Source organism: Mycena indigotica, assembly GCF_014461135.1.
Source record: "Mycena indigotica strain 171206Taipei chromosome Unknown Mind.scaff0002, whole genome shotgun sequence".
NCBI lineage: Eukaryota > Fungi > Basidiomycota > Agaricomycetes > Agaricales > Mycenaceae > Mycena > Mycena indigotica.
Window position 1 is genome coordinate 2,692,813 of NW_023503001.1, and position 127,852 is coordinate 2,820,664.

General features: G+C 51.3%; 28 protein-coding genes across 28 annotated transcripts; 14 read left to right on the top strand and 14 right to left on the bottom strand.

Annotated features, from left to right (window-relative positions):
• Nucleotides 1–24,049: 24,049 nt before the first annotated feature.
• On the bottom strand, nt 24,050–24,997 carry MIND_00204600 (uncharacterized protein; the record flags this gene model as incomplete). Its single annotated transcript, XM_037358945.1, has 1 exon — nt 24,050–24,997. Exon 1 carries the CDS (start codon nt 24,938–24,940, stop codon nt 24,050–24,052), a length of 891 nt encoding a protein of 296 aa, XP_037224040.1. The 5' UTR covers nt 24,941–24,997.
• Nucleotides 24,998–25,818: 821 nt separating this feature from the next.
• MIND_00204700 (uncharacterized protein) lies at nt 25,819–26,585 on the bottom strand (the record flags this gene model as incomplete). Its single annotated transcript, XM_037358946.1, has 2 exons — nt 25,819–26,261; nt 26,312–26,585. 2 exons carry the CDS (start codon nt 26,583–26,585, stop codon nt 25,819–25,821), a joined length of 717 nt encoding a protein of 238 aa, XP_037224041.1.
• A 1,053-nt stretch (nt 26,586–27,638) lies between these two features.
• MIND_00204800 (uncharacterized protein) lies at nt 27,639–28,699 on the top strand (the record flags this gene model as incomplete). Its single annotated transcript, XM_037358947.1, has 4 exons — nt 27,639–27,763; nt 27,821–27,923; nt 27,980–28,223; nt 28,272–28,699. 4 exons carry the CDS (start codon nt 27,639–27,641, stop codon nt 28,697–28,699), a joined length of 900 nt encoding a protein of 299 aa, XP_037224042.1.
• A 1,090-nt stretch (nt 28,700–29,789) lies between these two features.
• On the top strand, nt 29,790–31,479 carry MIND_00204900 (uncharacterized protein; the record flags this gene model as incomplete). Its single annotated transcript, XM_037358948.1, has 6 exons — nt 29,790–30,017; nt 30,061–30,314; nt 30,365–30,552; nt 30,606–30,698; nt 30,756–30,835; nt 30,889–31,479. The coding sequence occupies 6 exons, from the start codon at nt 29,790–29,792 to the stop codon at nt 31,477–31,479; spliced, it is 1,434 nt and encodes a 477-aa protein (XP_037224043.1).
• A 1,928-nt stretch (nt 31,480–33,407) lies between these two features.
• MIND_00205000 (Histidine tRNA guanylyltransferase) lies at nt 33,408–34,476 on the bottom strand (the record flags this gene model as incomplete). The annotated part of the gene is made up of 6 exons (XM_037358949.1): nt 34,352–34,476; nt 34,169–34,300; nt 33,902–34,116; nt 33,761–33,849; nt 33,590–33,706; nt 33,408–33,542 (listed from the first exon to the last, which is right to left on the bottom strand). Exons 1-6 carry the CDS (start codon nt 34,453–34,455, stop codon nt 33,408–33,410), a joined length of 792 nt encoding a protein of 263 aa, XP_037224044.1. The 5' UTR covers nt 34,456–34,476.
• Nucleotides 34,477–34,558: 82 nt separating this feature from the next.
• Nucleotides 34,559–35,299, top strand: MIND_00205100 (Oxalate decarboxylase; the record flags this gene model as incomplete). The annotated part of the gene is made up of 7 exons (XM_037358950.1): nt 34,559–34,618; nt 34,669–34,747; nt 34,799–34,837; nt 34,903–34,969; nt 35,024–35,152; nt 35,190–35,242; nt 35,292–35,299. 7 exons carry the CDS (start codon nt 34,559–34,561, stop codon nt 35,297–35,299), a joined length of 435 nt encoding a protein of 144 aa, XP_037224045.1.
• A 332-nt stretch (nt 35,300–35,631) lies between these two features.
• MIND_00205200 (Oxalate decarboxylase) lies at nt 35,632–37,957 on the top strand (the record flags this gene model as incomplete). The annotated part of the gene is made up of 17 exons (XM_037358951.1): nt 35,632–35,978; nt 36,027–36,100; nt 36,146–36,169; nt 36,220–36,262; nt 36,324–36,355; nt 36,407–36,531; nt 36,598–36,687; nt 36,739–36,780; nt 36,832–36,865; nt 36,923–37,000; nt 37,050–37,200; nt 37,237–37,351; nt 37,399–37,433; nt 37,490–37,553; nt 37,602–37,663; nt 37,716–37,776; nt 37,829–37,957. 17 exons carry the CDS (start codon nt 35,632–35,634, stop codon nt 37,955–37,957), a joined length of 1,506 nt encoding a protein of 501 aa, XP_037224046.1.
• A 101-nt stretch (nt 37,958–38,058) lies between these two features.
• MIND_00205300 (uncharacterized protein) lies at nt 38,059–41,124 on the bottom strand (the record flags this gene model as incomplete). Its single annotated transcript, XM_037358952.1, has 4 exons — nt 40,860–41,124; nt 40,754–40,806; nt 40,558–40,700; nt 38,059–40,504 (listed from the first exon to the last, which is right to left on the bottom strand). The coding sequence occupies exons 1-4, from the start codon at nt 40,951–40,953 to the stop codon at nt 38,059–38,061; spliced, it is 2,736 nt and encodes a 911-aa protein (XP_037224047.1). The 5' UTR covers nt 40,954–41,124.
• An 843-nt stretch (nt 41,125–41,967) lies between these two features.
• On the bottom strand, nt 41,968–43,880 carry MIND_00205400 (uncharacterized protein; the record flags this gene model as incomplete). Its single annotated transcript, XM_037358953.1, has 10 exons — nt 41,968–42,030; nt 42,087–42,266; nt 42,321–42,524; nt 42,574–43,047; nt 43,094–43,138; nt 43,193–43,258; nt 43,308–43,358; nt 43,411–43,629; nt 43,690–43,731; nt 43,785–43,880. 10 exons carry the CDS (start codon nt 43,878–43,880, stop codon nt 41,968–41,970), a joined length of 1,440 nt encoding a protein of 479 aa, XP_037224048.1.
• Nucleotides 43,881–44,256: 376 nt separating this feature from the next.
• MIND_00205500 (uncharacterized protein) lies at nt 44,257–45,215 on the bottom strand (the record flags this gene model as incomplete). The annotated part of the gene is made up of 3 exons (XM_037358954.1): nt 44,257–44,289; nt 44,335–44,788; nt 44,836–45,215. The coding sequence occupies 3 exons, from the start codon at nt 45,213–45,215 to the stop codon at nt 44,257–44,259; spliced, it is 867 nt and encodes a 288-aa protein (XP_037224049.1).
• Nucleotides 45,216–45,481: 266 nt separating this feature from the next.
• MIND_00205600 (Endosome protein) lies at nt 45,482–46,641 on the top strand (the record flags this gene model as incomplete). The annotated part of the gene is made up of 3 exons (XM_037358955.1): nt 45,482–45,583; nt 45,632–46,082; nt 46,133–46,641. The coding sequence occupies 3 exons, from the start codon at nt 45,482–45,484 to the stop codon at nt 46,639–46,641; spliced, it is 1,062 nt and encodes a 353-aa protein (XP_037224050.1).
• A 2,583-nt stretch (nt 46,642–49,224) lies between these two features.
• On the bottom strand, nt 49,225–50,763 carry MIND_00205800 (RBR-type E3 ubiquitin transferase; the record flags this gene model as incomplete). Its single annotated transcript, XM_037358956.1, has 4 exons — nt 49,225–49,281; nt 49,330–50,128; nt 50,179–50,358; nt 50,414–50,763. The coding sequence occupies 4 exons, from the start codon at nt 50,761–50,763 to the stop codon at nt 49,225–49,227; spliced, it is 1,386 nt and encodes a 461-aa protein (XP_037224051.1).
• Nucleotides 50,764–51,242: 479 nt separating this feature from the next.
• On the bottom strand, nt 51,243–54,564 carry MIND_00205900 (Zn(2)-C6 fungal-type domain-containing protein; the record flags this gene model as incomplete). The annotated part of the gene is made up of 18 exons (XM_037358957.1): nt 51,243–51,288; nt 51,344–51,449; nt 51,497–51,930; nt 51,982–52,121; nt 52,179–52,292; nt 52,341–52,396; nt 52,447–52,466; nt 52,526–52,551; nt 52,605–52,633; nt 52,690–52,730; nt 52,787–52,845; nt 52,896–53,052; nt 53,101–53,345; nt 53,394–53,756; nt 53,810–54,247; nt 54,301–54,377; nt 54,427–54,432; nt 54,486–54,564. 18 exons carry the CDS (start codon nt 54,562–54,564, stop codon nt 51,243–51,245), a joined length of 2,436 nt encoding a protein of 811 aa, XP_037224052.1.
• Nucleotides 54,565–54,954: 390 nt separating this feature from the next.
• On the top strand, nt 54,955–55,475 carry MIND_00206000 (uncharacterized protein; the record flags this gene model as incomplete). Its single annotated transcript, XM_037358958.1, has 4 exons — nt 54,955–55,016; nt 55,069–55,217; nt 55,267–55,358; nt 55,413–55,475. The coding sequence occupies 4 exons, from the start codon at nt 54,955–54,957 to the stop codon at nt 55,473–55,475; spliced, it is 366 nt and encodes a 121-aa protein (XP_037224053.1).
• Nucleotides 55,476–55,593: 118 nt separating this feature from the next.
• On the bottom strand, nt 55,594–56,424 carry MIND_00206100 (Glutathione S-transferase C-terminal-like protein; the record flags this gene model as incomplete). The annotated part of the gene is made up of 3 exons (XM_037358959.1): nt 55,594–55,887; nt 55,935–56,089; nt 56,142–56,424. 3 exons carry the CDS (start codon nt 56,422–56,424, stop codon nt 55,594–55,596), a joined length of 732 nt encoding a protein of 243 aa, XP_037224054.1.
• A 372-nt stretch (nt 56,425–56,796) lies between these two features.
• On the top strand, nt 56,797–59,365 carry MIND_00206200 (Carboxylic ester hydrolase; the record flags this gene model as incomplete). The annotated part of the gene is made up of 14 exons (XM_037358960.1): nt 56,797–56,870; nt 57,181–57,353; nt 57,400–57,562; nt 57,612–57,684; nt 57,731–57,836; nt 57,887–57,940; nt 57,997–58,034; nt 58,079–58,133; nt 58,180–58,307; nt 58,358–58,389; nt 58,443–58,626; nt 58,673–58,868; nt 58,914–59,274; nt 59,329–59,365. The coding sequence occupies 14 exons, from the start codon at nt 56,797–56,799 to the stop codon at nt 59,363–59,365; spliced, it is 1,674 nt and encodes a 557-aa protein (XP_037224055.1).
• A 482-nt stretch (nt 59,366–59,847) lies between these two features.
• Nucleotides 59,848–61,902, top strand: MIND_00206300 (uncharacterized protein; the record flags this gene model as incomplete). The annotated part of the gene is made up of 12 exons (XM_037358961.1): nt 59,848–59,864; nt 59,915–59,971; nt 60,024–60,173; nt 60,226–60,337; nt 60,392–60,541; nt 60,588–60,716; nt 60,766–60,903; nt 60,950–61,027; nt 61,078–61,431; nt 61,482–61,634; nt 61,690–61,791; nt 61,849–61,902. 12 exons carry the CDS (start codon nt 59,848–59,850, stop codon nt 61,900–61,902), a joined length of 1,494 nt encoding a protein of 497 aa, XP_037224056.1.
• A 2,642-nt stretch (nt 61,903–64,544) lies between these two features.
• On the bottom strand, nt 64,545–65,646 carry MIND_00206400 (uncharacterized protein; the record flags this gene model as incomplete). The annotated part of the gene is made up of 7 exons (XM_037358962.1): nt 64,545–64,729; nt 64,781–64,853; nt 64,898–65,062; nt 65,109–65,219; nt 65,274–65,288; nt 65,345–65,582; nt 65,630–65,646. 7 exons carry the CDS (start codon nt 65,644–65,646, stop codon nt 64,545–64,547), a joined length of 804 nt encoding a protein of 267 aa, XP_037224057.1.
• Nucleotides 65,647–68,597: 2,951 nt separating this feature from the next.
• On the top strand, nt 68,598–72,425 carry MIND_00206600 (uncharacterized protein; the record flags this gene model as incomplete). The annotated part of the gene is made up of 15 exons (XM_037358963.1): nt 68,598–68,979; nt 69,031–69,458; nt 69,506–69,977; nt 70,025–70,134; nt 70,187–70,365; nt 70,415–70,466; nt 70,513–70,699; nt 70,747–71,034; nt 71,087–71,228; nt 71,265–71,620; nt 71,670–71,892; nt 71,941–72,012; nt 72,060–72,112; nt 72,162–72,334; nt 72,387–72,425. The coding sequence occupies 15 exons, from the start codon at nt 68,598–68,600 to the stop codon at nt 72,423–72,425; spliced, it is 3,156 nt and encodes a 1,051-aa protein (XP_037224058.1).
• An 825-nt stretch (nt 72,426–73,250) lies between these two features.
• MIND_00206700 (PLC-like phosphodiesterase) lies at nt 73,251–76,330 on the top strand (the record flags this gene model as incomplete). Its single annotated transcript, XM_037358964.1, has 9 exons — nt 73,251–73,305; nt 73,362–73,384; nt 73,434–73,499; nt 73,550–73,639; nt 73,688–73,966; nt 74,021–74,109; nt 74,160–74,323; nt 74,371–74,430; nt 74,484–76,330. 9 exons carry the CDS (start codon nt 73,251–73,253, stop codon nt 76,328–76,330), a joined length of 2,673 nt encoding a protein of 890 aa, XP_037224059.1.
• A 1,452-nt stretch (nt 76,331–77,782) lies between these two features.
• On the bottom strand, nt 77,783–79,912 carry MIND_00206800 (uncharacterized protein; the record flags this gene model as incomplete). The annotated part of the gene is made up of 14 exons (XM_037358965.1): nt 77,783–77,836; nt 77,891–77,947; nt 78,009–78,065; nt 78,121–78,273; nt 78,324–78,551; nt 78,601–78,681; nt 78,733–78,810; nt 78,857–78,994; nt 79,044–79,172; nt 79,219–79,368; nt 79,423–79,534; nt 79,587–79,736; nt 79,789–79,845; nt 79,896–79,912. The coding sequence occupies 14 exons, from the start codon at nt 79,910–79,912 to the stop codon at nt 77,783–77,785; spliced, it is 1,461 nt and encodes a 486-aa protein (XP_037224060.1).
• Nucleotides 79,913–80,364: 452 nt separating this feature from the next.
• MIND_00206900 (uncharacterized protein) lies at nt 80,365–81,019 on the bottom strand (the record flags this gene model as incomplete). The annotated part of the gene is made up of 5 exons (XM_037358966.1): nt 80,365–80,380; nt 80,428–80,571; nt 80,616–80,769; nt 80,814–80,929; nt 80,979–81,019. 5 exons carry the CDS (start codon nt 81,017–81,019, stop codon nt 80,365–80,367), a joined length of 471 nt encoding a protein of 156 aa, XP_037224061.1.
• A 2,157-nt stretch (nt 81,020–83,176) lies between these two features.
• On the bottom strand, nt 83,177–85,565 carry MIND_00207000 (Carboxylic ester hydrolase; the record flags this gene model as incomplete). The annotated part of the gene is made up of 14 exons (XM_037358967.1): nt 83,177–83,213; nt 83,276–83,636; nt 83,688–83,883; nt 83,929–84,112; nt 84,159–84,190; nt 84,234–84,361; nt 84,409–84,463; nt 84,506–84,648; nt 84,696–84,801; nt 84,850–84,922; nt 84,976–85,177; nt 85,225–85,401; nt 85,466–85,478; nt 85,533–85,565. The coding sequence occupies 14 exons, from the start codon at nt 85,563–85,565 to the stop codon at nt 83,177–83,179; spliced, it is 1,740 nt and encodes a 579-aa protein (XP_037224062.1).
• A 2,060-nt stretch (nt 85,566–87,625) lies between these two features.
• Nucleotides 87,626–89,730, top strand: MIND_00207100 (COesterase domain-containing protein; the record flags this gene model as incomplete). Its single annotated transcript, XM_037358968.1, has 12 exons — nt 87,626–87,779; nt 87,829–88,000; nt 88,047–88,121; nt 88,170–88,327; nt 88,379–88,416; nt 88,462–88,516; nt 88,564–88,691; nt 88,740–88,771; nt 88,825–89,008; nt 89,060–89,249; nt 89,298–89,643; nt 89,694–89,730. 12 exons carry the CDS (start codon nt 87,626–87,628, stop codon nt 89,728–89,730), a joined length of 1,569 nt encoding a protein of 522 aa, XP_037224063.1.
• Nucleotides 89,731–90,111: 381 nt separating this feature from the next.
• MIND_00207200 (uncharacterized protein) lies at nt 90,112–91,851 on the top strand (the record flags this gene model as incomplete). Its single annotated transcript, XM_037358969.1, has 8 exons — nt 90,112–90,277; nt 90,415–90,520; nt 90,579–90,827; nt 90,877–90,965; nt 91,012–91,137; nt 91,190–91,304; nt 91,352–91,457; nt 91,507–91,851. 8 exons carry the CDS (start codon nt 90,112–90,114, stop codon nt 91,849–91,851), a joined length of 1,302 nt encoding a protein of 433 aa, XP_037224064.1.
• A 383-nt stretch (nt 91,852–92,234) lies between these two features.
• MIND_00207300 (MFS general substrate transporter) lies at nt 92,235–93,958 on the top strand (the record flags this gene model as incomplete). Its single annotated transcript, XM_037358970.1, has 10 exons — nt 92,235–92,253; nt 92,300–92,332; nt 92,394–92,467; nt 92,515–92,691; nt 92,742–92,907; nt 92,967–93,183; nt 93,235–93,446; nt 93,492–93,546; nt 93,601–93,649; nt 93,701–93,958. The coding sequence occupies 10 exons, from the start codon at nt 92,235–92,237 to the stop codon at nt 93,956–93,958; spliced, it is 1,260 nt and encodes a 419-aa protein (XP_037224065.1).
• A 262-nt stretch (nt 93,959–94,220) lies between these two features.
• MIND_00207400 (Autophagy-related protein) lies at nt 94,221–95,746 on the top strand (the record flags this gene model as incomplete). Its single annotated transcript, XM_037358971.1, has 2 exons — nt 94,221–94,512; nt 94,563–95,746. 2 exons carry the CDS (start codon nt 94,221–94,223, stop codon nt 95,744–95,746), a joined length of 1,476 nt encoding a protein of 491 aa, XP_037224066.1.
• A 100-nt stretch (nt 95,747–95,846) lies between these two features.
• On the bottom strand, nt 95,847–97,192 carry MIND_00207500 (Protein kinase domain-containing protein; the record flags this gene model as incomplete). The annotated part of the gene is made up of 2 exons (XM_037358972.1): nt 95,847–96,785; nt 96,833–97,192. 2 exons carry the CDS (start codon nt 97,190–97,192, stop codon nt 95,847–95,849), a joined length of 1,299 nt encoding a protein of 432 aa, XP_037224067.1.
• Nucleotides 97,193–127,852: the final 30,660 nt, after the last annotated feature.

Consider the following 127,852-nt stretch of genomic DNA (forward strand, 5'->3'; position numbering starts at 1 on the left):
ATCGACTACGCCAGGATCGACACTCGCGACGGGCGCCTGGCCGAGAGCATGTTGGAGCTGCAGCTGCTGCTGCGCAACGCGGATAACCTGTGCACGATGAAGCTCACGTTCAACAAGGACGACTGGACGGTCCTCGCGCCGGGGAACGCCGCCGGCCTGCGCGCGCTGTGCGGCGGCATCTCGGCGGCGGCGCGGCGCGTGCCCGGGCCGGCGGTGGTGCACTTCGCGGAGGCGTTCTTCACGTGCGTGTCCGGCGAGATCGCGAGCTGGGAGCTCGCCGCGGGCCGGTTCAACCCGCCGCCGCGCCCCGCCGAGACGCACTTGGCAACCGTCACGACATGCCACGACCGCAGCCGGCGCACGGTTGCGAAAGCTGCCTGTGCTCCACACGGTGGAGTTCAGCGTAGCGCCCGGGCGCTGGCCGTTCAGTCTGCTTGTCTTCAATCGGAGGGCGATACACACCTTCCGCCTGGAGGAAGATACCTCGGCGTCTGTACGTCGGTACCTCGCGGCCTTCCCTGCGCACTGTGCGCTGATAAGCCGCAGTCTGGGACAGACCAGGAAACGACTATTTTTGTCGATTTTGTTGCTCAGCGCACGTCTCAGAGTTGACATGAGTCCCGAATGGTCAACTAGGGAATTACCTGCACAAGAACCAGTCAAACTCCAGTCAAAATCTATCAAATCGCTCTCAGTGATTCCAAAATCTTGACTAGGAAAAGTTCGCAGAGCCCGTTCTACGCTAGAATCTATCCAATTCTACGCAAAATACCCAAAGGGAGTGTATTCTAAAAGGCATATTCGGTTTGGCGCTTGGTGGAGACTCGAGATCGACTTCTCCTAGATAAGGGACACCCCTATCTCTGTTGGTATCGACGACTGACATCATTGGAACGTGGTTTCGGATCATGCTGGAGGGTCGAGAGTGCCAAGGGACGGTTAAACGGCGAAAACCTACTCAATTGACTGGGGCCTGGACCTGTGATCAACGGCGACTCTAAAACACTGTCGAGGAACAGATCATCTGAACATTGGAAATGCGCCAGGAGAGTTGGGACAACCACCGCTGAGGCCATATGCACAAGATACGAGTTATGGGTGTCAATCGAAAGCTGGGAAGCAGAGCTATCCACTTATCCTACTCAAGATCGAGGGATTCTTCACAAGCAAAACTAGATGGTCGCGAACACGGAAGATTTACACAGGTCATTGACTCCAATACACGCGATACCAGTCATCTGGACCTGGATTTTCGACTCTGGGCCGTATGGCGAAACGATACCTATTGGAAACTGGGTGGTCAAGTCCCAGAAACACTGAGGAAACGAACCGGGACACAACAGAATCCGGCTATATTCGAGAAACGACGATGTGGTACAGAGGAGAGTGACTAAAAGGCTGTGACTATGTGATGGGATGATGTAAGTAAGACTCCCAGGCTTACACCCTCCCCCACTTAAAACAAGCCCATCCAGAAGAAAACGACAGCGAGGCGACAAAAAATGAGCGAAGAGCCAACAAGTTGCCAGACCGAGAAGAGCCCACCAAGCAGCCCACCAACCATACAACCGTCACAAGGGAAACCCCCTGCAAAGCCTGTATGCTAAGCAGCCTTAGCTCAATACGCTCCAATGGGAACAAGCGGATAGACCCGAAAGAAGAAGTCGATTAAAGAGACGATAGAGTACGGGGAAGGAAAATGGACATCAAAGGCCCGTATCCACAGGGCGCTTAGTCGTCATCGTTATCGTAGTCCGAATCCGAATCGAAAACCATGTCGCGGTACCGAACAGGCATGACGCCAGCCACACGAGGTGTGATCCCCACAGGGTCATCCTCACTATCCGACGAGTCATAGTCCGAGGAGCTGCACCAGCGGCGCGGGATGGCAGCAGCGACACGGCCCACAGCGCGCGCTGGAATACCAAGGGCAGGGTTACCCGGACAGTCACGTTTGTGATGCGGCACCCAGTCACTATCCGTCGGCGTTTTACGGCAGTGAAAACAACCACGTGCAGCGTATATCTGGTCGCGTTCGGCCTGCGTGAGAGGCGGCAGTGATGGAGCCGCTAGAGGGGCACGAGCAACCGGGGTCGGAGCAGCAGGAAAGGCGGAGGAAGCAGGGGCAGGGGCAACATTCGAAACAGCAGGTACTGGGCGGGGGGGCATTTCTAATCCACCCATTGGTGACAGCAACACCGTAGAGCCCGTTCATGAGGGCCACGAGAGCGGGGTAGCGGAGGTGGTGGACGTTGAAACCCGGAGACGAGACCGTGTTGGTGCGAAGGACTGGGTGGCAGTTCGCCAGAACGTAGAATTTGACCACCGTCTCGTTCAGCTTCCAATCACCGCCAGCCGCGTTAAGGACCCGATTAGCACGTTCAAAGCGCTCGATATACTCCGTGAACGTCTCGTTGTTGCCCTGCTTCACACCGAACACGTCCAACATCGCGTCCATACGCCATGTCGGCGGGACAAACTTGTCGCGCAAGGCCGCCGCAAACTCTTCCCACGAGCCCAGCCGCTGGAGCTCATCGCGGTTTGTGTCCCACCATTCCGCCACCGCAACCTGCTGGAGCTGTTTCCCGGCCAGAACAATCAAGACCGAGATGCCGAGCGTGTGATCCGGATTGAAAGCACGCCAGCTTTTGAGCTCGTCCTGGCATCTGCCGATCCAAGAGCGAATTGAAAGCGGCGTTGGCTCGTCGGTAAACAGCGGGAAGGTGAGTTTTGTCATACGCGGAACGCGGGTTTGGGGAGCGGGGGCAACAGGCAGCAAGGGGTTGACCAGATGCGGAGGGAGTTGCCGGCCTGAGGCGTCAGGGGCACGAGAGGGAGATGGCGAGCGAGAGGGGATACGCGAGTGGGGAGACAATGAGCGGGGCCGGCTAGGCGAGTGAGACGGCGACGGCGAGCGAGACAGAGCGAGCGATGGCGAACGACGGAAGAGGGGGTCGTCAGGCTGCAAGATGGCGTTGTCAGGGACTTCTGCCACGTCCTCCAGCGGCCCAGAGCGGTGTCGTTGACGCTGAGCGGCAGGTCGTGCAGACGCGGCGGAATTCGACCCAGCCGTCGACTTACGCGGGTTGGGAGCCAGCGGGGGCGAAAGAGAGGCGAGTTGGGCAAGAGGGAGGCACGAGGGAGGCGCGACGAGAGGCGCGACGGGTGCTACGTGGCGAGAGAAGGGTGGGAACAAGAGTGACAGATCGTGGGAATGCCCCGCGAACGTTCGCGCGCAATCTCCGCGACGACGTCGCTTAGCTCGCCAAGCCCGAAATCGGCCGAAGAAGCACGGCGAGGCCGTCGGGAGGCCGGGAAAGCCGCCGGGAGTGTCGGGGGAGCTCTGAGAAGGGCCAGCAAGCTCGGGGAATGGCTGGGAAGCGTGTAGAGCCGTAGATTTCGATGTCCAGCAGAGATAAACGGAATGAGGTTGTGAAAAAAGTGGAAACTGGGTGGTCAAGTCCCAGAAACACTGAGGAAACGAACCGGGACACAACAGAATCCGGCTATATTCGAGAAACGACGATGTGGTACAGAGGAGAGTGACTAAAAGGCTGTGACTATGTGATGGGATGATGTAAGTAAGACTCCCAGGCTTACACCTATACAATTATGCACATGGACTACTTTTCTTACTCGAGATTTTCCCTGATTCTATCAATTTCTGTTTAGTATTTATATCTCTGTTTTGTATTTGGCAGGTTCACGGATTGCCCCGCTCTACTAGGTGCATCTGGGGATCTAGCTCGTCAATCTATCTTGCTAGCTCTTTCGAAATAGTATCATCGCGTCGGAAGGATTATTGGTTGAGGGTTTCGGTTGCTGAATACAAGAGTTCCGGTTGCTGTTTATTGGGTTTGGGTTGCTGGTCGAGAGTTTAAGGCAGTTAGTTCCTGACTCGAGACAACTCAGAGGGTTTAAGGCAGTTAGTCCTGATCCAACGAGTATAAACTCTCCGGGCATCGTATTGGCGCTTCTCTATTGCTGAGTTTCGTCGATAGTACGCTTTGGGGCACGACAAATCAACGTTTTTCGCAAGAAACTCGTATCTACCCTACAACCTTACACATCTGTGCCAAGGCTCTGTTCACAGGGGCCTGTACTCGCACAAGGAGTTGACGATTTTTTGGGTTTTGTGACTTTTCCTACTCGACATTATACATCTTTCTCTCTACGACAAGTGGAGTTTTGGTTGTTTTTGTTGGTTTGGTTAGTTAGAGAGCTCATTTGCAGTCCCCACTCCGCACTCATCATCTGGAGCCCACCCGAGGGGTGATCGAGTATTGCTGAAACTTGGTTTCGTGCAATTTGTGACAAGCAAGAAGAAAAGCAAGCGCCCACACGCTTGGATCGAACGTCAAAATACCACCAAAAGGGAAACAGCGAGATCTAACTGATTCCCAACCGAACGATTTTCCGAATTTACTACGCGGAGTTGGAGAACTGAGACCGACACCGTTATTCGTACCAAAACTATCTGCGAACGCGAAACCGAGGACTACCCGTAACTTCGCAAGGCGATCGAAATCGGACAATCCCGACAAAATCGACAAAAACTCAAGCATCTTCGTCGAAAAGACCGACTCAAGCAGCAACACAAAAGCGCGTTCAATCGAAATCTACAACAAAGCGCAAAACCAACACAAATTCAGCGACTGTCGAAGAAGAACAACAATCTCCGACACCATCTTCGCCTCTAACCGACTTATCAGAGAGCGAAATCAACACGAATCGGCTTAACGAACCTCCGATTCAACAAAACAACAGAAAACATGGACGATGGAAATGGTGGAAATGGCGGGAACGGAGGCGGCGCGGGTGGCGCAGGTGGAAATGGAGGTGGTGGAGGAAGAAATGTTCAAGGAGGAGCAGCGGTGCGGTTCAAGGTGCCTGAAACATGGGATTCCGGTCGTCCTAGCTTCGATGGAAAGACTCCTGCCAAGTTGGAGAAGTTCCTAGAGGAGTGCGAGCGAATCATCGTGCAGGGAGGCATCGACAACGACGCGGAAAAGAAGGAGACGGTGCTGAGGTATCTCGATACTAAGCATGTGAAGGAAGCGTGGCGGAATCTGACAGCGTTTGCTGGAGGAGACTTCGATGGATGGAAGGCGGAGATACTGAAGATGTATCCGGAGTTGGAGGAGGTCAACGAAGGATCGAGGAGACGCTTGAAGGAAATTTGCGCCGAGGCACGGGGTGCTAGTCGTGAAGATCTGGGTCTAGTGATTCGATTTTGTGCATTCTTTTTGGCAGAATCCGAAAAACTGCTCAGACCACCATCGCAAATCACCAACAAAGAGTTGGTATCGTCGATTCTTGGTACGCTCAGCGATGATTTTGCTTCGGCAGTCGAAGTTGTGTTGAACCAACCGAATGTGGCAAATATCTTGGGTCCGAACGCGAATGCGGGAAACCAAAACATGGGAAATACTCGAAGAGGCGATAAGTGGAACTACAAGGACGTCTTGAAGGTGGTGGAATGGTTGGCGAACAATTGGTCTGGACGGGAGGCAGATGCGATGATGAGAAACGACTCGAAACCCTCGAATTTGCTCTCGAGCTCGAAAAGCGGAAACTCTACGAACGATATTAGAGTGAAAAACGAGTTTCGCGATCAAATGGAGAGTTTCGCCTTAGAGATAAACGCGTTAAAGGACGTTATGGCCGTTAGGGATAAGCAACTCATCGAGACGATGAAGCAGTTCCATCAGGCTACCGAAAGTAAGTCCAAGGAGCATGCGCACCCTCAATCGGGACCGCCACAACGCGAGTATCAACAAGGAGGAAGTCGTGGATATGGAGGACAACAGAGTGGAGGGGACCAGTGTCATTTCTGTGAAGAGACTGGACACATGGTGCGGGATTGCCCAAAGAAGAGGATGTTGTTGGACCAAGGGAAGATCGTTATGGAGAATGGAGGCTTGCGTCTACCAGGAGGTCAATATATTCCAAGTATCCTGAGAATGTCTCGAGATATCAACGAATTCTCGACTGGTATGGCAAAGGCGGAGGGAATATTGTGTCAGGAAATGCGCAGACGAACCTTCAGTCGTCGTTCTACAATGAATATACTCCCAGCGAGCAGTATAATTTGCTGTATGACACGAATGAGGATGAAATCCGTTCATTGAGGGCGCAAATGGCTGCTATGACTAGACAATATCAATCGAATAATGTCTCAGCTCATGAACCAGCAAGATTCTCGAACCAGCCGGGGCGATCCAATCGTTTCCACAAATCCTACAACGAGATTCAGCGTCGCAGCAAGGGATAGGAGGTAGACAACAGCAGAGAATGGGGAAACGGGGCAAAAGAGTGAAGCGTACCCTGCGTACCTTCAAGGGCCTGCTCAACCAGGCCTGCCCCCGGTCGATCCGAACTTTCAACAGTTCATGACGATGTACAATATGGTTCAGGCCATGCAGAACCAATCTGGATCCAGTTCGCAGTCCGCGAATCAATCGATGGAGTCCCAATTTGCGAATACGCGTTCGGGAAAAGACTCTAACGCTGGGGAGGGAAAAAATTTTTAGATAGTTCGAGGAAGGAGACAGGGAGCTGGAAAAGAAAGCTCCTGAGGCAACGAAATCTCCTGAGAACCGATCGAAAGTTGCGAATAAGGAAAAGGAATCGTCGAAGAAGAAGGAAGATCGAAGGAAAAAGGATGATCCTGTCGAGTCTTCGAGTGAGGAGGAAGAATCTGAGCCGGAGGTGCTGGAGAAAGAGGATGTGCCAAAGAAGAAACGCAAAGCTCGATTCAGAGGGGAAGATTCTGAGGACGAAAAGTTGGAATATGCTGCCAGGATGGTACCCCTAACTCGGAATCGCCCAAGCGCGAGATGAACAAGAAGCGAGATGTAGAAGAGAGGGCGTATAAGTTGGCGACGAAGTTCGACGACCCGCATATAATTAAGCGAATTGTGGAAAAAACAGAAAATACAGTCGTGCACGATGTTACTGTGGGCGATTTGATCTCTCTTTCTCCAGAATATGCGAAAGCGATGCGGAAATCGACGAATCGGACTTGGCAACCTATAGAGCCAGTCTTGTTACATGGGAAATTGGATGAAGGATCGGAATACCCGTTCATGGAAGATGAGAACGTTGAAGTTCGACTCCAAAATGACGCGGTAGACATCGACGAACTGCCAATGGTGGACTCGTTCTACATCTCTACTGAAGAGGATAAGCAATACGGAATACAGGAAGGCTCATACGTGAGTACCGACCCATATCTCCAGTATGTGGCATCCCTCCCACCGGGAGAACCGCCCAAGCAAGTCTTCTCAGGGAAAGATTCAGGCGTCGTTGAGGGTTGTGTGGCCGTTAGTCGCTGCACGAGAGCGTGTAGAGTGTGTTATTGACAGTGGATCGCAAATTGTGTCGATGGCATTGTCGGTAGCGGAAAGATTGGGGATTCCTTGGGATCCTGACTTGCAAATCTACATGCAAAGTGCGAATGGGCAACTGAAGAAGTCTGCTGGGTTAGCGAAACGTATGCTTCTTGTTTGGAGACATACCCGCCTATCTGCAAGTGCATATCATCGACCAAGTGGCTTATGAAGTTCTGCTCGGACGACCATTCGATCTCGTAACGGAATCCAAGTTAGAAAACTTGGAAATGGGAACCAAATGCTCACTATTCGCGATCCTAACCGAGAGCGAAGGTGTGTGATACCGACTCAGGCAAGGGGAACCTATTCTGTGGTGTCGAACTCGAAACGGGTCGAAGAACCTGGGAAGGATCCGCCTGCTCAGAAGGAAAACCGAGAGCATAGGGCCAAAGTCGAGGTGGAATCGGATTTTCAGAACTCGTCGAGGAACTAGTGGGAGACTGGGGAGGCGAAGAGCTGTGTGTGTGGATGGGAATTGATGAAAAGGGCGAGTTGCGAGTGGAGGGATACATCGAACCTGAGGATGGGTGTCGATTTGAGGATGAAGAACTGCAATTGGCGTACCTAACAGCCAGTAAAGAGTCGAAATCCATGTCCAAGGACCGAAAGGCAAGGGAGCTGCTCGAGGAGTTTGTCCAACAGCGAGTCGACAACTCTGCGCAGAGTAGAAAAAGTGGGCGAGTGGTAAAATTCGAGTCTGAATTGGGTGTCCGTCAAGGGCCGGATGAGGAAGTTAGAGCGGCTGTAGAAGCATCTTATCTGGGGAACGTACATCAGCATGAATCGTTGATTCCGTGTCTGAAATGCGCCGACCTTGGGTTCGATCAGAGAGAAATGGTTCGTCTGTGGAAGTTGGAGTTGAGATTATGGATACGTTCGCTGGAAAGAAGTATAAACCGGTTGCGTTGAAAACGAGGCCAGTTTATGGTGAGCTTCCAGAGAAATATCGCATAAAGAGGGAAATCATCGGGGATCCTTTGGCTGAAATGCCTAAGTTATCACCAAATCCGAGTGAATTCGTACCTACCGAGAGGTATACACAAGAGAGGATGGAAATTATCGATAAAGTTCACAACACTGGGTTCTTGAGGAGCGAGGAAATGAAGGTTATTCATAATTTCATGATGCTTCATTGGCCTGCGTTCGCTTGGAATGACGGGAGCGAGGAACTTTGCGACATGATTTCTTTCCACCTGTTGAAATACCGACAGTCGAGCACAAAGTATGGATAGAGAAGAGTATTCCGATCCCGAGAGGACAACTAGAGGAGTTTTGTAAAGTGATTAAGAAGAAAATCGACGGGGCATGTACGAACCGTCGAAGCTTCATATCGCTCAAAGTTCTTTGGCGTTCTCAAGAAGGATGGAAAGAGTATTCGACTTCGTTCATGCCTTGGAGCCGTTAAACGCGGTTACGATTGCGCATTCAGGAATTCCACCTGCGACGGAAGAGTTGGCAGACCACTTTTCGGGTCGAGCGTGTGGAGGAGTTTTGGATCTGTACTGGGATATGATCATAGAGACCTTGCGGAGACCTCGCGGGACTACACAACGTTTCAGTCGCCCTTCGGAGCGTTGAGATTAGTGAAACTTCCTCAAGGGTGGGACGAATTCCGTACCGATTTTCCATGACGATGTCAATTTCGTCTTGAGAGAAGAGGTTCCCCATGTCTCGATGCCATATATCGATGATGTACCTATTCGAGGACCAGCAACGGTCACGAGGATGAGAACGGAGAAGACGAAATGATACCTGAGAATAAGGGGATTCGTAGATTCTTCTGGGAGCATATGCAGAACGTGAATCGAGTAGTTCAGAGACTGAAATACTCAGGTTTGACGGTTTCTGGCATGAAGGCGGTGTTGTGTGCGGATGAATTTGTGGTCGTAGGCCATACGTGCTCATACTGAAGGAAGAAGGCTGTCGACGGATCGAGTAGGAGTCATTACACGATGGCCTCCTTTGAAGAATGTCTCTGAGATAAGACAATTCTTAGGAGTCTTGACGTATATCAAGCACTTCATTCAAGATTTCCATATTATGAGCAAGCCGATGACGGATATGCTGAAGAAAGGGGTGGAATTCGAGTGGGGAGAGCTTCAAGAGGCTTCTATGGCATTGATCAAGAAGGCAGTGGCGGAGTGTCCAGCGATTCGACCGTTGAATTACTCAGAAGGATGGACGACAGTGATTCAGATCGATAGTTCGTACAAGGGAATCGGAATCGTGATCTACCAGTATCATGAGAACAGTCCCAAGAAACGATATTACTCAAGATTTTCATCAATACCGCTCGACGAGAGACAGGCGAACTTTTCTCAGGCGAAACGAGAGCTGTTTGGTATAAAGCGAGGCTTGGAGCACATGCAATATTGGATTTTGGGCTGTAGAAATCTGGTGCTTGAAACGGATGCGTCGTATATTAAGGGAATGTTGGATAATCCTGGCATGGGCCCGAATGCAACGATAAATCGGTGGATTGAACAGATTCTCATGTTCCATTTCGAGTTGAAACATGTAATCGGCAAGACCTTTACGCCAGATGGACTCTCTAGACGAGACAAAGTACCGGGAGATGAAGAGTATGAGAATACCGATGATGGACCCGAGTTGGTGAAGCCAGGTGTGCATAAAGATTGGGATTATTCGATTCCTCAACCGAAGGAGTATGATGATTTCAAGTCGGAAATTGACACGAGAGGTGGATTCTACTTTCGGAGCGTTGGATCTCGATGAGCACGACACAATGGAGAACGAAGCCTGGAGGGAGCATGGTCAACTTTGCTTGGATACCTATGTGGAATCAATGGATGAGGCAGAAATTATCAGGGACACTTATCGCAGAGAAGGAATTGAGATGCCACAGTACATTTCATCGTTCGTGCGAGAGCCTGAGAAACTCCTACCGAATTCAGTGTTCAAATGGGATGCTAAGAAGAGGGAACCATATCCTGAAGAGCATCGGACGACAGAAGGAGTACGCGCGGATGAAAAACTCGAGTTGGTTGAGAAGTGGCTTCGAAATACCAAGAAGAGACCGACTGGATTCACGGATCGGGCGTTCGGAAGCGTTGATAAAATACGCTCGGAAGTTCTTTCTGAGTGAGAAAGGAAGGCTTTTCCGTCGAGATAAGGATGGGATGCACAAAATCGTTGTTAAGAAGGAGCATAGGATGTACGCGATGCGTTCTGCACACGATAGTTTGGGTCATCGAGGAGCGTATGCAACGAAATCCTTGATTGAAGTCAGATTATGGTGGCCTCAGATGGATCGAGACGTATCTTGGTATGTGAAAACGTGCCATATGTGTCAAGTTCGTCAAAGTACGATGATTCGAATACTGCCTATACCTACGAAGACTCCGAGCTTGTTCCAGAAAATCCATACCGATGTGATGGTCATGGGAGCGACTTCAAACGGACACAAGTTGGTCATTGCGGCGAGGGATTCATTGAGTAGATGGCTGGAAGCTAAGGGCTTGAGATCAGACACGGCGTCGGCGTGGGATGTTCTTACTCGAGAATATCATCTGTCGTTGGGGTTGTCCTGCTGAATTGGTGACGGATAATGCGCCCCAGTTTCTCGCGGCTCTTGAGTGGCTCGGAAACAAGTATGGCATTACTGGAATCAAGATTTCACCCTATAATTCGAAGGCAAATGGACCTGTGGAGAGTGGACATCGAGATGTTCGACAGTCGATTGTGAAAGCGTGCGCTGGTAACCCTAACAAATGGTTTTATTTCTTGCCTCAAGTTACTTGGGCGGACAGAATCACCATTCGGAGAGGATTAGGCTGCTCACCCTATTACGCTGCGACTGGTTGTCATCCGATTTTGCCATTCGACATCGTGGAATCGACATGGCTGGTCGAATACCCAGGGAAAATCATCAGTACCGCTGAGTTGGTTGGATATCGAGCGAGAGCGTTGGTGAAACATCGAAGTCATGTTCAGGAGATGAGAGATCGAGTCTCAAAGGAGAAGTTAGAAGCTGTTCGACGATATGAGCGCATCCATGAAAGATTATGACTTCAAACCTGGGGATATTGTCTTGATTCGCAACACTCGCATCGAGAAAAGTCTGGACAAGAAGGCAAAACTTCGTTATCTTGGACCAATGGTGGTTGTTAGACGGACAATGGGTGGATCTTATCTAGTATGCGAGCTAAATGGAGCTATGGTACCAGGAAAGATTGGCGCATTCCGAGTAATACCCTATGAAGCCAGGGAGAAGATTTCTTTCTCAAAAGACATCGAAAAGATGATCGACATGTCAAAGGAGGAACTGGATGAGCTCGCAGAAGGCCGAGAGGATGTGGAAGGAACGGATTTGCAGTTTGGAGACATGGATCTTGACGACGAAGAGTCAGAATCTGAGAGCGAAAAGTCAGATGACGACGCTTAAGGATGAGGATTGCTTCGAATCGGAGAAGGAAAAGTGTCACAACGCAAGAATACATTCGTTCGAGGTGTGAAGACATAGTACAGTTCAAGTAACGACCGGAACGGCTGATCTGGAAAGCCTTGGAAACGAGTGTGGGGGTATATAGTACTATGGGAGAAGGGATTTCGATGGGCAGTAATGAATTTACTTGCGGCCGTGGGAAGGACCGTTGGGAGTTGCGAGACGAGCATTTCCGCGGATGATGGCCAAATACTGAGACGGATCGCTGACGAGGAGAAGTCAGAAATCGAGCACTATGACGAGACTGAGAGGGACGGACGGAAGTTTGCTATCAACCTTCATGTTGCGGTCCTTCGCGAGGTCGAAGAGTGTTTGGTAGCGACGAGCGACTACTTCGTACGAGTCACGGGCATATGCCATACGCTGGACAGCGATGAGCACTTGCTGCTGAGCGAGTTCGAGGCAGGCGGTCAGCTGCTTATTGGTGATCCGGACTTCGGTTCCTTGTGCGAATTGATCGAGAAGTTCTTGAATGGTCTTGTACTCGAGATCAGCAGGAGCGGAATCGTCAACCGGATAAGGATTGGTCAAAATCTGGGAAATTCAAGTCAGAAACTTCGAAATCTTGTCAAGGAAAAGTTACAATTCCGGCTACGGCAGCCGCGGGGATCTGCGAAGATGCGAATCAGCGATAGAAGGGACATCGGACAGAGTTTACAGACGGTTGGGAGGTCCTTGGGGTCTTTCTTCTTGAAAGATAAAGAAGAGATCGGCGCAGGGGTTTTGGTGGACTCGTCTATGAGCTCGGGAGAACTGGCCTTGTTGCGCTTCTTCTTAGAGGGACTCTTGTCGGTATCGCCAGAGCCTTCCTAGATAAGAACGCACCGAGTCAGGGAGATTGACGATGATAACGTTCGACTCAGAGTCGAAGAAGAGAGAACGAACCTCTTCTTCTTCATCCTCGGGTTCAGGGGAACGCTGTCGCTGGAGTAAATCAACGTTCGAAGGAATATTCGGCAAGGATAATACCTTGTGAGACTGGTTACCGGTCGAAGAACGAGTGTTCTGGAGTGATGATGAGTTGCGGAGGAAATCCTCGACGGAGAAAAGTGAAACCGGAGTGTTCTTGGACGAAGATGTCTGTCACTGATAAGATAGTGTCGCTTCCGCTTTGGGAAATGATATTACCTTTTTGGTCTCAGGGGTCTTTTTCTTGGATTCGTCCGCTTTGTTGCGATGAGCCGCGAATGTGCATGCAGCAGACGCGTCGATATGCTGCATATGGGCGATACAAGTGTTGGTGTCGCGGAGATGTTGATCGATTTTGGCGGTCCACTTGCCGTCGTTGCGAATATTGTTCTGAATCGCATGGAGTTTTTGAAGCGCATGGGGAAGGTCTTGATAGATCAACTGGCTTGCAGCCAAACGGTCGCGGACCTCTTCCTCCTTGAGCTGAGGAAGCTACGAACGATGATGAGTACCATTATTCCGACTAGGAAAAGTGACGACGCACCAAATACCGATACAACAAGTGAATTTTACGGACATTCTCGTCGTTGGTACGAATGCGCAAGTCGGAAACGGTGGTTATGAACTCGTGAACGCCGGCTTCGAGTTCTTCTGGAACTCCTTCCTCGGGTTCGCGAGGGGCATACATCGAGTCTGCCATTTGGGGATCAACTGGAGACGTCTGAGGGTTCATATCGTCAGTACTTGAAGGAGACTGTGGAGGAAATGCTCGTACTGGTCGAGATTGGAAAGGAGCGAATGTCTTTGGATAGAGATGCGAGAGAAACTGGAATGGGTTATCGAACCAGGACATCTTTTATAGGCGATGGCTTATTGCTGGGACAGCAAGATCTTAAAAATGGGGGAGATGGGCTCAACGTGGTGCACGTTTTGGCACAACATGGAGAACATGGAGCGCAGCATGGTTGTGGACCGCAAAAGCATGGTTCTCTCGAAAAGAGCGAAACACTTTGGCGATCTGGATCATGTTTCCACCCTCAAAGATATGCTATTACCGTCGAGATTGCCACTTTCTTATGAAATGCAAGCATGGAGAAGGATATACCCGGACCTGGATCTTAGGCAGGACTGCCAAGGCAGCCTGATCGCAGTTTCTGGAAACGAGATTTTCGGTATCAACCAAATCTTCGAGTAGGAAAAGTGCCGAAACAGAGGAAATCAAGGAACAACACGCCCTTTGTGATTCAAAACGCTACTGTAACGACAGGAATGATTGTAAACGACGGTAACGACAGACGAGAAGTTGGATTAGGGGTTTGCTATGCTGAGATTGTCAGGCGACATGATCAGTAGGGCAAGGGCGGAAAGTGTGAGCCTGCGTGGAAGGGCAGGTGGAGCAAGCAGGAGCGTCAGGAATACCCATTGGGATGGAATGGATCACCGGGAATGATCTCCATGCTCAGGGATCGTTTCCAGTGCGGGCATATCAGTGAGAGAGGATGCAGAGGACACGGGAGAGTCGATCGGGGACGTTCATGATCGTAGTATGGCCATATTCGTTCATGAAATCGTTATCTTGGGTAAAACCAAAGAGCGATGCCTGAGGGAATCGGTCAGATGGATGAGAATGGACGATTCGCAGAGGAAAATGACCTGGGAGTGAGCAGATTCGAGTCGAGCGAGCAGCTCAGACGCGGAATTGTACTCGTTCTTGAGGGATTCGACCTTTTTACGAACCTGCTCACGACGAATCTCGGCCTTGTCTTCGAGTTGGATGCGGGAGTAATGAGCAAGCTTCGAGAGACGCATGGTACTGGGGTTCTCGTCGAAAATGGCTTCAGCCTGATGGAGTTCGTCATGGTTGAGTGTGGAAAACAAGCTTTGGATGCCACATTCGAGGAGTTTTTGGGTTTTCACGCATAGCGTCGAGGAACGTTTTGAGATGACCGTTGGTGCGGAGTTCCTCCCACTTGCGAAGTAGGACGAGGGTCTTGGCCATCTCTTCCTGCTCGTTGGTCATCTTCTTATGATCTTTGTTGACAAGGGAAAGTCAGAAATGACTTGTCTCTGTCAAGGAAAAGTCAAACACACCAAGAAATGCCAAATGAGAGTCACGATTGAGACTATAAATGACATGGAAACCTTCGAGGGTGGAGAAATCGCAGGTGTCGTCGCGATTTAGACCACAGGGGATGCAAGGGAGACCAGCCATGAGATGGACACAGTCGCGATTGAGGACCTTACAACTGTTGCATGGGCCGATGAGCTTTTCCTAGTCAGAAAACTGCAAGATTTCGAGTAGGGGAAGTGACATACTTCAAGACTTCACACATTTTGAAGATGGAACGATAGACTTCGTCCACGAAGATGCCGCTATAGAGGATAGGGATCATGGGCTCGTTGACGTACTTCGGAATACCGTTGTCGGACATGGTAGAGGGTCAAGGCAGACTTTTCTTAGAGAAGGAAAAGCTTTTATTCGACAAAACCATTACAAATTCGACCACACAACATCAAGAACGTTATCTAGGCGACCGATCGGCACTGTAACTGCTGGATTGCTGAAAAGAAGACATGTGGGGAGTTGGATGCGATGGAAAATCTGCAGATCTTGGACAAAGATTGTTGATTTGATGAGTTGGAAGGAAGCTCAAGGTCAGGATCGAGTCGAAATACTCAAAATCTCTCACTGCGGACTCTTCTCAGATGAATTTTACTTAAGATTCGGACGAAAAGGGAAAGCAATATGATGTATTGATTATTTTGCCGGTCGTAGAGTACAAGCAAATTACTCTACGCCGGCCGCGCACTGTGAAAATACAAAATTTTTATAGTCCGTAGACTTTCGACCCGCCAACGAGCTCCCAACCGTCGAGAAAACGACACCTGGAGACCAGACCGAAGGGGTCTCACCCAGAACTGGATGGACCCGCAGCGTTGGCATCGGGTGGAGCGTCGACCATCGTCTCGTCGCCTTCGCTCTCGTCGACTTTGTCCTTCTTGTCGTTGGTATCTGGGTCCAATCTGTCTCTACGATCGATGGACTTGACGAATAGTCAGCGCCTAGAGGAAGAAAGGGTTAGAAAGTGAGATTTAGAGGAGAAAAGGTGGACGACGCTTGGTGGAGTTGGCCAAGAGAAGCTGGTTGAGAAGCGCGGTCGCAGATTCATCACCAGGCTCGAGGAGGAAGCGTTGCTCGAGTCCCTCGGTTGCGAAGTGCTGAACAACCGCATCGAGATGACGCTGGAAAGTCTCCATCGAGTACTTGACGGAGTTCATCGCCAGACGATGGGCCTCGCGAGTCTGCGCAGCAAGATCGAAAGCCTGCTTCAACTGGACCATCGTCGTGTGAGTTTCGCGAGTCGAAGCTTCGATGAGCGGAGTCAAATGCTCGATGATCTTGAGCATCTCGCCCGAGGAGCGGACGTGGTCGCAGAGGTGGCCTTTCTTGTTGTCCTGCGTGCAGTGATCGCAAGGAACACCGTAACCCAGAGGAGTGCAGTCGCGGCGGAACATCATGCAGATGAAGCATGGCCACGCTGGGAGAGGCGAGTCCTGGGGAAGGACCTGCTTGAGGAAAGCAACAGGGACCGGAGGAGACGACACATAGTACGGCTCGAAGGCCTTCGACTGGATTGTCGACTTGCCAGGGTTGGTCGTGACGGGGAAGAGTAGTGTGCCACCATGGCCGACCACGAATGGACAAGCTTTTCCGTCACCGGGACACCACAATGCGAACACGATTGTTGGGAGTGAAGGAAATAATGTCGCATGAAGGCGAGACGAGGGTGGAAGATCCGAACAAGCGTTTGGTTGAGCTTGTGGGTGTGAGCGGGTCGGAAGCGTCGAAAGGAGCGTTTTCATCAGCCGGGCGGTAGCAAAAGTACCCCTCCGCGTCTGGAGTCAACGCCTCGTTCTTCTCTTCCTCGATTTTGCTGACGAACTCGAGCACCGTGTTCTTCTCCGCAGCGAGTTTGGTCTTTTTGGCGGCGGGTTTTTCTGGGAAACAGCGGTTAGTGGAAAGAAAAAGAGTGTAAAGTGAAGATACGTACTCGGCGATTTGGAGACAGGCTCCTGAGTGACGGTCTCGTCCTCAGAAGACTCTGCTCGTCCCGTTTTAGAGTCGAAGCCTTGCGCTTCCCTTCTTTCTTGACGGAAACTGGATTTGGGTTAGCGATGCAGGAGATTGGGAGAAAGAAAAAGACGAACCAGACTCGTTCTGGTCATCTTCTTCTTCCTCCTCTTCCTCTTGATTGTCGTCGTCATCGTCACCAGAGCCGGAGTCGTCGCTGGAAGCAATGTGGATGGGACTGGGAGACTTGGGTGGAGGTTGCTGTTTCGACTTGGGAGTAGCGGTGGTCTTCTTAGGCTTCGGTCTAGGAGCTGCGGCAGGCAGGGACTCCTCCAAAGTGGGCGTGTTGGAAGGAACTTCGAGGGGGCGGAAACCCAGGACGAAATCAGGGTTGGAAAGGTCCAAGACGTAGCCGGAACGGTCGAAGTTCTACAAACAAAGTTAGCCGATGAAAGAAAAAGGGAATTGAAAGGGATACGTACGGAATTCCGCCTTGACATGGGCGAGAGTCAGGAGAGAGAGCTCGCGGTTGACTTGGTTGGAAGGGAGATGGTCGCGGAATTGGATAACGAGCTCGAGGAACAAGACGAGGTCGAGGGACACCTTCGCTCCACCGTTGTCTTCCGACAGGCACTTGGTTTTGTGGAAAATATAGCGCTACAGAGGAGGAGTTAGAGAAATTGGGCAGAAAAGGGATGACGAACCAAGTAGGGGATGATCAGGTTAATGGTGGAGACCGCCTTGGGGATGTTACTCGGAGCTTCGACGACGGCAGGGTTCTTCTTCACGGTTTTCGAAAGGGCCTGGATGAATTTGATGCCGTTCGGGGTGTTGAAGACCGAAAAACAATTGTTGGGGACGAGAGGATTGATAGGGGCAGGAGAGGAGTCGCGGGCAGAAGCGCGTTTCGACGAGGAGGCCTTTTTGCTGGACATGGTGGGCGAAAGGAAAGAAAGAATGAGCGAAAAAGGAGGGGCGCCAGGCTTAAATATCGAGAGGAAGAAGCCGTGAAGAAGCGTGAAGAACAAAACGTGACAGTGAAGACGCTTCTGAAGCTTAAACTGTATACACCGGCTCAGGGAAATTAAACGTCTTTGTGCGCAGTCGAACCGCTCGAAATGGTTAGCAGCCCAAGGGTCTGGGTGATTTGGAAACCCGCGGTGGAATTAAGGAAGCTTGCGAGACGGAAAGGGCCGACCGGGCGCCTGAACGGAAGCATTTCTTTGTCCGAGGGCAAATCGGTGATCACGGCAACGCCTTTGCTTGGCAGAACCGAAGATCCGACAGAGAATGTCAAAAATTTGAGTCCCAAGTGTCAATCCATGATCTTCGCTGGCGAGAAGTGAAAGATGGAGAGAATTCATTGATGTTGTTGAATTCGAGTATTGCCAAAGACGACTGGGGACAGTCGAGATTTAAAAATGGGGGAGATGATAAGCCGCAGTCTGGGACAGACCAGGAAATGACTATTTTTGTCGATTTTGTTGCTCAGCGCACGTCTCAGAGTTGACATGAGTCCCGAATGGTCAACTAGGGAATTACCTGCACAAGAACCAGTCAAACTCCAGTCAAAATCTATCAAATCGCTCTCAGTGATTCCAAAATCTTGACTAGGAAAAGTTCGCAGAGCCCGTTCTACGCTAGAATCTATCCAATTCTACGCAAAATACCCAAAGGGAGTGTATTCTAAAAGGCATATTCGGTTTGGCGCTCGGTGGAGACTCGAGATCGACTTCTCCTAGATAAGGGACACCCCTATCTCTGTTGGTATCGACGACTGACATCATTGGAACGTGGTTTCGGATCATGCTGGAGGGTCGAGAGTGCCAAGGGACGGTTAAACGGCGAAAACCTACTCAATTAACTGGGGCCTGGACCTGTGATCAACGGCGACTCTAAAACACTGTCGAGGAACAGATCATCTGAACATTGGAAATGCGCCAGGAGAGTTGGGACAACCACCGCTGAGGCCATATGCACAAGATACGAGTTATGGGTGTCAATCGAAAGCTGGGAAGCAGAGCTATCCACTTATCCTACTCAAGATCGAGGGATTCTTCACAAGCAAAACTAGATGGTCGCGAACACGGAAGATTTACACAGGTCATTGACTCCAATACACGCGATACCAGTCATCTGGACCTGGATTTTCGACTCTGGGCCGTATGGAAAAACAATACCTATACAATTATGCACATGGACTACTTTTCTTACTCGAGATTTTCCCTGATTCTATCAATTTCTGTTTAGTATTTATATCTCTGTTTTGTATTTGGCAGGTTCACGGATTGCCCCGCTCTACTAGGTGCATCTGGGGATCTAGCTCGTCAATCTATCTTGCTAGCTCTTTCGAAATAGTATCATCGCGTCGGAAGGATTATTGGTTGAGGGTTTCGGTTGCTGAATACAAGAGTTCCCAGGTTGCTGTTTATTGGGTTTCGGTTGCTGGTCGAGAGTTTAAGGCAGTTAGTTCCTGACTCGAGACAACTCAGAGGGTTTAAGGCAGTTAGTCCTGATCCAACGAGTATAAACTCTCCGGGCATCGTATTGGCGCTTCTCTATTGCTGAGTTTCGTCGATAGTACGCTTTGGGGCACGACAAATCAACGTTTTTCGCAAGAAACTCGTATCTACCCTACAACCTTACACATCTGTGCCAAGGCTCTGTTCACAGGGGCCTGTACTCGCACAAGGAGTTGACGATTTTTTGAGTTTTGTGACTTTTCCTACTCGACATTATACATCTTTCTCTCTACGACAAGTGGAGTTTTGGTTGTTTTTGTTGGTTTGGTTAGTTAGAGAGCTCATTTGCAGTCCCCACTCCGCACTCATCAGCGCCTCCCCGCGTTGCGCACCGTGCGCATCGGATCACGCACCCTCGTCGCGCCCGCCGCTGCCGACCCCGGGGCCCTCCGGGCCTTCCTATCCGCCCACCTGGAGCTGACCCGGCTCGAGTCCAGTGGCAAGACATCGGCCCCCGGCCCGCTCATCGTCCCCCCGCTCGTCCACCCCGGCCTCGAGGAGCTGCACATGCTCGCCAAGCCCGGCGCCAATGTGCCGCTCACCGGCCTCCTCCCCGGCCTCGTCGGGCACGCCAAACCTGCGTGTCGTTGCGCTCTCCATCGACGAGGGCACCGCCGCCGCCACCGCGGCACCCCTCCTCGCCGAGCTCCACGCACTCGGCACCCGGCCGGCGGCCCGCGCGTCCCCGGGCCGGCGGCCCGCCATCCGGGACGTGCACCTGCAGCTTACACTCCTCGCGCTACCCGTGCCCACCGTCCAGGCACGCAACGTGCCTGCGCCGTGGGCCGGCACCGTGCCGTTCTTCGCAGCCGCCACAGGACTCACATGCGTGCAGCGCCTCACGCTGACTGTGCCTGCCACGCCACAGCATCACTGGGGCAAACGGCCTCCTCGCGTGGGCCGGGCGCCTCCCAATGCTGGTGCAGGTCACAATCAAGCTTGCACTGGGCATGAGGTGGTGGGATCCTGCACATACGGCAGAGTGGCATGCGATAAAAAATGGGGTGTGGAAGACAGCAATGGAGCGCCTGCCAAAGGTGAAAGACGTGGTAGTAGAGCATGTCTGATTGGCAGGGATTCTGTTCCTGCAACTTTGCAAGGCTTGAAATCAGAGTCTTGAGTCTCTACCAACTTTACCTGTTAAGATGGACATTGAGCTCATTACCCATACAGATTCCCAATAAAAGTAGAGTCTAATTTTTATCAATCAAAGTAGAGTCTAATGAAGACTGTCTATAAAACTTGTAATTACAGTGTTACTATTTCACTCATCCATTCATATAAGCTGTAGGCAGATATACCTTGGCTGTTTTACACAGATTGAGAAAGATCTACCCACATATACTTGATATTAGTGCTGGCCAAATATAATTATATTATTTTATGGGCATAATATATTATAATCATATCATATTCAGAGCTCCAACCCAATAATATATTTGTAGTATAATATAATCATATTCAGCTGTGAAATATGAATATGTTATGAATATATTCAACTATAATCTAGTATGCATATCTCTTGATATGTTTGACATATTTGCTGCTAGAAAAAGGAATCAAAAACATAAAATACATGCTGGATTGTCAGTGCAACTTCCTTTTGGGCCTCCCTGGGTTACATAGGACTCTCAAAATACAATCAGGGGCATTGTCACTAGTCTTAGGTTAGCCAGTAGATACTTGATCAGAGGTCCTACACTATGTTTAATAGGTCAACCCAAAGTGATCACTCCTGACATTTGTTCCTACTAAGGGTGATGTATGAATCACCATATATAATAGATAATATGTGACATTTATCAGAAGTAGGGCTAACTCAGACTAAGATTAGTACTATGACTGAGTACATAGACTGAGAAAATAGCTGTAATCATCTACCTTACTATAGTTGAATATTCTGCGACTATAATATAGTATAGTCATAATATAATATAATATATTCAAACATAATCATATTCAAGTGATCCACAAAGTGCATAATATATTCATAATATTCTGAATATATTCAATATTTAATCAAGCATAATATAATTCTGGCCAGCACTACTTGATATTTAATTCCTGCAAAATTGTCAATATAGATATTCAACCAACCTTATTGTATTTGTTGTGGAAGAAGTGTTAAATGCTGTGCAAAAATTAAAGGGAAGTAATAGAGGAAAGTCCAAAGGGAAACTGTTAAGTGCTGTGTCGACCAAAGGACCGGAGTCGGAGTCGGAGTCGGAAACGGAGAGCACTTGGGGGCAGAACACCACAGAAGGATGTTTGGGTGACCGGGGCTTCCAGTTGACCAAGATAAGACAAGAAGACAAGAGCGGAGTCGAGATGACGCTGGGAGATAGAGACCAGCAACGCTAATTTACAAACTAAAGTACGTAGTAATACATCAAAGTATTTATAGTATGACAAGTAACGGAAACGGAATAAGGGATAACAAAGTAAGTAACAAGATTAGAACAAAGTCAAGTAACGTAGAAGAGGAGTTGCATATGAGGAATAAGGCATAGATGATTGCATAGATCATAAGTCGGGGTAATTGGAAACGCTCAGTAAATCTTTATTGTGTAAAAACCAAATACCGGAGTCGATATCGGAGACGGATGCCAGAGTCGGCACGGATATAACAGAAACCAAGTAGCTATCACAACACTGTATTAGAGTGACACCGGAGGCATGTGCCGGGGCATCAGGCAGCCTGATGCTTAACGGGCATCAGGCGAGCACTAGGCAAGCACCAGGCCAGTTTGACATGTTGATGCCATGAGGCATTTATACGCTACATCAATAAATTATGTAGATTTTATTGGTGTTCCTATATAACTTGAAGGGATCTATAGGATACCAGTGAGAGCAATGTATTTTCTTATAATTAACACCACTGAGAGCAAACTCTGGAGTTGCTGTGAGCCTTCCTAATATACAATTCTTTGATAGAGACAAAGCAAAGGGTCAAATTGCTGCTTAGAGCAGCTGTAGTTTAAGATTGCTAGTCATACATTATATGCTAATTATGACCAGCTCAGTCATCTGAGAAAGTAAACCACTAGCAGCCTGCCTACCAGAATGCAGGAATCCCCACCAGTCCAGATGGGGAAGGCTTCAGGTCACTTCATAGACACCTATGGGTGGACCATTGCTCATAGACACCTATGGGTGGACCATTGCTCATACTAACCTATCTGGGTAAAGAGTAGATGCAATGGCCAGATTGGTATATACTACAGGTCATGTCACGGTTCGGGTCGGGCCGTCCGGGCCATAAGGTGTCAGACTGCGGGTCGGGCCGTGCAAGGACTTCTCCTAAGAACGCGCGCCCGGAACAGAACAGACGAATAGTCGGGCCCGCAAGTATGGCGGGCGGGGTAGATCGAAACCGAAAGGGCCCGTGAACTCGGTCCCTTGCCGTAGTCGGTGGTCGAAGGTTCGAATCGGGTCGTGTCGGGCCCGATGAGTCGATAGCGTCTCCTCGCACGGAGTAAGGTAGTTCTTCAGACGATCTAAGCGATAGAGTACAGGGTACACTATCGCGCATTATATACGCGGGCCCGCAAAGGGGGTGATCGGACACCCTGGCCTCTCCTCCTCCTCCTCGCTCCCGTTCCTGGCCGCAGAGGGGACGATCGCACATCCCTTGCGGGCCAGGCGCTACTCCTGACCTCCTAGCACTCCTCCCCATTCCCCTGGTGTCGAGTTGGGCTCGGCGACGGCTCGACGCGTCGTTCTCGGTCACGTGCTTCCCACGTGTGCGTTCCTCCTACTGGGGCGCATGTTCCCCGTCGTCACGTGCTGCGTGTTGCGGGCCCGCAATGGCCCGACACCAGCGCCGGAGCGGACGGGCCGGGTCTTATCCGTGACATAAGGCCGCACGGGCCTGCATGGGCCCGCATACCGCCGTCCTCCTCGACGTTCCCCCATTCTTCCAACCCCTTCCCTTCACCCCTGCGGCCCTACGCAGCGCCCATCCGATCCGCCCTGGGACCTGGCGCCCATCCGATCCATCCCTAATATCGTAGCGTATAAAAACCGTACTTACAAGATGTAGTCGCTAGGCTAATATCGTCTATTCTCCGGGCGAATACCCATCCCTCGTGCTCCTCAGACCCCTTCGAAGTCGGACCCCCCGACGCCCCGATACGGCCCGAGGGTCAAGTAGGTCTATCAAACCAAAAAAATACATTTTAAATGGACAAATAGAGTGTTTTATGGTTGGATATAGCCAAGTAATATACAGTCAAGTTGACCTTATCAATTACTGATAGTATACTTGAATGTAACTCAAGTAAAAAGGGACTTATTTGTGAATTCAGTGCTATCTAAATCTTATCTAATCAATCTAAAGCCTCATGGTTACAGCATGTCACACCCCAGAATGGCGCTTAGTGCTTGCCTGATGCCCGTTAAGCATCAGGCAGCCTGATGCCCAGGCACATGCCTCCGGTGTGAGCAATTACAGGTCTTATAGGCCCAAGGAGAAGAGAAGCGTGCGCCAGGTCACTGATCGCGATCGTGATCGTTGCGCTGGCGATAACGCGGTGCGGTCGGCCGACCGGGCCGATGGCGATGTGCTGTGATTTAGGTATTGAATTACAGTGTTGGGTATGTATGTATGTATGGGTAACAAAACAGATAGGGAAGGAGGGAGGGACACCGATCGCAATGGGACGGGACGTAGATGCTGCCAGCGTCAGACGCCCTCGCGGGCGTTAATGCTCACGGGCGCGTGACCGTCCACGTCGGCCCCAGCATCCAGATCCGGCGCCGCCTCCTGCCGCCGCTGCACACGCGCAACGTCCTCGGCGGGGGCATGTCCCGGGGCGGCCACCGGCACGGGGTGCAGCGCCTCCTCAGGATACAGCGTCCGCTTGCGCGCGACCGCGCCGTCCCCGACGATCTCGATACCCACAGCGAGCCCGATGTCGGCGACTGCGCGGCGCTCCGGACCGGCGTCCGCATCGGGCACGGCCGCAGCCAGCACGCGGCGCGCGGACATCCCGAAGACAGGCCCCGCCCCCGGGCGTGGTGTCGTCCGTGGCGGCGCCGTCGTCGTCGTCCGAGCCGTCGCGCCCGCCGAGCACATAGGCGGCCGGGGCCGGCGGGTGGTGGTGGTGGTGGTGGGGCCGCGGCCGGCGGGCGTGGTGGTGGTGGTGGGCCCGGGCGCGGGGCCGGTACGATGGAGTGCAGCGCCCCGAGCAGGTGGTCGAGGAACAGACCGGGCCGGAGCCCTTCGAGCGCCTTGAGCACGTCGGGCGGGGGGGCCGGCCGGGGCGGCGGAGGGGCGGGGATGGCCGCGGCGCGGATGAGCGCGGGGGCGAGGAGGAGGAGGCCGGCGAGGTGCGCGAAGGCGGGCATTCTGGTGGTGGTGGGTGGTGAAAGAGAGTGAACGAGTGTGGGTTGTTGGGCCTGGTGGGGGGGCGCTGGGAGGGAGGAGCCGGCGCCGGCGGTATTTATACCGGCGCATGCACGGTGGCAAGCGAGCAAGGCGAGGAATGTGAACGAGGGTGATCGACGGCTCGCATCCAGCGCCCACCGGGAGGCGAAGAGAACGCGGGTTTGCGCTTCTTGAAGGAAATTGCATCTGGCGCGTCAAAAGAACGACGGTTGTTGACAGGCTGTGAAGATCATCATCGCCGTTTGACACATCTTGACTCTGGCGTCCTATCGTGATGCTCCTCGACTCGGACAGTTGAAACCTGAAGGCCGGCGCTGTTGCCGTCGTCGAAGGTCTATTTAACAACGACAGCGACAAGCCATGGAAGCTCCCCCCTTATGTCCCCGCCGCGCCCGCTGCTCGAAATACTCCCGGTAGAGCTCTGGGAGGACATCATCCCCACTCTCTCCATGCCATGACCTGCTCTCTTTTGCCGGCGTCGCCCGCGCACTCAACGACCTCTGCATCCGGCACTACTTACTTCGCGCGGCACGGCCTGCGGCGCGACTACGCGCTCCGCGAGGCTCACACGCTGTCTCCGGAGACGCCGCTCCTCCGCGGGCTCGCGCACAGCCGCCCGCCCGCCCTGCGGCACCTCCGGATCGACTACTCCGGCATCGGCACGCATGACGGGCGGCGCGCCGAGAGCATGTCGGAGCTCCAGCTGCTGCTGCGCAACGCCGCGTGGGCAGCGCGCGTCCCGATGGCGGTGCACGTCACAATCAGGCTGGCGCTGGGCATGGTGTGGTGGGACCCCGCGCTCACTGCGGAGTGGCGTGCGCTGAAGAACGGGGTGTGGAAGAGTGCGGTCGGGCGCCTGCCGAATGTAACTGTAAGGGATGTCGTGGTGGAGCATGCATGACTCAGAGGCGGAACCTGGGTCCTGCAGACCGAGGACCGGACACCGCCCAATCTTCAAGTTGCGCGGCAGAATGGAGTTCAGAGCAATTCATTATTCGAAGCATTGTGGTATCTACATAATTTCTAGGGTATGCGCGTATTCATATTTCTGCGTCTCCAACACCTTAGAGGCCGCCGAGGACGCCCCGGAGCAGGCCGATAACAGGGCCGAGGCCCAGAACAGACGCGGTGCCGAGGATGGGGGTGAGCAGCGGGGCGGCCGCGGCGAGGAGGCCGTTCACAATCGGCGCGGCGACGCTGAGGACGGGGCACAGCGCGTACGTGACGGTCGCGAGGAGGGGCGCGACCGCGGCGGTGAGCCCGAGCTTCGCGGCGACGCCGAAGACGACACAGAGCGCGTCGAGCACGAGGCGGAAGAGCGGCGCGAGGAGCCCGGCGACGTCGGCGACGCTGAGGAGCGTGCCGTCGACCGCGACGAGGATCTCGTTCAGCGGGCGGCCCGCGAGGCCCGAGATCTCCGCGACCGCGCCGTTGAGCACGCCGACGAGCTGGTTCACGAGCGGGGTGACCTTGGCGACGAGGTCGACCTCGGCGACGGTGATCGCGGCTGCGGAGGGGAGTCAGCGTTCTGAAAATGAGTGAAGCAGAGGCACGGACAGAGCTCGACGGTGATGGGCGTGATCTTGGTGGTGAGCTCGGCGATGATGCAGGGCAGCGAGCTGACGGTGGCGGTGACGACGTCGCGGCGGTGGTGCGCGTCGGCGGCGGCGGCGGCGCTCAGGCCGACGCTGGCACCGACGGCGCCGTTGTGGGACGAGACGCCGAGTCCGACGCCGACGCCGGCACCGACGCCGAGCTCGAGCTCGACGGGAGCGGCGAGCGCGGAGGCGGCGAAGACGGAGAGGGCAGCGAGGCGGGCGAAGGCGAACATGGCTGGAATGAGTGTGGGTGGGTGGGGGCGAACGAGTGTGGGTGGGTTGGCTGGAGAGGAGGAGAAAGCAGACGAGTCTGTTGTCGTCTCCCTGCTGCCTGCCCCGTATTTATACGTGCTGGCCGTCAGGGTAGCGAGAGGTGTGTGTGGAGTCGCGCCTGATAGGCGTGCGCGGAAATGAGGAATGCAGGCCGGGCAAAGTGGAGCCCACTGCCAATTTGCGGGTGCCCCCCGAGCCCCCACCTACTCGCCCGGCCTCGCAGCCGCGGGCCCAGTGGCGCATGGCGTCACGTCGCACGCGCATCAAATGGAGCGCGACCCTGCACACCTAACGCGTCGACCGCGCCACTTCTCGCAGCCCCACTTTGTCAGGCCTTCCTTCCTGTGGAGCCCGGCACTTTCTGGCTGTGGGCGCTATTTGGGTATCTCGTCAACACGACAGGGTTCTTTCTTGCAAAATCTTTTGTCAACAAGATCGCGGGCCTCCCGTGTTCTGTTCGCCTCACCACCGATTTCTGTTTGATTACCGCCGTTATCTCTGTGCATCCTCCCGAATAGCGCGTAGGGGAGAAGGATGGCGCGAGCCCTGCCGCGGCATGCCTGGCCGGGCCGTCTGTGCTGTGCGTCAGCTGGCCCGGAAGCGACGCCTGCAAACCTTGACGCCAGGCAGGCAGAGATGACGGTTGCTGGAAGAAGCCCGCGTTGTTGACAAATTGACCGGTGGTTGATCATCTGCACGTGCACCGCCCGCCGTGCTTCTTTTCCGTAAACACCGTGATGACGCGTCCCGGTGTCGCTTCCCTGCCTCCTTACAACCTTCTTGCGCCTTCCTTCCTTCCGCCCACCGGGACCGCTGGCCTTTGAGGCGCTATCGGTGCGTGCGCGGTGTCGGGCAGTGGCGCCGGCCCGGGCCCGACCTCCCCTCCGCCGAGGCATGCGCAATCTTCGAGGACTTGCAGCCGAGGGCGGCGGAGGCAGTATGCGTGGAGCCAATTGCGGAAGAGACGCGCTCCACTTGTACAGCGGGGTGCGAAGATCGCACGGAGGAAAAAGATGGGCATTGGGCAACACAGCCGTGGGAGGTCCGGCGAGTGCCAGCCTGGGGCGACGTCCGCGGAGGGCAGACGATACGATACGCATCGCTGGCGGTGGCGGCTTGCAGTCGGACTGGATGTACGGTGAGTGCCTCCCCCCATTTGCGCTCCCCTTTGCCCTCAGTAACGCGCCTCCACCAGGCCCCACCTCGGCTGGGCGCTAATAAACTTTTTTGCGCGCTTCGCGATGCCGGTGGAGCGGGATCGATATCGCGGTCCCCTAGACGACGCTGCTCCGCTTTCTGTTGGTGCTTTACTTACCCCGCGTCGCCGGTATAAATATCCGTGTGTCTCCTCCAGCTTTCCTCACTTCGACGCTCCGTCCCACCCACCTACCCTAACAACCCACACCGTCCTTCGACACCACCCTCCTTTTTTCGTGTTACGATGCCTTCGTTCGCCCAGCTCGCTGCCGTCTCCACCCTCGCGTTCGCCGCGCTTACCGGTGCCGCCCCCGTTGCCGTCCAGCAGCGCCAGCTCGCCTCCCTCCCCGACATCCTCACCGGGCTCCTCGCTGACCTCACGCCCGTGACCGACCTCCTCAGTCAGTCATCCTTCTCCCGAAAGCAATACCTGGCTTATCCCTCTCCAGACTCCATCACCGCCTCCAACGCGACCACCGAGGTCGTCGGCCCGCTGCTCACGCAGGTCGGGGACATCGTGAACCCCGCCGTCGCGCAGATCGCCGCGCTCGCGGGCCAGCCCGTGGGCACCATCCTCGCGTCCGCCGAGGGCGTCGTCGACGCGACCGGCGTCGCCACGCTCATCCAGCCGATCCTCGCCACCACCACCGGCGCGCTCAACTCCGTCCTCGCCGTCGCCAACGCGGCCGGGGCCGGCGCCGCCCTTCAGCCGCTCCTCGCCGAGGCGGGCTCGCTGCTCAACCCTATTTTGGCCACCGCCGCCCCGCTCGTGAACGGCCTCCTCGCCGCCGCCGCGCCCGTCCTCGGCCCCGTGCTCAAGCTGACGAACGACCTCGGCCTCGGCCCCGTCCTCCAGCTCGTCGAGGGCCTCCTCTGATCGCCCGATAGCAGTGCCGGCGCACGACAGGGGGGCGCGCTGGTCCCGTTTCCGCTGTCTCGATATACCACCACCACCATTGCTCTCGTTTACAAACTCTTTGTCCTCGGCGCCCCGGCTGTGGCAGGGCGGGCCGCGCGAGTCGATTTACTTACTGCTTTGTTTACAATTTGAACTTGAACTTGTACCATGCTCTGAACTGAAAGTCGTGACCTCCAACCTGCTCACTCCTATTTCTGTGGAACCAGTCGATGAGAGTCGGGAAGACGGCCAACCGGCGATCAAGCGGAGCTTTCCAAGCCGGTCGGCGGTGATTGATTGGCGCCGGCGGGTCATCGGCCGCCGCCGCCGAATCTCGATCGTAGATGCATACTGTGAATTGTAGATGTTGCTGAAAGTGTTCGAGTTCTCTTCGGCTCGGCTCGGCGTGTGGCGCTGCTACCTGCGAGCGCGCTGTTTGACCAAGTGTGGTTGTTATCTGAGCATGCTGCCAGCGCGAGATTTTAGTATCTGCGCAGCGTATAAATGCCTGCGCGGCCGACCGGGCTGTTCATTGCACCGAGCAGCCCACACTCTCTCTGTGCCACAATGCCTGCGCTCGTCCAGCTCATCGTGCTCTTTATGCTCGGCCTGGCCGGCGTCAGCGCCGCACCGCTCAAGCTCACGGTCCGTCCGCCCGGCACTGCGCCCGCTTAATATACCCCCCCACTCACCGCACCCGCAGGGCCACGTGAACGCCGCCGGCCCCGCGCACCACCACGCGGCGCGCGCCAGCAGCCCGCCGGTGGTGGACCCCGTCGCCCTGGGCGGGAAGATAGCCGACCCACTCGGCCTCATCGGGAAGGTTATCGGGGGGCAGACCGGTAATGGCGGCCCGATCCTCGGCAAGCCTTAGACTGTGCGTTGTGGCTCGCACTGGCACTTGCTGACGTGCTTACAGCTGCTCCGCCGCGCTGACGAGGGCGCGGAGTGATGAGCTGGGAAGGAGATGCACCGCCGGAGCTGTAGTTAACGCTATATACCCAATCGTAATACCATCAAGCGGATCACACCATCACGCATCTCTCTCTCTCCTCCTCCCATCATCATCATGGCGCCCTCCTCGACGCTCGTGGCCGCCGCGCAGAACGCCGTCACGCGCGCGCTCTCGCTGCGGCCGGGCGGCACGCTCCCGCCGTTCCCGCCGCTGAGCCCCGCCTTCTGGGCCGCCTGCCCGCACCCCGCCCTCCTCGCCCGCCTCGGCGCCGCCGCCACCCAGCGCCTCGCCCGCGACCTCCTCGCCGACCTCGCCGTCTTTGCCCCGCGCGTAGAACACACCGTGCGCGCAGCGTGTCCACCATTACGTACCCTGACGTCTACAGGTGATGGTGCAGACGCTGGTGTCGGCGACGACGCTGGCGCACGTGCTCGGCGCGGCGGGGCACTGGCACGCGCGGCTGCACCCGTGGGCGGCGGACGTGGCGGCGCCGGCGCGCGACGTGCAGATGGACTGGGCCGTGTTCGTCGGCGCCCACCTCGTCTGCGACGCACACAGCGGCTACGCCCGTCTCCGGCCCTACTTCGACAACGCCCTCCGCGCACCGGCGGCGGCGGGCGTGCGGGCCGTGCGCGACGTGTATGTCCGGGATTTTAAGTGTGGAGTGGGCTGACAGTGATTGGGTGTAGGTTGGGGCCGAAACGCCAGCGCAAACCGCGGGCAAAGGCTACCACTGTATTCGAATTCCCAGACGACCATCCATCCCCTCCTCTAGATCTTGTCAGTGCTCCGACCGCGTCTCCCCCATCCTCCCCAGTCCTTTCCGACGAAGAAGAAGAAGAAGAATCGCTCAACCGCAAGATCGCCGAACTAGAAGGTTTGTTCTACTATATATGACATCGTACTCCGACAAGGTTTGACCATTCGCAGAACTCTACATTAATTACCACCTGTGTGAAGCGCCACCCCAGCAGACGGACGATGCTATGGATGTCGATGTCGATGAGCGCGTGCCGCTGGAAGGTGTGTCCCGGTGTAGCTCAACTTGAATTCCAAGTCCATGACATAACCTTCTTGCAGATCTGTCGAACGACTGGGGGCTGGCGGAGCGCGCGCCGGCGATAGAGACGCCGTGGCACCACGATATCTTTGGCGACAAAGTGCGTTCCCAATCCGCAGAGGACTACCGCTGCTCATCATTGACACCCGCTAGCGCAAGCCCGCCGTCCTCCCGACGCCGTCCAGATCCCCAGGCGCCGGCAAAGGAAAAGAAAACAAGAAGCCGTCCCCGTCCCCGTCCCCGATTCTCCGCACTGGCAGGCGTGCATGGGCCACGGGCCGGTCCCGTCCCCTGCACTATATGCATGTGCAGCCCGCCTCGAGCCCAAGCCCGCCGTCCTCGCCCGCATCCAGCAAGAACGGCAACGCAGAGTATGACTATGACGTCTCGAGCCCGCCGTCCTCGCCCGCATCCAATGAGAACGGCAACTCAGACTACGACGTCTCGAGCCCGCTGTCCTCGCCCACATTGAACAAGAACCGCAACGCCAACGCCAACGCCATCGCCCTCGTGGATACGGCGCCCCCGCCCCCGCCCACACTGTCCATCACCCGCGTGTACGCCCCGCTGCCGCGGCGGGGGCAGGACGACCTCGCGCAGTATGTCGTCGGCGGCCACGATGCCGCGCAGGTGCAGTCGGGCGTCGCGCCGGCCGCGGCCGCGGGCACGAGGAGAGAGCAGGAGTGTGTGGAGCAGTATGTGGTGCTTGCTGGGTGGGTGAGTGGAGAGGTAGACGGTGCGTAAATCGAGGAGGAATACGTATGATGTGTCGAGATAATTGGGTTGTAGAGTAGATTTGTAGTGTAGAGTGAGTGTAGCATAGCGGATAGCGTATGTAGACTGGATATAGCAACAGACTAGCCATGTAGTTTTTCGTAATGGATAGCAAAGGAAAGGAATGTCGTGTAACCGATAAACTAAGGCTTTGAACCCGAAAACGTCGAGGTTGCAAACGTCTATTGCGAGTGTAAGTAGAAAACAAAGCGGCGGTGGGGAGGTAAAACGCACCTTGTGAAACTTGAAGTAAAAGGATCCTAACTTGAGTGTAGTGGCCATTGAGGCAACGAATAGGTTGATAATGCACATCTCGGCAGCAATGCGAGCTTCGATGATCTCGAGTTTCTCGTGCCGGAAGAGCCTGCGCAGGACTGTCGAGAATTGGGAGAAATAAGCAGACGATGCGGAGAGCGAGAAGGGTGGCTTACTCACTGCAACGTTGACGAGGTCTTCGAATATGCACCAGCGGCCAAGAGGCGAAAAAGAAAAGTGCCTGGCTCGGGGGATTGTGCAGGCCCAGGCGACTATAGTTTGGCGGCTAGAGCTCATTTGTGTGGCTGTCGCCCCATTGGCTAGCCAACGATGAGGATGCGATTTCGAAGTCGGGGATATTTGTGGCGTCGAGCCTGGTCAGGACTCTGGAGATAGTCATTAGGTAGGCAGTTCGGAGAAGAACAAGGCTGTGAGACTCACAGGAGGAGTCTTCAAATGGACAATGTCGACGGGGTCGGTTGGGAGCAACCGGCACACAAAAGGCCCGAAGGCCAAAAGTTGTTTGCTTGGCGGATTGGGAAGGCCGGCAGTTTGGCGACCATCTCCTTTCCGCAGCGCTGGCTAGGCAACGATGAGGATGCGATTCCAAACTTGCGTAAGAACAAGTTAGCTCACCAGAAGATGTGTGGCAGGACTTCTTTTCCTGGTGGCCCGCGAGACAGAATGTCCTGGGGTACGTGTAAGTCGTCTTTTCGGAGCAGAAGAGGATGCGGAGCAAGAGGGGGTCAGAGTGTGAATAATGCCTCGACATGGGTGTTAAGACAGGGATAACTGAAAGAAGTACATCTCATCGTGTGGGGTGGTGGTGTAGGGAGGAGGAGTGAGACTCACGGGGCGTGTCTGAAGGTGCGGGCGGTGGCGACGCAACGGCTACGACTACGAGGAGACATGCGGGCCCTGGAGGAGGGTAAGTGGTGACGAGAACGGGTGGCGGGGTAGGCACCTTCAGCGCTTCATACGTGAAAAGTTGGCGCATGCTTGGGGCCAGAGTGAGGACTGGGGCTGGGAAGGGCGTCAGGGCTGGCTTGCGAGGAAAGTAGGGGGGAGATGCTCACATTCTCCGCGAGCAGGTCGTGGGCAGAGCGAAAAAAATTTCCATCGATCACTTCTCGTCAGTCACGCGTCACCACCGCCAAACTCCGTCGGATTCGCCCATTGCCTCGCATCCCAAGATTCCCCAACGAGGAGCCAGCCTGGGTTTATCGTTGAACCTGGGTCCGGGGCGGCTATTTCCGGCGCAGCTACTTATAAATTTAACACCCCTTATGCGGGGAAGCCCAAATTTAACGGGCTATTCCGGCGCTGCCGGCGCGGTGCCGCTCCCAGAACGGTGCCTGCCTGCTCTATCACGTCCGAAGAACTTCCGCCGGCGTACTTCCCTGCGTCAGAAATCGTCGAACCGCGGGGTTAAAAATACAGGCGAGGTATAAACGTATATCGGCCCCGGAATAGCTTGCGCGCTCCATTGGGTGGGGTCTCGGGGCGAGAGAACTTGGCGGCAGAGAGTTGACGCCTCCACAGCGGCATCGATAGCCACATCGGGCCGTGCTCGCCGACCTGGACGAGGATAAGTGTCGCACCGGCGGCTAAAAACAGGCGGACGAACTTAGCGACCAGTTCGGTCAGCCAGACAGAATCTCGGGTCGAGAGTCCCAAAACTCGTCCTTGATGATGTCGCAGTGCAGTATTACGACCGCAGGCTTGCTGGCATTGGCTTTGGCTTTGGCCTCTGGCGATGGAGAATCAGGATGCGATCCCTGCTCGGAAGGTCCAATTTGAGCGCTCCATGCGGTCGAAAACTAACCTGCTGCTCTTGCTGGCGAACAAGGACACTGCCCTTCCTGAATCTTTCATCCACAGCGTTATAGTTGACGCCGAACCTCGTGAAGAGAAGCTCATGTTTGTCTTTGGATTGTGTTCCCTGTTGCGTAAGTTGAGCGTGTTGTCCATGGGTGAAGGAACATATCGGGTTTACCTTCAAGGTGGAGTGGGCCTGAGACGTGGATTCTCCGCCTTGTTGCACCAAAGCCCAGAAGGCCGTGTTATGAAGATTGTTGATGTGTGCTGCAAAATCTCCATTTCGGTTTTGGGATGCAAGAACAGGTTGTGTACGTACTATCCGCTTGACGCCATGAAAAGTAGTCCCGCACCTCCTTTATCCCCGGGTAGAGGACGATCCTGCCATCGAATGTCGGCGGGTATTGCAGAGGTGTGTCGGGAAAGTAGGTCGACCAGCGGAAAGTCACTGAAGCGGTAAAGTGCGAGGTGAGTGTCGAAAGAATTTTGGCATGACGTCGATTATACAGCGAGGCAGACTTTTTCAATAAGAAGCTGGCCCAATAAGAAGTCAATGGATAGTGAGAATTACGGTCCCGAAACTCACCTAAATTCGTCGGATTCGCCAAATCCAAGGACGATATCTGGATATTGATCCATCAAATCTGTCGCTGCGTGATCCAGGAGCTTCAGTGCGCGCACGTCGTTGGGCTTCGCAAAGCCATGAACGTCGGAGAAGCTGACAACTTGAGTGAGCTTGAAGGCGGGCCTGCCCTTTGCCACTACATACCGATGGAAAGAATGGCCATCCAGCCGAAGCACCATGAATGTCCCCGGCAGCAAAGGATCTGGGAGCTCGAAATTGCGCACGTAGGCGAACTTCGACCCAGCCATCTGGCGTTGGTTGTGGACGTGTCTGATCAAAAGCGTTTCTTCGGACCGGCCGTTACGCAAGCCTCTTGCGTAATGTCACACGCTGCCTCTGCTCGCGCTCTCCATGACCCGATGCCCGTTTTGCGCCGTGTCTGCTGCGAGTGGCTTCAACGTCATCTGGGAGGTGCGTGCATCTGCAGCCCATGTGTGCTTCCGGGGCTTCACCGTGCAAAGGACGCCGAATTTGTCGTTTTCAAAGATAGAAAGCCAGCAGCGGCACACCATCTCCAGTTGATTCCGAAGAGGCACATAGGTGGGGCGGGGCCGACAGCGAAATGAACGCGTGACCCATCTATTTTGCCAGCTAGCGTGCGCTCCCTGACGAAGAACGATGTTGAACTCGGTGTGTGGACTCCGTTCCGAGCAGCGTCATCATGCTTCCTGTAGTGCTTACCGTTTGCGGACCAGTGCGATCGATGCAGGCTCTCGGAAACGAATTGCTCGACGGCTTGAACGTGCCACCAGCCTCGAGAGTGTAGGTGCTGTCTATTCCTTACCCTCTGCTCAAACGCGACTGACGTTTGTCAAGGATGGGATTCCACATCCCGCCATTCAACTCCGTTAGCCATCTACACCTCCATGTGCAGGGCCTGCCTTACAAACCCCTCCGCTCCCAAAAATACCATATTTCCAAAGGCTTCGGGCGTTTTTACAAGGGGTTCGGATGGTTTGTTACGGCTGACCAGACAATTCAGTCGCTTGAGCGCGACCGTTCAATCGGCGTACTGCCGTGCTGAACATTGTCAGCGTACGTACCTGCGCGCTGTTATTCTTCTTGTCGTGACCGTTCTTCTCAGACAACTAGCTGGCCTATTGGCTTCCGTTATACCTTGGGTTCTCGGCTGCCAAATACACGCAACTGCCTTCGTTTGGCGCTAGCGGCGTCAGACGAATGACCATCGCGCCGTCATGCTTCCGCGATGCGCTCAACCTTCTCCCCAAAATTATCCACTACTATCCACAAATAGACCAATATTTTCGCCCCACCGCTGGCTTCTCTTCTTTCATCGACTGGGTCAAGTGTGGCGCGTTGAGCTGCTTGCGACGGCCCTTCGAAATCATATCCTTACTAACCAGCAAGACGAATGCCTTAAGTAGTTGGGCTCCTGGTCATGCAATTCTCCAGCTCTCTGCGCCATGCTCTTGCCAGTGTTTGCATCGTGTCTCTCCGCCTTTTCTCTCGCGACACTAGTGTCTGCAGCACCTGCCGCTTCGTCCTCAGCTGCAGCGGTTCCCTCGAGCGCTTCGCAGCTGGCCTCGAGCCCCGCTGCCTCCCAGACCGTTTCTGCGCCTGAGGCCACGGCGACCGTGCCATACGCCAGTGCCGATCCCAATGCACCGATGTGGGGCCCCGATGACTCAGACACCACGCTGGCGCCAATCCGAGGCTCCCTCGGTGCGCCCATCATGGGCCCAGAGAACTACCCACTCGAGCAACAGAACCCCGATCTTCTTGCGCCGCCGACAACCGACGCCGGTAGCGTGTAAGCTCAGTCACATTATCCGCCATCTAACTCAAAAGTAAACCTCAGGAGCAACGCAAAGTGGCCGTTCTCGTTGAGCCACAACCGCATGCAGACCGGCGGGTGGGCACGGCAGGAGAACAGTGTGTTGGTTAAACTTATTGGATTTCGATCTAATCTGTGTTTAGTCGGTGTGATGCCTATTGCAACCTGTATGTGGCTTCCGCGTTTCGCGAATCCCCCCCACTCATCTAGTCGCTAGCTATGGCTTCCGTAAACATGCGACTTGAACCCGGAGCGATTCGGTGCATTTTACTGTCTTCTGCCTGGTTTTGGTTTGTTGCTGATTTCATTTGACCCTTACAGCGAGCTCCACTGGCACAAGACCTCAGAAGTGCGTTCGTTTTTCTTCCCGCCCCAGCGCCCCTGGCACTGACCTCTCCGCCCAGTGGGCATATGTCCTCAAGGCACGCGCCACCAACAACGCCCCTGTGCGGGAGCTGATATTTCTTCCCAGGGTTCGACACAGGTGACCTCCGTAGACGCGGAGGGAAGGAACTTTTTAGCAACCGTGGTATGTGCTTGTGCTTCTCCGCGTTGCCCTATCCGGGTAAAGAGAGGGCTTAATGGGGTTCTTCAGGGACCCGGTGATCTCTGGTTCTTCCCCCCTGGCATCCCACACAGTTTGCAGGCAACAAATGACAGCGCCGGCGGCTCCGAATTCATTCTCGTAAGAACAGGGCTTCGTTGATCGCGCCCCATAGATTTAATTGGTTCGCAGGTCTTTGACGACGGAGCCTTCAGCGAGGACTCGACATTCCTGGTAATTGAACAAAAAACATCATTCATCTTTGAAGCAGCTTATTCGTCTCAGTTGACCGATTGGCTTGCACACGTCCCCGCAGAAGGTGACGTAGTTCTTCTGTAATCTGCATCTGATTAGATCGCATCTAACGATCAGACAGTTATCCAGAAGAACTTCCAGGCCAACCCCGACGCGTTCTCGCACATCCCCGCGAAAGAGCTGTACATTTTCCCCAGCGGTGGGTGCTTTCAAGTCCATCGTGTTTTTTTATTTGAACTTTTCGTCAGAGCCGCCGAGCTCGGATGCGGTCGCTCCCGACAGCCCGCAGGGCCAGGTTCCCAACCCGTTCACCTTTGCGTTGTCTAAGGTCAACGGCACGAAGACAGCTGCGGGCTCCGTCAAGATCGTTGACTCGACGAGCTTCACGGTCTGTTCCGGGTACTAAAATACAACGGAAAGATGAACTCCTCTCAGGTATCGAACACCATCGCGGCGGCTGAAGTCACCGTTGAACCTGGTGCTATCCGGTAAATATCATCTGCATATGTGTGAACGGCTGCTCATACACTGTTGTTGCAGAGAGCTTCACGTGGGTCTTACACAACCTAACAGATCTAGCTTTTGAGTCCATCTTAGTGGCATCCAACGATGGATGAGTGGAGCTTCTTCATGTATGTCCTTGATCTTCATTTTATCCAAACTCGATCTAATAACGTGGACTTTGTAGCGAAGGCCAAGGTCGTGTCACTATCTTCGCATCCCAAGGAAACGCAAGGACATTCAACTATCAAGTTCGTCTCCAGCTCTAGCTCTCCTTCAGGAGTTTCTGATGTGTGCAGCCCGGCGATATCGGGTTCGTTCCAACCGCCATGGGACATTATGTGGAAAACACCGGGAACACGTACCACCTCTTTCCAGATTTAGAGCTGAACTAGTACTAATTCCCACGTCAGGACGTTGAGGTATCTCGAGATCTTCAACACGGACAAATATCAGGACATCAGTCTCAACCAGGTTAATTTCGACGATTTCCCTTCTTCATCTGTCCTGATGAAAATGTTTTCAGTGGCTTGCACTCACCCCTCCTGACCTTGTCAAGGCGCATCTGCAACTCTCGGACGAAACCATCGCCAGTCTTTCCAAGACCAAGCCCGTGGTCATCGGTCCCAAAGATGCGGCCCCGGAGTACCAGTAAGCGCAGCAGAGAATTAGCAAATGAAAGTACTACAAGATGTACACATGTATATGGTATGGTATGGACAACAACAAAAAACAATAGTACATTTTTTCCCGATTTCACGAACTCGAGCTTGATCGATGGTGGCCATGACCTGAGCGCGAACTGCTGCCGCCACCCAGGAAACTGCCCGCGGAGATGTTTCTGAAGTTGAAGCTGATCGGGGCAGGCGGCGGTACTTGTCGGTCCGTCGATGCGGCTCTGACGAAGAGCGCGCGCGGCGCTGAATAGCTCTGGACATAGGCCGGTGGCTCCCTTGTGTGCTGAACGCCGATCCGCTCCCGGTCTTCACGCCAATTTGCCGAGTCCGATCGCGAAGAACGCCGGGAAGTCGAAGTCGTAGGGCTGCTGCGGGCTTGTCGGAGTTCCCTCTCGAGTGCCTCGACCCGATGACGCAGGCTCTCAACATGGAGATCTCTCCAGTCTTCCGAGGCAACTGCAACTCCCTCAGTCTGAACGCCGGCATCAGAGTACGTGCGGATTATCTCTGGCGGTGGCGAATCCTCGCGATCGAGGCCAGTGGTATCAGTCCCTTGCGAGGAATAACGTGGCTGCTCTGGCTGTTTTGCCGGCGGAGGAGGTTGGCGCGCATGACGCCGCTTGAGTTTCACGAGCCGTGAGTCGTTCTCGGAACTCATCAGAAAACTATCTCTGCTCGGAGGAAAGGCCAGAGGGGAAGTCGGAAATTGCAGACCGGGCTCGGTCGCCGACCATGCACGACGACTGGGTTTGTCTTGGTCGTACTTCAACGCAGCAAAGGGGAGTGCGCTGGCGACGCTGCTAATAGGAGAAAATAAGAGTGGCGAAGCTTCAAATAGGTCTTGGTGCAACGACGTTGGGGAAACGGGGATGGTTATGCCCAATCGCGGCGGACGAAGGTCTACGTTAGGGGCTTTGTACGCCTGATCCGATTTGAGAGAACTGGCCGCGCCTGATGTTTCGATCGTGCCTGAAACGGATATTTCGGCCGAATGCTCGGTCCTGCCCTCCGAATCATCCTGCTCACTGAAATCGAGCAATTTGTCCTTCTGCACACTTGAAATTTCCTGGAACAGCATCGTTGATACTGCAGGATCATCTACCGCACCGCTCGATCGACGTCGCCCATCGAAATCGGTCTCCCCAAACGAGAATGCAGGTAATCGGAGAAGATCCAAATCGAGTAATGGGTTGAGCTTCGGCACACTGTCCGCTGGGGCTGTTTTCCGAATGAAGGAGCGGGCAGACGACGGAGAGACATCAGGAGATGCGGACGGAGTCGCGAGAATGCTGTCCTCGGGAGAAGAAGTATATTGCCCAGCATCGTGCCAATTGGCGTTGAGCTGGGCGGGATCCGAGTCGGTGGTGATATTCAATACAGGGAGTTGAGCACCCGCAGCTTCGCCTTCTAGGGTGCCTGACCCACTCTCAAGAATGTCGTCAGTGGCTGACTGGACATGAGATGCAGGCCCGATTTCCACATCGGCATCCACATTCCCACCCGCAGACACCACATCTTTCGACAAAAGCTCGCTATGATCCGAGCCCAAGCTCGGGTCTGGTATTGTGTCTTGGGCACGAGATGTGTTATCGGTATTTTGAGCAGGTGGTGAATCATCAGGAGGGCTGGTGCCTTGTGAAGACGCTGGTTCTTCAGTAGCCGTAACTGTAGCTGTAGCGTCAGCCGGCGGATCGTCAACGACTGGACCTGGACCGTATGGGTTGTCTGTCCAGTCACCTAATCCGGACGGCTCTCTTTCGACCTCTTCAGTAGCGGGAGCTTCCAACAGAGCCATGAATGCAGCTGTGTTTGGAGACAATACGACTGGTTTTCCATCAACATCAGAGGTGTCGGTATCGAGGGCGGTAAACTCGTCATGATCGCCTTGCGTGTGTTGGGTATGTGGCGCTTGTACTTCGTCAGAGGTAGACGAGACGTGCTCAAAAGCCGCGGCTTCGCTAGTTGAAGCTTGATTCGTGGTATCTTGGCCTGAATCGAGTTCAGGTTCAACAACCGATGTCTGTCCATCGCCGCCTTGAGCAATAGATGGAGATGGTGGTCGCACATGCGAAGAGGGGATGGAAGGGCCTTGGTTCTTGTCGCTGGGGCCATTTTCTAGGCCGGAACTTGAAGTTTCGGCACTCGCAGAGTTCGACCCATCTCCCGAATCGGAGCTAGGTTCACTATCCGGACTTGCGCTATCGTCTGATTTGGTCTGCTCATCTGTTGGTGCAGTGGTAGACGACTCTTCGGTGGATGACGTTGTGACGACGACAAGTTCTTGGGCGGAACCCGTTTCAGACCCTGTTTCGGCAAGTTGGGTGGTTCGTGCTGGCGGGGAAGGGGAAGGTTGTATTTGAGATTGGGAATTGTTCGCCGAGGATTTGGCCTCCGTTTCGTTCACCAAAGGTTCGGTACTCCCGGTAGAGCTCTCCGACACGCCTTCGGGAATCGGCTCGTAAGGCAACAGCCCCAGCTGGATGCGAGCAAGTTCGTCCTCCAGCTGGGGGTCATGGTTGGCTAATCTGCATCACGGAGTATAAGTAGCTATAAACAAGTGTTTTTTGTGTCGCCTTACCGTGAAAGCGAGGGTCGCTCCAAACCACGGAGCGCGCTGCCGGAGATGTTCAACGCTTTCGAGAATTCCGCTGTTTGTGAGGCTAGCGGATGGCGTATGTAGGATATGAAGCGTGCAATGTCGGAAGCGTCCAGGTGGGCAATCTGCAAAAAAAAACATCAACCAACCTGGAAAACCGATAGGCTTGACCACGTACCGATTGGACCTCGACAGGTGTCTTCACCGTAGGCGAAATAGGGCTCGTTGAAGCTGCATGGGCACTCAGCGATCTACCAAGTAGCATGCGAAAAACCCCGCATTACCTCGACTGTAGTCAGAGACCTGGCCATCGTCGGACACAAGATCGAAGATACCTCCAGGGATATGAAAGTGTCGTTGTCGTTGAGGGGAGAACATCGGTCGAATATTTAGCGGAATAATTGCGTGCGTCTGCTGGTGGAAGGAGCGAGAGGCTAATCCGTGGGCCACACACGAGGCTCCGGCATGTCTGCTGTGGAGATGTGAATGATCGGAGTGGTCTTCGCTGCTAGACCGGCTTGAAACCAGCGGTGGCTTTCCTCGAAATAGCTCTGCGCAATGGCCATGAAGGCTAAGGTTGAGAGATTTGTTAACGAATTGATGTCGCTTAAATCGGCAAACACTCCTATCGGCTATCGGCAAAATGAAGACCGACGTGACTGCTGTGACAGCCGAGAAATTTTCTTTGCAAGAAACCACCATCGTCAAGACTGACTCTCGCCCATGCTCTTAGCAGCTTCGCTATGAGCGGCACCCACAAAAACGCAGTGTTTTCCCTTTCGTGACTCTTTTCCGACCCACGATGTCGCCAGAAGTTCGCCCTTGGTCCATGGATCTAGCTGAGTGAGGAAGGAAGGCACGTCCCACATACTTATCGTAGCCACCTCATACTGAACACCTCCCCAGCCGCCAGCGCTTGGCTCAGCTCTGCTTGTCGCGCTTTTCTATTCCCGTGAGTATCTAACTTCTTCACTTTCATTCTTCCTCGAGCCTCGTGATGAGACGTACTTCTTTCAGTTATCCCTGTCTTAAACCCCGTGTCGAGACTTCATTCACACTCTGACCCCTCCTACTTTTCACTGCCTCCTTTTATTTTTGGTTGCTGACGAATATAGGTTACGCGAAATTTGGGCGGCAGAATTGCTTGAAATGACCGGACCGGGGAACAAGCTACGGTGCAGAGAATCAAGTATCCCGAAGGAAGGCGAGAGAGGCTGGGCGTCATATGTAGTTACATGTTGTTGCTTGAACAAATGGGACGGACCAAGTTATTCAGTGGTCACTCTGACTGCAATTCTCACTGCTAACTTGAATGAATTCTCGTGTCATTACATGTCCCTGCTACTTTGCTCGTATGTTAATAAGTCGTGAGGCCTGAGGCGTGAGCATCAATCAAGCCGATGCACACAAATTCGCCTCAAATCGCCCAGTTCCCCCAAACGAACCATGCGTCATCTGGAAGAACGCGTCAGCACTTCAGCACCAAAAAAATAACACCAGAATCCACATACCACACCACAGAAGGTCGTGTCGCCGTTTGCGTCAGGCTGTGTAATCAGCACCCGGAAAAGATTGAGACGACGCAGTTCCGTCGGATCGCTATTCCTGAATTGATTCATGTTCGAACCCACAGCGTGCTCCAGCAATTTGGAAGTTTGGCAGACTCCGGCCGGCACATTGACTTCGCGTTGCTTTTGGATAACTGGTCACCGACTGGAAGAGCCAACTTTGGAAAAAGCACACACCAATCGCCCGTCTGCGCCGGGGGTGAGGTTATTGAAAACATGAGGGAAGAATCCTCTTGTCGATGCCTTCTTCTGATCAAATGGGGGAGTCGCAACCGCCAGCGATATCGCCTTTTGCACGTTAGCCAAGGTAATTGTCGTCGTCGAGCCCGCATCATTGTTGCATTTGACGCCCCTCGTTGGTGCATTGTTTACGACGGGTGTCTAGCCCATATCCGTGAAAACAGCATAAATCGAATGGACCAAAGCTTACGCGTGGTGGGGGAGCCGGTGGAGCAGGCTGAGCCGGCGGGGCTGCGGGTTGTGCTGGTGGATTTGATGGTGGATTTGCCGGAGTAGCTTTGCCCTTGCCCTTCTTATCGTTTGCTGGGGCTGCGGGTGTTTCGGCTTTCTCGGGCGGTGCGTCGCCAGTTTCGGCTTTCGCAGGTTCTGCATCACCAGTCTTGTCTGCCGTTTCCGAAGGCGGCGCTGCGCCTCCCTGCTCTGCCGTCTCTGGAGCTGAAGCTGGAGCTGGAGCTGGAGCTGGAGCCTCTGCCGCCTTCTTCTTATCAGCTTTTGCCTTCTTGCGTTGTTGGGCTTTAGATAGTGTAGTGGAGGTTGACGGGTCGCAGGAAGTTGGCGCTCGCTTCACAAGCCCGACAAACTCCAAGAAACGTCGGGTCTTGGACTTTGCAGGCAGTGGGCAGAAATCTCCGACTGGTGCCGGTGGTGTTTTAGCAGTCGTAGGCTAAACTGAGTGAGTGGCACTATTCAAAAAAGCTACGCTGCCCTACTTTCTTAGCCACGGTTGTCTTTACCGGAGCTTTGGACGCGACAGGCTAGATAAATTGGGTTGAGATGCAGACAAGACTAGCGCCAAAAGCAGGTCACACCTTTTTTGCGACTGGTTTGGCCACGGGCTTCGTTGCAGGCTTAGTAGCCGCTTTCGACGCAATAGGCTTTATCCATAATCAATAATTAGCCAGCATTAAGAGAACAAGATTGTACCTTCTTCGCAGCAACAGATTTAGCCACAGGCTTTGCCACGGGTTTTGAGGCCTGCGGAAAAGTCTTGACATTGCTAGAATAGGGAAATCTTGAAAACACTCACAACAGCCTTCGGAGCTGCCTTCTTCGGCAAAGGCGCGGCTTTTGGCGCTGACTTTGCGACTGGTTTAGGTTGCGCAGCTGGCTTGAGCTTCACAACTGGCTTCGCAACTGGCTTCGCAACTGGCTTCGCAACTGGCTTCGGCTTTGCTACCGGTTTTGCCACAGGCTTCGGCTTCGCAACTGGTTTCGGCTTCACAATCGGCTTGGGTTTTGCCGCAACCTGCACAACAATTCCAGGTCAGCAAGCCAGACGTGGCTTTGGAATGATAAAGCTACGCACAGGTTTCTTTGCGACGGCCTTTGTCTTCCGTGCTTCGAGTGCCTGCAAACAAGAGATGAGCTATCTAAACTCCTCAGATGAGCTCCAAGCCATACACCGCTGAGGTCCTCCTCCACAATGGGCAACGGGGCCGAAAAGACGGGCTGCAGAGACAGTAACAGAGCAGCGATAAGCGAATAAGAAACTCGCATGTCGGGCAGAAAAAGAGATAGTAAACAGAGGAAGAGAAAAGTGGACCAGCCGGAAGAAGGAGAATGTCTTGCCACTAGCTAGAGAACGGGTATTTATACTGCTATGAAGCAATACAATCGGCAGTGCAAAACCCTCACCACCGCTGTTCGCCTCCCGCTGATTGTGAAACATATTGGTGACTATTTTTGAAGAAAGAGCGCCTCTCAGTCGTTGCCAAGCCCGTATTTAGTTTTGTAAGTCCGGATCGCCGAATGTTATGTTGCTTCGTAATTGAATGTCCTCGGTGAATGTTGATCTGCGGTTGAAAGGCGACCCGAAGTAAGATAATTTTGATGTTAAATTTTCAGGAAAGTGAATTATTTACACATATAAACATTATCTGTTGGTCGAGAGCGATCTTGCTATGATCTAGAGGTCTTTCAGCTTGGTTTTGGTGCAAGAAGGAACACTGACCGCAAACCGACCGCGCCATTCCATAGGTGCTCTCTCGTCTAGAGCAATCGTGTTCGCAGCATCCAAGAAAGCGGCCCTCCATTGAACAGACCGCTCATCTGCATCTCCATTCCATGTTCCATTAGGAAATTGTCCGTTCCCAGGTTGCAACATTGGCACCGCCGCCCATACAGTCTCCCAAGTTGCCCGCAGGGCCGGAGTTTCGAGAGCGCGGATAAGGGATGGACCCGAGTGATATAACAGCGTCATTGCTCCAGCGCTTGAGCCGTCAACAAACACATGCAACGCTTCCAAATGCCCGACGAGCGACCAGAAACGAATCATGCCTTCTTGCTCCTGGGTGTATGAGGCAATGTCGGAGAGATAAGTGTCATCGTTGCGGACATATTCAGCATCAGGGCCGACGCTGAACGCGAGGGGGTCATATTTGAAGCCAGGGGGGACAGGAATGTCGCTGAAACGATTTCAGACAGGTCGATGATGAGGGGCAAAAACACGCACTCCGCGATACCCCTCAGGGTGGGAAACACGACGGCATTTCCCCACGAGCGATGTGCGGACGGCGTCTTGTCCCTCTTCAGACCCTCCTCCTTAAGCAACTTGAAGAACTCGGCGATGATTAGGATATACGGCCCAGCCTGGCTGTTCTCGCGTGTAGCCGTCAGCAGCCCCGCGCATGAGTAGTAGTATAGCAGGTCCTGATGTTGCGGCTCGTTGAAGCCGCTGTCGAGAAACACCTGAGTAGCAGTTGTCTGGTGGTTGATCTTGTTTGCCACCAGGTGCTGGATGAAACTATCGATTCCGGTTGCCCATGCGTCTTGTTCCTCTTCAGAGGCGTCGGGGCCTTCGGTGTATGGATTTGGGAGGCGTGGGCTGGTCATGGGCGAGAGAGAGAAATGTTAGCGTCATGGCGAAATGGGAAGAGGCTGTGAGCACCAATCACCGTGACAACGACCGACTTGTTCAGAAATCCATCCCCTTCGAAATGTCCTGCCATCTATTCTGACTGGGCTCAGCCCTCTCTTCAGGTACATGCCATCATGTAATGCAGAATATAAGCTTGCTCGATGCTGTGGCCGCGATGTCTTGCCAAGATCACAGCCATGAATCTACGCGTCCACAGCTCTCTCTTTCTCTTTCTCCGCTCATGTTCTCCAGATTCCGCCCTCGACATGCAACTCCAGCTTCGCCAACACCAATGTTTCGGCCACCGCCACCACCAAATTACACTCCATCAGGCGGTCTTGCTGTATTGGGCCAGTTGTCTTGTCTGATACAATTACTGACTCTCTGATAGCACGAAATCTCATCAACAAGTAATGCCGAGCTGGAGGACTACGAGCTAGCAGACCGATTCTGTCGAGCCCATCCTAACGCGCTGCCTGCACGTATCTTTCCACCCGACAGTCAACACAGCGCAAACCAATGGGGCCTGGTCCCCGATCCAAACATCATATGGAGCTCTCCAGGGCTGTCTCAATCGCTTGCCAGTCTCCAATCCCTCGGGGCTGCTTCTGTCAGCATAGCTCTCGGGCAAGCCCTTTCCAACGCCACAGCGAGTAATCACCAGCTCCAACTGCTTGGATTCGATCCACAGTCACGAGCCGCACATTTCCAGAATCGCGGCGATAACTGCTTCACGAGCAACCTTCCTCTTATTCCCGGGCACTATATTTCACCCCACAAACTTGGCGTTTACTTCGAGATCACGATTCAAGAGCTGTTGGGCGATGCCACACTTGCAATGGGTTAGTACTGTGAACTTGGTCGATCAATCATAATGACACATACTTTCAAGGCATGCAATGTCTTCCATATCCTGCTCACCGCCTTCCCGGATGGCATCGTCGTAGCGCCGCCCTCCATCTTGATGACCGTCGTCTTTACTTTGAAGATTCAGAAGGCGGAATCGACTACCTCAACCCTGTAACTCAAGAGCCCAGCATCCCAGAAATCCATGCGGGCGACACCATCGGGTGCGGCTACGAATTCAAGCGCACCGGCGTAGGCCGCCTATTCTACACATTCAACGGCCGCCCCCTCTCGACCGCATTTCCCGGAATATTCGACCGCACCCGCGACGACGGACGGGAGATGGATGTGTTCGCTGCGGTGGGCGTGACAAACGGCCCCTGCGCGTTTCAGGTGAATTTCGGCGGGGAAGAGTTTCAGTGGAAGGGCGATGGAAGCCAACGCTGGAGTCCTCATATGTGGACCGTGGAGGGCATCCTTCAACAGCTTGGAGATCGTCCTCCGCGCTACGATATGTACCAGATCGAACGCAGTCTAGCCGCCCCTAATTCGTAATTTGAAATGTATGACGTCGTCATATATAAGAGTGATTCACTTCTATCCTCTTTCGCTTCTCCCCACCATGATTACTGTTCGTCCGTTCATTATTGCTCGTCACACAGTACACTGATGTCCCACCCAAGACCACCCAAGTCCCTGTTATGAACAACTCTTGCGGCAACGCGAGCTGCAACTGTGGCGCAACGTGAGTGCTCACTACTAGCACGAGTTGAACGTCGAACTCATCGCCATCCTGTAGATGTGCCTGCAAGCCTGGAGAGTGCAAATGTTAATTTTTGACCTGGCCTGGAATATGCAGCCTTGTAAACAGATCCAATTACAGTTCTTTTTTACCATTGTACAACAGTCGACGTCTAGCACTAATGATTACATCGGCAACATGGTACCTGGCATGTCCCCCACTCTCCTTCATATGGTAAACTTGGAGACGGTGCGCGGTGCCGCTTTATAGGAAAATCCCGCCTGTTGTCCTCCCATGATTGACCACTTGGTCTATCGGAATCGGGAAGTGCTGCGTGTTGATAAGAGCTGAGCTCGAGGCCGCTTGGTGCTACAAGCGCAGGCCACGCCCACTCGGATGCCGCCAACGTAGAGCAATCATATGCATAAGACGGATAATAGCTAGTGGTTTCCCCCTGTGGGTGGTATGCAGGTCCACCGTCGCCTCCAAGGTCGTTGTTTCGGCTGTCCGATACTCCTACCACAGACCGGATAGCGTAGTATTGACCGCACTCTGGCAAGGACCCAAAGACGAGCGGTGCAGGAGACGTCAGCAGAGATTGGTCAGCATACACAGGAGTGCAGCCAAACATTTGATAGTGGTAGTAGGCCGCCCATTCTGGTGAGGGTAACTCGACCAAGTCTAACTCAGACTCGGAACTTGAAGTTTCTGCATTTGTTGTAAGAGGTAGCGCTCCATAGATAGGTGGGGAGGACGAGGACGACGAGCAATATTCGCCTGACTGGGGCTTGCCCGGCTTGGACTCGCAGGCATCAGGGTAACAGCTTTTTTGAGATGGTTCGTTTGCGTGCAGGTCAGAGGTGCTCGATAATGGCGATTCTGAGGACCGATCGGACTGCTGGTGCTGGTCCTGTGCTGGAGGCAACGATTCAGGCAGTCGTAAAAGAATGATAGGGCCGTCTGCCAGTGCTGCTGACTCTGCGGACTTGTCAACATTCTCCAGATCGTGTTCCCTAAATTTTCGCGTTCGGCGTCGTCGTTTCGAGTTGGGGCCTGCGGGTTCAAAGCGATTCTGAGAATGATGAACAGACTCTCGATGCCGGCGCAGGCACGACTGATCAGCAGAAGCATAGGAACACCCAGGCTCGGTGCAGACATATGGCCGCTCGTTGGAGCTGTCCAGCGAGTCAGAGGAGATATGGGCCGCGACAATGCACTCACTGCCGCGCCCGGATGTGGGTGGTCATGTTGGACTTTTGGAGCGTCTGGTGTGGGCAGCCTTCGTAGGGGCACTTGGTCATACTAGCAAGAGCATGGTTTAAAAGGCGGGGAAGAAATTTGGATGCAAGAGAAGACGCACAGAGGAGCTCGTTCCTCCGGAGGCAAATGGAGCCGCTGGTGCCGCTCAAGATCACATAAACGAGCGAAACTCCGTTCGCATTGGCCGCATTGGGCGAATAATTTGGGGTCAGGCGGGGCCTTGCCACCCTGTATACAAAACTTGTTAGCCTGTGCCTGCAATGGACAATACGAAACTTACAACCCGGGCGCCAGCACGCCGGCGGGCTCGACTATTAGCAGCCGAACTCTTTTTCTTGGAGGCGCGAGGCATTGAGAAGGGAGTCAACGATGCGGGGGGATGAGAGGGAAGAGAGAGAGGAAAACCCAGATGCATCAACAGCCCCGCCATTTTGTTCCAACAATCCATCTACGCGGATTGCCTCGACGAATTGCCATAAAAAGAGCACCGTTTAGACAGGCTGTCGAACGGAGAATATCCATTGCAGGTAAGAATTTGCGTGACTCCGAGTGGCGCGCCCAGTTTTCCGGGAAGCGCGAGAATGTGATGATGGAGACAAAGCAAGCAAAGAACAAGGCACGCCAAAACCGGGTGGAGGCCGGATTTCCATTGATTTTTTCCCGTAAAAGTGTTCGCGACGGCGAAGGGGTTCAGAGGAGCAATAAGAAGAACTTATTTACAGGAGCGCTCGAGCCTATAGACAAACCCGCACCTGTTTCTTGAAGTAGCAGAGAGTAGCTTGAAGTAAAATGACATTTGCTAGTCAGAAACTGATTTATACTACGTGCCAAGATTGTCTTCAGCAGCTACCCCGGGGTTTGCAAGGGGCCAAGGGCTCAAAAGCTCCCTCTACGAGATCGTGAATGGGTGGAAGGGGAAGATGGATGCCGACATTTCCAAGACTAGTTCCGATTTGTTCCGACATCGCTTGTCAAGAAACGGTCAAGTCCAAATTGAAACATAGTGTTTGCAGAGCCAAATGACATATATAGCAGACGTATCGGATACAAAGCAGGACAAGTAATCAAAGTACATGAAAACTTAGGCCTTTTTTGGCTATCTTGGATCATTTTTAGAGCACTCAGCTTTGAATGAATCATAGTCTGTTCCGTGCACATCTGAAGCAAACCGCTATGCCGCAATTTCCGCACAGCTGTAGAAAAGTTAGTGTCCTCTTGAATGTCTGAGCAAAAGTGCCCACCATTAGATAGATTGGGAGTGTGTCATGACATTCCTCGCACCGCCCTCCCCCTGCCCTTCTTCCCCAATTATGCCCATTAGCACAGTCGTGGGCATATCGCAAACGTTCCACACGCTCTTGTACCCTGGCTTCGAATCTTTCTGGTGCAATTACTCTTGCACGAGCACCCATCTCCCGCTCGACCCGTTGTGCCGCCGTGTCGAGCAACCTCTGCTCCTCCCACTGCGGGCATTGGCAGTTCTTCCACCGTACAGCACAAACATAACAAAACTCGGTGCGACATCGACAAGTCATGTGGAAGCAACCTTGATGAAGCTCGATGATGTTAGCGCAGCCAGGACACGTCTGCCAGCCCTCGGTACGAGCCAGTTCCTTGACTTCCTCCAGAGTAGCATTTCCGCCGCAAATTTCTCCAGGATGGTCAACCTCTTTGCACAAAACGCAAATTTCCGTATCGCAGGCTCGACAATGGCATGTGTTAGAGGGCTGAGTCGCGGTGGACCCTATGAATGCGGAACATGTCGATGTAGGACAGTAGAGTCGCTCTCCCGCTGGTGTGGCAAATTCGTTAACCTTGCGCCGAAATTGAAGCGCGAGACGCAATGGAAGCCGTGCGAACACGCCACGAGGGCCATCCATGAGCATTACTTGGCGGCAACATTGAAGTGGGTAGAGAGTTTCGTCACCAATGCAGGTTTTGGTGAGAGATGTAAGGCATTGTGTGCAATAGAAATGGCCACACGTGGATTCGAAAGGAAACTGAGCATGAATTGAGTCATGACAAATTATGCAGGAGAGACTGTCCAGAGGTGAGCCAATATTATATCACCAGCTCAAAAATCAACTGACCGCTTTCTAGGAGCTCGACGACCACGAGCATTAATCCACGGGCCAGAGTTCGTGGCTGGTGAAAGGGGTGCCGGTTGAATGTCTTCTCGTGCTTCTTCCTCTGAATCTTCTTCCGTGTCCTCCTCATGCTCATCTGAGCTGATATTTTCAGGAGCAGTAGAAGCATCCACGATATCACGGCTGTCATATAAAGCCCGTCAATAATATTCGCGCGCGCAAGTGCCTCAAAACTTGCCTCAATGCCACAAACTCGGGGTCCTCCATTAGCCTCTGAACCTCTGACTGTTCTGGTAAAGCAGATCCATCGTTCAACGCTTGGGCATATCGATGGTCATCCAATGCGCCTTCTTCGATGGTCGACAAAACGGCCAAAACGGGCTGGTCGAGCTCGAGCGCATTATCGAGGCTCCTGGCCATCTCCAGATCGCTGAGATATTGGATGGTACGCATCGTCTCCTCCTCCAATGTCCGCAAAGCATACTCCTCGTTGGAAGCTCTACGCTGGATGACCCCGATATCCTCGAGGAAAAGCTGGGAGATGAGGGTCGCGGATGCTTCATCGACATCTGAGAGCAGCGCAGTCATGCTGGTGGCTAGAAGAAACCCTTCTGTCACTCAAGTGAACGAGGACTGAGAAGGGTCATATCGAGATAGACGCTGAGAGTGGGGGTAATATTAGCCCAGAACGTGGACCAAGCCGCTTATAAACACACACCCTTGATATGCGGTCTCGGCTTCATGAATTCGCGTTGGGAGTTTTCCTTGACTTTTCAAGCCAGGAATGCTGCAAAAACGCTCGAAGGCTGTATTGCTCGCATAGAGGCAAGCCAAAGACTCGGCAAGCAAAACAGCACGCTTCATCCCTTCAGACATGCTTCATACTTCCTCAGAAGAAAGTGGGGTATTCTCAGCCATGTTGCTGCTGCGAAATGACACCTCTCGGCGATGGACGAGGAGAAAGACCAGGGAGCTGACGTCAGCAGCATGACGGTCAGGTGATTTTCTTCCACCTCCCATTAACGCGCTTTTCTGTTCATATGGACATATATTATGGGCTACCTATACTATTCCGAGTCAATTCTATGAGTGTATGAGTTCCACTCCCCCCATCTATACAGAACAACGTCAGTCCAGCTCACACTGCCCTGCGACAACGGAAACGCACCCATATCCACCCGAAATGGCGTTCCACGCATCTGCGCCTGCATAATGAACGGGACCAGAGTCGAGGCTCGGAAGGTCGACGGGCGGGGTTTCACTCGGCCAAGCGTCTGGAAACGATCAGCGAACAATGTACTGTCCATGTAAGTCACTATACCAGAGGAGAATTGGGCACCAAACATCAGTCCCCAGTCAATGTCCATGTGACCATGTAGACTATGTCCTTCAATATTGCCAGAGTACTGTTCCTGCACACTTGTAGAAGGAATATGAGCATAGTGGCCGCTGGGAAGCACCGGCAAGCCTAGGGAGGACGGAGAAAACAGATGTCTAGTCATGGCCATCGACTCCTCCAATGCACGAATATGTGAGTCAGGGTTGGAGTGCCGTGGAAAGCTTGGTCCCATAGAGACACCTGTAGTTGCATACCCCAAGTCTGGCGGAGGGGCTGAAGGAATTTCGGGCCGGACTTGTTGCTGTTGTTGCAGACGCGACCTGTTGGCCGAATTGAATGCGGGGTCGAACAACGCAAATCTGACCAGTCGCAAGCTCAGGAATATCGCATCGCAGCGCCTTCCTGCAAAACGCCATCTACGATTATGTAAAAAAAAACCAGCACGACATGCGATAACATGATCGCACCGTTTCTCGTATAGCCCCAGGACCCACACACAACTCTCCAGGTCAGAAGTGGCACGCGAAAAGTCCTCTTGTGATTTAATCTTGTGACGACCGGTCAACATATTGAGAATCAATATAACTGCCGCGTCAAACAGGTTCATCTGTCAATGTTTTTATGTCAACAATAAAGCTAGTCAAATTAGCCGAGACGTACTTACAGTCAACGACGGATGGTGGATGAGTCCTTTACTGCGCTTCGCATGGCTTTCGATAACACGCACACATGAGCGAGCGGCGTTGGCACAAATGGAGAGCGATGGAGAATCGATTGGCTGTCATAAATGATCAGTGGCTAAAAAGAAAGAGAAGAAACGGCATACATTTTCTGGCTGACGAGCTATAATTGGAAGGAATGCACGGTGTAGGATTATCTGAGCTAGTCATAGTCAGCGAAACATCACGAACGAGATTCAAGTCAAGACCGACCATGATAGTAGGTTATGTGCCTAGAATTATGCATATCAACAAAAAAAGCACAAATAACGATTCATGCAGAAAAACGCACAATGTTGCGGATTGATCTAGGAATACCTGATGAGGATATCAGTTCACAGCTGCCGTGAGTACTAGCTGGCATCGCTCACTGTATTGGTTTGGGTCGCGTTCCATTTCACTGGGAAGTGCCAATCAATTGATTGTGCAGTGATGATATGCAGAAGTGGACCGTACAATGTTTCGGAAGCCCTTCCGCCCAGCTGTTAAGCGAAGAACTGTGAATGGGAGCATGAGCAGACTAAAAATTTCACAAAGACACAAAGACACCAACTCTAGATCCGCAATTTCGTCAGCAGACATTGGCTTGCGATCACGATCAGCAGCGGGGTACTGAAAGTCAAATTCAAAACGGTGCGCGGACATTTCAGAAAACCACACACAAGCTTTTCGTGAATGCGTCCAATAATCCGGGCCAACTCGATGTATGCATTCAGGAATTCAACTTCTGAAGGTACCGGTGGTGTGTTACTGTTTGTGTCGTGGAGTAGAACAATACTCTGCTCTACAGAAATGGGTGCCGGAGGTAAGAGGTCCATTCTACACACTCAGTTTGGCAATGATATTATGAGGCTGTCAAAAACGCACTTGTCCATCTGCGCCATCCACGGCCTCCCCTGAAAACAGCTCATCAACGTGTCGTACAAGCCAAGAACCCAGACGGCGCGTCGATACAGCTCAGCATCCACAGTGTCAACTCCACGACGAGTGTATCCCGCACCGGAGCGTGAATGGACCCCGGATGCTTGAGCAAAGCGGAGCCCCATGCCGGCGAGTATCCAGCATTCATCACGTGTCCCTAAGCATGAGGCAGACATGAACGATAGAGAGAGCTATTGAAGATTAATGACGTATAGATACCGAAGTAAAACATAACCAACACAAATCAGCTGTAACTGGTATAAGCTTGCGGGATGGTCTGACCAGGCGACCGCTCGCATTGGTCTGACTTGGGAGAACCATCGCCAGCCACAGCTATGCTCATCGGTTGTGCCATCGAGTAGAACACGGGAGTCATCGGAGAAGCGGCTCGCAAGAGCACAAACGGCGAGTAATACTGCTCCAAAATGAGGGTCTTTCTCATGCTTCTTCTCGGCAACACTTCTGCGGAAAGAGGGAGCATGCAGAAGGTTTAGGATGGTGTTGACCTTGGAGAAGTAAAGGTCTACAAGCGCATCGAGGAGGTCTTTCTCGGGGAAGACTTGTATAGGGAGCTTGTAGTGCTCCGAGATAGATGATTCCCACTATACTGCTTATAAGTTTCTAACGCGGACGAATGAGGCTAGACCCCACTTACAGGTTGCCGAACCCAAAACTCTTCTCGCTGCCAAGGTAGATCCAGCATTGGTCGAGTGTTTTCGGGTACGTGCTTAAGAACCGATTGCAAGAACTGAAAGCTTCGCGTGGCCCTTGTCAGCGGTACATCCTTCGATTTGGCGGACGGGAACAATGGTGCGCCATATCTTGGTTGCCTGTCACTGCTATCTGGTGGGTCGGGTTCATCATCCGACGATTCCGAATCTGAAGGCGTAGGGGTTGCGGGGGCCTTTAGTCGTGCGCCGGTGAGTGTGGCGATCTGCTCTTCCATGGACCGGGCATACTGGGCAATTTCCACCAGGATTTTGTGGGTGGCGGCAGGGTCGTTGGACGGGATATATATCGTTGAAGTAGACAGGATCTTGGCAACATGCTCTTTTGCTGAACGAACAACGGTGATTGAGGCAGTCTTATTTCCCTAGGATTCAGACGGTGGTCACATTCACAGACACTTGCTAATACGATGCTCACCTTACGGCGCGAGTGGGTACATTCTGCTTTGATATTGAGGCAGTTTGTGCAAACTCCATCCATATTCGCGCGGTCGCCTGTGGAACTTCGTGTCTGATAAGTATGAGGGATTGGAATGGCGCCCACATCGGACTACGGAAGTCGAGGTGGTCAGTAAACAGGTGTTGGACTCCGCAACCACGCACTTTTCTTCCGCCAGCATCGGTCACAGCTACCTGGAAGGCGCTTCAAACGACTCGTTGAGGACACGCGGTCGTCGAACATGGTGGTTTGTGGAGACTTTCGAGTCTCGTCTATATGCCGTTCACTTTACGCATGATCGCAGTAGAGTTGGGGCCGAGTTGGGCCGATAGTGTGGCACAGCCATCCGACTTTCCATTGACGGCGATGATCGGCACTGTCGGTGCGGCGGCGACGAAAACTTCACCCAACTTATTGCTATGCGCAGTGCTGCACTGACTGCTTTGTTTTGCTCTTGGAGTGAAGAAACTGAATGATAGCATAAACGTGGTTTCCGGCCTCCGGCAGCGCTGCAAACACACTCTAAGCCTCCCTCCATCGCCCTCGCGGATTCTGCACGCACGCCACACCCTCTAGAGGAGCGATAAATGAAGCCACGGAGCCGCTTTTTGTCCAGTCTCTTGGAATCCCATCATGTCACCTGCGCCTTCCACAAAGTCCCAAACTGACAAAATTCACCGCTACCACAAACATCGGTATGTGGTATCGTTTGCATGGGTAGCGGAACAATAACGCGGTCTTTCAAAGCTGCGCAAGCCGACGAACGCGGTGTCTGGTGCATAACCACACCAGACTCGCTGGACTTACCCCCAGCCGCTCTGCATCGCCAAGTTGTCAACTTAAAACATCCCCACCCAAGGCGGAGCCTCGTCGGGGAGCAGTTCTTGTTATATCATGTATGCCTTCCTTCCCTCTGTCGTCTTAAAAGCTCAAGGTGCACCATAGATCTCCAAATGGAGGCCGCACAGTTTGCTGCTGAGTTAGAGAAGAGCAGAGGGTTGACTAGCGACCTGGAGAGCGAATATTCAGACTCAGATGTGCCTTTTTTTTTCTTTGGAAGGTTGGATGACAATACTAATAATTGACTATAGATGACCGACCTAGAAGATGGTGTGGATCGCATGGAAGAGGGTGTGCGGAGTCTTCATCTGTGATGATACCGTTGCTGTTTATTTTATTGTCCAAGTCCTAATATTCCGAGTACTTATAGTACTTTACAAGGCAAATGATAGTTGGCTGTGAAACGCAAGAGCCTCGAAGCTTCAAGGGCAATCATTGGTTCTTCTTCGGCGCCACATACACCGGAGCCTTCTCCAGTACCGGAACCGGAAAGAATATGCCCTCGAAAATCGGCTGGTGAATGAGTGTCTCGAGATGGCGCATGAGATGTGGTATTTTCTTGCGCGCTGCAGTGTCAACATTAATTCCACAGGCACGAAGCGTCAGAGCAGCTACGTAGATATCCGCGAGTGTGATTCGCTCCCCCACGAGGAATGTGCGTGTGGCAAGGTGGGCATTGAGCGTTGTCAAGCCACGAAACTGTTGAGAGACGAAGTACGCATGTATCTGCGCTGGATTTAGTCTCCGATGTGATTTGAAGATGGTAAAATAACCGATTTTGAATATGGCGCCAGTGTTCCGTCGAGAATCTGGTCAATATTTTCTGTGTTGTCGTTTACTTCCTCGATGAGATGGACCCATTGATCGACGAGGGCAGCCTCCTGAATATTCTTCCCCAGCAGTCCTGACTCTGGTGATATCCCCGCCACTGCATTTGGTTTCATGCTTGGGGTGGTGGTCTGATCAGCAAGAGAACGAACCGTAACGGGCAATAGCTGCTGATTCAAATAGTAAGAATCCGTCATTACCCTCCCAGGCGGGTATCTTCGAGTGCGGAAATTTGACTTTGAACTCCTCCTTGTAGTTGTCTTCGTAATGCACGTAGTCCGATGGAAACTTCAACTTGATACCGCCAAACGCTGCTGTAGCTTTTATCTGAGGGTGTTTTGTTATTGAGAGAGAAAGATGATACGGGGCACGGACGACACGACCAGTGAATTGCCCAGGGGACGTCCATAATGTCCCTGCAATGTTATCGCTCATGATGGCGGAAGACAAGTGGATTGAACGCCATCATGTTATGCGAACTTCCTTGTTCAAGTTGTTAGTTCGAAAATAACAGCTACAACTTGCTTGCGCGATGAAACCAGGAGGAGCTCGTTAAACTGGAATCGGTGAGTTGAAAAAATTGTAGATGAACTCGAAGCTGGAGTCACTACTCCCTGAAGAATTTTGCACCATTCGAATCTTGATGTTCGATGGCATACAGATGGAGAGCTGGAGGCTGAGTACTGCACATGAGTTTCATTCATTGTCGCGGACCATATTATCGTTTGAGTTGAGGAACGACAACGAATTCTCGTGACATCACATCTTCCACTTCTCCACAACTTTGCCACAACTACATTCCCCGTCATGTCTGTCAATCGAGAACCCAATGGTGGTGGAGGACGCTTCCAAAGTGGATTTTGGGAGCCTGGTTTCTCCTGGTGCGTGGTTCAATGTCTTTCGGCACGAAAAACTCATTTTGGTCGCAGATTGTTGTATCAGACATGACACTCCCCACTTCCTACCCTTTCTTCGTCGCCAACGCATCTTCATCGGATCCAGACCCCCTTGCGCGGCCCGGTCGAAGGCGCACAACTCTTCTCCGCCAACCCATACTATAGACTTTTTTTGCATGCGGGCCGTACTCATGACCAAGTCCGCCCTCATGACCTGTCGCGAAGCCGACGCCAAGCGATAGGTATGTCCGCCCCCGCCAATCGTGGAGCTATATAAAACTCACATTCTTCGCAGTTCTCGACGAGACAGCATGCAACTACGAGCTCTGCTACTCACGATTCTGGCCGCTGTCGGTTCATTTGCGCAAAGCCCGGTTGTCGACCTGGGCTATGCACAGTACCGCGGTGCGGTGTCATCGGCCAACTTTGCACACTTTCTGGGCATTCGTTACGCCGCTGCACCGATAGGTCAGAATCAAATGTTTATGTCAACACCCAATAATTTTTTCAAAAGGTGACCTCCGCTTCCGGGGACCTCAGCCACCTGCAAATATTTCCGGTGTTCAAGATGCCACAACCCAACCCAACCAATGCTTCCAAAGCTCAAGCGGATTGTCGCCAACCAATCCGCTGGCCACGAGGGCTGTTGTTTCGGACGAGGATTGCTTGTTTCTGAAGTGAGCGTCGTCTGAGGTCTTTGAAGTTTCGCTAAAACACGGTCTCAAGTGTTTACTATCCCAGCGATACAGCTGGTTTACCTCCAAAAGATCTACCTGTTCTCGTTTGGATACATGGCGGAGTATATCATCTTCATTTTTCCCGACAAGCCACCAACCAATTTTTAGGGCTACCTCGGCGGTCAAGCTAGTGCTTACAATGGCGACGACATTCTCAAACAGAGTAACCGCAACTTGGTTCTCGTCATCATTCAATATCGCTTGGGAGTATTTGGTGCGGGACATCATTGGTTTTGGGGGCCTATTTTGACTGACGATTGCCAGGTTTCCTACCAGGATCTAAAGTAAAGCAGAATGGCGCCTTGAATGCTGGCCTTCGTATGTTTTTCACTCTTCTCTTGAAGTAGATGTCCCGTCCTGATATTGTTTTTCAGTTGACCAAGATGCAGCGCTCCGATGGGTCAATCGCCATGTATAGCCCAAGCTGCTCTTATATCTTGTTCTTATATGGCGCAGATCACAAAATTCGGAGGAGACCCAGCGAAGGTTACCATATGGGGAGAGTCCGCCGGTAAGTTCTGCATTCGGTCCATAAATTGTGTTCACCAGGTTCGCAGGCGCAGGCTCTGTACTGCAACAAGTGGTGGCCAACAACGGTCAGACCAAACCACAGCTCTTCCGAGGAGCTATCACCAGTTCGACTTTCCTTCCCTCACAATATAAGTACAATGACCGGATTCCGGAGGTCTGTGATGAATGTTGTTCGAATGAAGCAAATAACTCAACAAATTTTAGCTCATTTTCAGTCAAGTCGTCTCGCAACTGAAGTCAGTCGGATTTATTTTGCTCTTTTCAAAGCTCAGGGCTCATCTCCGTTCAGCTGCACTACTGCGTCTAATACTATGGCCTGTCTCCGTGCTGCCGATGCAAACGCATTGGAAACGGTAAATGATAATCTCAACCATGGTGCTTTCTGGGGAACGTTCCTCCTTGTGCCAGTTATTGACGGGACATTCATCCGACAACGACCGACATTATCTCTAGCTCAAGGGAAAGTCAACGGTGTGCGTCTCGGCTCAAAGTTTACCTCCTTTCCTGACTTTTACCCAGAAAGTGTTACTTTCCGTCACCAATACCTTCGAAGGCGATGTTTTCGTCGATCAAAACTCGGCAGCAATCGCCAACGCAACCCAATATGCTCTCAATCTATTCCCAGAAATCCAGCCAGCCCAAGCCGACAAAGCTGGTCGGCTATATAGCGAGCTGGGGACGCCAATTCTCCAAGAGAATGCAATTCAGGCAGAATGTGAGGAAAGCACTCGGCAGTTGATTACTAACTAATGTGCGTTAGCTATCTTCATATGTCCCACCTATTACATGCTCAACGCATTCCGGGGCCGCTCTTACAAAGCCGAATTCGCAGTCCCGCGAGGCCAGCACGGTGCCGACGTCGCCTACTATTACCCCACACTTTCCACCCCTACCTTCCAGAACCAAGCGTTCATCAACGCTTTCGCGCAAATCTTCACATCTTTCGCGATCTCTTTGAACCCCAACGTGGACGTAGACCCTGCAAATCCGACTATTACTCCGCAGTGGAAAGTGTGGATGCAGGGCTTGGGGGAGACCGAGATGCTGTTCAACAAGACGGAAACGAATGAGCCTGTGGTCCACACCATCGAAACCGGGCAAGCCTTGCTGCAACGCTGCGCGTAAGTGACCTTGATTCCCGTGCAAGAATACCTGAACTGAGGTTATGTTCCAAGATTTTGGGATAGTGTTGGCGCATTTACTGCACAGTAATTTTAAAAGAGATGGATCCTTGATCGTTGAGAGAGAGAGATGATGTTAGATGGCAGTGGTCCTAGGGCGGGCCGTTGAGCGTAAAAATTCGGGAGAAAATTTGGATCAAACGTTTTCCTGTTATCCCGAAGCACCCAAAAAAATCTGATCAAAGTCACATCATACACTATATCATCCTTTCTTTTCCTACATCCAGCTAGCACCCTGCGGTCAAGCGCTCTGTTTGAAGCAAGATAGGCTACACACGGGAGCTCTGGAACAGACGTACTTCAGTACCATGAGTTCCATCAGGGACGACAAATACCGTGACTCAGCATTCAAGCAAGAGTGAGTGGAAGAAAAAAACTTGTTTTCCAATTCAGACTTGATACTCATTCGTGATGAGGACTTATCGCGGATTTCTGTCTTTGGTGCTTGTTAGGATATGAGAAACGCGTCTGAGGTGAAGTTGTGATCCGCGCCTCCCTCTCCTCCTTCTCGCCATGTCGCGACCTTCATCGTATGTTATGTCGCTCTTATAACTGGCAGACCAGCTGATGCGACATGTAGCCCACGAAAGGACGACCCTGGCAATTCTCGCGATGCCGCACAATTCCCACTTCCTCGGTGAGTTGTAGCCTGCCTCCCTCGATGCGCGGACTGACACCGTCAAATCCAGCGCGTTTCCTTCGAAATATATGCTCCTCAACGACGACGAGTCCGGCGAGCAAGACTTGGCCGGCCACTTTTCGACCCCCAGCGCACCGAACCAAGGCGAGATCAGCAGTAAGGCGGACAGCCTTTTGCCACTGGATGCGCCACATACCCCGTTCGTTATTAGTTTTCTTGCTACTCAACGCGCTCAATGTTTCTTGTACTAGTGCTCGTTCCCGTCGCAGCGGACGCAAAAGCCTCAGGACTCCGCCTGATGTCCCGGTAATAACAACGGTTCCACAATCAGCCTTCACATTGCTACTAGCTTCCCATGCTCGAGTGAGTGTAGCTGCCATGCAAAACGCACAATTACTAATCTACCTCCGTTTCTAGTTTCCTTTGAATCCTTCCGTATTCCACCACAGCGATCTATCGAACAACCTATTTGTCCAAGCTGGAATGGCTACGTGGACAGCTCCTGCCAACGACACTGCTAAAAACTATACTCTGCCGACAACGTCACTTGCAAGTTCAGACGAGCCGGTAACATCTATTCATCGCATTCTTTTGCCGGTTCATTCTTGTTCAGGCTGAAGTCGATCAGCTTGACAGCGCACCAATGCCAGGCGCCTCAGTAGAAACGGTCCCAGAACCTCGGGCATTTGACAAAATTCTTCGCCATCAAGCCTATAAAGCTCGCATTCAAGCTCGCCGTCAAGTAAGTATACCTATTGCACCGATCAACACCCGCTCAATGAGGTTTCCAGTTTGTCACTAATTTCCACAACAACGCATTATCGAATAAAATCTTCCTCGCGGCCTTATCGGCGACGCGCGCAACTGCTACCCAGGACACCACACTATCGACAACAGGAATGATCTCGCTTTCAAGCTCAGACGAGCCGGTAAAATTTATTCGTCGTTCTGTCTCGCCTTTTCATTCTTCTCCAGGCTCAGAAACACGTGTTACCATCTTCAGGCTCGGTGGAGAGCACCCAGGACGACGGTGCAACGCCGCCAACTCGCACAGTTCGACGTCTGCCGTTATGTCCCACGATACGTGCTTATATTAATATCAGCCACGCAAACGACTCCCTACCTCTGAACCCAAGCAAGATCTCAGTCCGGTTTCGACAGAAGCGGCATCTCCAAATAAAAAGGCAACTTTTGTTATCTCCCGCGATGGCCCGCAGTTGACGTTTCTGGAGATACGACTATTGCTGACTTTTTACGACCACGCAAGTCCTACGAAGGTGTGCTCGTCACACACAACCGAACTTGCAAAGACGGCTCCGACTAGTGAAGACTCTGAATTCATCCATCTCAAACCCACGGCCACTGCTGGACCAGAGCAATCGCGACTGCTACCCTCGCCCGATACAATATTGTTTGAGCAAACCACGAACGGAGGCGTAAACGATGCTCCCGTATTGGTGAGGGCGCCGTCATCCACGGTATCATCTGATGTCAACTTCTGATTCAGGCAAGAGGACCAAGTTCGAGAAACGACGACAGCACCGCCATCACCGATGAACTCGCGATTGCAAACTTTGCCGCCTCAACCACGAATTCCGATTCAGAGTACATGGAACGTAAAGGAGTTGGGTGTACCGTCTTCGCTGCATCACCGACAAGGGTTTGTTGTTGTTTTACTTGATTACGAACTGTCTAGTTGCTGATCATATGGACAGGCCGATGTACAACGTCTTATTCGCGCCGAAGCTGAAACAGCACGAGTGACTTCCACTGTTGCTGATGCAGCGCTGGGGAATGGCCAGCGCCCACGTCTACAGGTATGTATTACACTGCCAGGCATTTCTTAAACACGGCAAACTAACTTGTTTCGTAAGACTACACACTCAAATCATTCCCGGAATTGGATTTACAAGTCAACGAGTTTGTAATCCACCCATTCGATAGTTCGATGTGCCACATAGTTGATTTGTACAATACTGGTAGTCAAGGATCAAGTTATCAGAGCCGTTCCAACTGGTGTAGTTGCTACAAAGCTAGGGTGCTGATCCCAGAAACTGGAATGTCTGATACAACTGTCGGTCGTTGCCTGCGTCTTCGCTCTCCGGTAGCTCGGCAGAAGGGAGAAAGAAGTGAGCTGTGATACGCTCTGGTGATCCTCCAACGTCTCACGCTGTTGCCCGGGTCAGCCTGAGGCCGGCGTATCCGCGCAAATCTTTTCGTTCCCTTTCCAGACAGTTTCTGAGCACAGATCGCATGTTGTAGGTCTGCAGGAGGAGGCCGATTCCATCACCAACAAGTGTGTGACTTCGAGGAAGTTCCAACTGTCATGAGCGTTAATGTGTCGTCGCATCATTGCCATAAAACACGCACTTGGAACATCAACGGTGAACGTGCTACTGGCAAGAGTGCATCACATCCTGCAGGGGGGCCAAATCCATCGCCGCGTCGATGAACGTGCCACTAACAAGAGTGAGATCGCAGTTGTCAAAGGCATAGGATCATACCGTCGTTCCTTCGGACATTGACGTTGTTGCAAAAGCTTGAAGCCACTGTCCGTAGACAGGATGGCTCAAGCGGACTGAAGGGTAATCAGATCGCAGTCGGCTACTTGAAGTTGAGCGTCACAAGGTCAACGGGCTCAAGTCGAGTCGGCGATGCGAAGCTTGGAGGCTGCGGGAAGATCAGTATAGTACCTGGCAAGCTGAGGGCTTCCCTCACCGCAACGCAGTACGATAGCCTCCCCATAGCGTCAAGTGGGTCGAAAGGCGGTCGCGAATCCAAGCAGCCTCAAAGCCACATATCAGGAATCGGCATTCGGCGGTGGTTGAAGATGGAAGGAGGAATGTCGGTGGCGACAGACTTGCCGAAGACTGAACTTAAACTGAGGTGGTTGAGAGGAAAGAAAGAAGAAAGATTGCGATGCTCTCACAATCTAGTAAGTACCGCTCTCTTTATATTTGGCCCCGGCCAATGTCAAACTTTAACGTCCCACTCTGAAACCTCCGGCGACGGCTGTCTGAATCAAGTTCTCTGATTTCCCAAAAGACTAGACTATGGTGTGCTGGGAAACAACGATAAATATGTCAAATCTTCTTCTATGAGTGGAAAGCACTTGCCACTCAGTCTCCGGTAATGAATGCTAGTCATTAACTTTCAAAATTATTCATGAACAGTGTTGTCGTGCACCGATCGTACTCGTGGACCATGTGCGGAAAGGCGGATGTTTGGGAATCAAGCCAAAACCTGGTCCAAGTTTTAAAACGAGACGTTCACCATGTGACGTCGACTCGTCACACAGATTTACTCTTTCCTCTCGACCACCAGCTGCCCTAGAACCTTAATTCCCCAAGCGCTGCGTGCCCAATCACTCGTCCAGCTCACATGGTGAGGCTAAATCTCTGAGCCATTCCAGACTTTGATCAAGCCAAGGATGTCCTCAGAGTCGTTCTTTCCTCGCTGCCACCACTCTAGGATTTACCAAGCCTACCTTCCGATTCCAGTTGTGCGTCGACACCGTTCTTCTGTCCTGTGCGTCTATCTTCATACCTCTGTGTTTCGCATATCCTTGATGCGATGCAGATTCCTTCGCCACCCATCCGTCTGTTGATCTGCGACGTACGATTTTCTGCGCTCAACACCAGCGAAATTGCACACAATTCTACCGAGTTCGCTAGAATGTGGGTTGGATGGCTGCCTTTTTGGACCCTTAGCGGGAATGGCTCAAATCCATTGCGAAGCTGTCGAATGTGGGTTCTTTCCTCTCTCTCTACATTATTTTCTGATACTTTGCAAGATGAACACCGTTCTTCCAACAAAGTGACGACTCAACCTCCCGCCAGTATCGATCTGCAACGTATGATTTGTGCTCAGAATGGCTTGTAAAGAGAGTCGCGTTACTGCACCGGGTGTCAGGTGGACCCGGGAAACCATCAGTGAGAAGCTTGAGTTTACCTCGAGTGCAGCCCCTCACGACTCTTGACTGCTTCTTTACATGCTGACATCAATGGTGTCATGGTCGGTCTTGGACTGATAATTCTGAGCTCAACATTGAGATTTTGCAGCTACGGTACAGTTGGGATGGTCTGAATGTTTGATCTTTCGCCGTCTTGGGTAGTAGTATCAAGGATCTTGTTGTAACAATAGTATCTCTTGCTCCGAGTCCAGCCACATCATCTTGAAAAGAGTGCGTTTCATAACAAAGGACAGTCGTGAAAACTAGAGGCTGAGATGTTGGCCCATTTGATTTGCAAACTTCCGACTGTTGTGCTGGAAGGCATGTTAGGACGATGATGGTGGCTGAGCCAAACTACTTGCAACATGCGACACGGAGTCTGCATTCTTCGTAGGGTTCAAAATAGATGACGACTCTTTTAGCACCAAACCCGGCTCCTCCAAGGCTTTTGTCTTGAACAGAAAAAGAGATTTAAGAGATGGTACTGTCGTAAGTTTAGCAAAACTGACCTTCTTGGAGACATCAGCTTCCAAGGCTGACGAAGCAACCCTTTTGTGTGCAGCTGTACCCATGGTCTTGGTCTCATCCTTCCCCATCACTTGCTTTGAAGTTGGCGGCTCAGATTCGTTCGCCTCTTCGTTGGCAGACTCGGAGACAGAGAGGCTGAGAGCTCTCTATTTGCAAGCTGTCTTGGGTTTGAAGAGATCCATCCGTTGCATCCTGGCAAAGTGACGCATCTTCGCAGACTTGCAAGGCATCTACTTGGTCCGCTTCGTCCGATACTTCGTCATCTGTTCGATTCTCTGCCGCATGATTAGACGCTCAGTCGACCGTACTGCGACTAAGCACCGAACCTGCTGGACTCGTGGGGTTTAAAAGATACGAGAGACTCGGTACCGAAGATGATGCAACGAGGGCAAAGCCAATCTAGTATGCTTCAGCTGTTTGCGCCGAATGGTATAAATACTGACATCGTCTTCGTCCTCGTCATTCAAGTTTGCGTCGCCGGCAAGATCCTGTGCTGCCACAACTTTTTGGTTCTCCAGAACACTACGAGGAGGCTCGGTTGGTACTCCGGGAGACGAAGACACACTATTCGTAGCTTCTGGCTGGGCCGCCAGATCAGGTGAGGTTGCCTTTGAAATTTATTGGGGATGAGCCGAGTGGATATAGTGCACACACCGTATGGTCCAGTGCCGTGATTGCTAGCGGTTGGATTGGCGTAATGGAGGCAACAGCAGTGGTTCCTTCTTCGTCCAAGGCACCGATTTCAGCTGGAGGCGTTTTTCCACGCTAAGTCGTGGTATTCAACAGATCACACGCGGCACGGTCATAGCCAATACTCACTTTCGCGTCTGCCAGCTGAGAAACAGGCGCAATGTTAGGGCGCACTGGCGGTTGATAATAGATGGACGCACATCGTAATTTCTCAGAGCACCCGCAACCACTCCTTGAGACGAAAGAGCACCAGGCGACTCTGACACAGCGGCGGGCGTGGCTAAGACTTGGATGCGAGTCGTTGGGGGACGAAGCGCGATAATAGCGTCTGTTGGATCTGCAGCTGGCCCCGAAGACCAATTGGAAGAGGAATTCGAAGAATCTGATATGGTGAACTCCTCGTCGGTATAATCGAAATCGGTGGTCTCAACACTGAACCTGGTACAGCGTTAGCCAGCAATCCAAGTACGCGATGATGGGTTCACGTCTCGTCGTTTGACATGGTTCCAGGAAAGAAAGAAAGCGGTGGCTGTGACGACGATGTCATTCCTTCTACCAAAGCAAGCATTACAACCCGAGTTAAAGATATTACACGCACAGTAGCGACAGAGGTGGTTGGAAGAGCGACAAAAGAGATGCGTGATGCGTACAATAAGTAACCTAAAAAGAGCGTGTCCAGAGTCCAGTTTATGGGTCTCCGCAATGTTTCCACATTCGCACGTAGTCCACCGCCAAGGCACGTTCCTCGAGGTTCTCCGGCCAAGTCGGTAGCCACTGTTGCTTGTTGTTGATGAAGTCGGACATGGGCTCTGTAATATCAAGTTAGCAAAAAGTAACAATAAAGGAAACAACGTACTGCCGGCGTGATTCAGCCACGGCTTATCTCCTTGACCATCCGGGAACCACCCATTCGTCCCACCGACGGCGACATTCATAATGAGATAAAAGTCTTGGTCGAACGGAGTCGCGTTGGTACCATTGACCCATGGATTTGTGACTGGTACTGGGTGACCATTGGTATCGATCGCAGTGGGCGGGTAGTCTCCGCGCTTGAAAAACGGTTCCTTGAATTGGAGGTCGAGGAGGGTATGGAGGCGTGTATCGACAGAAATACGAATCCATTTGTCGGTCCATTCCATGGTATATGTGTGGAAGTCGCTGCTAAAGACCTTGCGCTTCTCTGTCCACCACGAATACGACTTTCCGACACTGTTGAGGACTGGGATTGGGCCCCAGTTGAGGGAGCCTTGCACATAGTTGGCCCCACGATTTGTGTACTTCAGACCGTTGCCGCGACTTTCAACCAGATCGATTTCGCCCGAAGCAGGCCATGGTCCATATTTGCTGTCGACGGGAAGCATCCATATGGCGGGCCAGAGCTGAAATCATCAGTTACGCTGACAAACCAACAGAGACCACTGACCCAATCGCCAACAGGCATCTTGGCGCGTATTTCAACACGACCGTAGCGAAGTTTTCCAAGTGTGTGGGTAGAGGCATCACCCTCTATTACCCGAAATTAGTGAAAGCTTGCCAATACACGAGAAACACTAACTCTTCGCGCTGATGAAAGTACTCAGTCTAGCGCTCTGGACTGGATTGATGATGGTTCCGGCTGTCGTGTTTGTAGTTCTGCTGCAGGCCGTGTAGTAGCCGCTCCAATCGAAGTTTCTGTTGTCCTTCGCTAAGAAGAAGATACACGGAGAAAAATTGGTAGGAAACGCACCCATTCGCATCATATCCTCCGCCTGGAGCTGTGAGATTGAAGGTACAATCGGTGCTGTTGTATGTCGTCCCATCCGCAAAAGGCCCTCCGGCGGTCAGGGTTGGCACGATGTACAGATTCCCATTTTGCAAGAACGAGTTATTTGAAGAACCAGTCGTCATCTCAAATTGACCATTCCCGTAACCGTCCATCTGAACCTCGCGAAGCCATCGTCCTGGGTTGCTGGCGGTGCCGAAGACAGCAGCATCGTCGCCTTCATTGAAGTTGTCCTCGAATACAAGACAAAGCGGTTCTCTGTCGAGTCGCACATTGCGGTAAGTCATGTAGCTTTGGAATCCTCCGAGTGCGGCGCCAATAAAAAGCAGGCACCATGTGAGGAAATAGCTGAAGCGGGCTCGCGGGTTGGGTTTCTCGAGCCAGGGTTTGGACACGAGCGTGTACGATGCCCCAGGTGGTAGAGCCGTGGAAGCAGCTCGTTTGACTGGGCCTGAAGGAAGGTGGAGATCTTGGGCGGACGCAGGGAAGGAGGGAAATCGCGGGGAAAGATTGGGAGTTGAGATGGCAGTGCTTGGTCGCGAACTCGATGGTGGTCGTTGTTGGGGCGTCGAGTTGCCAGTTGGTATCCGACTGAGGGGAGGAGTATCGAAGGGATTTTGAACGCTCATGGTCGGGGTAGAAAGGAGGGAGGGAAGGATGAACAAGGCGAAGAGAAGACGGCTTCTTTGAGCTGTCAAGGTTCATGGCTCCGACCATCCGCTGATTGAAAGGCAGCTTGCATCGTCCGTCATGGCCATAGGCGCAGATAGACACTGGTTGGTCCTGGCCCTGACATCGTGCAATCACCGCTCGTTTGGCAGTTCGTTATCGCATGGATGAAGACCTCTAAAGTCCGAGAAACCGGAAAGTAAAGCCTCCAGTGATTCTTATATAGATGGTTCGCCGCAAAGCTGGATGATACGACTCTGAGCAATGGGGGTGCACGGACGGTAGGAAGAAAAAATGTCACCCGTCACACAGCGGTTCTGACAACCGAAACCACAACATGCTCGATGAATACACAATGACACTGAGGCAATCCAATTCATCGATATCTGGACTGCATAATAATACCACTTGACTGGGTTGAGCAGAAAAGTTCTCATACTCGATGATCGGACCCGGGACCGACCTATTCGGTAACTTCGAAGCAGGAAAGCCAAACCTCCGAAGCGGCTCTGTATTATTTTGGCGTGAGCCTAGGAACAGGCTCGACGAACATGGGCCTCAAGCATACCTTGTAGCAAAATAGTCAACAATGCTAAATGGATGCCTCGTATCACAAAACAGGGCCCAAACAAAAATACAACTGTTCGTAGTGCGGAGGATTTGTGGCTGCATTGGTTGGCGTGGACAAATCGGCTTTTCCAGGTAAGAATAAACGTGGTCGACTGAGTGGAAGAGATAGTTAGTCAGCGGCATCGCACTCATTCTCTTCCGCTCTGACATACGCCTCGCAATCTCCTCGAATCGGACTGATGTACCTTTCGGCCTGTCCAACATGCAAGAAGGCCGTCGAGATTGCAAACAACAGGCTGCCGTCTTGTACCTGACGCGAACAGCGAGCATTCTGTTTGAAGATATGTAGTCTGACGTCGGGCGAACCACCTTTTCCGTTCGGTCGCGTTCCCCTTCCATTCTCCCACCATCCTCTCCCTTAGTCCTTCCCTTAATCCCGACCACACCCGACGATGGCAAGCACTCCCTACACGTCTTACTCGCGAACGACCATCGGCGGCCAGCCTTCTCCCTCCCCAACCGCTTCCTCGTTCTCGTCGCAATCTTCGTCTCCACGGACAGCCAGACACAACCACCCCAATAGCCCATATATGCCATCCAGTCCACCCCCAAATGTCCCGGTCTACGGCCAACGCGCCAGAGTACCTTCACAGCTCGGTGTTTCGCGGGCATGGGGAGATCTAGGAGACGAAGAAGAGCTCGAAGAAAACATACATGATGCAGAACGCATCGAGGTGGCTGATTCAGAAGTTTATTCGCCCCCGAGAACGCCAGCACCTGTCACCATCCTCACAAGCGACTACGACGAGGTGGACGCGCTTTTGCACGCTATCTGTGCGTGTTGACTGCGATGGCCACAACGTTCATACTTATTAATTTCAACAGACGAGAAGACACAACAAGATGCTTGGTTTGCGCCTGGACCTGGTGCTCTTGCTGATGCCTCCCTTGGTGGTGTCGCTATCCGAATTTCTGCCCCAGTTAGCGTTACCGCTGGTGCAGAAGATCTCAACAAATCCAACAATCCATCTTCCGCCAACTCTGCCTCGTCCACTTCCGAGCAACAACAACAGCAAGCTGAATTCCGTCTATTTCCGTACAATGCGCCACATCTCGTTCCATTCGAGGCAGCCGTTCGTGCACTTAACCCAGCCGGAGCAGTTCTCGTCCGCAATGCCTCCGTTACAGCAGCGGTGGGGAAAGTCCCTCTAAGTGGCCCGTTCCTCGATGTGGATTCAGAAACTCGAATTCAGGTCTTGAATAGGATGGGGGATTTGCCTGGGGCGGAGAAGGATCAACGTGCGGCTTTCATTGTAAGTCCTTCTCTGCTTCTTCTTGTTTCACACTAGAACCATTACAGCGTAATCCACCGTCACTCGTTCTGTGGTCTCCCCAGGTCGAATTACTCTCCGATCTGTTCGCCGAATTTGAAGAAAAACTCTTCAAGCACATATGGCGCACTCGTGCCTCAGTCGCACCAAGCGTGGCTCGACGGGAGCGTGAGCGGGATAGCATGGCTGCCCCCGGAGTCTTAGCTTCATTATTCGGCGGTGCAGCGGGGACCCCAATGATAGAAGAAGAAGAGCCCAAGATGAGCGACATCGATCTTGGGGCCGAGAAGGAGGCTGCATCAATGCCACCAAATACCTCTTCGTCTAGTAAACCCGCGAAGCGTGGCTTCTTTGGGTGGTCATGGCGACTCCAACCCCGTCCTTCGACCCAGGCTAAGGCAGAGGCAGACCCAGAAAAGGCTGGCGTGGAGAGCGCCAAAGATCGCAAACTCGTTCTCCTTGGCCCCTTCTATGCCGGTTGTGGCGCGGCTTTAGCGGCTTGTGCGTTTTTTTTGGAATTATTCCAACCCCCAACTGACATCTTTTAGACTTCGTCTTCGCTGGTATCTCTGTGCTTCTCGAAGAATATGCTTTGGATGGTGATCCTCGACGTTTCGCACTGGTCCTGACGCTTCCAGTCATATTCTGTGTTTCAATTGTTTGTCACCTTGGTCCCTCTTTTCTTTTGTTTGACTGAATTCATTCGATAGTTCTTCTGTCTTCAACTTGTTGGCAACCTTTCGCTCGTTCTTGGTCCAGTTGCCCAATATCACGAGAACTCGGCGTATTATTCAGCCGTCCGACCTGCCCCCAACCCCGCTGTCGACAACAACCTTCCTCACATTACGATTCAGTGCCCTGTCTATAAGGAGAGTTTGAAGGAGACGATGTTTGTTTCTATGCATTGACTGTCCTTCTCGTTTATTGACTGGAGCTAGCGCACCATCCGTATTGTCCGTCAAAAAGGCTATGCAGACGTATGCTCGACAGGTATATTCATTTGTACAAATCGTCTACTAATGTCAACCTGTTCTAGGGCGGTTCCTCGTCCATCTTCATATGTGACGATGGCATCCAGCTCATTGACGAAGATCTGAGACGAGAACGTATGGAATTTTATGCCAATCACAATATCGGATGGGTTGCGCGACCAAAACATGGGAAGGACGGCTTCTTCCGCAAAGGCAAATTCAAAAAGGCAAGCAATATGAACTACGGGCTTGGTACGCTTTTGTTGCCCAAGTCTTCTCATGCTGAGTTGGCCTGATAGCACTTTCGCTCCGTTTGGAGAAACATCTCGCGGCTCTTGAGGCTTCTGGCGCAGTTGACACCGATTCTGAGTGCCTGGAAGATCGAGCAATGCAGATGGCCGTGGAAGAGATCTACGAAGAAAGCGGGAGGCGACACAGACCCTGGGCTTGCAATGGCAAAAGCTTGCGTGTTGGCGAAATCATCCTCATCATTGATGCCGACACCATTGTCCCCGAGGACTGCTTCCGCGATGCGGCGAGGGAGATGTATGAGAGTCCCGACTTGGCTATTATCCAACATGAATCAGGTCGGTTTATTGGCATATCTTTCTCTGTCAAAATTCACTGAAGAGAACATAGACGTTATGCAGGTTGCCCACCATTACTTCGAGAATGGTATCACCCACTTTACTCGACGAATCAATAAGTGTATCTCCTACGGATGTGCAAACGGCGAAGTTGCTCCGTTCGTGGGACATAATGCATTTTTGAGGCATGGCCAGTCCGACTGATGCTTACATAATCTGACTCGCTTTAGGTGGTCTGCTATGCAAGACGCTGCCTTCATAGATCCTGACGACGGCATTCGCAAAATATGGTCTGAGGCGAATGTATCCGAGGACTTTGACATGGCTCTCAGGCTTCTTCTCGGTGGCTACACGCTTCGATGGGCAACATACTCCCAAGGTGGATTCAAGGAAGGAGTGAGTCTCACTGTCGTGGATGAGCTCGCAAGATGGCAGAAATACGCCTATGGATGCGACGAGATTATATTCAATCCGCTTATACGGTGGTGGAGGAAAGGCCCGATCAGTGATCAGCTCAGAGGGTTTGTCTGGAGTCAGGCGCCGGTGCACTACAAAGTCGGGATGATGTCTTACATGTTCTCGTACTGTGAGTCACTCGAACTTCCTTCTTACAACTTTGACCTATAGTCGGCTAGACGGTATTGCTGCCGCAACGATTGGTTCAATCATGAACTATCTTCTGCTCGGCCTCGGTCCAGATCTTGACCGATTTTATCTCCACTCGTTCGAAATCCTTCTTGCATGCACCGTGGTCTTCCCCGGTCTCGGGAATCTCGGCTTTACCCTGCTCGAATATCGTCTCGGACAAAGAAATTTCTTCGCAGCCATGGTTGAGAATTTACGATGGGTGCCATTCTTGTTCGTTCTTCTGCTTATTCTCGCCCTCTTCATTGATATTTGTTGCAGCTTGTTTTTCTTTGGCGGCCTCAGTATCCATCTGTCGACTGCTATTCTCGCGCACTTGTTCTCTTATGACATGTATGTCCAGTGATGCATCCAGTCTTCGATGACTAACCAGACGCTAGGCAATGGGGATCAACGGGAAAGGAAGTCGAACGTTCAACGTTCTGGATTGAAGGTCTATTTGCATGGCTCTTGTCTAGCGCTGACTGACCTGTTCCTGCTAGTGCCTCGAATCTGGAAGGGCTTCAAGTTGACGTTCATCATCTGCTTCAGCGTTATCGTTATGATGATTGTTTTCACGTCCGACGCAGTCCCTTTTGAATGGCAAATCAATGGCTGGAACTACGCCATCATCATACCACTATCCTTGGTCGTTGGTTGTCATATCCTGCTACCGGTACGGCTCCATCGTCTCGTTCTCCGATCTGACACTGACCAACCCTCTGTAGATTGTCCTGAACCCGTGGCTGATGATCTTCTCTTACTGAGGTCCCTGCTCAACCAGTAGTTCACAATGGACCCTCGTGCATCTTCTACTTTATCAGAGACTGCATCTCCCTGATACGCGCCACTCTTACCCCACACTTACCTCTCATTTGGACTCCTCACTGTCGTTTACATGTGTTGTTGAAGTTATTTTGGGTCTTTGCTGCTCGGGATTAAGTACTGTATAGTTTATGATAGTATGCGACAGAACTTCTGGTACAGTAATGATTTTTGTGTACAGACCGGATGAAATGACAAACGACCCGGCCTACAAACAAGTCAGTCTTACGCAAAGTTAACATGTCGGCCTGGTAATTCTTCATTTGCCTGTTGTCCACAGTTTATTACAGAATTTGGTACGACGTTGGTGGCGCAGCACGTCACATGCTGTATTATGTAATGATCATTGACAGTCCCCACATTTTTCCATTTTTTCGTTCACGTCGTAGCTGTTCAGCACCCCATGCTTCGCTCGACAATCGAGTTTCAGTCGACTCGACTCGGCTTCTCAGCGGTCAATTGCCAATGGCATACCCAACGCTCCATTGAATTCTAATGGACTCAAAACCTCGTTCCTTCGGCCAAGAACAATGTTCGCATCTTGTACCTGTGGAATTCGAACATGGCCCTAGCTCATCGTCCCGCTGATAGGACAAGGGGCGGATATGGCGCCCTGTTTAAACATATCCAGAAGCTGGTATAGAGTGAATTGGTTGTTTATAGCGACTGGTATCATCGCCCTCTGCAAAGTCAGTATCCGCATTCTGCATTCCTGAACCCAGATATATATACTGAGCACTTACTCGCCAGGAAACCACACCTCACACATGCGCCTCGAGAGCTTCCTTGTCGTACTTTTTGGGGGTCTCACCCTAGCGGAAAGTGATATTTCCTCCCCCATCTTCCCAAAAAGTAAATTTTAATATAGACCCGTCCAGACGATGCCACCAATGGTAAACAGGTCAGGCCTTATGTCATTAACGATGCACTGTCATGTAATATCATCACAGGAATCTTCCCCTCGAGTCCGTGGCTGGATCGAAAATCGAGCTCCCACTACTAGTCCCTCTAGTAGTGTCAGTAACATGGTTTCTTCTGCACGAACACTTGGTTGAAGTTATCATAGACCCCAACGCGTCCAACTACAACTTCGCGTCAAACAGCTATCTCGACTAGTAGCTCCACTCAGATACTTAGTAGTTCCAAGTCTACCACGGTGAGGAGATACTACAGGTACATAACCATGACCTCTAACACCGCCCAGAGCTCTCCGTCGACCACTCCAAGTTTGACACGTACTTCATCTACTTCGTCTATCTCGTCTCTTTCGTCTACTTCGTCTCGCTCGTCCTCCTCCTCAATCCGCTCTTCAATGTCGTCTTCCACAACATCGCTACCACTTCCTACTTCCTACGTGGATTTCGGCATTACCTTCTCAGGATTCAAGGAAACTAAACACAACATCACATATGGATTTACGCTGCCTCCAAGCAATGCGACAGAATTTTTGGGGGAGATAATTGCACCCGTTGCCAACAAATGGGTCAGTTGAAGGTCCCCTGATGCTTTTAGAATGCAAATTTACCTCTCTCATTAGGTTGGTGTTGCTATTGGCTCATTGAACAGTAATATGATAGCCGGTTGGCCGAATGATACACAAGTTGTTGGTTCCTCGCGCTTCTTGAGGTCAGGAAGACCCGCGTGCTGTGTATACCTATCTCACTATTTTTTCATAGCTCGGGACTTGCTGTGCAGCCAAACCTTGTGATGAACCTGACCACGGTTGCAAGCTCTGTCAACAATACACACTGGTCTTGGGTATATCGCTGCGCAAACTGCACTGAATGGTCCGGCGGGAAACTGGCTGTCAACGGAACACAATCTATGACCTGGCTAGTCGGTAAGCGCATGAATTTCTTTTGCAATTGGTGGCTTACATTGGGATAGGATTGCAGCCTGTTCTTACTCCGGAGGCAGACAATAGCACGCTGAGTGCCATCAGCGATAGTAAGCAATTTTATACCACACGAATGACTCTCACTTATCGCTGTTCTGATCAGTCGGTACTTGGCAACAGGATTTGGCCGCTGCGCAAAACAGTGGATATTCAAATTTTACGGTGGCCAGTAGCAGCAGTTGGGTCCGAAGAACTATGTTCCCTTCAAAAAGTATCGGGCAGTCCCGATACGGACCCGCGATTGCAACTCATGCCGGGAAATTGTGGATCTCCGGCGTCATAAACGACCAGTCACTTTGGTACGCAAGTGGCACCAACACCGTCTTTGCTCAAAGCACCACGAATGTCAACTCCGAAATCGCAGCGGAAGGCCCTGCATTAGCCGAATTTGCTGATGTTCTCCATCTCGTTTTTCCCGATAAGACCACAGGGAATTTGGTGCACTTGCAGTATGACGATGCATCAGCAACCTGGGGTCAGAGAGTTGTCACAGCTTTCGCGAGCACTGCGCCAGCTACGTTGACAACATTCAATGGAGCGCTTGTGCTGGCTTATATCGACGGGACTCAAAATAACCGACTCTATGTTGCCCAATGGGACCCGGAAAACCTTTGGAGCGGTCGTTATGACCTGGGAGGCTCCCCGCAAACGTGGGGAACTGCTGCTCTCTACGCTCTGGGCTCTCAAATATACCTGCTGTATGTTTCGAACAACAGCGGGCGGCATGTCCAAGCTTTAACGTCCACTGCATGGAACTCGCCATGGGTTAATGCTACAGCGCCAAACGAGAGCACGGCTTTTGGAACCAGCGCGGCAACATACGAAAACACGGCTGTGATGGCTTTCCAGTCCAATAACGGGAAGGGGCAGCTCTTTGCCAGCATTTATAACGGTGTGAGCTGGGCTGGTCATGAAGATACGGGCCAAACTACCAGTCATACCCCCGCCGTTGCCGTACTTGATGGGATCGCGAACTGTATCTTCTCGTCGCATGATTCCTCGTCAACAGTGCTGTGGACACAACGACCTGTTTCGCCTTTCTCCCTGAGCAGTTGGATGGCTCATCTGAGCGACAGCCTTTTGCTATCACAACTATCCATTCCCGGCTCTCATGATAGTGCTTCCGTGACTATTGTTCCATTTACCGCTACCCAGGATTTATCCATCACCGATCAGCTCAGCATGGGCATACGTTTCTTCGATCTTCGCTGCACAATCGTCGACAACGTCCTTGAGATGTATCATGGCTCAATTCCTCTCGGAACGTTCCTGTCGGACATCCTAGGAGAAATTTACTCCTTCATAGGAAATGCTGGCTCCAGTGAAGCGATCATTGTGTCTATCAAGCAGGATCATGACCCCGTTGACTCGAATGTGCCATTCGATCTTGCTGTGTTGCGTCTTTTGCAGCAAAATGGACAGTTCTGGAATCTCGGCGCGACAATCCCCACTCTAGGAACTGTTCGTGGGAAAATTCAGCTTGTGCGTCGCTATTCTAGCACCACTAGCCCCGAAACCTCGATTGGCATCGCCGCGACCGGGTGGCAAGATAATGTGCCAACTTTCAACATCACTTTGCCAAACGGTGCCTTCGTTATCGAGGACCGGTACAACTATGATGGCGTTGTTGGCTTGGATCTTGTCGTTACTAACAAGACCAGCTATCTGCTAACATCTTTGGTCAACGCGCAGAACGACAATACGAACTCGAATTGGTATATCTCGTTCTCCAGTGCCTCCAATACGCCATTCAATGAGCCGGAGACACTAGCGGTGGGGGGTATCGCGATCGTTCCGCCTGGCTTCGTCGATGGTGTCAATTCTCGACTGTTCACCTATCTATACTCGCTATTGGGAGGAACTCGCAGGGTTGGCACGATTATGATGGACTTTGTTGATACCCCGGATGGTGGAGGGCTTCCAGAGCTCATAATCTCTCTCAACGGATGACATTGTGTTATGTCACTTTTTTTTTATCGTGGTACTTATTACATAACGTTGCGAAACCTAAATATGGCATTGATTTGACCTCTGTAGACATATTTATCGTTGTTTCCCAGCACACCATAGTCTGGTCTTTTGGGAAATCGGAGAACTTGATTCAGACAGCCGTCGCCGGAGGTTTCAGAGTGGGACGTTCAAGTTTGACATTGGCCGGGGCCAAATATAAAGCGAGTGGTCTTACTAGATGTGAGCATCGCAATCTTTCTTTCTTTCCTCTCAACCACCTCAGTTTAAATAAGTTCAGTCTTCGGTAAGTCTGTCGCCACCGACATTTCCTCCTTCCATCTTCAACCACCGCCGAATGCCGATTCCTGATATGTGGCTTTGAGGCTGCTTGGATTCGCGACCGCCTTTCGACCCACTTGACGCTATGGGGAGGCTATCGTCCTGCGTTGCGGTGAGGGAAGCCTTCAGCTTGCCAGGTACTATACTGATCTTCCCGCAGCCTCCATCGCCGACTCGACTTGAGCCCGTTGACAGTGTAGCGTTCAACTCCAAGTGACCAACTGCGATCTGAAAACCCTTCAGTCCGCTTGAGCCATCCTATCCATGGACAGTGACTTCGAGTTTGACGTCGCCAGTGGCCAGCTATGGACTTGTGAGTGTCTGTCGTATCCGCGTCTTTGATTAGCTAACCGCAAACTCAGTGCTTGGGAGCCACACGCACTCCGATGTTTGCACTCCTGATATTAGCGTCAAGGGATAAGGTGCGTTCTCAGAACGGTCTCTATGTGATGCGTACTCATGTCATAAACAGGGACACGAACTTCACTCGACGGGAACTGTTTGGTTGAAGTTGCAACAACAACTTGAACGTCGGAAGGGACGACGGTATGATCATATGCTTTGACAATTGCGATCCGATCTCACTCTTGTCAGTAGTATGTTCATCGACGCTCCCCACTGGCTCACAATCATTTGCTTTTGGCGATGGATTTGGCCCTTGGCACGTTCACCGTTGATGTTCCAAGTGCGTATTTTATAGCAATGCTGCGACGACACATTAACACTCACGACAGTTGGAACTTCCTCGAAGTCACACACTTGTTGGTGATGGAATCGGCCTCCTCCTGCAGACCTACACGATGCGGTTTGCGCCCAGTCACTGCCTGGAAGGGATTCAAGATTGGATTTGCGCGGTTACGCCGGCCTCAGTCTGACCTGGTGACGTCGGGGGATCACCGAAGCGTACCATAGCTCAACTCTTTCTCCCTTCTGCCGAGCTACCAGAGAGCGAAGACGCGGGCAACCACCAACGGTTGTACAGGCATTACAGTTTCTGAGATCAGCACCCCAATTTTGTAGCAACTACACCAGTTGGAATGGTCCCGATATCCTGATCCTTTTGCTACGAAATTTTGTACAAATCAATTATGCAACATGAACTATTCTGAGTGACTACAAACCCCAGGGCTTGTGGATATAATGACGGTAAAAATTTGGTTCCATAGTCTCACAAAGCAGGTTAGCTGGCTCCTGGGCATTGATCGGGGCAGAAGTATGTACCTGTTGAATCTCGTCTTTCGCCTCGGTGGTCGACACGGCGGCAACAAGTACTGTGGGCTGGAGCTCATTCTTCAGCACTGCATTGGTACCAATAGCAACAGTGGAAGCGAGCACTCACCAATTCAGAGCGTCGTCCTACTTCAGCTTCGGCGCGAATAAGACGTTGTACATCGGCCTGTCCATATGATCAGCAACTAGACAGTTCATAATCAAGTAAAACAACAACAAACCCTTGTCGGTGATGCAGCGAAGACGGTACACCCAACTCCTTTACGTTCCATGTACTCTGAATCGGAATTCGTGGTTGAGGCGGCAAAGTTTGCAATCGCGAGTGCATCGGTGATGGCGGCACTGTCGTCGTTTGTCGAACTTGGTCCTCTTGGCTGGATCAGAAGTGAGCATCAGATGATACCGTGAACGACGGCGCCCTCACCAATCCGAGAGCATCGTTTACACCTTCGTTCTTGGTTTGCTCAGACAATATTTCTGTATCGGGCGAGGGTAGCAGTCGCGATTGCTCTGGTTCAGCAGTAGCCGTGGGTTTGAGATGGATAGATTCAGAGTCTTCACTAGTCGGAGCCGTTTTTGCATGTTCGGCTTCGTGTGACGAGCACACTTTCGTAGGACTTGCGTTGTCGTAAAAAGTCAGCAATAGTCGTATCTACAGAAACGTCAACTGCGGGTTATCGCGGGAGATAAAAAAAAGTTGCCTTTTTATTTGGAGATGCCGCTTCTGTCGAAACCGGACTGAGATCTTGCTTGGGTTCAGAGGTAGGGAGTCGTTTGCGTGGCTGATATTAATATAAGCACGTATCGTGGGACATAGACGGCAGAAGTCGAACCGTGCGAGTTGGCGGCGTTGCACCGTCGTCTTGGGTACTCTCCACCGAGCTTGAAGATGGTAACACGTGTTTCTGAGCCTGGAGAAGAATGAAAAGGCGAGACAGAACGACGAATAAATTTTACCGGCTCGTCTGAGCTTGAAAGCGAGATCATTCCTGTTGTCGATAGTGTGGTGTCCTGGGTAGCAGTTGCGCGCGTCGCCGATAAGGCCGCGAGGAAGATTTTATTCGATAATGCGTTGTTGTGGAAATTAGTGACAAACTGGAAACCTCATTGAGCGGGTGTTGATCGGTGCAACAGGTATACTTACTTGACGGCGAGCTTGAATGCGAGCTTTGTAGGCTTGATGGCGAAGAATTTTGTCAAATGCCCGAGGTTCTGGGACCGTTTCTACTGAGGCGCCTGGCATTGGTGCGCTGTCAAGCTGATCGACTTCAGCCTAAACAAGAATGAAAAGGCGAAAGAATGGGACGAATATATGTTACCGCCTCGTCTGAACTTGCAAGTGACGTTGTCGGCAGAATATATTCTTTAGCAGTGTCGTGGGCAGGAGGTGCCCACGTAGCCATTCCAGCTTGGACAAATAGGTTGTTTGATAGATCGCTGTTGTGGAATACGGAAGGATTCAAAGGAAACTAGAAACGGAGGTAGATTAGCAATTGTGCGTTTTGCATGGCAGCTACACTCACTCGAGCATGGGAAGCTAGTAGCAATGTGAAGGCTGATTGTGGAACCGTTGTTATTACCGGGACGTCAGGCGGAGTTCTGAGGCTTTTGCGTCCGCTGCGACGGGAACGAGCACTAGTACCAGAAACATTGAGCGCGTTGAGTTGCAAGAAAACTAATAACAAACGGGGTATGTGGCGCATCCAGTAGCAAAAGGCTGCCCGCCTTACTGCTGATCTCGCCTTGGTTCGGTGCGCTGGGGGTCGAAAAGTGGCCGGCCAAGTCTTTCTCGCCGGACTCGTCGTCGTTGAGGAGCATATATTTCGAAGGAAACGCGCTGGATTTGACGGTGTCAGTCCGCGCATCGAGGGAGGCAGGCTACAACTCACCGAGGAAGTGGGAATTGTGCGGCATCGCGAGAATTGCCAGGGTCGTCCTTTCGTGGGCTACATGTCGCATCAGCTGGTCTGCCAGTTATAAGAGCGACATAACATACGATGAAGGTCGCGACATGGCGAGAAGGAGGAGAGGGAGGCGCGGATCACAACTTCACCTCAGACGCGTTTCTCATATCCTAACAAGCACCAAAGACAGAACTCCGCGACAAGTCCTCATTATGAATGAGTATTGAGTCTGAATCGGAAAACGGGGCTCTACTCACTTGCTTAAAATGCTCGTCCCATAGCCGTCTTCAATGGAACTCTCTCCAAATCATGATTCCTGGTGTTGCATTTCCAGACTCAAGTATGCCGCATATGTTGCTCGAAGCAGAACCCTTTTCTACAGAGCGTGTAGCGCCATGGAAAAAGGAAGAGAGATGATGTGACGTTTGATCTGATTTTCTTCACGCTCAAATGATCCAGAAGCATCATGAAATTCAAGCAAAAAACAGTGTTTCTAAAGAGTATGCATATCTATCCAGCAGTGATGAAGGTTAACATTTGAGGCTCGAGGATCCAGTGTCATCACTTGGTAGTGTGGCTTTGAAAAAAGTCATGAACAACCCCCAGACATAAAAGACAACCCACAGTGCTTTGCAATGTGCCGCCAAAGCTGTTTTGGTGAACACCCGCTTGCGTTTGGTGACGGGACAATCAAGACAATGGAGCTTGTTCTGGGAGGCAGCCGGAAGAGACGATTTGGGGATTGAGTTGGGGTTGATCTCAGGATGCCTGGGTATTGTGAGAGGAGAGAAAATTTTCGCCAGTAGGCTTACTTGTTCACAACATGGTCGGAGACGCCATGGATCTTGACGAGTGCGCCGCAATATGGACAACGAGACTTGCTACAATAGATAGTTCCGGGAACAGTACACTTGACGAAGTCTCGGTATTCAAGCAATACTTGAGAGCGAATTTCGACCCAGACTGCTGTTGTCAATGTCAAGATCCAATGATCAACAGACACAACTTACTTGAAATTGTCATCAAGGCCAGGTCACGATTGAGGGCAAAGACAACTTGATTGAGAGTAGCACACTTGAGGATTACATGGAGCTTGACGAGTTCGGTGAAGCAGATGTTGCGGACGCTGCGAACAGATCAGGAAGTCCAATGGAGGACAGGGAAAGGATAGCCACTATCCACGGTTGAGCTTCTCTACCTCTTCCCGCTCAACCATATACAGATTCCTCCAGTTTGAGAGTTCGAGTCCGTTCTGAGGACGAGTCAACAAGGCAAGTAAAAGCAATGAGAGAACGTGACCTTTTCGAGAATCGGACGATCTCGACCCTGTTTGGCGAGTTCCTGGAGACTGAATCAGTAAACCAAGGTAGTGATTTATAGTCATATGCCTCTTGTAGCTCCGACACTGTACGCCGGGGAAATTGGCCCCGACCACGAATCGGCCGCCCATGAGTGACGTCGATGGCCTGCTCCATCTCTCGGTTGGCTTGCTTTGGTGCGGAAACGTTGTAGATGTAGCTTCGCGGTTCCCTAGGGTCAGGCAAGCTGAGAACGCGTGCCAAATGCTTGCCCCAGTTCAAGTCGTCGAATTTGTGCGCTTTATCGACAAACAGAGCCTTCCGACTGGTATGAAAGTTTTCAGCCAACGCAAGAGCAAAACTTCTGCTGCTCGTACTTACGTCTTGAGAGCATTCTGGCATGCTTCCTAACCAGTGTTTTGAGCATTGAGTCAACGCAAAGAGAGCTGGGACAACTCGCCTGACACGCCCGAAGTTTCAAAACAAACTGCCACGGTAAAGCCATTGTCATCGTCTTGCAATACTGCCCCCAAGATAGGTGGAATGGACAGAAAACAAAACAGCCACGTACATTGCACTTTCCGCCAGCAAAAATCCATTTTACGTAGGTTGTTGGCGAGTAATCGCGAGTTGCTTCCAGTCCTTGGGGCCAGAGGGGCAGAGCAGGACAGCTGCCGCGCGATAGGTTGGAGAAAGAAATGCTCCAAAGAGATGGGTAGGCTGTAATGAGGTTTCGAAGGCGATTGGATGTGTCGCAGAGAAGAGCGAGGTCCATCGGACTGCATTGCTCAAGAATCTGTGAAATATTCATGAAACAAAAACAAACCAGAACGGCAATCCTTGGACAAACCATAAGCACAATGTCCAAGGAGAAGTTTGGAAACGAAGGAAACAAGAGGGAATGCTCGAATTTAGGTCTCGCGGAGGCGTTGTATGGTCATGATGATGGAAGTCGAGAGCAAGAGTTCCAAGCGCATGCTGAATCAACTCTGAACTCGAAAATCTGAGCAGTCTATCGCAGTCGTTGCAGACAAAGAACAACACAGGAAAAGTATATTCGAAAAAACTCGATAAAATGCGTCTTCCTTGGATTTACTACACCCAGAATCAGGCATCGGATCCTACCCAACCTTCTCTTGGAGCAAAATTAAAGACAGCACGCCCAGGTAAAACATCTTTCACAGTCATGCTCGTTACCGATAGCGGCCCAGCTGTCCGCACGTAACCACGTCGTCGACTGGGCCCTCGCTGTGGGGATGTGCAACCCGTCGCTGCTCTCCAAGAAAAGATTGGATAGCCAGCTGATCTGGGAGGATACCGAGTGACTACATCCATCGTTCACTGGTGACAACATGAACCTCAGGCAAAGAGTTGAAAAGCAAGAGCACGCACACATCTAATGGGACGAAAAAATGGTCCTAATGGAGAAGGATCTCGATGGGACGAACTATCTTCGAACTTTTACCCAACGCTGAGTTTCGGATCCCAACACAATCTGGCCTTGAGCAGTGTAGAAACAGCAGACGCCGCCCATCGTTCACCGCCACAAGAATGCTGATTCAAAGTTCAGAAACCAGCCCAGGAAAAAACTATACGAGACCAACAATCCGAGTTCCAACACCATGTTTTAGGTCGGCTGACGAGCAAGACAAGGGCGACTACTGGCGAAAGCCTACTCTGAGTGAGACGAGAAGGAGTGTATGCTTGACCAAACCGAGAGGCACATCAATGTTGTTCAAGTTGATGACAAGCTGATCTTGGGAGATTGACAGGATGAAGGAGGCGGTATACAGACGGCGCACCATTGTGTCCTTTGAAGTAAGTAAAAGCGATGGCATAGAGAGTCAGAAGCAAGAAGACGAATTTGTGACCCCGTGACCTCCGAAGGCTGATGAACTGTGAAACTGCCGACACCGCAATATCCAGGTCTAGCATGGAAGCGGAGCTGTCTATGCTGTATCATTGGCGAATCGTTTCTGGATTCGTTTTTCGAAAGATCAGATATATACATAACAGATTCTTTAACACGGTCAGTATGAAAATACACTCCACACAACCGCGACAGGAAAATACGCCTACTGCCCCGTCGTAGCACCGATGCCTTCCCAGAACCTGTACCCAACAACCACAATTAGCTCTCATGCGTTTTTAGCAAGAAAAATAAGAACACTCACGCGCACCGATCCAACAACACCTGGCTCGTCTCGGACGCCTGCACAAATGGCTCGTTCGATTCCGTCCGGTTGAACAACATCTCCGTCTGCGAAGGCGATTCTGACCACAGCCCCCAGTCCGGCGTAATCGTCGGGTTCAAAGGGTCGACATCGATATTGGGGTCTTGAGAAATGATGAATGACGTGAACATCTGTGCAAAGGCGTTGATGAAATCCCTGTCCGGAAAGACGGGGGCCCAGAACGAAGGGAAATAGTAGCCGATATCACTGCCATGCGTGCCGGGAGGGACCGCAAGCTCAGCCTTGTAGGCGCGTCCGGAGAACGCTCTGAGCAGGTAGTAGGTCGCACAAACGAAAATGGCTAGTTTGGAAATAGGTTGGTAGTGTTATAAGAGAAATGGAGAGTTGTTACCTTCGCTTTGGATCGCGTTCGCTTGGAAGAACTGCGACCCAAGGCCACTATATAGTTGTCCCACTTGGCTCGCTTGAGCTAGTGAAAGGGTCGGGAAAAGATTGTACGCGTATTGTGTCGCATTGGCTGTCGATACGGTGCTTCCATCGACGAATATATCGCCTTCGAAAGTGTTGAGGACGGCAAGGAGCTTTTGCTGCAACAAAATGAGAGAAACAGGAGATAATAGAACGGGGCGCACTCCGTTGACTTTGCCTTGAGCCAAAGCGAGTGTCGGCCGTTGTCGGATGAAGACTCCGTCAATAACTGGGACCAAGGTGAATGTTCCAAAGAAACCGGCGACATTGATGTTGCTGTTGGCTGTCTCGAGACTGTTCGCGTCAACAGCGCGAAGGCAGGCCATCGTATCTGTAGCATTATCGCAGCTGCAAATATCAAGCAGGGCAAATTACATCATAACGAGCCACTTACTTGACTTGAGTGGCCACTTTACTGAACAGCAACTGCAACATTATAAGCCGGATTCGAGTTAATTAGCAAACAAACCTCTGGAATCCTATCGTTATACTGGTATTGCGACGGGAGGAATGTGGAGCTGACGATTGCAGCATGGAATAACTGTGGCTCGGTTTGACCATCGTTGGCGATGATTTGTTGGAGGACAGAACCCGCGCCTGGGTGGGGTTATACTGGTGACAAGACAAAGAAATTGGTGCCAAACCTGCAGACTCGCCCCAAATCGTGACCTTGCTTGGGTCCCCTCCAAATTTAGCAATCTATAGATCAGAAAAGTCATTGTGCGGAGATGTTGTCCTCACATGTTGATTAACCCATCTAAGAGCAGCGTCTTGGTCAACTGTGTTGACAACGTTACCAATCGAATAAGCAAATGGAAGAGTGCGCATACGAAGACCAGCATTCAGTGCTCCATTCTGCTTTACTTTCTCACCAGGCAAAAACCCTAGCAGTTTTCAGTCGCGAAAAGTTGGTCGAGACAATCCTTCGTACCAAATACTCCCAGCCGATACTGAATGATCACAACGACCACTTTGCGGTTGCTCTGGTTCAGTATGTCTTCTCCGTTCCAAGGGTTGGCTTGACCACCAAGATAGCCCTAATACGGAGAAGTCAGCTCGAGCTTCAATTAAATGACTCGACGCACTCCGCCATGGATCCAAACGAGAACAGGAAGGCCTTGCGGAGGTGTACCGGCTGCATCGCTGGGATAATAAACACTTAATGCATCTTGTTAGTAAATGAAAATGACTGAAATGACTATGAAACTCACTTGAGGAACAGACAGTCTTCGCTAGATGGTGTCCGAGAGGTTATAGGAATGGGGGGGTTAACTGGCGATACTCCGTTGTCCCTCAGCGGATTGGTCGATGCACCACCATTCGAGCTTTGGAAACATTGATCCGGCTGGTTCGTCGCATCTTGGACTCCGGACAGAGTTGGAGGAGGCTGGGGTGCGCGAAAACGAAGGTCACCTTATGATCACTTAGACTCTTTCTCGTCGGATAAGGATTCAGCTTACCCAACGGCGCTGCAGCATATCGAATGCCGAAAAAGTGAGCATAGTTGGCGGATGAAACCGCGCCTTGATATTGCGCATAGCCCAAGTCGACGATGGGGTTTTGCGCTGAGGCACTGAGGACGGTGGTAACCACCACCGCAAAAAACCTCCAAAGATGCATTAAGCGTAACCCCCATTCTGTGGAGCTTTATACTGTGACATAGGTGAGTGTTGTCCGGTCATGGGGAACGATCATGCGTACTTGGTAGGGAGTGCTACGGGAAACCCATCAAGAATCTGCTTCGGCGGCGCATTGGTTCTTTCGAGACCCGTCGGTATATGAGGGCAGTAGTGGAACCCATGGTCTGGGTTCCATTCAAACTTCGAATGACCATATGGATGCAGCGCTTTCGGAATTGAAGGGGGCAGTGGTTGAAGGAAACAAGTTGTGGTTGGAAGTAGAAGATGAGTACGTCACCAACAGGTGATCAGTCAAGAGATCGGACTTGTCGACATGTTTCTTTGCTTCAAGTGAGCGACGGCAGACACAGACTTCGTTTTTATGTACAGAACAAATTGGTGTGGATAAGAGAGCACGCCTTTTCGCCTTCAGTTACTACCAATCAGCAGTCAACCTCGAAAGCGACAGGTTGGGGGTAAGCAATATACGCTGAGAGCCGACAGATTCTCCAGTCTACCACACCAGTTGCCTAGGGACAACCCGAGAACTCGTACCCGCACGTGTATCGCCTGTCACTCCTTCCCGTATTTCGGGGAGACGGCAGTTTGGAGAGGAAGGTGAGGAAAAGTGTGAAATCTGACCGCAATCAAAACAAGGACAAGTTTTGTCGGAAGAGCTTCACGCCCCCAAATGTGCGCGGGGGTTTCAGAGTCACAAAACAAGTTCCCAATCCATCTGGGAAAGCATCAGTTTCTGTTCGCTGAGATACTTTTCCGTTGTTGGAGGCAAACGAACCATACATAGAAGCAGCAAGAGTGGCGAATAAGACGTCGCAAGTCACAGACAGACCACCTGCTGAAGCTATGCGAGACCATCGAACACAAGCGCGACGCCAATGGGAGGACACTCACATGGAAGTCAAGAGGAAAGAATGACATGTGTGACTGTCTCGGTAACATTCCCGTTTGGTGTCGAAGGTGTCGAGCTCCTGTTCCGATCCCAGGTATAGGACGATCGCAACCAGCACCGTCACGGGAAAGCTGAGGGAAATAGTTTTATGTAAATATGATACCATGCATACCTCAGCTTCAATGACACATGTAAGTTCATCAGACCTTTCACTCCTTCTGTGTCTTTTGAGGTCGTCAACCTGGGCCCAGCTGAAAATTTGGGCTAGTAGTAATGATGATGATTCATACGAAACAAGTGAGCTCCTACCGTCAATCGGACAAAGAACCACAACTGAACGAGTTAGAGTACAGAAAAGCGGTATTGACGTGGCTGTTGGCAAAACCAATGGTTCACGCTATCCAAAGTTAGTATATGGGCTAAATGCAAGCAGAGTGAACAAACTGACTGCTGCCAGTGGGAAGAGAGTCCTGTAAATACAGATGCTTCTACGGAGAAACTCTGACGTTTCACCGAGAGAGAGAGAACTGGACTTGTTGAATGACTTCGTGTGAACTTGAAAGTGTTGGTGGAGGTTCGACAAGAGACTGCATACAAAAGACTGCTCAGGAGGAACCCAAGATAATGACGAGTACAGTCCTCCTCGAACGCCCGAGATAGCGCTTGAAACTTGAAGCCGTAGAAATTTTGGTGTCCCACCGGTACAAAAATACCACTGCCAATCGCGTGAACTTGAAAAATATGGATCATCATTGCCCAAGGTGAGGTTACAATTGCTGCGTCTTGAGCGTGAGGGCTGCCAGCTCCAGCTGTGGTGCCTTCCTTTCGAGTGGTGGTAAGTAGTTCCGAACATGAGTGTCGGGTGAGTTTTGTCGATATCGATCGGACTGTGACTGTTTTTGGCAAGTTTGTTGTTCGCCTCAATTGGTTCGCCTCTGTCTTCCTCTTGACCTCAACTTGAAGTGTTCGGTTCGGGGTATAGCCTCTATGCGAAGACTCCGTGTTGAATGTACTCTTCTGGATGCCCCCCCAAACTCAAGATGTAACCGATGATGATGATGAGGTGGACGACGTCGTGTGCGTGTCTAGAAATATCCCAACTTCACTGCATTCTCACTCCACCACCGCCAACAGCCTTCTCGGGCCCTATACACTCCAGCCATCCATTCTTCTCGCTGGCCAACATGACCCGAACTCGTGATACCAGACAGTCGCCTTCCCGCTCTATTTTCTGGTGCCAGACGGCCACGAATGTGGAATTGTTGCCTTCCCAAATCTCACAGCCGCGAGGTTGTATAATACTGAGGACATGCCACTCTCATTACCGCAAAAATGCTCCCACTCCATCTCTTCGCTGTGCTTGCGGTATCTGCTCTCGCCGCTGCCCAGGCTCCAATCGTCGATCTTGGATATGCACAGTACCAAGGCTCTACATCCGCAAACATAACTAGTTTCTTAGGTGTCCGGTATGCAGCCGCCCCCTTAGGTCTGTTCCCGAGAAACAGATCTGACCGATTGAACCCATATATTGTTAGGTGATCTTCGCTTCAGAGCGCCGCAGTCACCAACGCATGTCGATGGAGTGCAACCAGCAATAACAGAACCGAATGAGTGCTTTCAAGCCGCTGCTGGGACTTCCGCAATAAATCCACTCGAGCAACGCGCTGAAGACGCCGTTACTGCTTCGGAGGACTGCCTTTTCCTGAAGTGCGTTATATATCATTGTGAAGGGCCACAGTGACAGTGTGATCAGCGTGTATTATCCGAGCGACTCTGTTGGAACTCCTCCCTCTAGACTCCCCACCCTCGTTTGGATACATGGTGGCGGGTGAGAGTAACTTGTCTGAGTGGTAATTGCAGTGTTGACTGCGTGAAGATACATCGGCGGGGCTGCGAGCTCTTTCAATGGTGGAGACATCATCAAGCAGAGCAACAATGGTGTTGTTGTAGTCCTGATCCAATACCGGCTTGGGGTGTTTGGATTCCTTCCCGGCGCCTCTGTCAAACGCGATGGAGCTCTCAACGCTGGGCTTCGTTCGTGGACCGTTCTCATGTTAACGTCATATTCTCATTCATCCATTCTAGTTGATCAAGACTTTGCTTTGCGTTGGGTCAACCGACACGTAGGCGCCGAACTTTGGATCGGATACATGCCTAAACAATTCTAGATTACAAAATTCGGAGGGGACCCGACCAAAGTTACAATCTGGGGCGAGTCCGCAGGTCGGTGTTGTGTTACTGTTTGTCGCTGTGATTCATCATTCAACAAGGCGCGGGATCGGTTCTCCAGCACATTATTGCCCATGACGGAAACACTCAGCCGCAGCTATTCAGAGGCGCAATAACTAGTTCAACATTCCTTCCCTCACAATATGTGTTCAACGATCGCGTTCCGGAGGTACTTCCATTTACCATGCGTGCTTCAGCACATACTCATATTTACCAGCTACTCTTTAGTAAGGTGCTGGCCCAAACCAAGTAACTATTGATTTGTAGCTTCAAATTGTTGAGTGGTGCTGAATCTCCCGAAGTTGTACTACTGCCTCCAACTCAATGGCTTGCCTCCGCGCCACCTCAGCTGCAACTCTTGAAACAGTCAATACCAACTTGAATGGGGCCGGTTTCTTTGGAACCTTCACCTTTGTTCCTGTAATCGACGGCGATTTTATCACACAGAGCGCTATATCCTCATTTAGAGAGGGAAAAGTCAACGGAGTACGTCTCACGCAAAAGTCGCCAACCCCAAAACACTAAAATCACGAGTAGAAAGCCCTTCTTGCAGTCACCAACGCTTTTGAAGGAACCGCTTTCGTGAATCAGAGTGCCGTCATCACAGCATCAAAATATTCGATGGGACTATTCCCTAAATTTGGACCTGCTGAGGAACAGCGTGTTGGATCCCTTTATGCTCCTCTCGGAAATGATCTCTTCCAAGTGAATGCGGTGCAGGGAGAATGTATGCTCCTTCAAGTCAGATTACTTTCTGCCATCTAATCTCCATTAGCTATCTTCATCTGCCCGTCTTACTTTGTGCTTCAGGCATTCGCCGGTCGCTCTTGGAAAGCCGAGTTTGCCGTCCCACCAGCTCTTCACGGACAAGACGTCGCTTTCTATTTCCCATCAACCTCGCCGCCCTCGTTCAATAATCAGGCATTTATCAATGCTTTTGCTCAGTCATTCACCTCGTTCATCATCAGCCTCAATCCCAACGTTAAGGTCTCCACCACTATCACGCCGCTCTGGAGTCCGTTCAATGAGGGGAATACAGAGATGCTTTTCAACCGGACTGTAGCTGGGACGCCGCAGGTGCAACCAATCCGAACCAATTCTGCCCTGTTAGCCAGATGCAGGTTCGTCCTCTCCGTCGGTGACGTCATTGCTGTCCTGATGAATTATGCAGCTTCTGGAATGGTGTTGGGCACCTCACAGGGCAGTGAGCATGGAAGCAAAAATATTCCGTTGCTACGCTGCTGTAACATCACGCACCTGCAACGCGACTTCTAACTGCGACCTCACCTCTGGCGGTCGTCATTTCAGCTCACAGATGTTTAAGTGAGATTAGTTCCGACCGTGATATTTTCCTTTCCTTAAATACCAATTCGGCGCTGGCTGTTCGCAACAGTACACTCACATCCGGTCTTGCTTCGAGTACGAAAAATCGCATTGAGTCGTACCAATGCCAGTCATGGCTCCGCATTCTATGTCATCATGTGAACGCGTCTTTCAAAGCTCTTGACCACGGGACTGAAATGTCTCCTCGTGGTATAAAACTCACCATGAATCTCAATGACAGCGGAAACTAATCGAAAGGGAGCACCATGCGCTCACTCCTTCGCCTGACGGCATGGACGAGTATCCTCACTGCAAAAGTTATGGGCCAGATCGTGGTGGCCCATTTTATGGCGCAAAATTCTTACTCGTATTCCCAGAGCGACTGGGCGAACGACATAAATTCAGCAAAGGCAACTGGGATCGACGGGTTTGGTTTGTTTCCGCAGCAATCTGAGCGCGGCACGGAAATTCACGCTCTGTCTAGCATTGAATCTGGCTCTGACAGATCCTGATTATGAAGTGCAACGCGTTGCTGACGCCTTCGTAGGCAAGTCTCCCTTCTAATTAAGCATTACTTCTAGTTCACGGTAGTATCACAGTTGCCGAAGCCTCGAACTTCAAGCTATTTTTCAGTTTTGACCTTTCGCCACAATATAATTGGCAGGCAGACGACATGTACGTGTTTGTCGTTGCCAGTTCAAGTCAATGAGAATCTGCTGACTCGATAGTCAAGTGTTCACCGCATCGCAACCTACGCTAACAGCCCGGCGATGCTGCGTTGGAATAACCACGTCCTCGTCTCAACCTTCTCAGGAAAATCTCGCGGCAACGATTTCTTCCAAGGGATCAAGACGTCCCTCGCAAAACAAGGCATCATTATCGCTTTAGCCCCAGCGTTAATTGAGTACCGCAGCCCTTCGTTGGCAAATCAGCTGTTGAGCGACTTCCCATCCATTGATGGGTTCTTCAATTGGTGGTCTTGGTGCGTTGTTCTCTCATTTGAACTTTTGCGCCATAATGAGATATCGTAGGCCGGATGATGTTAACTCTCTGCTGACCACAGACACGGACATTGCGTACAAAAATGCCGCTCACGCTCGCGGTGGGCCATACATCATGTGTGGGTCCATAGTTTGTGTTGCAAGATTGGTCTGAACGCCTTTCAGCCGTTTCCCCTTGGCAATTCAAGAACACGGACGCTGGCAATGCCTGGGTCGAACTTAGCGACACATTGTGGAGTTATCGTTGGCATCAAGCGATCAACGATGTGAAGCCAGATATTGTCGAAATTGGTTCGTCCTTGCTGGTTTCAAAGCATATGGTGCATGCTCATGGAGGGTGTAGTGACTTGGAACGACTATGGTGGTGTCAGCCGTGTAGTTTTGCCCGTGAACCTGACACCTGTTTTTGCAGCTGAATCGCATTATATTGGGGATATCAATCCCAACGTTGACCTTGGGTGAGTTCTGGGAGTGGATCTGCCAGCAGGGCTGATGTATTTTGTAGCACCGCAGCTCCCAACTACGTCAATGGCTTCCCACACGCGGCTTGGCGAATCGTTGCCCAATACTTTATCGGTTGGTACAAGACTGGCTCTGCGCCGAAGGTCACGGTGCGCGAATTTGTTCATTACCACCTGATGTGCACTGACCGATCTCTAGAATGACGTTGTGGTTTTCTGGTATCGGTCTCACCCCAAGTCCGTCTCGTGCTCCGGCGGCTGGGCCCCGAGGATGGCGAATTTTCCCGCCGATGCCGTCTTCGGTCTCGCATTATTGTCGTCTCCGGCCACGATCACGCTCGACATTGGGTCGAACCACGCACAATGGAATGCTAGTGCTGGTGATTCTATTGGCTCAGTCGCGTTCCCTGTGCAAGATGCCCAGATTCCCTACATCCAAATTGTGCGGAACGGGCAGACGGTGAAGAGTGGCTATGGCAGCGTGTTCGTGACGAATAATTGCAACTGGTATAATTTCAACCCTTTTGTCGGAGTCGTAGCTTGAAGTCTCTGTCTTTTTTCGTTGCTGATACGTGCTGAGACTGAACAATTATCGAAGCAGTATCAAGTATCACTCGAATGAATTGATTTGTGTGATAACGATGCCATTGAAGATCAGGACCCAAATCAAGCCGTGATTTGTTCAAAATCAACGCATTTTAGGCCAATTTGAGGATCCGAAATTGTTCCCGTTACGGCCTGTGGCTGACATACTTTTTCTACTTGACCCCGTCCCTGCTACACAATGTGCCTCAAACTTGACCATCCCGCCATCAGCGCGCCTTTCGACTTCGGATGATGGTCAAGGGATGATTGGGTATGGTAAGGCCTCGCTCTTCGCGTTGGCGAGTACATTCTGTACGGGCTTTCCTACCTATAGAGCTCATTATGACCTCTTTTCCAGCAGGTAGGCCGAGCTTATGTTTGCGTAACCAGCGTTTAATGGCCTGCAGGAATGAATCTGTGGTACAACACACCAATTCTCGGTGTGTTTGTGACTTGTTTACACTTGGTTTACACTACAGTCTTTGCTCATCTCCTATATAGTTGAGCTTGCGCGTGCATTCAGCGTTGACGAGCTCGGAGTATCCCGTATCCCCACCATTCTCCAAGCTGGGTCAGTCAGTATTGCTCCACAAGCCAAAGCACAATCCCAATGTTCTGCTAGTTATGCATGTGGTCTTTTTTCATCATCCCGCTGGGAGACGTTGTTCATCGGCGGCCGCTGCTACTGCTTCTCATGACATGCTCGGCGTCTCTCACTGTGGGCCTTGCGATCACCGACTCGCTAATTGCCTTCGAGGCCATCTCGTTTCTCACTGCTCTCGTTTCGGTTACGCCCCAGGTGAGCCTGCAAAATATCCATTGCTTAACACCGTTTCTCCCTTCTCCCAGGTTGTTACGCCACTTGTCGCCGATCTCGCACCTCCAAACCGTCGGGCGACAATGATTGCCCTCAATCTCTCCGGAATCCTCCTTGAGCTCCTGTTGGCACGCGTTCTTGCTGGAACTATTACCGAGTTTTCGAGTTATAGAAATGTGTATTGGATGGGTGTAGGTGGTGAGCTTCTCCTACCACTTATTCTTTCGTTTTTGTGACTGAGCCAATGACTACTACAGGACAATATATCATGCTCCTCGTTCTCTACTTCATAACTCCCGACATGCCTATCAAAAACCCCGACCTGTCCTACTTCCGTGTTTTCATCTCCATGGCCAAATTTGCGACGACAGAACCTGCACTCATCCAAGGGTGCTTTATTCTCTTCTTCAGCTCGTCGATTTTCAGTGGATTTTGGGTGACTATGATGTTCTTGCTCGCTGGAGAGCCGTATCGGTCAGTACCCCTTGTCTAACTTGTGTCCACTTTTTCATTAACTTTTCCTAGTTACTCGACGCTAGTCATTGGCCTCTTTGGTTTGGTGGGCATGGTCGGTGTCGCCATGTCTCCTCTGACCGGGCGAATCATCGATGGCTTCGTGCCCTGGTTTGCCATTCTCGTCGGCATTATGCTGGTTATATCTTCTCAGCTTATCGAAGCCTTTGGAGCACTTGGAACTGATACCAGTGGAGTTGGAGCTGTCGTCGTTGCTATCATTGGTGAGTTGTTGTTTCTTATCTTTGGATGGTTCTCATCTACGGCAGTGCTTGATCTCGGAGTGCAGGCGACGCAGGTGGCTACGACCACCTCCATATTCAGGTTTGCATGCTTTAACTTTCGTCTTTGAGTGCTCGTTGCTTATGTACGATGTAGTATTGCCCCGGAAGCCCGAGCTCGACTCAACTCGTTACTTGTTGTTTCCGTATGTTCGCAATTGGGATGGTGATCCTGATTGACTTTTCCCCCCACGTAGATACTTCTTGGACAAGTAATGAGCACCGCTGCCGGCACGCGGCTCTACGTCAAGCATGGGCATCGCTTCAGTTCTGGGATGAGAGTTGTGTTTGGCGGTGCAGAGCTTCTGTTCTTGTTGATGCGGGGTCCCTATGTTCGGCGGTGGACGTGGCTCGGATGGGAAGGAGGTGCTCAACTGAAAAAAAATGCGGACATATCTTGCGCTGCGGAAACGCCAGTGTATGGTGATGCAAAGACCTGTCCGTCAGCGAAATGAATGCATTTTAGTGGTGGTGATTCGACGTGTTGCCTCGTCGACAATTTTGGAAATCATATTCTGAGCCACCTGGTTCGAAATAGAGAACTGGGCTGGTTCAAGGGCTGTTTCTACCCAAGAGTCGGCAACTATCGGCAGATCTCTCGATAGATCGCCGATGCGAACCTGCCGCCTTGAATGTGATATTGATCGTCTCTTTTTCCTCTGCTCTCATGTTCCCTCATAACCTGGCCAAAGTGATGTTGTCCTGGACTCCCTCGCAATGCTATTCTCGTGGTGGAAGCGAAATGTCGCGCTCAACACGTTCGCCTACACGTCATTCATTTTGGGCCTTGCATCAACCATCACGGGCACCTACGTTACCTACCAACTTCAGCACATCGGCTTCCTTATTGGCACAGACCTCGATGGCGGGTCGTGCCTCACATACTGTATCGTGCCCTGGGGCGGCAAGCGGCTCGATCTGAACTCGGTCCTGCTCTACCTGAGCGCGATGCAGACTGGGCTTGGTGGATTTGTCGCCATCTTCGTTGTTGCTTATGCGGACTTTTGGAGTTGGTCTTTCATGCTGATGTTGAATGTCGAACTGAGCATATCTTTGCAGAACACAAGAGCCTCCTCCTGCCAATTTTCATGGTCGTATACGGTGCATTGGGTATACCCAGCTATTGGCTGACTGCCCCGACGCTCGCCAACTTTAACACGCTCTTCGCAATCTTTGTCGTCTATGGAGTTATAACGGTTATATTCATGGCCTTGCTCAACGTCTACATCCCCCACTACATGCGGTCCGCCAACGAGTCGGTGTCTGCGAGTCCCAGCATGCAGCGCAAAATGGGTTTCGTTATTTCGTCAATTGGGATGGTGTTCAGCAACATCTCAGGTGTAATCATGCTTGGCGTTATCGCACTCTTATCTGCATACCTTCCCACTGCAGAACAACAATCTGCTGGCCTGCTGGTGACGACAATTGTGGGATTTATCACCGTTGTCGCTGCGTTGGGCTCCTACTTGGGTCTTCCCACACTCCCGGCCCGCGCTCCGCCAGCTGACGATGGCCCGTTATGGAAGTCGGCCGTGCTCGAGCTTTTGACGCCCTTTCGCAAACTGCTTCATGCGCCAAACATGCTCATCTTGCTTCTAGCCTACACGATCTATACCGACACCCAGTTCGCGCTCATCAGCATCATCAACCAGTTGTTTTTCGTCACCCTCGCGCCCAACACCCTGGAATACACCCTCTTCACCCTTGCCGGCCAGGCATTTGTCATCATAGCCACCCTCGCATTGGTCTGGGTCCAGCGTGTATGGGGGAAGAAGTTGAACCTCGAGCGATGCCTTCTCGTGGGCTACGCGATGCTCCTGGTCGTGCCCGTCTGGTGCTGCATCGGGATGTCGCACCAAAATGCCTTTGGTAACAAACACCGCTGGGAGTTCTACGTCCAGCAACTGCTGATGAACACGTCGTCCGCCATCGTCAACGTGGTCTTCCGCATCCTCTACGCCGAGTTCATTCCCGCCGGGGAGGAGGTCATGTGGTATGGCCTGCAGATTGTCGTGAGCTGTGCGACAACCTGGGTCACATATGTCGCAACTGGACCCCTCCAGAACGCCACACACGACCTGCGCTTCCCCGTCGTGCTCTGTTTGGTGTTCTTGGCCTTCCCTGTGGCACTTGAGGTCGTGCGAGTCACGGTACCCAGATTTCGCAAGGCCGAGAAAAGCGAAGTTTTGGAAGACGCACAGAAGACGAAAACTAGTGAGGAGTCAACGTGTAATTATTATTAGTAACAGCATCCCTCCTTTAAATTGCAATCAGCAGTTTCAGTCATAACTTGCGAAATCGATTCCAAAATGATCGAGGATAAAATTCCTACAACAACATAACTTAGTCTATGTGGGATAACAAAAGCGTATGAATGTTGCTCGCGGTCGGTCGGTCGGATGGCTCCGTTTCCAGGCACGAGTTAGCTAGATCAGAATACCACACAGGCGTGATGTCCCTCCACGGCAACGAAGGGCGCACAAACGGCACGTCTCGGCGGAAGTACGCGATCTCCTCCGCTACCGCCCACAAAACCAAACCCAATTGAAATACATCTCTTTCCCTGGTGATCTGCGCAGACATGGATTTGAGTTCGGGAGGCGCCCACTCTGGCGCCCATGCTCTGGGATCGGGAAAGTAATCGATAAGCCGACATCGTCCATCGTCACAGAGAACGACATTGCCGGCATGCATGTCGCCCCAAAATATGCCTTGCGCATGGAGCCAAGCCAGTGCCGCTACGATATCGATGGCCCACGCCAATTTAACATCAAAAGGGATGAAGACGCCTGGGCTCAACGTCGGTACATCAGCTCCAAATGGTATGAGTTTCATCATTGGACGAGGAGGGTAGATGGAGAAGTAGAAATGGAGAAGACTGCCGGCAGAATGGTAGTTCATGAGCAGCCCACGAAGCCGGTCTGACTCGTCCACGACGATATGCGTTGGCCGAATAATGTGGTCTGAACCAGGAAGGGAGGCAAAAAAGGTTGCAGCACTGAAGAGGTCATCATGTTTATTGGCGGCTTTGAAGACCTTGAGCTGACGCGAGGCTTCGTTCGAGGAAATATGCACAAGAAAGACATCTGGTGTTTGACCATGTGCAAACTTGACACAGAGAGACGACAATGCAATGCGATCTAGAGTGATTCCCTGAGGCATTTCCTTGCCGACGAAATGATGTTGGTGCGTCGTCGATTCAATCAAAAATTCGCCATTGGGGTGCGTTTCAAAATTCACATTAATCGACCATCCTGGTTTGATTTCAAGCTGAGAGAGTATCTGAGGATATGGTTAGAAAAAATTGATTTCATTGACCATGCAGGAACCTTCTGGATCGTGCTCCAGTCAAGACATCGGCAGCCGTCGATTGCACGATTCTCGACGCAGTCCTGGACAAGTCGATTGCGCCGGTATTCAATGCGGACAGCAGTGCCACTATCGACAACAGATTTGTCCCCTTCTACGACAAGTCGAGTGGTTACTTGGAGGACGATCCCATTATGATCGCGGAGTAAAGCAGGATGGGAGAATGAAAGTGGACGAAATCCACGCTCTCGATGTTCCCACACAAGTTGCCGAGGTTGTGCTTGGGGTATAGGGGTTCTAAGTCGATAGTACGAGCCCGGGGTCTGTAATGTAGATTCGGGCAACATAGCTAGAGATGGAGACACGTCCTCGCCGCACATTAATTCTTCACTTCTGGTTTGGCTCCTCAGTCAATGTTGGTGGCAGAAAAATGGGTGCTTACGTAGTGCTGTGCTGCTCGACGAATTACGAGTACTTATGTAATCGTCTATCAATATCTGTCGTCCGCGTTTCACGACCTCGATCTTTCCCCTTGAGAGATTCTATTTTTGTAATGAAATTTGTAGTCTCAACCCTAACCCTACAGCTTTTTTTGTGACTCGAAATTGAAGGGTTTTCCGACTTAGTCGTATTGCTGTCCAAGGATGTTACCTCAGCAGATTATGTAACCGTCCCACGTCACTTGAATCTTTCTTTCCTGCATTTCAGCTTTACTCGCCGTTCCTTCTCTTCACCTTTCCTTCAATCTATCCGTGCTGCGCACAATTCAACGACATTGGGTATTGTAAGTATAAGAATATCAATCAGTTTTCTGTACATTCTGAATCAAATGCAGCCCTTCAAGCTTCATTCTCGTCGCTGGTTGCCCTTCGTCAGACTCGCTGTCGACGGCCAACTCCTTCCCCTTCCCTTTACCAGTAAAACGCGCAGCTATCGGGTTAGCGTTTCTTCGCATCCGCTTCCAGCGTTTTTCCTCAGCTTTTGCGCTTGAGACTTCGTGGACTTTGCGCTTCAATGCGGCTCGTTTAGCTGCTGCGACTTGCTACCAGCAGTGGTGAGTCGTCTGTCTCGAAAAAAATTCAATTTCACTTTGGAAAATGTCCCGTCAAGGTTTACCAAGCTTCGCAACACCACTTCACATTTGTAGTGAGGACCTAACTCAGGCGAGAAGGTCCGATAGGTCTGCAGAGTGAAGCCTACTTCAATGACATCTTTCTTTTTGAACGCGGTGGGGTCCCTAATGACCAGTCTGGACTGTGCGTGAGTCTATGTTTTTGTATGCTGATTGATGACTCACTGCTTGTCGTCCATTTGCAGGTACGTTACGACAAGGGGTCTCCGGCGCTAGCGCCGTATCCGGGGACCTTGCTTTAGATTTGATTTTTTTAATGGGTTGAACCTGCAGCTGCAATTTTTTTTTTTGACCGATAAGGTAAAGACGGTGAAATTGAGCCGGTTGGTGTTCTAGTCGGAGCCGAGGGTGTAATGGAGGGTGTGACGTGTGACAGCAGTCGTTTCTTCTTGTCAACTCTTTTATTTCTGAGTTCCAGGATCCGCGCGCTTTCGTTACTCAAAACGGGGTTTTCTTTTCGTGGCTACATGTTAATTGCCGAGTCTTTCACGGCCTGAAACAGGAAGGCGGTGCGTAGTATTCAAATCTCTTTGGTTTAAAGTGGCTTAAACACAGTGGTTCACTCGTAAGATACTACTCGATGGAACCAGCTATCACCTATGGCATTCCTCTCCCCCCCTACTTCAACTACGAGCCGCCGGTTCTTCAGTTGGATAGGAGTACTGTCTCGCGGCGGGGAAGTACTTCAATTCATGTCGTGAAGGATATCGCTAGTAGCTCCACGGGTCCCTTCTGCCTGAAGTTTGTTGGGCTTCTTCGATCGCATAGTTCGGAGGGTTACAGCGGACTCGCAGATCAAAGTGTACGTCAACCGCCTCTGAGATTTGGAAGCTAATATTTTGACAGGTTCTTGTTCTCGCGCGCGACCTGAGGGTATCCACGGAGAATCATTTAGAAATACTATCAACGCCTTGCAACAAGTGGCCGAATCGCCGCAAGCTGCTGTCAGAGTATATGCGCACCTTCGCTTGTTTTCCTCTCTTAGTTTTCTCACTAATGTTGTTTGTTAGGTTCCTTATTCTACCCGACAGTGTTATGTACGGGAAAGTCAGCGCACCTCAGGTCGTCTCGTCGTTGAGTATGGAACGAGCACTCTTTTGGTGATTGCTTTGTGTGGAACAAGTATATTCGAAATCTGAATCAATTCCAGACGAAACTGGATCTTCATAGGTCTAAGCATGTGCCGGTGGCTAGTACTGATTGCGACGTACTGGAGTCCGGCGCGTTTCTTCATGTAGAGGCTTTCATCAGTCGTGAAGACAGGGCGGTATATGGCAAGCAGTTGTGGGAGACGGTAAGTGGCAAACGTGATTAGCAGCCGCTATATTAACCATTTGCCGTCTACAGTGTTGGGTTCTTCGGGCAAGCATAATTCGCCGAGTGTTCACATCGAGCAGTGATACCTGAACAAGGTGTCTAGATGAGTTAGCGCTAAATCTTTTCTCTGCTTTTCTCATGCTACTGTTTGACGTACTGTGAAAGTTTTCTTCGTTTTATGATCATAATTATGCACGGCAGATGCATTTAAGGGCGTCGATGAAGGGAAGTGGAACAGCGACATGGCCACCTTTCTCGAAAACCGCAGCCCTCTTTCCGAGCGCGAGGAGAAGTTGTTGTGTTTCGAGGCTGACCCTTGTGTCACACAGGAGGGCACTGAGCTCCGTCGTGTCATGACGAATGGCAGCAGTGCTCAACATCCGTACACTCTTTCGTTTTATGGCAAGCTGGACGCTTTCTTTGCCACTGAAGATAAAGGCCATGTATTTGTCGTTCGCTGGTTGATGTCGCCGAGCTGATCAGTCGCTGTCCTAGATGCTTTTATTGAGTCCTCCTTCGGGTCCCTTCGCGGGAGGGTTTAGAAGGACCGCGGTGTTTCTCGCTGATATGCAGCGTGCATGGAGAAACTCTGTTCATGTAGGCCTCCGTCATAAGTGCTTCAAAATCTCATATGTTGTAGACTCCTCTTCAAGTTTACTCCTGCGTTCAGCTCGATTACGTGGAACGTGCTGACAAGATACTTGTGTACGTGGATGGTGATACATCCTTGGTAATTTGAGCTTTTGCTTGTTATACATCAGTGTATCTGACATTCTCAGCGTTCCAATGTTTGGTTTTACGCCTTCCCAACGTCGTCACCTCGACACCGATATCCCCTATGCACCTGTCGATTGTCCCGTTTTGGAGACTGGAGCCATTTTGAGGGTGCGAAGTTACCGCTTACCGTCAAGACTCGCCTAGTTTAGGAGGCAGAGTTTGGAACACGGTTAGTTTTCCATCTGACTTCTGCTTATCTCTTAAACGCTATGAACAGGCATGGTTCCTGTCCGGTAACGAGGTAATTCGGTATTATCGTTCGAAGGGCGGTCGTGCAGAACCCTCAGGCTATTCATCTGTCAAAAAGGGTCAGTCTCAGCCAGAAGTTGTGGGGGCAGGACGTTTTGAAGGGCGAGGGTATCCAAAGGATCGCCCGTCAGTGCGAGTGTAGGTAGATGAAGTGTCTTTTATGCCTTCCTCTGTTGTGTGTATACTACCAGTCAATTCCGATTTTCGTTGTTACCGGACCGTTTATTGATCTGATGGCTGTTACATAATATTTTGTTCTTGCTTCTTACTCGCTCACGATGACTTGTTGTGGTCCCTGTAAGGCGGCCCACTTAGCTTGTGAAGGTGTATTTCCATGTCGCCGTTGCATCAGGCTGTCTGCTCCTGAACGGTGTCTCCGAGTGCAAGGGGAACGAATGAAGCCGATTCAAGTCCGTTGATCTCAAGTACACAAAGTGGATAACTGATCGGGAGAAAGCAACTTGAAGGCGCTCTTTCTGTGGCAGGCGAGGGGGATATAAGCAAGACAGTTACCCCTAAGGTATTGAAGAAGGTTAAGTCTTCAAATGTGAAGAAAAAAATTGGCCGACCCTGTAACGCTTTCATACTTTTTCGGTGCGTGTATCGTGTACCAACAGTTAAGAACTAATTTTTATTATATCAGAAGCGCGTGTATCCAAGGCACCGCTGGGTACCCCGAGAACTCTCAAGCTTTGAAGTCCAAGGTTATTGGCGAACTGTGGAAGAAATTATCTGAACAGGATCGTCTTCCTTATTACCTCCGGGCCGATGAATTGCGGCGACAACACAGGGAGAGGTTCCCTTTTTTCAAACTCGGGCACACGTTGAAAGTGAAACGGGGCGCCAATGGAAAAAGCAATGTTCATGAAGACCTAGGCGGTGTACGACGAACAGCGTACCGAGAGGCGCTCCAACACGCATTAGAAATCAGCGTTATTGGCTCTAGATCCACCGAATACTGTGCTCGTCAGTTTTTCCTTCACAGACATACCTGTTGTACTAAATTGTCGTATAGCGGAGGGGCTACAGGTCACATATGATAATTCTTGCCCGACAAGCGTTCCGATTTCAATGGCCAAATGTGAGTTTCATAGCCAATATAACATACTCAGTGTAATGAAGTTCCAAGGAACCGAAATGGTCTGCGAGCGTCATGGGCAATGCTACGGATGTCCTATGCGAAATGCTTTCTTGTAGAGTAAGCAGCTGCACATCGCTGTTAATTCTCCTGTGCCGCAATCCTGGAATGGTCATGCAGATGGTCCCGTCGTAGTGCAGTCCGCAATTTCTCTTTATTCAGTGCAATCTAACTAAGATTCTGCTTTCGAGTGAAGTGATATAGGTGTGACCTCCCTGCGTAAGAAGCGAAGCGTCAAATCGTGCGAGCGCTGTATCAGTGCGAATTCAGAAGCCAGCACCCAGGGCAGTTAACCTCGACCGGATTCGGCACTGGTGGCGTTTTCTTGTTACCGCAGGTGAGAAGGTAGAGGACGTACTCATTGACACCCACGCATGGTATATACGGGTCGCATTGCTTTGTGACTGCCTAGGAAACGTGAATAGGTGATTAGGAAACTCTTTCCAGTCGTTAGACTTGTTTTGATTGTAAGTGTTGTTTATTTACTTTGCTATGAACCTGGTTCTCATAGGTCTTTTAGACAGGGCAACTCTGCTCGTACCCTACGGAGACAGAAAAAAACCTGTTTTCACTATGTCACATTCGACTTGTTGCGGTGATGACTCCATAAGAGAGGAATGTGTGCGTGACATTGATTGCTTGTGCTTTCCTCCCCTCCCCATCACTGACCACTAATTGCCATGGCTGACCAAGTTCACCCAGCGTCTTTGTTCGTTGGTGGTGACGGCCCTTTTTTCGTCTTGAGCCCCGCCGAAGTAAGCTTTTATTCTTCTTCTAATGTTTTATCAAACTTTGGTGGTGGTTGTCTAGGAGAAGGAGATAAACGATGCTTGTGGTTCCTTCGAAAAAGTGGCCAACAACAAAGTAGTTATCAGGCGGACTCTCTGGGATGCGTTTTCGTACGTGCAGTTAAAATATTTAGGTGTCGTCGCTCATTGTAGTTGTCATCGACAGATGTTTGGCTTGTATTCGAGGTTTGTGCTGTTAAACTGGTCAGCGTCGTGGCCTAATGAATAGCTCTCATTGCGTACTCTGAAACCCACGCGCCCATGGAACTGTGGGGAAGCTCTGGCAGAGCTCTGCGGAATCTTTTCGTCGCAAACTACATCAAGTCAGTCACCAACGAACACAAAGCCGTTCTCCAAGTCGGTACTTTCATTCAACACCTACGCACGTCTGCGGAGCCGGCCTGGCGTGAGTGTGAATTTCAGATATATTTATTGGTGTTCATTTGTCCCTGTTTAGTTCGCAAGCTCGTCGGGAAGTATAGACCTACTTCCGAGGCTTCTAGGTTACGCTGCAAGTTCCCTGCTTGGATTCTCGATTTTGAAAGGCCTGACCAGTTTGGCCGCTTATCGCTTCCTATGGTGGATGTGGATGTTCTGTGCGAGCCGCCATATCACAAAGTAGTGGTCTATCCTACTCAAGAACTTCGTAAGGTCACTGTACCGGTCGAGATAGACCTAAACACACCTTATTGGACGACAGTGGAGGCTACTCCGAGCAAAGTCGACGTATTCTTTTTATCGAGAAGACGCATAGCTCTCAGAGATCTCAAGGTTTTCCGCCGAGACACGATAGGCGCACCAAATGTAATTGAAGATGGTGTACCTCTCGTAGCAGCGGGATTCATCGACGACATATCAGGTACTCGTCTCTGGAAGTTCAGGGCTCCTCTCTTAGCCCATAGAATCAGCAGCGCGATGGATAAGAAAAAAAGTGAGTCATTATCTGTCATGAACTCGTACTTTGAATAGAACGGGTCAGTCTATAGGTTAGAGTATCGAATCTGCCTGTCCGAAGGCAGAAGTGATAAGACGCTTGCGGTGGTCGGGCTCGATATCGACGACATGCACTTGAGTCGGAAGGCGGAGCAACATGTTAAGCACAGAGCTGCGATAGCTGGAGTGCGTAATTTTTCGGCTTACTTCCCTGATTACTTAATCGATCACCAGTCACGGTCATCTGATACGTCTGGAACCCAATCGAGCCACAATTCTCAATTTTTGGGCTTCCATGAGGAATCTTTCGTGCAGTCGGTCGAGTCGCATCCTCAGATATCCTCCGTATCCATCAATTGTGTTCACCCATGTTCCCAAAGCAAATCTCGAGAATGCATTCAAGTGCCGAAGGATACCGCTGGTAACAGGGAGAAGTTGATCGACCATTCCACGGAAGGGAGAGTGTCCGTCGACGTACCAATTCTAGGAGGGGACTTATCGGGGGAACCTACCAATTCGCTGATTTCGGGAGAGGCTTACCAATACTGGACTGATGAGATGCATGCTGGAATCATATCCAACAATGCGTTTACTTTTAACGGAGTAGGTTGCGGTGACTATTTGATGCCCGGTTGGGATTTTCCTTACGCGGAATACGAGATTTCCGCATATTCCACTCTTGTTGGATGGGCGGATGTGTGTTAATAGGGTACAAGTTCCTCTGTCGCTTAGCAGTAGCGATTTCCATGGTTTAAGTCGCAGAAGGGTCATGAGGTGTAAAAACAAATAAGAAGTAAACAGAACAACGACAGTTACCAACTACGGGACACAGGGTAAGGGGAAGAAGAAGAGTTATAGTACACAGTCGAGCAGAGTGAGCGCATAAGGGGAGGACGAAAGACAAAACCACGAAGAACATATTAGGACACCGCTTCCGACTCGTTCACCAACTCGAAGTCCTCGTCAGCTTCGTCTAAGGACTCTCCAGTGCCTGCTGCGTGTGCGTGACGTCGAAGGGCATCAGAACCAGCCTCGTTACTGAGTTGTGCAGTAACTATGCGGCGGCGTTTACCTGAATTGTGTCAAGTGTGTGACAAACTTAAATACGAAACTCACCTCCTCGGGTATCCTCCGCTGGATTACCCGAAGTGGTCGGAGTGGCCTGCGCTGGAGCGGCCTGCGTGGCAGGTGCTTCTACGGCGTCCCCCGACATAGTAGCTTCAGAAGCAAAGCGAACTTCTCCACCTGAGAGGGATAACTGTACCTCCTCTTGCTTAGCCCGCTCTCTCAACTGGCGCGTAGTAACATAGTCACAAAGATCTTCAGGCAGACCACTTTGAAGAACGTTTATCTCCAGAACCGTCGCTATTCCAATGTTAGCGCGATTTATTCGACGAAATAGGGCTTACCGGTGAAGCAGTCGTAAGACTTGGGAGGCGTAAAGCTAGTATCCTTCAGCTTATAGTGTCTAAGCATAAAGTTGACTTCGACGAGGCTCCCAATGACCACATCGCGGATCTCGTCGCCGGAGACGAGTTCGTTTTTCTCATCAAAAATAGTGAGCGGGCGGATGTGGTACTTCTTGCACGTATCTAGGAAAGCATCTTTGCAGTCGTCAGGAACTGTCCACTCCATGGGCCAGATCGGAGTCTCTATAAAGTGTGTTAGATACATCCACCAAGATTCCTCGATATATTTACCTGTTTCCCCTTCCTTCTTCTTCTCGAAGGCGGGTTTGGAGAAGCGGAAAACACTACCAGAGGGGTCGGCAGAAACAAAGTGACGCGAGTCGGTGTTGTCACATATACCGAGCTGGAGGCGGTTAACGTTCTCAATCTGGCGCTCCCAGTCTTTCGCGAAGATGGTGCCCTCTAACTTGTACTTCAGTATGCTATGCGCGTGCTAATTAAAGCTTACCAGCTTTCTCCAGCAAGAAGGAGAACTTAGCCTTATCTAACGTCTCTTTAAAGGCAGGTCTCCAAGATCCGACTCCGTCGATGTTGGCCTGCGCGTCAGAAACCTTCCCAACGGCAGACAACACAGCGACTTTTCCTCGCTTGCCGTGCTCGTCGATGACGCAAGCGACATGGCCAGAGTCCTTACGCTTCCAAGCGTGAGCCACCTTCTTGGACCCCAAGTAGAGCGGGGAGTTTTGCATATCACGGTACAAAGTATCGAGAGCTAGAAACGGTTTTCATCAACGAGCGTGGCAATGGAAGAAGCACTTTCTGCGCACTAGACATGGGGTAGTTTCTCGCAAAGAAGAAGGTACTGTTGCAGTCCATGGATCGCGCATTATAAAGGTGCGAGCGGCGTACTAGGTTGAAAGCCGGATATATGGGATGAATTCGAGGCAGAGGGGTAAAGAAACGTTACGCATTGTCTGTGCCACGGGATCTCACAATGTCACGATGTCACAATGTCACATAGTCACTAATGACCGGTGAATCGGCAAACAAGCAAGTACGGGTACAACATAAAAGGGCAAAGTGGACTACATACAATTAATCACTGGATTTACCATCACTATCACCGGTATCTGGAGAGTAGCCCGCTTCCTCCAGACAATTTTCTGATTTGAAAATTCTGGACACCTTCTTGCATTCTATTCGCCAATGCTAGAGATGTGTTGGTGTTATAGATTAAGGTGAAAACCACTCACAGAACTCCATAAACTGGTGCCGTGCACACAATTTCCAGCGTGCGACTCGTACCGAACTAGTTCACCCACGATGGCATATACACTAGAAAGTTTGAAAAATTCCCTGTGTATGTCGTCGAAAGGGATATCGCTTTGTTGAGTAGCTTGGGTCGGAATGTCATCGCGCGCTTGCAAATCTGCGATCTCCTGATAGAAAAGGGTAAGCTATGCAGTGCAACCTTTGCTTGGTTGTTACCCATTCCGTCTCCGGTGTCCATCGAACGAAAACAACGCCTGCGTCATGGGGATTCGGTTCTGTGCACCATTTTTCCACAAAACCTTGCAACTATGAGTTATGTGTCAATAAGCAACAAAAGAAATTGAAGACGAAGAGGTAGATTACCACACTAGGAGCTATTTCCCTTTTCATGATGCACAATAGAGCGTTTACAGTGCCGCGAAAGACAGACTGCATGACAGGAGAGTCTGATCCCGGTAAGCTCAAAAGAAGTGTCTTAATTCAGTTCCCAGATAAAGGGAGGGGGAGAGGGAGGGTGAGCTAGCGACGACTGGGAAATCTTAGATCGCTCACATAGTGACCCGCACCGTCCACCCTGTAATCTGACAATGAACCAGGTAAGACAATTCGCAGCGGAGTCCCTCTTCGGGTCAAAACATAAGACCGCTTCCAGGTGTGGTCGCCTTCTGCGACTGAACTCGGAGTGCCCAAGAAGAAATCTTCGTGGAGGGTGAGGGAGGGTAAATGGGACGCCATGAGATAGTTCCCAGATGCTAGCTTTCGCTTTATATGACACATATAGTCGAGGCGAGTGAGGAAGTGCACGATCAGTCATTAGAGAGAACAGTTGGTGAAGCGAGTTTCAGAGGAAGATGGAAGTGTGGGACACAAAGTGGAACGAAATCGATGATGAATATATTCAAATTGATTCAGAAAGAAAAGAAGAAGATCGGACCGGACGTTCGCGGGAAGATGCCCCGTCAGATGACGTGTCACAGTCTTGGGTCAAGTCCATACAGACTACCTTCTATTGGACGACCTCCCCCTGCGCGCCACCAACTAGAGTAAGCGCAAAAGGAAGTGAGTGTGTTATCCCCACGTTATAGGAAAAACTTACGCTTTGAGGTGAGATTTAACGATCGCCGGGTTAGCAAATGCCTTCCGAGGGTCGACGATGAGTCCATTAACCAAGCAAATGGTGAGAACGTCCCCCTTCAAAGCGGCCACTTTGATGTCTCCCCGCAGGTGAAGTTCTTTCTCCATCAACTGAATGTTCGGAGACGTATACCGGTCGGGTCTGGCACGGAAGACGCCTAACTGAACCGTACCCTCACCATCCAAGGCGACGGTGTGTAAGGACAGGTACTGGAAGAGGTAAGTGTCGAACACCACCCCACCCACAAACCGACGACTCCCTGTGCAGACAGTTACCTCATTATCTTGTGGCTCGAGAGGAAGAGTATCCATCCATAGGTCCACTATCAAGTCTTCGACACGGATAGAATCTAACCGCGCGTAGGGCGAGACAGGGATTCGAACGTAATAAGCATTCGCACTAGCGACAGGGATGAAAATCCCAAGCACGAAACAGGAGCTGTAAAGCTTCAAAAGGGAAGTTAAATGGGGAAGTTTAACTGGTTAGCGACTCACATCCTTTACCAAGCCTAACGAATTCTTAGCGAGCGCCTCCACTCGAGTCTCTTTCAAGTTATTTGAAGACCATAGAGCAGACCGCTTTAATGACGAAAGGCCATAGAGATACCGCGCATTCTGACACCGCATGGCATCGCAACGGTCAAAGGAGAATCTGAAGGAGAACTCGGGCGACTGATAGCCGTCGCGCACTTGAGAGAGGATCCAGTCGAGACCAAGGGGATCATCGCGGTACGTGAAAACGCAATGTTGACTGTCGTCCCTCATATGCACCAATTGCATGGGGCAATCGATAGGATTACAGATAGCCAAGTCATCGCCTTTCAGTTTAGAGGCGGATTTCAAGACTTCAAAACCACGGCGGTTCATTTCTGCCTTAAAAGCTGCAGAATCAAACCCTGGGGCAGTAAGAACAGCGGCGTCCCTGACACGCACTTCTTTTGCCGACCATAGTCTCGGGTAATCAAGCCAGATAGTACTTGCACCCCAGAAGATCGCGTGGTAAGTGTTGATACACGTGCGGCGTAGGAGGGAGAACGGGAGACCACTTCCACTTTCGCTGACAGAGACGACGCGGTCACGAGGGAGGTTGCGTGTAATCCACATCACCCGAGTCTCTGTTGTCGTTCGGAGGAGTCGAGAAGCGGTCAGAGGAAGCTGAAGAGTGATCCCCTTCCCATTCGCTATCGGAGATATAGCCAGAACTGACAGACTGCTCTTCGTCAGATTCTCGGAAGAGGCCTTCCTCCATCATCGATAAATCGCCCACTTCCTCCGCGGATTCCACATCAAACGAAGACCAGTCACGAGCAAACAGCCTGTGCTGTCCCCCCCATTTACTGTCACCGGAGTAGCTGGGAACAAAAGAGTCGGTTGCACTGGAACGCACAAAGGGCCCCATTGGAGGTAAACTTCCTTCGTCGCGATACCCCAAAGTTTTGAGGATTTGCTGCAGAAACTTCAATCCTCCATGGCCAACCGCAATATTGAGGTCCTGGAGATACCACTTGCCATCTTCGGAATCTGCCTCTGTGCAGAGCATCGCAGCTGCCGAGCCAATCACCCCGCCGTTGTAGCGAGTCAAGATGTAGAGAGCGTCGTCTGTTCGGCGTCCGAAATAGGCTTTCAGGAGTCGGTGAAAACGATGCTGCAAGTAAACTTGAACCTGACTGCGAAGAAGGGTGTTGGTCGCCGCTAAGGAGACCAAGTCCAAAAAGGATAACTGGCGGAGGAGCATATCCAGAATTTTGACAGGAAGAGTCTCCCCTTCAAGATTTGAGCGACCCAGAATCCCTCTACGGAAGATGGCGATATCCGCATCAGCTGGCTGAGGAGCGACATCCGTAACTGGTTCGACGACTCGTACTTGCGCACGATGCGGATGAGGGGATAGGGAAGCCGTTCGCTGCGTAGCTTCCGCAGGTGCTGTAAGCTCGTGAGTTTTTTAAGTCGAACACAAAACGGTGAATTCGGCTGACCTTGGTATAGTGAAGGCGATGGGGTAAGACAATCGTCTTCTACTCGTACAGCTCGCACGCGTCCTTGTACATTTATGTACGTATAAAGGTGATCGCTCAAGCCCCGAATGAAAAATACATCGGAGGAATTGCATTCGTCGTCATCTTCAAAGTCGTCCATCCCTTCAACGATGCGAACAGGGACAATGGGTGACGAATTGGTAAGGGATAAAGGAGGTACACGTGATTCAACGAAAAATTCTAACGTAGTAGTGTTTGTGGGGCCAACTAAACGAGGAGGGGAGGTCAGCGAGGGAAACAACTAAGAGTTGCACACAGGTAGCGCCTCACCATCATCGATTAGGACATCAGCATTGGTGTGTGGAACTTCTTCAGCCATAGAGGACACTGACAAGTTCGACTCGTCAGTACGTTCCTGAAGGACGATAGTAGTCGGCAAGAATCTGGGCAAGTCCTCCAGCTCAGGCGAGCTGGAACGTATGGGAGGTGCAGCGTCGCTCATAACGACAGCGTAAAGGCGATGGGTTAATGCGAGGGAGAAAGAAAAGGAATTCGAGCCGCAACGGGGTACCGGCGTTGGGTTTTAAGAGAACGACGACTTGCCTTTGTGCTGCAATTCGGTGGCCCACGCTAAGGGACGCGCTATCGATTACCACAATCGGGGCGCTCGTTTCTACGTCTCCGGCCTCTTTTTCCACCATCCAGGCTTCCAAACCGGCTCCGAACGCCTCACCCATGACCAACTCGGGGAGCTGCGGTGCAACGGCATAGATGCTGGGCGTCGCAGTATTGTCTTGTCCCCGGGGCTGAGCTACGACGGTTTTGGTAACAGCGTCCGCTCCATCTGGCTTCTTGACGAGTCTCACGGTCTTCTTTCCTCCCCAACGAAACGCAAGGTAAGCGCGGAGCGAGTAGTACATAGAGGGAAACGATGTCATTGGTTGAGATTTTGGTTAGGAGAGAGAGAAGGGTGTGGAAACGATGGAAGGGTCGATAGGCGCCCGTCAGCTGTGGGAACGTGCCATCAATTCGACGTATGACTAATACACCGACAACGAATGGTTACACTCTATGTGTGCCGCCCCGGAATTGACAATGCTTGTTCAAACACACACCCGTTAACTGCCACTCAACTTCGCAGTCGAGTTCAAGAATGGCATCGCCCTCCTCTTCACCTAGTTTGGTGACGCAGAATGCGTGATCTTCCGCCCAAGATCTAACTAAACGGCTGCAGTCGAACCCACAAGGTGCGGTGAACCGATAGGTGCCAGACAGCAGCCTGATCCATGGAAATAGCGGGCCTACGTTGTATGAGACGTAGTGTAAGTACCAAGCCCAATTATTGGGGTGGGCCCAACCGGGAAGCGCCACACGCTGGCTGGTTAGACGAGGATAAGGGCATACGAGCGAGCGTCCCGTAAAAAAATTCATCTGGGACGTGAAGCGTGCTGAGAACACAGCTGGGATGACCGTTTCTGTGCTTGACACACGCAGATTGACCAAAAAATACTGCGAAATCCTCCGTCAATAGAGCACGAAAAGATTGAGCAATACAAACGTGTTTGGGATGTGAGAAAGCAACACTTTCGACCACTTTACAGTCGTATTCGGTACAGGGGTGGACCTGGACATGCCTGAGGGGTGGCATAAGTAAACGACCCGTAAGTTTGTGAGGCTTACATGCCGAATCCCAGCTCGAGGATGAAGAATTCTCTCCATGTCGAGAATGAAGCCTTGGTACAGATTAAATCCAAGTAATTGACACTCGCTGCATGATCTTCTTCCGCCGAGAACGTGAGCAGGGCGAGTGGAATGGAGCCGACCACGATCGACTTCGTCGCCTGCAGCTTTTCGAGAAAGATGGCTACTAATTCTGGCGCGGTCGCGGGACCGCTCGTTGGTTCCATCTCAAAGAAAAGCGATAATCGGCGGACGAGCCTTTCTCTGAGGATGTCTTGAGCGATTCTCGATGCATGACGATTGGTTTGCCCGAGAGCTCGAAAAGTCGGCCAGCTACTGTGTTCAAGACAGCAGCGAACGATGCTAGAAGAGCCAAAAGCAATAGTAGAGGAAGATGAAGAGGGCATTTATCAAACACTACAATAACTAAGAGCGGGTTCCGCTTAAATAGCAGCTAACTAACGGTCAGATCTCGGCCTATCAACCGCTCTCGCACCAGCCTGAGACGCCGATGTCAGAAAGGGAAATCGACTTATGAGATATGCTCACATTTTTACGATAGCCTTCGCACTCAGGATATCTGCCGATGACATATGGCCAACACCATCACCTAGACCACCAATCGCTCGATTGCGAACAGAGCGTACCACTAAGATGTTTCCAAACCAAGGAATAGGATGACTTGGAAGCAGTCTTTTCAAGTAATCATTAGCGGGCTGAAGAATTTGGTTGCCAACAAGAGGATCGAGCATTTGAGGTAGACAAAAGACGCTATAAGCGTAATCAAGTGGGTCAGGGTCGTCCAAAGGCCAATTCCGTACGATAGCCATGGAAGCAGAGATATCGATGACCGCCGCGTTTTTGTCAGAAGGACGCGGAATCCAAGGGAGAACATCGAGGTCGCGCGGAGAGTTTGCCGTGGACAAGTGAGCCTTGAGAGGCACCCTGACTATGACAGGTCGCCGAGCACCCGTTGCAAATAGAACTCCTAGGTAGGTCCGAGTTCCTTCCTGGGGCTAGTAGTACTATAGTGAGTAGAACGCCAGAAAGCACACACAAGAGACAGACTGGTCCGACTTCATCCATACTTGCATTGACTTTCTGGATGACGCTAAGCGTGAATAGAGGAATGATATGAGGGTTTTCGTCCTGCATCGATGCAGAAAGTGTTATGCGAGTCGAACATTTGAGGGCTTTATAACGGCGAGATAGCTGCGATTTGCTAAAGACGCGTTGGTGAAGTTGTCGGGAAACTGGTTGCTTGCCGTTGAAGGTGATGGGTTCATGTCACAAGTGACATGGTGACCAGTGACTGTCACGATCACCAGTTGTCCAAAACTTCAATCGAATTCTCCTGCTTTCATTCTCTCGCTCTTCCCCATACGGTGCCCATATAATCTGAAAGATACCGGATATGGCAACGAAGAAATTGCAAGTCGCTCAATAATTGGAAACCCACGCCCTAGTATCTACGCTACTTCTGCCTCTAACCTCAAACGCAACACCCACTATGCACTAGCGAGGACGGTGTTGTACAACCTAAGGACGGATCGTTGGGCGTCCATTGAGTGTCCATAATGCGTAGCTAAGGTCCAGGATTCAATCAATGGAGATGAAAGAATATTATTGCGAGTCGATGCACTCACTTGGCTGAACCGACTTCTTGGCCGAGGAACAACTAGCTTCATGCGGCTGACGTGGATATAGTAGTCCTTGTTATACGGTGAGTTTCAATATCAGACCAAGGGCTTGCTAATCACCAAAACAGGCCCAGACAACAATTGGTTATGCTCGTTACGGCGGAGGATGCACTCGGCGACCACTGTATCACCCTCCGTCAATGGAAATATACCACCTGCGGGTGTCAGGTTCGAACGCAGTGTAGGTCCAGCCATTAACCGGTAACTCGATGATCGGTGTACTACCATCTCTTCCTGCCCAGATATCAATTTGGGTTTCACGAGTCCAATTTTCACGTATGTGAGGTTCGATGGCCTGAAATTGATTCGGAGACGTTAAGCCGTTTTCAACTATTGTCGTATTTACTTACCTCGGCAAAAGGTTGCAGTGATAACAAGTCTTGCACGATAACATCCCGCAAAGTGAACAACTGAGAGTCCCATAGTTCTGTGAAGCAGCCGTCGTCCCAGCCCTCGCATACCCAGTCCGGCTCGCACAGCGACATGCAAAAGGGCACGTACTGCTGCACAACTCTAGGCAATCGCGAAATCTGTCCGACAAGAGTGCAAAAGAAGGGAGCATTGTCGAAATATGTATCGCCGGCTTGCAGAAAGTTGCCCAGAGGATCGCCGAACTCGGCTGGAGGTGTGAAATCCACTCGGTACCGTGCATTTCCCAAGAAACTAGTCCCTCGGGTTTCTAGTGCCCATATCAGGTGAGACGGTGTAATAGGCGTATCAGGTGAAAGCTCCTGAGAGGCTGATGATTTGGAGGACTCCTGAAGGACAGACATGATATCTGCCAACACACTAGCTGGGTTGTCGAAGGGCATCCTAGAAGATAACTTGTCATTCAGCGACCTGCCTTCTTAAACCTAACGAGCGATTACACTTGTGTGACCTCTCACTTCTTTCGACTACACACGAGTGACGCCGCTACTACAGCCAATGGAATCCGCTCTCCAAACGTACACTCTCCCAGAAGCATTCCGTCTCTTGGATGATTTTTTCAAAGTTCCCCCAAAGGCCAAGGGTTCGTGGAAAAAACTTTTCCACTGGCTCTCGGGCTTGGATGAAACCACGCAACGCGCCATAATCGACGCAGCCAGTGCAAGGCCAGGTTCGAAGCGCAAACGATTCGATACTCACGTTACAAGCGAGCGCTCCCCGCAAACGAAGTCGCTTACAAGCTGTTGTTCCAAGCATCAGCCATTCCTTAACCGGAGAGAGTGCACCCACGATACCAGCCACCGTATCGGCTTCGATGTCACCAGAATTCTTGTCAGTTCCAGATGAACAAATAGTGGAGAGTTGTATAGCGAAGTAAGTTTGAATTCAAATATCGACTGAGCTGGCTATGCCAGCGAGACCTACGCACCAACTCTGCTTAATATTTCCATTTACAGATTCATCGATCTGACAGGAAACGATGCACTGAGCAAAAAAACATGCGTTGTCTGCGCCCGACGTCTTTTTGCCAACCAGTTCGACGCTATGTACATCAAGGACATTCCCAACGCCCACTTGTTGTCCCCCACCCATCCGCATCCCCACCAAACGACGTTAAACGGCAGTTTATTTCATTCTACAGTCAGCCCAGTAGGACTCAACGACGTGTGCCACAGCTGTCTCTCAACTCTGAAGCGCTGCTCTCGACCAAGACTCGCACTCGCTAACAATATGTGGATCGGAGATGTGCCGTTCCAGCTGCAAATCCTCACATTACCTGAGCAGCTTCTAGTCGCCCTGTACTTCCCCGCCGCCTATATCGTCAAGATCTACCCAGGGAAGATCCGGTTCGCCCCCGGCTATGTTCCCAACGGCGGCGTAGACCCTATCGCAATCAATGAAAAGCTCCGCGGAAACGTCTCCACGTTTCGCCTTCCAACTTCTCAAATCGCGGAAATGGTAGGAGGGAACCTGGTACCTCAACCTCCGTTGATTCTCGCGTCTCTAATCGGAGTTACTTTCGTGGGGGTGGGGCGATCCGCTCTTCCTCATGTAAAGGGTATATTCCGAGTAAGACGACAGAGGGTGCTGGATGCTTTAACATGGTTGAAGGCTAACAATCGTCTTTACAGCGATGTCCTCGTTAATTTAGATACTATCAACGCGCTCCCTGAAGACGATGTCCCTCACGAAATAGCAGAAAACATTCGATACTCCACGGACGTCGATGCCGTCGGTAGGGAACATGCTGGATATGTGCCTCCGGACATAGGCAGAGAGGATGGACTTCATGATGATATGGGCTCGGACGAAGATTTTGAAGTGGAAAGCGATGAGGACGATCGCATCGATATGAGTCAGCATGATTTCTCATCAAACTCGGAAAACAAATCTGGTAAGCACCATTACATTAACATCAGCACATGTGACCTTCTACGAGTAGCGGGACACCTTCATGAAACCAGAGATTACTCTGGAACGCTGAACTCCTCGACCAATGACATAGGTGAGCTCATAATACGTCCAGTTCCTACTGCAGTTCTTCGGCGAAGTCGATACTGCATTTCTATACTCATAACTGAAACCAAGCTTCAGGTCCTTCGGTGTTCCCTCTGCATGTCCACGGGGTCCTTGATGTAGGGGGGGACAACATACCGGATAGCACAGTGTTCTCTCACGCAGTCAATAACCTCGTTTCTGGTTCTTTCACCCGCGACTATGCTGTTCGCAGAGGTAGCGCGTTTATCAATGAGTATGGTCGGCGGGACGAGAACAACGAACGATTCGATGGCGGTCCGTCTAATGCCAACCATCTACTCGGAGCATTCCCCACCCTTTTTCCATACGGGCTAGGTGGCTTCGAAGTGGATAGGGAGGATAACGTGTCGTATGAAGAACACGTGAAATGGGCGCTTCAACACGACTCAGGTCGTTTCCGCAAACACACGCACTTCATTTTCCAGGTCTTTGGTGTACTGCAGAAACGACAGGTATGCCGGTCGGCATCAATCCAAATCGACCACAATAAGTTCTTAGCAGTACAGAGTTCGCTTCGCCAGTTAACGCCTCAAGACCTTCTAAAGGCAAGCGAAGAAGAAAGCAACAACGTACCCATTTCAAACCCTCTCGTCCGTCTACTCAGGAAACATTTAAGCGCGATTCGAGCTCGTGTGCAAGGGACAGACGAAAATCGCATAGCTATTCGAGCCCAGATATGGGGCATGACACTCAAATATAACCCTCCCTCTATCTGGATGACAATAAATTTATCGGACACTAACGACCCCATCGCCCAGGTCTTGGCGGGACAGGAAATAGACTTGGATAAATTTAACGCCAAAGCAGGGCCAACCGCAACTGCACGCGATGCTGTGATGGCTACAGACCCGTTCGCTGCGGCTGAATACTTTCATTTCGTTATCCGATTGATTCTCGCAGAGATGCTCGGCATTGCTGTTGGGGAGAGAGGTGCGATTACACGTCGCGAAGGTGTTCTCGGTACAATCAATGGCTATATTGGGACAGTCGAAGCTCAAGCTCGAGGGTCCCTCCATCTCCATTTATTATTGTGGCTCAAAGGTTCACCGACAGCGTCAAAGATGCAAGAAGCTCTCAAATCCCCAGAGTTCCGCAACAGAGTGAAGCACTTCATAAAGCACAATATCCGAGCAGATGTTCTCGGGGGAGCGTTACCCCCTGAAGCGACCAAACGGCTGAGACGCAGTGTAGCCTTCTCTCGCCCGGTTGACCCCCGACGAATGACATACAAAGAAGAAGCCGCACGAGCAGAAAGGGTAAATGCTTCGGTCCTCCAATACCACGAATGCACGCCATATTACTGCCTCAAGAATAAATCCGGTCGAATGATTTGTAAACGAGGGCATCCATGGCCAACCTACAAAGAAGATTGGGTCGATGAGAGGGGAAATTGGGGACCGAAACGCAGTAACTGTTCTTTGAACGCCTGGAACCCCCCTATTTTCCACACCACAAGATCCAATATGGATATAAAACTACTGACAAATGCCTGGGAAACGAAAGATATTGCTTTTTATATCACCTTATACATCGCAAAGAAACAGGTCCAAGCAGCTAACGCGTCAGCGATATTAGCTAAGAGTCACGCTTTTCGGGACGCTTCCACGTTGTCATCCGAAACTCCCATCCATAAAGTGAATAAAAAGCTACTTCAACAATGCGCAAACACTCTCAGTCGACAATATGAGCTTAGTGGACCTGAAGTAGTGGGATACCTAATGGGCTGGGGTGATAGGTATATATCCCACACTTTTGTAAAAATTTTCTGGGACCCGATCGTCGCAACCTTGCACAAGACATATCCTCATCTCTCTAAAAAGTGAGCCTCTTGCTACGTCTCTAAACCATTGAACTCAATATATATAGAGCGCTGCCTTATACGAACGAAGACCAAACAACCCAATATAATTCGCATTTGGTGCGTACTTCTCCTGCTGCATTATACCATATGCCTAATATAAGCGTTAATCTGACTAGGTCAGAGTAATCCTGGACCATGGCGAGTTCTCGGTCCAAGACCAACTAAGCCAATACACTGATCGTGGAGAACAACTCGAATCCTTCAACATGTACGACTTTTTTTTGTACACCTACCACACCAGTGGCGGCGGCACAGGTGCCGATGACGAAGAGAGTCCGACACTCGCTTCTAGCAATAGAAGACCAGGTCGACCTAAGCAACCCCGAATACCTTACCTAGAGGATAGCGGGAGGAAAGGTGCGCGGGTGGTCAGAGGACCGAAACAAGAGACTGCGCTACACATCATAGGTCGCTGGCTTCCGAGCAAAGATACCGATAACCCAGAAAACTATGCGGCCCAAATTCTAGTGCTACTTAAGCCGTGGCGAAAGCTTAGCGATCTTACCGACCAAAATGCATCTTTTGTCGAATCCTTACGCTCTTTTGTTTCGAACGCTTCAGACGAAATCTTACGACTGATGGAGAACATTGAATACTACCACGAGTGCTCCAAATCGGCCAACAGAAAGAAAGACACGAACATTGAAGAGGACGAGTCTGAAGAGCCGCTAGAGTACGAGGATGGTCAAGAACACCTCCCTAACTGGGTATACGATACCGATGCATTTCAACCTTTACGAGAAGAAGACGTCGAAAGAGCTAGGGAAGGGGAAGTATTCCGCAGCTGAACAAGCTTACGGGAAAAAAGCCATGCAGATCGCCAAAGCTGCCCGAATTCTAGACCCTCCTACGTCAACCGCAATGCAGAAAGACCCTGAAAGAAACGCAACCGAAGAAGAAATGTCCACGTTCGGCCAGTGGGAGCAGAAAGTAGCATCAATAACACGAAAGCTATACTCCCCCCAATCAACTGAGTATTCGCCCGAAGAAAGTAACGAATCATCTAAGCCACATAAGGAGAAGCCGAGGAAATCACCTCAAGGCTCCGTTACTGGCTTGGACGAGGAGTATACCATGTTAAGAACCATCGAACAACAACAAGCTCTGGACATTCTCAACATCGAGCAAAGGCGAGCACATGATATCGTAGAACAACACTTACGCCGACACCTCAAAGGGGAGGAACAGGATCAACTGCTGATGATCGTGCAAGGAGAAGGGGGAACCGGGAAAACAGTTCTACTGAACGCTATCAGTCATACTTTCGACTTTCTACATTCATCAAGATTATTAGCGAAAACAGGCACTACGGGTATATCTGCAAGTCTGGTCAAAGGATGTACCCTCCACCAGTGGGCGGGAATTCCGGTGTCTTTCTCCGAAAAGGAAAACTGGCTTCAAAGTAAGAGTCCTACGTCATAACTTACATACAATCCATAACACACATCCAGAAGCTGGGAAAAAAATCCAACTCCGACGGCTGCAAAATATCCTTCCTACTCAGTACCTCACCATCGACGAGTTCTCTATGCTTACAAAAAAAACGCTGGCTCAACTTTCACAGATCATTAGCTTCGTAAAAGCCACACAAGGGTCAGCACCAGCCTCCAAAGCATTTGGCAACATAAATGTCATACTATTTGGAGATCCTCACCAATTTCCACCGGTTGGAAATCCTCGAGCAGCTCTCTACAACTCAGACCCAGATCTATCCTTACTCGGACAACTTGGATTAGCGTTCTATCGTCAATTCGACGTCGTCATAACGCTTACCGAACAAAAGAGGGTAAGGGATGTCGAATGGAACCGCTTTCTACGCCGCTTGCGATCTGGTTCTTGTACAGAAGAAGATATGGTAATGCTGAAATCCCTCATGGTAGAGGGAGATTCGAGTATTCGGTGGACTGAAGACCCATGGAAAGATGCCGTCCTCGTTACCCCACGACATTTGGCTAGGACGATGTGGAATTCAGCTGCGCTAAACCGCCACCATAGTCTTACGGGTAATCTGATATATCTCTCCAACGCGGAAGATGTCGTCTCTCGACCTCCTCGGCCATTGACGATGGAAGAACGAGTGATAGTTGCGGGGTTGCGTGACAAGAAAGCAGGTAAACTGGACGAAAAAGTGGAGATTTCGATAGGCATGCGTGCTATGGTAATTTGGAATATCTCAACTGAAGCTGACTTGGCAAATGGTACCAGAGGAACGATAATTGGACTTAAACTGGACCCCCGCGAGCCGCCAAACTTACAAAAAGACGCAAACAACCGAGTACTTCTGCGGTTCCCGCCCGCCATCGTCCTGATCAAAATCGACCAGTTCTCTCACCAAGCTTTCGAAAGCCTACAAGAAGGGGTCCTTCCCATATTCCCCACTTCAACTTCGTTTGGAATTGAAACAAAACTAAAGACTCCCCTGACAATCAGACGAAGACAATACGCACTGACCCCCGCATATGCATTCACAGATTATAAATCTCAGGGACAGACCATTGCTATGGTCATCGTCGACTTAGAAAACCCACCAAGAGGTCGGTTTACTCCGTTCAACGCATATGTGGCCCTTTCTCGAAGTCACGGGCGCGACACTATTCGCATTCTTCGGGGGTTCGACCCGAAAATTTTTACCACCCACCCTTCGCAGAGTTTGAAGGAAGAAGACGACCGATTAGAAAAATTAACCAAGGAAACCCAACAGAAATATCCGGTTACTTTGTAAATACCCTTGTAATTTGAAAGTTCGGCCTTTCAGTAACTACTCATTTATCCGCAGACTGACAATTCCCATACACATTCTCTGCCACGACGTCCATGAACAACTCACCGAAAGGCCATTTTTCTTATGGCCGCTGGTAGTTTCTGATCTGACTAAGACGTTGCTTGCCTAAACTAACGGTATAAAACTCTTCAAGTGAATGGCAAGTCAACGCTACGCTACTCAGCATGTCTTCAACTTCTTCATCCCCTCATTTGGCTACCAGATGCTCCTACTGCGGCGTCTCGAAACCTACGAGTTACTGTTCTGCGTGTCGGGTGACCCGCTACTGCTCCGCTACGTGCCAGAAGAGGGACTGGAAAAACCACAAAACCAAGTGCAAGGAGCACTCCAAGAACGCTCCTAACACCGAAAACCCGACTCATGCAAGCCTAGTAGAGTTTTTCTCTAACTATGTGTCCAATTGGCACAACTCGTTGAGCCAATGGGCGATCTACTGCGCCGACGTAGAGCCAACGGCGACGCGACTCTGCTTACGAGTTCCTTGTAAGCAGCTATCGATATGTCCGGGCTTATCTCACCTCCTGTAGTTTCTCAGTTGTTTTGGAATCCTCCAAACACCCGAAGCGTCGAAACAAGGATGCGGTTTTCGACGTACGTGAACTCAAAATTGTTCTATACATCCTGAATACTCCTATTTAGGTCAAAGAATCGGGCATGCGCCAGGACACTGAGTTCGAAAATGTGCTTCCTCGATCCCCTCGTGAAGAAGATAACGAGAGAGACCGACAGAAGTTCATCAACGAATTCGCCCGACTTCCGAAAGGCCCCGACATAATTCGAGTCGTAGTGTCGTCCAACGCGGTATGCACCATGTTCTCTACACCAACCAAAGGGGCTTTCCCCCCTGGATTAGGAGGTTGGATTCACAACTCCACGCTATCGGCTTTCTTCCACACCGTTTACAACACGGAATTTGCTACGGCCATTTCAAATGGAGACGGTGTGTCCCTCTCATGTACAGCGTCTCATGCAGCACTAACGATAACGAACATGGTATACAGTCAACGCTTCACTCAACCGTGCTTTCGAGATGTACATATACGTGACGACGGGAAATATCGTCAGCCTCGGAGACACTTCCCCTCCCTGAGCATAACGATGGAATGCTCTTAACCTTTCTCTTCGTAACCGTGCTCGAATCCTTCCCCGATGTTTTCCATAGTTCTATGTACACTTCGTTTGCCAGTCTTCACTCAAGAATTTGTTGATCGCGTCTGATACCACCCTTTTTGTCAACGTACTGTCACTGATACCTAAATTGCTCTTGATCCTTTGCTAATGGGAGCTTCGCGCCACTTCACGACATTCTTGACCCCCGCTACTCGCCTTAAGGAGCTTTGGAACATCCACGGCGACCTCGAGCGTCAAAGAAAAAAAAAAAACCAGTGGAAGAACAGAGCTCAACGAGGAAAGAAACAGAAGGTATTAGCCTTTACATGCCATTTATCCCGACAGCGCCGCTAGTTAACAACGACCATTGGGCCAAAGCACGACGCCGATACTGCTGTATAGATGCAGGACGACTGCTACTGTGCGTGGACGACGAACTATGGTTCATACTCGGGCAACCCACCAAGCCCAATGCCTCAACCCCATCCTGCACGGTTCACTTCGTTATCCAGCTTCCAAATTGCACACTCAACCGAGTTGAATTAGAGGAATCGGAATGGACACACCTCTTAGAACGACCTTACCACCCTACTACTGGAGAACTGCGGTCCTGGGAAGACGTCGACATGCACTGTATGTGCGATGTACCGTTGCCTTTGGAATCGACTTGTTTGGTCCCCGGCAATCGAGTCACCCTCCACAAAATAGAAGACCTGAACGCTCGTCGGAAATGCAGTGGGTTTATACTCACATCTGACAACCAAGGTCTATGCCAAGTTCGATTGACAGTCAACGGTACGCCAATCGACGTGTCCTCCCCCACTCTAATCGCACAACTTCTGCAAAATGCGGACAACGAAGACGACGAGACAACGATAAATAGACGACTGCTGAAGCCTCACTTTCTAACAAGATCACCGATTATACGGCCCGGAGATCGGGTAGTAATTATCTGGGGTCGAAATGAAGGTCGTTTCGGAACCGTCGACAGAATACAACAGTCGTCAACGCACACTCTCCTCATACTCGAGACGATTGATGGACAAATCTTCAACGTGGCCCTGAACCAAGTAGCGAAACTATTCCTTCCAGGCGACACAGTCAACATCATATACGGCTTCTATGAAGGACAAACTGGTGTTGTCGCTTCTACGTTCTCCCTTTGTCCAACTCCCGTGATGGCGACACAGAGCCTACCTGGAGGAATTCGGGTCTTAGTGGTGAGGGTTTTGGACAATCAAAACACAACGTTGGTGACATAACTGCCAAACAGAGAAACTTACAAGGAGTGGTAAGAACCACATCCGCTTCCCATATACATCTCCCTCTAATCTCATCACAGATTTCGGTTCCATCTCAATTTGTGGATTTTGGGACAAAAACCATCGAAACTGGCACAAATCGTGATCCAGTTGCTTCATAACTGGAGAAAATGCTCAATCTTGGTGAAAGACTTCTTCTCCCAACATAAACTACACGTATAACCGGCCTTCGCATGTCGTCGCGAACGCTTGGCCATAATAGCATAGCATTATCTAAACTATTTACATGTGTTTAGAATCAATGTTTGTCCTTATTTACTGATCGAATTTAGACCATTGGGGACCTTGCTAACAAGGGGTCGCCAGCTGCGCGGCGCCGCGAACCTTGCTTTGCTCAAATCAAAATTCAAGAGTAGTAAGATACAAAGGATTGTTAAGCAGTGAGCCGGGTATCAAGCGGAAGCTCCTACGTTGGTTAGAAAATATAGCATTGTCCGCGTTAAATCAATCCCCTTTCGATCGCTTAACTGGGCGGCCCTCCCCATCAGAGGCCTCATCGTCTAATGGAGAAGTACTGCGCGCGCGCATTTTGCCGAGCGCCTTGGCCGATTTGCCTATCGCCAATGAGCGCTGAATCGTTGAACTAAACGAGACCCACCCGCTCCAGGTAACCATCCATTCAAATCGTAAGACCTATCGGTTACAATCCTACTCCCCGCTGGGGATGGAGACCAACTAGGTCTGGCGTGAGTCGCTACGTAAATATCAGTTAGTGTCACGGATAGATAGGCCTCTTACCGTATGCGTAGGGGCTCAAAGTACCGCCCTCAGTATCCACAAACCTCGCCGTTTCGAAAGATTGTTGCATGGGATCGAATGTGTCAGCGAAAACTTCAGGTGGGGGAGCTTGTGAAATAACAGGTGCGTGTGTCGGAGTGCCAGGTAAGCGACCAACGAACGGAGAATAGGGACGATCCACAGAGTACGCCACCGTCGCCACGCGGATTAACAGTAGCAACCGGAGATGGTAAAGAACGACGCAACACCCAAGAAGGGGTCGACGAACGCACGATTTGGCTGGCGCGATTGGATCCTGGGCTCAAATCAGGTGCTACCCGGGCCGGAGCTGTGCCCGTATGTCCCAAGGGTGACCCAGCGGATAATGATACCGGCAGAGGTGTCGGACGCAGGACCGGGGGCCGCGACGGAGTAACTGGGGCCTTCATTAGCTCCGACACTGACCGAACGCTTGATGATGTAGATGCCTGATCTAGGCCCGCTGAACTAGACGGACCCGGCGTTGACGACTGAGTAGCGACCCATGGAGGCCGAACCACATTAGGTGCTTGTGAAATGGGTAACGCCGCCGCCACGGGCGGTGCTGTCGGTGTCACGATTGGTGCGGCGGTCAACGTTCCGCCACGAGCGATTAAGCGAATAGCGACCAAACGCGCTGAAGCATTATTAAGCATAGCCGGTACCGTGCACTCAAACGAACCTGAAAAAGACCCAAAGTCCTTGCCGTCCTTATCCTTCAAAGGATAGTTTCGCACGGAGAACTGGACCTCGACCACGCAGCCAGGCAATGACCTGAGCATGGCGTCCCTTTCGGGGCCAACTAATGGCACACCATCCTCATTCATCACGACGGGCGGCGAGAGATCGCGCCATCGTGGCCAGTCGATCGAAGCGTTCCCTAAATTCGTCCGGGCACCCACCAAGCCGAGGCATCCTCTATAAACCAGTGAACTACGGATCAACGGAGTGGATAGACTCCATACCACCCGACTCAGACTTCTCTGAGTCGGAGTCAAAGACTGGGCGGGTGAATCGCATCGCGGACACGCCATGGTCAAACGTGACCCAGTGCCGAGGGTTCTTCGAATGAATTGCCTGCAATTTCTGAACCATAGACATGTAAACCGACCAGTCCTGCTCGAACTCGGTCCCGCCTATAACTAAGGTGAGCGAGAACACATTAACTCCCAACGCAAACAGCTCATACCAGCGGCTTCGATCTGCATACCGAACTTGGCCTTGTCGATACTGCCGTGGGACTCCCTATAACTGCCAACGCCAGTCATGTTGTAGGAAGCAGCGGTGACGACACCGACGACGCTGAAAGTAAGAGACTGCTTGCGCACAGTCAAGGTCCAAACCCCCACCTGCCTATCCCAAGCGGCAGCGGAAGGAAACGTTGGCGAGCCGAAGTAATAGTCCGTGGCTAACAAGTCATTCCGTGTGAGCGGCATGACTAGTAGGTGTTGTCAAGCGATAGTGAGACACAAAACTATTACATGACTGCTATAAATACTAGAGCGAACGAGCTCACGCAAGGACTCCCGGACGATAGCAATAGATACGGGTAACGGCTGTCGCCGCCAAGGACCATTCCTGTCTTCATTCAGTACGTTATTTCATGCAGGCACAACACATACCAAACCCCACATGGTGTGTCCTTCGATCGTACCCCAGGCAGGGACCTCGTCGCGACTCATTTTGACATCGCAAGACAAGAAAGCCCCCTCCTTCACAACGTCGGTAGGATGTGTGGTTGAGACGAGCTCCATTTCCAAATCAGATGCGGGCGCCGCAGTATTTTCAGCGCTCGTATCACATACAGACTGCCAGGCGTCAGCAGAGGACCAATTATGACTCCTAAACTCACTTGCACAGTACTGTTATCCAGCCAAATGAAAATGCCACCCTCGAAACCTACACCAGGCTGTTGGCACCAATGGACGGTATTGTCGCTAGGCTATAACAATATCAATAAACGATGATGTTACTATGGCGCCTAAGACGAACGCGTTCGATGGAAGAGTCAATATGAACGATAGTTGCCAATGCATCGAGGCAGGCGAGAAAAATCGCTCTCGTCAAAGGTGCAGAAGGGGGAGGTCCGCCCAGACACACGCGCTGAAACATGATCAATGAAGAGGCGTATCGCGCAAAACAACGAACCGTGCGCCCGTTAATTTGCTCCCCAACTCCTCTCACGATACCCATGACAGTGACGACGAGGTCATCTCCGTCACTAACACGCACAAAACGACGAGTGAATCCATGGGAACCTTTTGGTTCCAATGTACCCAAGTAAAATTCCGAATTGAGAGTAACCTTGTCGACGGTAGGCGGGGGCCATGCGCTCACACCCATGCACGACCGCAATATAAGTATATTTGCAGTGAGGGGCACAAGAAGCTATGTACTTAACCCTAAACACGATTAGTCGGATGATCTGTGGTCGCGCTGAATACAGGATTTGTCTGCCACCAACTAATGGACGTGAGACAGGAAGACACATTAAGGGATGAACACTCACGAATGAATACTTGAGCGTACGCAATCGGCCATTTCCAGGGGCGTGTCGCAAGGTTCGACAGCTCCCTGAACTCGCAAGAGGACCAATACATCCCCATGAATTAATCGCGTGCGTTGGCAACCGTCATCGTGAAACGCAGCGTTGACTGCGCCAGTGCCATCGCCCGTTTCAAAGAAAGCGATGACTTCTTGATCGAGGATACCTTGCAGGGGCAGGCGATGAATGTGAGGGTTGTCAAAGACCACCCCTCCACATATTGAGCTCGTGGGTTGGAACAAGGAGAAGTCGTGGAAGTCAGATGCTCGATAGCCGATCCACAGAGAGGTGCGCAGGTCGTCAAAAGACCGGAAGTCGTGCGAATGAAAAACATGATCGTCGAGCGGGACCGGAACTTGTAGAGCGTGGTCGATGTTAACGGCGAACAGCAAACCCTTGTAAATTCGTTTGAAAGGCTATCAAGAGTCAGAACGAGTACAGTCTTTCCGGCAGCGCACTGACCGGTGAGCGGCGCCAAACCAGTGATGCACGCGACCGAATCACAGCCTCTCTCCCAGCCCAGCCAACCATAGGAAGCACTTGTTCATCGTTGCGAGCGGGGCGAAGGGAGGCGATAGGGAAATTGAAGGTCTCACAATCGATATTGACGCATAGATCGAGGACCCACGACAAGCCGCATGTGCTGCTCGAGAAGCGATTTGAGGCATCGACACCAATTGGATCAAGTTGAAGACCGCCAGCGCGGAGGCGGTAAAGGAAAGAAGCAACGCCTCGGCCATGTCGCAGTCGCCGAGGCTCCCCCACACACCTAACCAGAGCAAGCTTCGGGTTAGTTGGGGAGCTCCACAACGCATGGCGAACCCGGAACCCTTTGCCCTTCCAAGTATAAACAGTAGCCACTCGGTCGTATTTCGGGTCGCCATTTCCGATGCGCCCGGCCTTCCAGATGGACCTCCGAACTTTCCAAGGTTCAGGATACACGAAAACGAGGCTGGTGCTGCTTATGATGGACATTCCAGCGGTCGTTTCGGCGCCGAGCAACGTACGATAGACATTGACATCGTTTGTAACAGTCAGCGTCAGACGACGGCCAGAAGGAGTGAAGAAGATGGTGGTCGTGTTATACCAGTGGGAAGGCGCCGCATAGGCCGAAATGGGAAAGTCATTCGCGTCAGCACATTCCATAGGAAGGGCCATCGGGATGTGAGACGAGACCTGCCGGGATTTATAACGCAGCCCATCCAACACTGCCGCAACAGCCGGGGCGTTGGCCGACGTTGCGAGCATGTTCAAGTCAAAGGGAAATCGGCGAGTGCGAGCGAGGGCCACATGAGGGACAATAGAACCCACTAGACCGCCCGATGCAGCATCCAAAGCCGACCACAACTGCCCTTCTGTCTCTGGAGGAATGAACTTGTTGACAACAAGGGACACGCGTTGTTGAATAGTATAACCAGCTTGGGCGCGACAATTTGGCTGGGAATGTCCGTAGGCGAAGATGTCGAACACATCGAGGTGACCCAAGACGAGGTTCACCGTTTCCAAGGGCAGAGTATCCATAGAGCAGTACGTGAAGTATGTTAGACAGGTTGGGAAGCAGCTACATACGACGTAATATAAGTGAGTACCTCAACCCCGTAAAGCTTACAAAGGCGATTGATACATAAACCACCCAGACGCCATCGCAGATTTCGACGCATCCCTATATCGATAGGGGGGGCGCTATCGTCAAACACCCAGACAGCGATCCCCTTTGCGTTTCGGAGAGGGGCGCCAGAGACGGGGGCACTCGACACCGCACTTCCGAACCAACCCGCTGTTGTTACGGATGACCCTGACACGGATATAGCGACTTGAAATCCGGTCGCTTCGATCATCGTCGAACCACGTGTCGCGACCAGCTGCAGACCAACCCGGTAAAGCGAGCCCAGCTTTTGTCAGATTGGGGTAGAAGCTCCACACAGCCCCAGGCACCAGAATGTTCATGTCGCAAGTCAGAGGAGACGCAAACAGACAGGGGAGGATTGACGCTGACAAAGTCTCCACCAATACGACTGTTTTATCCTAATGGGAGCGACCAATGAGCAACCATAGTGAAGCGGTAGAACGCATACCTTGGCTTTCAGGTATCTTATGCCCGTGCAATGCCCTTCCAAACGCGGGGGTGGCACATCGAAGGAGTATTCGCGATAACCCAAGTTCCTGATCAACCAATACATCCATCCGCGATTGAACGAGGCGGGAACCAATACATGGACAGTTGAGAAACGACAGCAATCGTCTCTGTCCGGAGCCTGGGACAGTAACCACAGAGGCAAACTACCGTAAACGGCTGCGCCGGTCGCTGCACAGAGTTCGTCGAATACGCCGTAGTCGAATATGCCGTTGAGACTCTTCTCCATACTAAAAAAGCGGGCGAGATGAGCACGAGTCCTCTTCTTCAACCATGTTTTTCGCAAGAGTTCGCAATTGTCGGCTGACCATTAGCCAGGAGAGTATATCGGTCCAAACAGAGTGTATGAAGACCAATTCCAACACCTTGTACGGTTGAGCGAGTCGATGCATTGGGATCTGCTGAGTACAAGGAAAGGTTTAAAAACCGACTAGCACAGACAAGTCTCTCCCGATCGCAGGACCCGTTACAGCACTGGATCGGATTTGAGCAATACAACGCTTCAAATGGCGAGGCACGTACTATTTCACCAACTCGATCGCCATGGACACGTCCTCCG